At 42.9% G+C, this 144,179-nt stretch overlaps 2 protein-coding genes across 19 annotated transcripts in view; both read left to right on the plus strand.

Annotated features, from left to right (window-relative positions):
* The window catches only part of ZBTB7C (zinc finger and BTB domain containing 7C), a 265,388-nt gene extending 224,825 nt beyond the window's left edge, over positions 1-40,563 (plus strand). For all 4 annotated transcript variants that reach the window (XM_072992953.2, XM_072992954.2, XM_072992955.2 and 1 more), the window contains 3 exons: positions 21,894-23,075; positions 36,284-36,939; positions 38,937-40,563. In XM_072992953.2, coding sequence (XP_072849054.2) covers positions 21,910-23,075; positions 36,284-36,911 — 1,794 coding nt within the window. In that variant the 5' untranslated portion in view covers positions 21,894-21,909 and the 3' untranslated portion in view covers positions 36,912-36,939; positions 38,937-40,563. The remainder of the gene's footprint in view (positions 1-21,893; positions 23,076-36,283; positions 36,940-38,936) is intronic.
* Positions 40,564-66,348: 25,785 nt separating this feature from the next.
* Positions 66,349-121,043, plus strand: SMAD2 (SMAD family member 2). 15 transcript variants are annotated; one of them, XM_020804867.3, is made up of 11 exons: positions 66,350-66,473; positions 84,591-84,870; positions 104,657-104,746; positions 105,705-105,898; positions 107,221-107,355; positions 108,860-108,934; positions 113,286-113,339; positions 115,306-115,518; positions 116,038-116,175; positions 116,352-116,496; positions 118,061-121,043. In XM_020804867.3, exons 2-11 carry the CDS (start codon positions 84,635-84,637, stop codon positions 118,182-118,184), a joined length of 1,404 nt encoding a protein of 467 aa, XP_020660526.1. In that variant the 5' UTR covers positions 66,350-66,473; positions 84,591-84,634; the 3' UTR covers positions 118,185-121,043. The 15 variants fall into 15 exon arrangements, with proteins under 15 accessions (XP_078240273.1, XP_020660526.1, XP_078240272.1 ...); XM_072992956.2 differs by lacking the exon at positions 66,350-66,473 and adding an exon at positions 66,481-66,541; XM_072992958.2 differs by lacking the exon at positions 66,350-66,473 and adding an exon at positions 66,593-66,633.
* Positions 121,044-144,179: the final 23,136 nt, after the last annotated feature.

A 144,179-nucleotide genomic window follows, 5' to 3' on the forward strand; every position in this document is an offset into this window, starting at 1 on the left:
GTATGTATTATATTTAAATCTCAGTCCATTCATTTTAAATAATTGTTGATTGTTGATTTTTTATATGCTACCTTAAATCTCTGCTAGGGAAGAAAGGCAGGATAAAAATAAAATCAGATCAAATCAATCAATATATATGACCAAAAAAAGAGGTGATTTTTAGAATCACTGAAAATGTAGATCAGAATCAGTGAGTTCTTTTCCTTCCTTCCTTCCTTCCTTCCTTCCTTCCTTCCTTCCTTCCTTCCTTCCTTCCTTCCTTCCTTTTTTTAAGTCAGTGCCAGAGCTTGGAAACATTACTTTTTAAAACTACATCTCCCAGAATCCCCCCAGCCAGCCGGGTTTCCAAGATCTAGTTAACACATAGCTTTTTTTTTTTTTTTTTTGCACCATGCAAGCCAGAGTTTATGAATAACCCTGAAAACTGCAAAAACACAATTTTTGAAGTGCCGGCAACCAGCAGCATTCAGGAGAAGATTGCTGTTCCGTTGCGCTTCTGCTAGAGGAGCGTCTCCTCCTCTCAGAGGATACGTGTCTCAATTCATTGCAGGATGGCTCTCTTTCAACCGCATCCATGGGGTTTTTTCCCAAATAGCTTTTCCTATTGCTGACACAGCATTTCTAATCGCAGCTGCTGGCCGCCCCTAAGTGGTTTGTGGCGAGGGGGAATGACTCAGCGTGGAGAAGACACAGGATGCATTGTCCACACAGGAGGTGGCTTTTCCTTCAGTCCTTTGAATGAGAGAGGCAGAGGCAGGGAACCTAATAGTCCATAAATGACAAAAATGGTGGCTTTGGTAAGTGGTGATGGCCAGAGACAATTACAGATTCCACCAGCCTGGAAAAGACCAGAACCTGCTTCCCTCTCCTACATTAACAATTTTTAAAATTGTCCCTTTAACTAGGTTTTATGTATAATGAATTGGTTCATTTTTGTTCCCGCCCCCCCAAACCAGACAGCTGGTAATTCTAGGAACTGGATGTTTAATTGTAGGTCTTTGGATCTCCATGAGTTCAGTCATGAAAGTATTTCATCCTGTGTGTGTCCATTGCCATTTGCTGGGTCAGTGATGGCGAACCCATGGCCACATGTGGCACGCGAAGCCCTTTCTTCTGGCACACGAGTGAGCGGCCCACCCACCCACCTTTGTGGAAACAAACCTTTTGAAGTGGCTGCAGCTAGGATTCCCCTTTTCTCTTCCTGTTCTGGGACCTTTAACTTCCTGTCTGTCCCCATGATTTCCCCTTTAACTTCCTGTCAGTCCCCATGATTCCCCCGTTAACTTCCTGTCTGTCCCCATGATTCCCCCTTTAACTTCCTGTCCGTCCTCATGATTCCCCCTGAAACTGCCACTTCTTGTTTCCGGTTCTGGTCTTCTGGGCGGCACGGCAGCCACTGGTTTCTTCCCCACCCCCTCATTTTGGGCACTCGAGCCGAAAAAGATTTGCCTCCACTGTGCTAGGTCATCATGGACCATTAAAACTGTGCATGCTAGCCGACTGGCTTTTTCTTCACCCGTCCCCTTATTTCATGTTGGTGGAATACAGGCTTTTTATGTACACGTGTACATAGCTAGACCCTCGAACTGGGAGCTGTAGAGAGGAATCTTCTTTTTAGAAAGGTAATTAGAGCTATAATTCCGAGCGCCCCCTCCCCACAAGTAATTAATTGAGATTGCTGGGTCAGCAACTGGGGAATCAGTTGTTTCTCCAGCCTTTGTTGTGAACACAGAAGCAACGCAGAAGGTATTTCGTTAATGCCACTGCTGCAGAGAATGGCAGAACCACCAGCTCTGCGGTATTGCTGACTTTTTAAAGGTTCACCTAGCATTCTCTGTTTGCTGGAGTGTAGAAGATTTGATTAATCACCACCACCATGACCATCATCATTATTAAGAGAAATTTCCCATCATTATAACAGCAGTCTCTGTGCAGGTGTATGCGTCCGCGCACGCGCATGTGTACTGATAGATTAACGCCAGATTTATTTACTCAGAATTAGCAGTGTTGGGTTAGTGCTTGGGGGAGCTAGATTCAAATCCCAAATGTGTTCCGTTTACTAACACAGCTTGTCCCCTACCTTGCAGGGCTGTTGTGAGGGCAAAAGAGGAGGAGTTGGGATAAAAATCTCAAATTGCATGTGAGATACTTAACATGTACATTTTCAGAAAGCAAATCCTCCACTGTGCATTCATAGAAGTACTTGCCCATGTCATACCTGCACTTGATATTCTGGTGAGATTTTCTTTCTTTCTTTCTTTCTTTCTTTCTTTCTTTCTTTCTTTCTTTCTTTCTTTCTTTCTTTCTTTCTTTCTTTCTTTCTTTCTTTCTTTCTTTCTTTCTTTCTTTCTTTCTTTCTTTCTTTCATCATCAGCAAAAGTGGCTGCACTTTTGAGGACAGTTTTTGCAGAAATTCCGCATTTGCCCAGTTGTGCAAAATTGTGATATCTGCTGCCTAGTTGCATGGACTTGAGATGATGGATGGAATGGATTGTATCTTTCTGATCAAGCAGTGAGTTCTTTTGTGCTTGCTCGCCTATGTGCCCTGGTTCACGAATGGAAAAGACACAGGTTTTGTGCAAATACACCTTACACAGTTTGTTGATACTTCCAGCAAGGGGGAAAAAAACCCAACTTGTCTTTTTCTTGCAGTGGAGATGAAAAATCACAGGCGGGTTGCTCTTTCATCACAGGTTGTCCGGTCAAGGGTGAATAATTGTGCATGAATTCTTAACATCCTTAAGTCATGCACTCACAACAGACACACCCCGAGAGACACACGTAAATTAGTTACACTGACTAAATGTAGAAACCGAGGACTCTGAGAGACAGGGGATTGCTTTGGATGATAGGGATCCTGCCAGATATTTCGAACAGGATGTTGGTAATGTGGAGAGAACATACTTGCATTATGTTCTTAGTGCATCAGAATCATTTGACAGGAATTGATTTGGGTCTACCTGCCTAGGATTTTATGCATGCATGTCCTAATTTACGTGCGGAGAGTAAATGGTAGGCACATTTTTGCATCCTGCTGCCAGATAGCCACATTGGTACCACCTGAATCCAGGAAAACATGGTGTCTTCATATAAATCACTGTGCCGGAGTAAGTCCAAAATTTAGTGTGGCGGTGTGTTTAGGGAGAGGGATTTCTTGGAGGGCAGGTTCCTCATAATCTAAAAAAATATTTTTAGTCTTAGCATGAAGTGTGCCACAATAAGCCTTTGTACATGTATTCATTTGAACTCATGTAGGGAAAAGCCGTGTTTCTGAATGTCCCCATGCAGGCAGCAGTATTAGGGACCTTTATGTCTTAAGCCAGAAAAGGATTTTATAAATGAATTTCAGGCAAATCATGGAGATCTTTCTGTAGAAGCACTTGGCATCATATACTCATGGTATCCTCTTTGGACTTTTATGCTCAATGCACAAAGACCTGGTTGACTTATGGGTGGCAGACATGCTTGTAGGCTAGGCTTATGGGTATGCCTCCATTTCTAACTTAAATATAGCTCTGTGCATTGACAGGAACACGCCTGCATTTGCTTTTGCCTCTTCTAAACCCTGTGGGGAATGTGCAATAAGGTTTGGTAGATGCGATAAGGTAAAGGTAAAAGTTCCCTTTCACATTTAGTCCAGTCGTGTCCGACTCTAGGGCATGATGCTCATCCCCATTTCCAGGTGATAGAACCAGCATTTGTCCATAGACAGTTTCGGTGGTCACGTGGCCAGCGCAACTAGACATGGAATGCTGCGACCTTCCCACCGTGATGATACCTATTTATCAACTGGCATTTTTTACATGCTTTCGAACGACTAGATTGGCAGGAGCTGGGACAAGCGACGGGGGCTCACTCCATCGTGTGGATTCGATCTTACGACTGGTCTTCTGACCTTGCAGCACAGAGGCTTCTGTGGTTTAACCCGCAGTGCCACCACATCCCTGGGAGATGTGATCGGGAGATTGTAAAAGACAAGAGTACATCAATTGACTGATCGCATTGCCTTGGTGTCGCAGCTTGTATAGAGTTAATGTTAATATGTTACTGTTAATTTAAAAAGGGAAATTAATTCATTAATATTAATTGTTTGGGGGACAAGTAGTCTTAAAGTGTAATATTAATCATTAGTAATGTGTTGGTTTTAAATTATAAAAACAATTAAAATGACTAAAAAAATGGCAGTGATCGCAAAAACGTCTAAATTACTGTGTGAAGAATAGCAAAGTCGTATGAAACGTCGTCATTTCATCCCGTTCGTGTCATTGTCATTTTAATGACTTTTTAAAAAAAATCATTGTTTAAGGAAGAAAAGAAATTTCAGGGAGCAAATTCATTTGCAACAAATCCCTTCTAGCAGCACAAAATGTTTTCTGCCACCGTGGGTCTCTCCTGGAGCAGTCCCAGTTGGATGATGTAGAGGTCTGTTTTTGCGGGGAGGGGGCCGAAGGAACACGTTGGAGGAATCATCTCCACCGCTTTATAAGGAAGGCTCTTAGAACGGAACAGCTGTCAGCACCCACCCAACCGGAGAGTTAAAATTATAGGCAGAGAGGGAGGCCAGGATGTATAAATATGGAAAAGGGACGACTTGGACAGAAATTTGAGCAAATAGAACCTGCTTGTTATGATCATGGTATTACATGGAAGTGTGCAATTAAGTCTGAAAATTGTATGTTTCTGCTGGAGGGTCAGGCGGTTACCCTTCTACTCATTTCCTGCATAAAGGGATAAAATGGAAAGCACCACATGGCTGCCTGTAAAAAGGAAGAGTGGGGAGGAATACCCCTGACCTTCCCATCCGTTATGGACTCCTCTGTAAGGTCAGTGGAGGGTCTGTGATCAAGGACAGAGAAATCCCAGATTCAAAGCGGACTCCGAGAAATATGGTGTTCATCTCTTTTAAAAAGTAAACTTCTTCTTCTTGTTGTTGTTTAACTAGCTGTGCTTATTGCGGCTTGATGGCTCAGAGACCTCCTGTGACCCCCCTAGTTGCTAAGTCTTCTTTAGATATTGGCCAATACCCAAATGACAGTGCTTTGGTGGCACCTATGGACAAATGTTTAAGCTGAATAGCAGGGAGGGGGACAGGCAGGAAATCCTACCTGTAACCACTTTTCCCTGCAGCTGCCCCTGCCACCCCAGCGTCATCACACTCTAGCAGCTTCTCAGAACTGCTTCCTGCTAGTCATCTGCAAAAAAAAGTGGGGGGCTCCTTTCACTTGCATTAGTTAACTGTCACTTGCCTGGATATTTACTCTTTTTTAACTGCATTTCCTATGGGATATTTTCTGACTCTATGAGAATGTCTGCATGTTGAGGATTAGTAACATGGTTAGCATTGGGGGTAGGAGAAGAGTACAGTGCCTTTTTATTTACTTGTTTGTTATTGTCCCAAAATGCGACATTGACTAGGATGAAAAGGTACCCGTGTTGCAAAATGCAGTGGATCAGTTGGAGAAGTATTTGCTCCAGCCATTTGTGGTCCGTTAAAAACAAAAGCAACATATCCATATCCAGTGGCTTAAACTGAAGGGCCCTGTGGCTCTCTATGTGACTGTCGTGTAGAATGCTTCAGCTCTTTGTGGATTTTGACTGAAGGGGACTAGAAGGTCTCCTCCAGGTGCATAAGGCTTTGATTCAGAATGCAAAACCGTTTCATTCAGTTCTGCCCAGATGATGTTCAGGATGAAGATCACTTACGAGTACCCACAGACCATCAAAGGCCATTGAACAAGTATTTATTGAGTGAGACAAGCACCCAACAAAGTAATTATTTCTTCACTTTTTTTTTTAAGACATAAGACATAAGAAATTTATTTGTCATTGCGCTCACAAGTGGGTGCAACGAAATGAGGTGCTCTTCCCCAAGGTAAAACTGGACAACACTACCAAAAAAAAGTTAAAATATACACAACTTTCACCATCCAAATATAGATACCCCGTTTTTTCTCAGCAATTAAAATCCACCAAAAACCTTGTCCAAACGGGGACATTTTAACACCTCTGCTCTAGAATCTAAATTATCATTCAGTTTCTAAATATAACTGCTAGATAGCTCAGTGGTTTAGACATCTGGTTACAAAGCCAGGGGTTGGGGGTTTGATTCCCCACTGTGCCTCCCTCACAGGAGCTGGACTCCATGATTCCTTGCAGTTCTAATGCATCTCATCTTCCTTCACTTTTGGCATGGCAGAAATTACGCTGCACAACAATATTATTTTTGTTTTTATGTGCTGTCACGTTGCCCCCCCCCACTTTTGATGACCCCCCCATCTCCAACCTCACAGGGATGTTGCAAGGACAAAGCTGGAAGAGAGTCACCAATGCCACCTTGAGATCATTGTAGAAAAGTTGGGTGCAAGTGGAACAAAATAAGTTTTTTAATGGGCACAGCCTCCTATTCCCCATCTATGGTATCCAAGCACTAGTGCATGCATCTGAAATAATGCACCTAAAAACATTCCTGTAGCTATCGCAAGCTTTCAGAATCATGTTGCATGTGAATAAGTGCCCCAGAATCCTCCAGCCAGCTTAACATTAGGCAAGCTTCTGGGGGATTCTGGGTGTTATAAAAAAATAAAAATAAAAAATAAATAAATAAATCAAAATCTGTCTAGCCCAATATTGTGGGCAGGCACATCGTTCTGAGAATGTGAATCTATGGACCTTGGCTCAGGACAAACTTCCCTCATGTTTGGACTATAACTCCCAGAATCCCACCATCACTGGGAATCTGGGAGCGGTAGTCCAAAAAACACACAAACATCTCCCATTTCTGAGATGGGAAAGGCCAGAGGACTCAGGATGAACAGTGGAATAACGGCAGCTGCTGATTCTACAGCACGTGGGTTGCTTCAGACTCGCTGGAGGTAAAGCCAGTCCTGACATGATCCTAGAGACGATGGTCAGAAGACTCTGGCTGGGTTATACTGTCCTGTTGTTTGAGTGTTCTCACCTTAGCCACCCAACCTCTAATCACATCCAGGTTATTATAGGCTCTCCCTGGGCTCTCCACCCAATTCGGGAAAATTTCTGAGTGGGGAGGGGGATAATAAAGAATGTTATTGGGGAAGGTGATGTGATGGAGATCTTAAAGTCTTAAAAAAGTGCATCAGAGTTTGAGAAAATTATTTATTGTTAGGTGCCCTCAAATTACCTTCAACTTATGGTGACCTTATGAACGAACAATCTCCAGAATGCCCTGCCTTCAACTGCTCTCTCTACTCCACGCTCATAAGCTCGAGCCTATGGTTTCTTTAGGGAGTTGATACATCAGTCCTCTTTGGTCTTCCTCTTAACCTGCTGCCTTCCACCTTTCTCAGCATTGTTGGTTCCCCCCCCCCCCAGAGAATCCTGCCTTCTTGTGATGTGCCCAAAGTAGGACAGACTCAGTTTAAACATGTTTTTTTTGCCTCCAGAAAGAGTTCAGGCTTCATTTGATCTTGGCTTCTTCATCTTTCTGGCAGTCCAGGGTTTCTGCAAAGCTCTCCTCCAGAACCGTATTTCTAATGAATCAGTATTTTTCCTATCAGCCTTTTTTATCTGGCCAGCTTACATACCCATTCTTGGTGATTGGAAAGACAAGAGTATGGATGATCTTGATCTCCAGTGACACATCCTTACACTTGATGATCTTTTCTAATTCTTTCATTGCTACCCTTCCAAGTCTAAGTCTTCTTTCAGACTGATGATTGAACCAAGATATCCAAAATATCTTAACTATTTCAGTTTCTTCATTGTCAGTGCCAAAGTTGTGTAGTTCTTCTATCATCATGACTTTCGTCTTCTTAATGTTCAACTGCAATCCTGCTTTGGCACTTTCTTCTTTCTCTTTCATTAAAAATTGTGCCAAGTCATTGCTGCTTTCCATCCATCCATAAGATACAGAAGCTGAAGCATAACAAGAGGACCATCACTCTGATGGTGAAGAGTATAGAAACACAACCCTATAGGGGATGACTGAAGTGACATTTAACCTGGAGAAGAGAAGACTAAGAGGTGTTTATACCACCTTCAAATATATGAAGGACCATCTTGTGGGAAATGGAGTGTTCTTGTTCACTGTAGCTCCAGAAGGCAGAATTTCAACTTGTAGATTCAAAGGAGATTTTGGCTAAACCTTGGTGGGAAATCATCTTAACTCCTGACAGTATGAACTGTTTGATAGTAAAACAGACTGTCTTGGAGAATGGTGGACTTTGATTGTTGTTGTTTAGTCGTTAAGTCATGTCCGACTCTTCATGACCACATGGACCAAAGCATGCCAAGCCCTCCTGTCTTCCACTGCCTCCCGGAGTTGGGTCAAATTAATGTTGGTCACCTGGATGACACTGTCCATCTTGTCCTCTGTCGTCCCCTTCTCCTCTCACCCTCACACTTTCCCAACATCAGGGGCTTTTCCTGGGAGTCTTCTCTTCTCCTGAGATGGTCAAAGTATTGGAGGGTCAGCTTCAGGATCTGTCCTTCCAGTGAGCGCTCAGGGTTGATTTCCTTCAGAATGGAAAGGTTGGTTCTCTTTGCAGTCCAGGGGACTCTCAAGAGTCTCCTCCAGCACCACAATTCAAAAGCATCCATTCTTCGGTGGTCAACCTTCTTTCTGGTCCAGGACTTTGATTATAGATGGCTTTAAACAAAGATCAAACAACCATAATCTGGGTGTGTTGTAGTGCAGGGTATCCTGCATGGTCATGGGGCTGGATTATCTTTGAGGACCTACCAATAATTCCACAATTACATGATTGAAACTCTTGAGTGCCAGATCCTATTTGTTTTTGGTTTGGATTTATTTTCCCCCCTCTTCTCTCTTTCCATGGATCTCTTCTATTCCCCCTTTTTTAAAAAAATCACTGGCTGCACTATTGTTTCTCTGTGGTATATAATTTTTCACAGTGGAGAGGGAAGCCAAAGTTGAAAGGAGGAGTGGGTGGGAACAAAATGTACCCCGAGATAAATCTGGAAAAACTGTAGCTTGCAAAGCCAAGCGGCTGCGGAGGTCAGGGTGGGTTTGGCTGCGGTTTCACAAATATAGTCCCCCGGGGTGTGTCCAGGGGGAGGGTTGCAATAATAAAATTGGCCCCGAATGCTGCATGCCGAAAGAAGAAACAATGGCAGGTTTCTCCCTCCAACTCTGATCTTGTGGTGCAGTTGGGTGTGTTGAGTTTTGTGGTGAGGTGGGGGGAAGAAAGCAGGGTGGAATTAAAAGGGAAAGCCAAAGGAAAGGCTGTTGATTGCTAGTGCTCAGGAGGCAGCCCGGGAGATTTACGAGCCAGAGCCCGCCTTGCTTGGTATGCTTTGTGACTCGGGGGAGTGGGTGTCTCGGTGGATTAATGGCTTCAGGATTTTTCGTTCTCTCTCTCTCTCTCTCTCTCTCTCTCTCTCTCTCTTTTACCTTATTGCAAGCTTGAATTTCAAACCCGAACCCTTGTACAGACTGGTTGGAAGTTTATTTTCAGCAAGTGACGGCTACAGTTTTGTAAGGACATTCAAGAGGTGCTCTCCCACCCAGAGCTTTTTAAGATACACACACACACCCCCAATATTCATACACAACCTGTTTTTTCTATGGAAAGAGACCTGTAACAATGCCACGCTTCTCCTCCTGTCCTCTTGGATGCTATGTTTCAGACAGACGGTAGCTCTTCCAGCTGGTAGAGGGTGCAGTCTTTTAGTGAACTTGGTCAAGTGGCAGGAAAATAAATGAGTGGTTTACTTAGGGTTTCTTTAAAGTTTCTGGCTAATGTGGCTAGTGTGGTTCGTGTGTTGGGCTAGGATTGAGGAGACCTGAGTTCCAGTCCCAGCTCAATCACGAAATTCACTGGATGACCTTAAACCAGTCATACTACTTAAGCCTGGCCTCCAAGAGCTCTGTATTATTATTATTATTATTATTATTTATTTAATTTATATGCCGCCCACACTACCCAAAGGTCTCTGGGCGGCTTACAGCATTTAAAATACAATAAAGATATGTACAATTAAAATACAATTAAAATATATATAAAATTGCCATCAGACCCACAGTTAATATTATTTCAGTTAAAAGCCTTCTGGAACAGGAAGGTTTTGACCTGGCGCCGAAATGTCATCAGTGTCGGCCAGGCGAATCTCAGTCGGGAGGGCATTCCATAGTCTGGGGGCAGCTGCCGAAAAGGCCCTGTGTCTGCAAGCCATCCCTCTTACCTCCTTGAGGGATGGCTCTTTCAAAAGGGCCCCCTGGCTAGATCTTAACTGCCGGGTAGGTTCATATGGAAGGAGGCGGTCCTTCAGGTATCCAGGGCCCAAGCCGTTTAGGGCTTTATATGTCAAAACAAGCACTTTGAATTGGGCCCGGGCAGCAACTGGTAGCCAATGTAACTTGTACAGAATGGGCTTGATATGTTCCCTGGCGGCCACACCACTCACCAGCCGCGCCGCTCGATTCTGAACCAGTTGCAGTCGCCGGACCGTCTTCAAAGGCAGCCCTACGTAAAGCGCATTGCAGTAATCTATACGGGATGTTACCAGTGCATGTGTAACTGTCATGAGACTCCGCTCGTCCAGGTAGGGCCGTAGCTGGTATAGTTTCCGCAGCTGGAGGAAGGCGCCCCTGGCCACCGAGTCTACCTGGGCTTCCAGTGTTAGACTGGGGTCCAGGAGCACCCCCAAGCTGCGGACCCTGTCCCTTAGGGGGAGTGTAACCCCATTCAGGGCAGGGAGATGGCCCTCCAGCCTGTCCGGCGAAGCACCCACTAACAGCACTTCCGTCTTGTCTGGATTGAGTTTCAATTTATTGACCCTCATCCAGTCCGTTATCAGGTCCAGACACGAGTTCAGGACAGAAACCGCCTCACCTGGATTGGTGGAAAACGAGAGGTAGAGCTGAGTGTCGTCAGCATATTGCTGACTCCTCAGCCCAAACCTCCTGATGACCTCTCCCAGTGGTTTCATGTAGATGTTAAACAGCATGGGGGACAGTATCGAGCCCTGAGGAACCCCATGACATGAATGCCATGGGGCAGAGCAACTGTCCCCCAGCACCACCCTCTGGACACGGTCAGCCAGGAAGGAGTGGAACCACCGTAAAACAGTGCCCCCAACTCCCAACCCAGCCAGCCTATCCAGAAGGACACCATGGTCGATGGTGTCGAAAGCCGCTGAGAGGTCCAGGAGTATCAACAGGGTCACACTCCCCCTGTCTCTCTCCCGGCAAAGGTCATCATACAGGGCGACCAAGGCAGTCTCTGTACCTGGCCTGAAACCTGATTGAAATGGATCCAGAAAATCCGTTTCATCCAGCAGCGCCTGGAGTTGCCCAGCCACAACCCGTTCCAACACTTTGCCCAAATAAGGGAGGTTCGCTACTGTTCGATAGTTAGCCACCAGCCTTGGGTCCAGGTTTGGCTTTTTAAGGAGTGGTCGAATGTATGTTGCTTTGAGTTCATTGGAGAGAGAATGATCTACCGTATTTTCCATGTATAAGACACCCCCCACTTTTCTAACCCAAAATTAAGAAATCTAAGTGGGGCTTAGCAAGTGTAGGGGGAAAGGGATCAAAGTGCTGCAGGATCACTTTGATCCCTGCTTTCTCCCTTCGTGCTCAGCCCCACAGGGCTTAACAAAAGGAGGGGGAAATGGATCAAAGCAATCCTGCAACTGCATGATCATTTTGATCCCTTTTCCCCTTATACAGCCACGGGATTGCTTTGATTCTTCCCCCCCTCCTTTTGTTAAGCCCCATGGGACTTAGTAAGCAGAGGGGAAAGCAGGGATCAAAGCGATCCTGCAGCACTTTGATCCCTGCTTTCCTTTTGCTAAGGATTAGCAAGTGGAGGGGAAAGCAGGGATCAAAGCCCTGCAGGAGCACTTGTTTTTGTACTCTCCTCAGCTTACTTCCATGTATAAGACGACCCTCAAGTTTTAGTCTAAAAACTTTAGACAAAAGTATAATCTTATACACGGAAAAATACGGTAACCAGTAATATCTCTCCCTTGCAAATTTGGACATATAGCTTCATATCTTTCTGCACTAAGTAACCCCCAGCACCGGAGGGCGTTCTCATTGGCCCGGTTTAATGTGATGCCATCTGCAGTCCTGACGGGCAGATTTTTAAGGACCCCCCACGCAGATAGGCTTTGTTCATGCAAACAAAATTGTATCGATTCAATTTCCCATATCCTATTAGGGTGTCCCAAGTATACTGCCCCTCGTATCCAACTTTTAGAACCAATTTTAAAAAACAAATCAGGCCTCTCCGAAGCTGATAAAGTTTATTTTATGTTGAGTGACTCTTTACAGGATGTATCTGCGAGCGTAGCATCCTTTCTACACTATGTTACAATCCTGTGCAACAAAGACCAGCAAACTGCACTCCTCTTTTAATTTTCCTTTTATACGTTGTCTTGTCTATGCCAATAAAGGTCTAAATATATATATATATATATATATATATAGGTATTATTATAAAAACAGCACTGTCCCTGTATGGGACAAGAGAGAGCCAGTTTACTCTGCAAGAGGGAGCCTGCAGTCTCTGAATCAACTCAGGCTGTCTGTGGGTCCCTTCCAGGCTGTTTCTGTGGCCCTTGTCCCATCAGACTCCTCTGCTCGGTGCTTAAAAAAAGCCTCCAAGAGTCATGTTTTTAAGTAGGTGGCCAGGAACACCCTCCATTGTTTTAATATCCTGTCTCCCTACTCTCAACTCTTAATTTTTCAAAATTAGAACTGGACTTCCAGCCATTTCCAGTTTCAATTCTTTTTTCTTTCTTTTTCTTTTTTCTTTTTTTTCCCTATTGAGGATTCAGGGAAGAGAAAATTCAGCTCTGGAGATGTCCAAGTTGCTCACTCTTGTAGTAGAGAAACAGGGTGGAAATAAAGGATTTGGGTGGGGGGGAAGAGGGCTGCATAGTGGTATGCTACCATAAGTTGGGGGCATAGTACATGTCACTTCAACACAGTGTTTTTGTCAGTTTACATACCATATTTTTCCATGCATAAAATGACACTTTTTACTTAAATATTTAGACAAAAAATTGAGGGTCGTTTTAGAAGGCAGCCACTTTTCCCTGCCTTGCGGGGCTTAGGAAGTGGATAACGCAGCCGCGAAAGGCCACCAGGATCAAAGGGGTGCAATCGTGCAAATTTTCTAATTTGGGGGTTAGAAAAGGGGGAGTTGTCTTATACATTGGGTCGTCTTATAAACAGGAAAATGCGGTAAATGAAATAAGCAAAATTGCAGTTCTGATCAGGGCAAAGATCCATTCTTTGCCTTTCCCCAGGGACACCCACATGGGTATGAGAGAGAGAGAGAAGTTGAAAAACAGCAAGAGAGGAAGAGTATGGATTAATTCTGGGCCCACCCAAAGCCAGTTGCCACTTGTAATGCTCACAATCCTGTTACTGATGTACAGTTGCACATGGGAAATTGCACACATCTTGGCAATAAAATGCCACTTATTAACAAGGTGCCAGTTGCATTCCTGTTTGTGTACCTGTTTGGGCAAACATCCAGGAACGCAACCAGCACTTTGTTCATAACTAGCAATTTATTGTTAAGACTTTCCCTTATGCAAGCATCAATCAGCAACAGGATTCTGGCCAGCCTACTTTCAAAAATCAGATAAAAGAAGAGTGTGGCAAGTTACGCCTCTCCTTGTGGACCACAACATTGTAATTCTGGCCCAAGGGTCAGTGGTAAGGTCTGTTGGTCACTAGTTCCATCACTTGCTGCTTAACCTCAGTTTTAGCACTTTTGATGCTCTCTTGTGCAGAGATGGTGTCCTTTGGGCTACAAAAGGACTCAGAGATAGTGGCCTGAATCTAGTTGGTATTTCCATCTTGAAAAGGCTCATTGAATCAGTGGTTTTTATGAAAGTGTAAATGCACCATTCAACAGTCGGCGGACTGCATCTGTTCTAGTCGGGGTGATCAATAGAATTTCAACCTGACTTTGCTGTTATGTATACTGCTGCTGTTATTACTAATGCTATACTATTTTGTATTGCTAAACATAGTGAAACATTTGGAAAAGCTTTTATTCAGATTGTGTATATTTGGAATGGAATACCTGCACTTTCCAACCAGCCTTATTGATTTGCACAGAGCAGCCTTAAATATGGCAAGTCTCCCACCAATTAATCAAAATGCTACTTTTTCTAACCCTTCTGTATGCTTAATCCAAACGCGGAGGCGGGGGCGTTGATACCTCTATTAGACCACTAGAAAATCACTTTAATAATGCCAAAATTGTAATTACAATCATACTACGATGCACATCAGGATATGCGCAAGAGCGCAGCTGCATCTTTGTAAACTGGAAGAACATTCCAGCTGCAGCCCTCATCACTGGCTGTTCCCAACCTAGATGTGATGGACTACACCTCCCAGTATCTCCAGCTGAAGCTGGATTTGACTGGAGTCCTAGTCCAGTATGTGTCTGGTGTGTGCCAGATTGAAGCTTAAGGCCCAGCTGAACACGAGGGAAATTTATCCTGAGCCACAGCACATAGGATCACATTCTCAGAGCGGTGTGTCTGCCCATGGCTGGAAACACAATACTGGGCTAGATAGGTTTTGATTTTCTGCATTATGCTCCCCCGACAAGCTTGCCTACGGTTGAGATGGCTGGAAGATTCCGGGACACTTATGCACCATGATTCTGAATGTCTGTGATGGCTACAGGAATGTTTTGTTTTGTTTTGTTTTTAACCCCTGCAGAGGGAGGGGGCAGTCAGAGGTTTTTGGGATGGGGGTGGATTTTCTCCTGTGTGCTGCTTCCCTCCCACCCATTGGAGATCAATAAGCAATTGAGACCTTGAGGTTATCTCTCTCCTCCATGCCTGTCCATCCTTTCCACCAGCCTCCGCTTGGAGGAGTGGGAGGCTGTTGTGGGAGTCAGATGGCCTTGGGAAAGAGGACAAGAACTACACTGAGAACAGCTGCGTTTGCAGACCCACCTTGTTGATTCTCACGGAGTTATTTTAGGAATACGTGGGCTCCCACCCGTCTCAACTCATGGGTAACCATGCGTCCCTGGGCTGTGCCATTTCCAAGAGTGGAACGCCAGAAGGGCATCCGGCTGGATGCTTTGCCTCCATACAGCCTAGCACTACGTGATGTCCCCTTTCCTTTATGTAGAGCACTTTCCAGTGGGACGAGTAAACAACCAGTAATGTCAGTCCCTGCCTACGGTTGGAAATGTTACAGCCCCTGGCGGTAGGGTGGCCGCTGCTCCATCACCAAAAAAGGGAGTTGTGCTATGAAGGACAAGAAAAACAAAAAGGATGACATTCTTCACACACACAAAAGAACATATTTGTGTAAAATTTTTATATGCTAATTTATACCAATACGTATATGCAAAATGATCACAGTCCTTTTCACTAGAATGTAGGTGGAAATGCACTAGGTAAAGGTAAAGGTACCCCTTGACAATTTTTGTCCAGTCGTGTTCGACTCTAGGGGCCGGTGCTCATCCCCGTTTCCAAGCCATAGAGCCAGCGTTTTTGTCCGAAGACAATCTTCCGTGGTCACATGGCCAGTGCAACTTAGACACGGAACGCTGTTACCTTCCCATTGAGGTGGTTCGTATTTATTGACTCGCATTTACATGCTTTCGAACCGCTAGGTTGGCGGGAGCTGGGACAAGCGATGGGGGCTCAGTCCGTCGCATGGATTCGATCTTAAAGCTGAAGATCTACAGACCTTACAGCACACAGAGTTCTGCGGTTTAACCCGCAGCACCACCACGTCCCTCTACGGTGCACTACTGCTCACCATATTACACAAGATTTCAACTAGGTGACCAGCTTGAATCACAGCACTGATAACTCTTGGAAATGCCTTAGCCCCTGGTTTTCTATAAAGTGAATACTATAGAAAGAAAATAAACAGAGGTCACTGTAGTTTTCTTGTCTAGCTAGGCAACAACTAGTTGTTGTTGTTGTTTAGTCATTCAGTTGTGTCCGACTCTTCATGACCCCAAGGACCAGAGCATGCCAGGCCCTCCTGTCTTCCACGGCCTCCCGGAGTTGGGTCAAATTCAGGTTGGTCACTTCAATGATACTGTCCAACCATCTCGTCCTCTGTCGTCCCCTTCTCCTCTTGCCTTCACACTTTCCCAACATCAGGGTCTTTTCCAGGGAGTCTTCTCTTCTCATGAGATGGCCAAAGTATTGGAGCCTCAGCTTCAGGATCTGTCCTTCCAGTGAGCACTCAGGGTTGATTTCTTTCAGAATGGATAGGTTTGATCTCTTTGCAGTGCAGGGGACTCTCAAGACTCTCCTCCAACACCACAGTTCAAAAGCATCAATTTTTCAGTAGTTAGCCTTCTTTGGCAAGGACCTTTGTTGGCAAGGTGATGTCTCTGCTTTTTACGATGCTGTCTAGGTTTGTCATCGTTTTTCCTCCCAAGAAGCAGTTACTTCAGAGCAAAGGTTTGGCTTTCAGAATCTCCACTCCTGGGACTGACCTTGCATTTTGAGATGGGCACAAACTGCCGTTTTGGTGGCTCAGCCAGTTCGTATGACAGCCAAACAGGTGTTCCGTGGTTCAACAAACCACTTCATCCGTTGGGTGCCCACTGAGAGGCAGTGGTCCGGCTTCCCTGCTATGCCTTCTCCGTGTGCTGCCTCTGAAGGGGCAGGGTGCTGAACTGCAGAATACCTCTTCAGTTGTTGTGCAAACTGGCACAATCCACCAAACCGGTGGTCCGTGCCCATCTCAACTCACATCTGTTGTTCACCCAGAATTGACACACCTTGCCATGCCGTTCCTGACATTCATCAGCAGTTCTATCGGTATGTGTGGCTTATTTCTTTTCTTACAAATGAACCACCACCACCACCACTGAACCATTTTATTTAAAAACAAGAGAGGGCTGATCAGAGATACCTTTACCAATCACAGCCTCTAATTTCCCTGCTCAGCTAGGGAAATTCACCCTGGAGTGGTGGTCGTGGGGTCACTTAAATGTCACCTGCTGGGTAGGGTGGCCACATGTCCTCCTTTAAGGAAGAAAGTTCTCCTTGGAAGAACAGCGATACCTTAGGAAGGGGCAAATGGTTTTATGTGCCAAGGGAGAAGATGTTCACAGTGGGGAAAGTTGGAGAGGATGAAATATGGGACGCTTTTAAGAAGCAGATGTATGGGTCTCTGTGTGCTACTGTACGTGGACGATGAATTTATGATTCATGTTCAGTAGTCAGATTATTCCAAGAGTGTTTTAGATTAATATGTGGGAAGTGTTGGAGGGGGAAACATTCCCAAAAGAAGTTTTTGAGTCTTTTGGGGTGTGGAAATGTCTCAGTAATTGTAGAGATCGAGAGAGTGGGCTTTTCTGAAAGAAAGAGGATGCATGCAGTGAATTTCAATGGCACACTTTAATTGAACTTTGAGAACGATTCGGGCACTTTCCATTTCTATGCAAACTGATATGAAGATCCTTCTGGATGGAAAGGCAGTGTGAGGAATTAAAACAAGTAAAACAAGACTCTTCCCCTAAATTGTCAGGCGGCAGAGGTGAATCCCTTGATATAATTTGGATTTCTAATGATAGTGGCATGAATTGACTTAGGTTCCCATGAGAAAGGGAAAGAAAAAAAAAACCTCCACAGCCAGGAATGGACATCAAAGGATCAAAGAAATCCCAGACTTGCTGCCCTAATAGATCAATTTTTGTGATATGTTAATGTTTAGCTGGAATCAGAGGGCTTATTCATGCAAACATATTTCTCACTGAGTGCAGCCTCTGGGGATAATATGTGTGTGGCACCACAGAGCGATTGCTGCTGTCAGAACTCTAGCTTCATCTCGAGGGTAAAGACTTTGTAAAGGAGCAAGTTCTCACACATTCCGCTGAAAGTTAACTAAACACTGAGAAATCAGCTGAGGGGGAGAATATATGGCAAAAACGTGCATTTGTGTATTTAGTGCTTTTTAAAAAGATATTAGTTTTCAGGTCCCTCAGCATGATGATGCTGAATTGCACAATTATGCCAGTGTACGGATGTGGAAGCAGGGCACAGTTGCATGATTGTGCAGTGGTGCCATTGCAACAGTCCTGTCCTGTTGTAGTGCAAGGGAGCGATTGCACCTTTCTGCCATGCAAAATGGAAAAGCTGGTTTCACAAGAAGGTATTGGATGCCTCCTTGTGATCATAGTCAAAAAGTGCAAGCGCTTGCAACACAAGGCTGCTGCAGGAGCCTTACTGCCAGGACTGAACGCAGGCTTAACAACTTTGCTTCGCAGTGTAACTGTGACAATCTTTGGGTTGCGGTGTTGCAGCCAGACTTCAAATGCATACTGTGAAATGATGGCAACATTAAAAAAAACCAAGCATTCCTGCAGCCGAAATACGGCACTGTTTCCTAGCCTTCAGGAGGAAATGTCTTTCTCTGGACTGGCTCAAGTTAAGAGATTCTGTCGGGAGCCCTTTGAAAAAATGAAACTGCTCGGAGATAAACCTCACGGAATCCTCCCCATATCAGACATTCCTTTTGGGTGGAGGCTGGTTTTTCAGGCGTGCTTTCCATTCTTACCAGAGTTCCCAGGAGGTGAGGCAGCACCGGTGTTTGTTTGACGATCCTTCCAAGAAAGGCAGACCGTTGTGCCAGAGACATTGATTCCCTTGGTTTTTTTGTTGTTGTTTTGCTGATGAGAAAAGTTTCATAGCCACATGCAATGTGCTTTTATGTTTTATGGCTAATTGTGGGAGCATGCAGAGGTGCTTCCTCATCTGGTGATCTCAAAACGGGTGCTGCGGTCATCTGCCACTTAAGATTGGAAGAACTGCTTTACTGGATGAGGCCAGAGATGGCTCGGTAGTTTCTGTCATGGCCAGACTGAGATCTGACTTTCTCAGCTTATTTTGTTTTTCCCCAAAACTGCATGCCACATTTTAACCAAAATATATACAGTTTCACTTACAAGAGAAAGGAATTATCAGGACACACTTCTCAACTGCTAGAGCAGTACAACAGTGGAATCGGTTACATCGGCAAGTGGGAAGTGCTCCAACGCTGGAGGCATTTTAAACAAAACGGGACCACCTTCTGTCAGATCTGCTTCGATTTGGATTCCTGCCTTGAGCAGGGAGGGTTGGACTCAATGGCCTCAGAGGCCCCTTCCAACTCCATTATTCTAGGATTCTAAGAAAGAAAAATATACTGAACATGCAAGATGCGTATTCCATAATGTCATTTTATGTTTCTCTTCACCCATTTGAAGGTGGTGCAGAGGTGGAAGGGCTGTGTTATTTTGGCTGCCATGGGTGTCACTCCGTGTGTGTTCACGGCGTGCGCGAGATCTAAAGTCCACGTCTCTGCCGTCACCAGGCAGATGATTCCAGGAATCTCAGGAGAGCGCTGGCCTGAGACCTCAGAGAGCTGCTGGGTCATGGGGCCATGAAATTCTGGGGGCTATGCTCCAAAACAGAAACTTTCCCACGCTCTGTTGTCTGGAACGCTCAGTGTCATGTGGTGTAGCCGTTCGGGTGCTGGCCCAGGACTTGGGGATCCCAGATTCAAATCACCATCCAGCCCTGAAACTTGGGGGCCAGTGATGCTCCCTCAGCCTGACCTACCTCACAGGAGGATGCTTGGGTATTGACGTGCCGTTGCAGTGCTATGCTGGAGGCAGGACCTGTAGGTTCAAAGCATGGAGACGTTATCATGAGTGAGGAAGCATCATTTCCCTTAAGGCTCCTCTGTTGCATCTAGTCTTTGCTGTCATCCTCACAGTAGCTTGGCCATTTCTTTAGCAATGATATCTATTGTTTCCAGTTGTCCTTATTACTCTACAAAGTATTGTGTATTATTGCTTGGGCTTAACTGAGCAATTGAGGTCCATTCACTTTGCAAATGACCTGCTCCCGGTAGAGAGGGAAACGGTTGGAATTGATTCATGAATGTGGACCAACTGTCTGAGTTCATTAAATCTAACTGCCTGCATTTTTAAAAAAAATTTCTTGGAGGTCTGGCTAAGGGAAGTCCACTGGCAATACAAGCGTCTTAATTCCCTAATTTGTAGCCTTGGGTTGCCATGCCAGAAGTTATACCCCCCAGCTCTGAAAGAAGAGCTGTTTGAGTGTCCTCTCCACCCACGCTAAGGAAGCCACCATCCCTGGGCAGGTTGACCCCGGATTCATCTTACAGAGGACATCAAATGGAAAGATGTGGGAGAGACACCCTAAGGTGGCCTCCAGCCAGAGGGATAATTACGTGAAGGTGGGGGAGCAAAGGGTGGGAGCAAAACCAGAGGCAGCTCCCTTCATTGGGAAGAGTCTTAACAGTCTAAATAAAGACAAAAAGCAGACGTGGTGGAAGTGGGAGGAGGCTGAGAGAGAGAGAGAGAGAGAGAGAGAGAGAAGACCGAGCCAGGCAAAAGCAGGGGAGGGTGTGGAATGAGATCACAGACAGAAAGAAGGCTTTCAAGGACAGAACGAGGAGTTTAAGGTCTGGCGGGGTGGCAGCTACTGCCGAGACGTGATCTGTCTCGGACGAAGGGAAAGAGCCAAGGATGTTAATCAGTTGCGATTTTCTTAATATGCTTTCAGGGGGAGTAAAGATATCGTGGTGTGACAAGGAACTACACGAGCGCTGTTGATAGAACAGGGTTGTGGCATTTGAGGAGACACAGAACAGGAAAAGGAAAAGGAGGCATGGAAATTTTTCTGCTGGGAAAGAACATGGCTGGGGCGGGGGGCATAAGGTGGGTGGATGGGGTAAAAATTCTGCATCAAGAAGACATAAATTCTGTGTCTGGCGTGGTCTGGGTTAGGTTCAGCTATATTGGCTTGGTTATGATTAGGGTATGGGAAGTGACAAGGAGGAACACATGGGGCATCGGAGTCCTGCCTCTTAATCACTGAGGAATCACCTCAAATCCAAGTGTTCCTGACATTGTTTCAATACATGAGGGCTAGTAACTTGAGTGAAAAAGAAAAGACTATTTTCTCTTCAACCCAGTCAGTGGCCGAAAGGCTATTGCTGCCAGTAGAAAAGGACAACAGAGTGGGGGAGAGGAGCAAACTAATTTCCTTGGCTCATACATACTGCTAGTTGCTTCTGGGTCAAACTAGAGATTAACTGGAATATGTATTCCACTGATTCATCAATATCTTTTCCAAAATGGGATTTCCTTCAAGGGATGTAACTCAGGCCTGCACATGATACCTGTGTTGGTTTTCCAGCCACAAAATCAGGCACGCTAAGTGCAAAGTATATAGGTGAGGAAAAGCCTGTGCTGTGAAAAACATGCCCTTCCTGTTTCAGAATCTAAGAAATATGCTATTTAGCATCAAATTTAGCCAAATTAACACGGCATTATATGTTTCTATTGTGTGAAGGACTGTCGTTCCTCATAGGAGCCTTCAGATTTTAAGGTCTCCCAAGGAGTGCCTTCTCTAATAAAGGCACATCCATTGAGGACCTGACAGACGGGATTTTCAGTGGATGTTCTCAGTCTGTGGAATTCCCTTCCACAAGGAATTAGGTGAGCACCGTCTCTGTCCTCTTTCCGCTGGCAGGCAAAGATCTTTTGATCACCAACTGAAATGCAGAGAAAAGAGTTTCCGAGAGTTTTTTCCCCGCCTTCAAATGTGTGTGTGTGTTCTTTGAATATTTTGTGTTTAAATTATTTAAGTTTAATGATCTTTTAATAGTATTATATACTTTCTTTTATTTTCAGTGTTTTAATTTTTGCCTTTGGCTCCTCTCTCCACCATTTTGTATCTATATCCCGCAGAAAGACAGGATATAAAGGAAACTAATCCATCAATAAACATAATGTCTAATTTGACCCACACTCTGTATTTGTACTATAGCCCATTTTTGAAGAAGTATCTCCATTCTGTGTCTCGAAGCTATAGCTGCTGGGTAAATGCGAACATTCTAACGCGTGTGTGTTTCATCCTAGGGCTCTAAATGAGAATATGGCCAATGGCATTGAAGATCTTATTGGGATTCCATTCCCAAACCACAGCAGCGAAGTCCTTTGTGGCTTGAACGAACAACGGCACAACGGCCTCCTCTGTGACGTCATTCTCATTGTCCAGGACCAAGAATACAGGACGCACAAGTCTGTCTTGGCAGCTTGCAGCCAATACTTTAAGAAACTCTTCACTGCCAGCACTTTAGCAGACCAGCCCTATGTTTACGAGATAGACTTTGTCAAGCCTGAAGCACTTTCGGCCATCCTGGAGTTTGCCTATACCTCAACCCTCACCATCACCACCTCCAACGTCAAGCACATCCTCAACGCAGCCAAGATGCTGGAGATCCCATGCGTTATCAACGTTTGCCTTGAAATCATGGAGCCCGGAGAGGAGGAGGAGGAGGAGAAGGAGATGGAGGAGGAAGAGGAAGAAGAGGAAGAGGAGGAGGAGGATGAAGACGAAGGGGAAGAGGAAAACGAAGGCTTTGCAAGCCAGAACCTGCCAGATGTCCAAGATGTCAGCTGTCACCAAAGTCCTTCAAAATCTGATCTTGCTGAAGAAACGTACTCGGAAATGCCAACTGGTTTTTCCAACCACTTTCCGGGAAATAGCTCGAATGGGTCTCTGGGGGTGATCAGGGACTTCTCCATTGAGTCGCTCCTAAGGGAGAACTTGTACCCTAAAGCCAGCCTTCCAGAACGGAGACCGACACTGTCCCCATTTATGCCCGACCTCTTACCCCATCTGTGGAGTGGCGATTTCGGTGCTTTCCCCCCAATGGAGGAGCAGGCGGTGGACAACGGGCCCTTGGACCTGGTGATCCGAAAGCGGAAGATCAAAGAGGAGGAGAAAGAGGAACCCCCGCCCGCCCCCTTCCCAGACAACCTCTTCAAGGACCTCTTTGCCAACAACCCAGCCCCCCATTTGGGCCACGTCAAAGCCGAAAACGATTATAGCGCTTATCTGAACTTCCTCAGTGCAGCCCATTTTGGAGGGGTTTTTCCTCGGTGGCCGGAGGAGAGGAAGATCAAGCCCAAAGCTTCGCAGCAGTGTCCCATCTGCAACAAGATAATAATGGGGGCTGGGAAGCTGCCGCGACATATGAGGACCCACACGGGAGAGAAGCCATATATGTGCAGTATTTGTGAAGTTCGGTTTACCAGGTCTGCATATATGTTTTTTTTAAGTATAAGACGTCCTTCCCCCAGCAGGGTTTGATAGATGATAACTGTGTGATATTTCTGCACTGTATGACATTGCGTCATTATCCTTCAGAGGAAATGGGGGCGATATATGTGTCACCCATCCATACTTTATGGGCACAGCCGTCCTTTGAGGTCTGATGGAACGAGACAGATTGAGTCTCCAGGATTTTGATGTGATCTGGCTTGTCCAAGGCCAGTGCTTCTATCCTAGCCAACCTCGACAAGGCACCCTTCAAATGTATGGCATTACAATTCCCATAATCCCCAGTCAACATGGGTTAGACTCCCCCTCCCTCTTTGTCTAGTACTTGCTTGCTTTATTTGTTTTTTATATTTTTAATCCCACCTTTCTCCTTCAAAAGGACCCAAGGCGGCTTACATCATTAAAAGACAATATTTAAAAGCTAAAACAACTATACAAATATTTTAAAAGAAGTAAACGATATTATATTGAAAACAGTAACTATGATCAATACTAAAAACACATTTAAAAGCAGGAAGACACTGTCAAAAACCCCACTCAGGCAACCAGTCATTAAGGGAAGGCTTGGCTAAAGAGAAAGGTCTTTGCCTGCTTGCCGAAGGACAACAAATCCAGAGCCGGCCTAGCCTAGCCTCCTGTGGGAGGGAGTTCCAAAGTCTGGGAGCAGCCACAGAGAAGGCCCTCTCCAAATGCACCTGTGAAGGTGGCGAGACTCAGAGAAAGGCCTCTCCTGATGATCTTAACACTCAAGCAGCCTCATAAAGGGGGACATGATCCTTGAGACAGCTTGGGCCCAAGCCGTTTAATTTCCCACCACCTATTCCCCCCATTATTAGATAACAATGGGGAGGGGAAGTAAAAAAAACTAGGACTTTTGTTAGCAGATTTATCAAGGATGTTAAAGAGGAAGAGGGCAAACACCTTTATTAAAAATCAGTCTCTTTTTAAAATATTTATTTATTTATTTAGCTTTGGCAGAAGGTCAAGTGAGTTTCAGGAAGGGGCAGATCAAAACGTCCCATGCTGGAGGGCTGCCTGCCAGAGTTAACCATACTGGGCCAAATGGATCAACAGGCTGAATCAGGATAAGGCACCTTTCTGCATTTCTTAATGCCCGCCATATGCCATTAACACCACCATCCTAAAATTCTGATTAGAGATAGGATTATTTGTATTCGAATATCCCCACGCAGCTAGAGTTAACGAGGGTCTGCCAACTGGGACCAGACCGTCCACTCATCGTCCGGCGGCGGTGCCGGCAGCCACTGCCTTGCTCATCCCCCGGGGTCCTGCTCTCTTCCTGCTTGGTTGCTGAGTGGCTAGCCAAGGAGGAAGAGATCAGAGCTCCAGGAGCGATCGGAAGGATGAGCAAGGCCGTTGCCAGATGCGGATGATGGGAGCTGTTATTCCAAGGTCTGGAAGCCACCAGTTTGGGGAAGGCTTCTTTTAAGGACTGAATCAAATGGAGGGGGGTTATTTCGTCTACAAATACGAATACCCCCATCTCTAATTCTGATAGATCAACAGCCAACATAGGACCAGTGTGTCTACTTCAGAGTCTTTGTGAATTTCTTTGTTAAGACTATCTCTTTCTGAATATCTCAGCCCACATGACCAGGAGCTGTGGTGGGGATAACTCACATAAAGGACATGTGAGTACCTTGGAGAGAATCCTTTCTCTGGTTTAGCTATGGTGCAGTCCAGTGGGGAATTCTCGACCCCAAGCCCCTTTGAATGGCAAGGGTCATGAGGCCATGTCTTCTGCAGAGATGGGAAACACTGCATTTTTGAGACTATGGGTGCGCTCGGACCACACAGTTACAGCTGTCTGATTCCACTTGGATGGCCCAGACTATGTCCTGTGGAATGCTGGGAACTGCATTTCAGTGAGAGACTTAGCATTCTTTGCCAGAGAGCACCAGTTCTGCTCCTGAGAACTACAGCGGAGAATTCTAAGCCCTTCATCAAATGACGAAGCAACTGCTCAGTGGTCGAGGCACCTAGCTGCAGATCCCGAGGTTGGGAGTTTGATTCTCCAGGATGCCTCCTTGACAGGGGCTGGACTGGATGACCCACAGGGTCCCTTCCAGCTCTGCAGTTCTAAGATAAGATGGAATCAGCTTTCTGGAACTATTTTTCACATTAGTTGAAGATTGCTTGCCTTCGCGAACTTAGAAAGTAGGCTGAGTTAGAAGCCTGATCCGCTCAGGATTGTCAACTCGGATTGGTGGCACCTCCCCCACCATATGTGGCAGGCGTCTTCCTAGGCTTTCCTGAGATGCCCTGTTATTCCCTGGTGGTCTTCCATCGAAGTGCTGATGAGTAGGTACAAACCGGACTAGCTTGCAAAACCAGGAGCCTTCAGGATGACAGGGCTTCCGGTCTGGCGCAACTCTTTTTCAGACCGAAGGCAAGCAATGAGGATGCAGGGTTATCTTTCCCTCCACCCTCCTACGTCAGCTCAGCTTTGGCAGACTTTGCTGGTTATTCCTGCTGTTCCCAGTCATCTTTTGGGCATCTTTTGGGCATTAGCAGCTTCTGCCCCCTCCCCTCTCTTGGCTATAATCTCCCATTGTCATGTTATGTTCGGAGATTATTATTATTGTTATGCGAGAGGACCCAGGTCTTTAGTTGTGAATTATTCTCTTCCAGGACAGACCTGGGAATTTATTTGAATTTTTAACTCACTGGACTTTTTGAACGATTTTTGTAAAAAGCTCCGCAGGGAAACGTATAGGCGTGGAAGAGACATAGAGACCCTGAAGAGGGAGAATCTCAGTATTTTTCTCCTTCGCCTGTCCCCCCCCCCCGGGTGGGAAAGGGATCCACTGAGTAAGGGAAGGGAGTTTATTCATCCATAGAGAAGGTTCCCCAATCTAGTGTCAAAGAGAAGAGGAGCGTCATTTTATTCTTAAAATGCCTTATCACCGCCTTCCTGTACCTGGCAGCTTCGAGTGATGGTGGACTGCAATCCTCATATTCTCCAGTTAGCATGACTGGTTTTATTCAGTGTGGATGATGGGAGCTGTTATTCCACTGGTCTGGAAGGCTTCTTTTAAGGACCGAATCAAAAGGGCATATACTAGCAAAATTCCCATGTTTGTGACTGGCAAAAGCGGGCAATGGGAAGGGTGTGTTTCCTGATTAGTGCCTTCCTCATGAGGTCCCACCCATGGTCCACAGGCTGACCTAGAGACCTGGGATAGATTCTGCTCCATGGTACGATACTGTTGTTTTTCCTCATAGGAATCAATGGTCTCTAATTGGTAATATTAAAAGAAGGAGGGCCTAGTTTGCTAGTCAACCCAAGGCCAAAAACAAAAACCCATTCAGTTGAAAAAGACAGAACAAAACAACCCTTAGGGTTCCTTTTGCTAATGAGAGATATGGGGTGTTGCTTTGCCTGGGCCAGATCAAGACATGCCAGGGTTCGAGGGTGAGATCCGTACCCACTGAAATTAAAAGCTGGTCGAAAAAGGGTCCATCCTCTTTAGCCAACATGGCTCATGGAGTTGTAGTCTGGCAAATCTAGATGATGTTCAGTTGGGGGATGGCTGCTCTGCCAGCTAAGTAGACGTATGGCCTTGCCTTGTAGTGAAAGTAAGTAAAAGAAGGGATCAATACCTCGTGTCTGATTTGATTGCATCTTCCAGTTGGTCAGCAAGGGTTTCCTGGTTCGCTTGGAATTAACAATAGCAAATCAGTGGTCAGGAGTTTGTTTAACTTCCAGGGCTCCTGATCATCGCTTTTGATTTTGCAGCCTTTCTGTGGCTCGCTTAGAACACAAGGAGGTGTAGTCTCACTGCCCATTAGGTTGTATAGAGAACGAGTTCCAGGGACTGCACCTCCCAAAGAGACCTAGGCCTCCCAGGAACGATAATTGCCGTTTGCTTTTTTTTTTTGGTACATTAACAAAAGTAAACACAGGCCTCAGAGGTTTCCAAGAGAAACCCTCTTTCAGGTGAGTGAAATGTAGGTGTTTTTTAAGTATCCGTCTGTGGCCTAGAACTCCCAGAATTCTGTCTAGGGAATTCTTGAAGAATTCTGGGAGTTGAAGTCCAAAAAAACAGCTGGATAGTGCAGTGGTTTAGGCCTCTGTCTGTAGAGCCCAGGTTTGAGAGTTCGATTCCGCAGTGGGCCGCTGGACTTGATGATCCGTCGGGTCCCTTCCAATTCTTCAGTTCTAAGATTAAGATTAACCTGAATGGCCATCCCTGTTCACCAGTTGGTTGTTTCCTCCAACATAGCTTTATGAATGTTCACAATGACCAGACAGTATATGGAGCTAGACTTGAAGCTATTTAATGGTGATGTCGTGAGAATGGCTGATGGTCAGATTCCAAAATACCTCCTGTATGGAAGAATTAGTGCAGGGAAATTGCCCCAGAGGGAGACCACAGCTGCAATACAAGGATATCTGCAAGCGGGATATGAAGGGCTTAGGAATGGACCTCAACAGATGGGAAACCCTGACATCTGACAATTCAGGTGTTGCATCACGGCCTCTCCCAATTTGAAGAGACCCTTGTCCAGCAGGCCGAGGCAAAGAGGAAACCACAAAAGCAGCAAAACCAGGGAGCTGGACAGGGAACAGATTGGACTTGTCTTCAGTGTGGAAGGGATGGTCACTCTCGAATTGGCCTTTTCAGCCACACTAGACGCTGTTCTAAGTCCTCCATACAGAGCATGTTACCATAGTCTTTCAAGACTGAAGGATGCCTACATTCATTCACTGGCTGTTCACATGGGCACCTTAGAAGGCCAAAGCGTGGCACGTGGCATTGTAGAAAATTATAGAAAAAAGCGGTGGCAGAAGGAGAGAGGAAAGGTGTAGCAAAAAAAATGCACCTGTATCTTTGGGTCTGAAAAAACAAGAGAGAAAAGGGCATGAAAACGAGGAGGAGACTGTGATGAAGAAAGAGGGGAAAGGTGGTGGCAGAAAACAGTGAAAGAGAGAGGGAGGGAGAGAGAACTGACAGAGAGAAAGAGGGCAAAGTGGGTGGCAAAAACTAAGAAAGAGGGAAGGGTTGGCCCAGTCTATTTGGGCTCTGCCCTCTCTCCACTACCGTGCTAACTGATTGCTCCACCTCTGAGAGGAGAAGAAGGTATGTCCCGCCCACCTTAGAAGGATAAGGTGGTTCCCAGAGTGAGCCCTGCCGTTCCAAAGCAAATATGTTAGTGAGGCAACAGTCGTCGGAGTGTTTTTACAGTTCTTGTTTGGATAAAAAGGGCCGAGCGGCGCCAAGCGCTGATTCATACACCCCTGGACTGGTATCATCACGTCCATCAACCGTGGGGCCATTCGAACCGGTCCATTCTGCCCAGAGGCAGAGAGACCTGCTCTTGGCTTACCTGCCTCAACCCTGCAGGTAAGCGATGCGCAGGCAGTCTCTACGGGGCCGTTTCCTGAAAACCCAGGCTGTGAACTTGCGTGCCAGTGCAAACCCTTGCAGAATGAGTGGGATTTAGCAGAGGGAAGGTAACATCATGGTAGTAACTGGAATAAGTAGGTTTCATCAGTGGAGGCCGGGCTTTTAATAATGTAAATGGAAAGAGGCCGAGTCCCTGATTGAAAGGAAGATCTGAGTTTTGAGAACATCTTTTATGGACAACATTCCCGTATGCTGGGTGGGAGATTCAGGGAATGTTCATGTTCACATTAAATTCCCTCCATTTCTTAAGCTCTGAAAAAGCTTGCATTCTAAATTGCCCCAAAACAGTAAAGGATTTAAGAAAATGAAACAAAACAAAAATACCAGGTGAGGTTACAAGGATGCATGCACTGATCGTGCCCTTCCACACTTAAGTGTCTTGACTGGGAAGGTCTGGGGGGGGGGTGGAACTGCAACCCCATTTAGTGGAACATAGGGAGCCCTGGTTGAATTTTTGAGGGCTCCTGATTATGCAAAGAACTGTAAGCCCATTCATCCGGATGCAGGGGTGGTCTCTCTTGAAACCTTCCCAGTAAGTGCAGAGAGATTGTGCCGGGAGGGCCAGCCCTGCATGTGAATCCTGCGGTCCTCTGCACTTCCAGTTTTGTAGCCCCTGCGTGGGAGTTATCGTAGAACGTTTGTGCAAACAGCACAAAAAGGGCTCCTGTAAATGAAGATGGGCCTTGCACACCTGTAGGGACCATGATTTCATCACAACAAGCTGTCCCTCTGTCCATACAAATCAAAACTCTTCTGTGCACAGTTGCTTGTGCCTCAAGTCAGTTGCTTATGTGGGCGAGGAGCCTCTCCTTAGCTATTTGTTTGTTTGTTTAGTTGTTAAGTCGTGTCCGATTCTTTGTGACCTCATGGACCAGAGCACACCAGGCCCTCCTGTCTTCCACTGCCTCCCTTCTTAGCTAGGCTGGTCCATAAAAGGCAGATAACACTGGTCACCACCTGCTCTGGGATCCTGCGTGAAGTCTTAACAAGCCTGGTTGAAAACAGAGCTTGTAAATGTTCCTTTTTAGAAGGAAGGAAGGAAGGCTGATGAAGGAAGGAAGGAAGGAAGGAAGGAAGGGAGGGAGGGAGGAAAGAAGGAAGGCAGGAAGGCTGATAATGGATAGAAGGAAGGCTGATAATGGATAGAAGGAAGGAAGGCTGATGATGAATAGAAGGAAGGAAGGAAGGAAGGAAGGAAGGAAGGAAGGAAGGAAGGAGGGCGGGGGTGGCCCAAAGATACATAGGAAGGAACTTGCTGGAGGCAGAAGGCTCTTTGGTTGAGTTCAGCCAGGTTCTTACAGGTGAATGGGAACAAATGTTTTCACTTGACTTTTTGTCAGTTGAGAGTGGGTGGGGTGTCCCAGGCTATGCTCAAGGTAAACAGCAGTCCCGGGCCACACCTGTATGCAATCTGTGCCAGAACAGAAAGAAAGAAAAAGCACCCACCCACTCTTCACAGAATCCTTGGCCTTCTGGCTGGGCATCAGCGTGCAGTCTGCATAGAGAATGTTCCTTTGTTGTGTTCTAGTGGCCCTCCCCCCTCCCAGTAATGGCAAAGATTGATTGCATTGTGTGGCAGTGAAAGCCTTCATTGGCAAAGTGAGAGTGCTTTGCAACCCAGGTGCAGAGGAAGAGAGAGGTGTTCTAAACAAGCAAGCGCATGGCAGCTGCCCTCTGTGCCCAATAACATCCTGGATAGCCTGAACTCAGAGCTTGGAAATGTTACTTTTTAAAACAACCAAACCCGTAATAGCCTAGCCAGCTTCTCCAATCTCTGCATCAACCACATGTTGACAGCTGCTGTTGCTAGCTCAGCATCGCGATTTCCTTTTTAGAATCAGACGGCCAAGATCTTCAATTCACAGGATTGGTTTTAGGCTTGATAACTGTAATGTATACTCATTATGACTGCTCTTGCCTAACATGTTTTTTAAGGGTGTCTCCTGCTTTCAGAAAGTTTCTGCTTTGTCCCATCGTATTAGTACTCTGCAACTCCCAGAACCATTTCCACTAGACCACTGCCTAGGGGATTCTGGGAGATGCAGTCAAGGGTATGTTGGAAGGAACCAGGTAGGTGGGGGAAAACTGGCTACGACACAATGTTTTTGTGTTTGCATGGAGATGATCCCAAAGTTAATCATTAGCATCACCATCCTCCCGGATGGCAGGACAGGGACTCTAAGTAGGGCCCCCTTATCTGCAGGATCAGGATCAACTGATTCATTTATCTGCAGTCTGAAAATATTAAAAATTCTAAAAGAAAAAAAAAACAGAAAAAAACTATTTTCACATGTTTTACCAGAATCAGCCACTAGAGGGAGACCGATATTCCTGTGCTATGAATACATAGCATGGTTTTTGGTGTCCTTTAGTGGCCAGTCCTGGTAATGCATGTGAAAATATTTTTTCCCTTTTACCATTCTGTGGATATAGTGTTTGCTATTATCCACAGTTTTCAGTATCCATGAGGGACTTGGAACCAATACCCAGCAGATATGGGTGTTCTACTGCAGTGGTTCTTAACCTTGGGTTACTCAGGTGTTTTTGGACTACAACTCCCAGAAGCCTTCACTACCGGCTGTGCTGGCTGGGGTTTCTGGGAGTTGCAGTTCAAAAACACCTGACTAACCCAAGGTTAAGAACCACTGTTCTACTGTACCTGAAAGTATGGATAGCTGCCACCAGCTAGAATAAACTGTGTTTTGGCTAGAAAGTCTGGTCACCTGGCTTGACATAGGCTCCTCCCCTGACTATTTCCAGCGAAGTAGTAACTGGAAGTGCCTGCAAGGGGTTCAGTGTTAAATAAGTACAAAGCTTTGCACCCAGCCTTCCCATTCACAAAACAGCCAACAAGTGATGGCGTCAGGGAGGGAGAAGAGGAAGATTTATTATAATTTAATCCCACCTTCAGTAAGATCAGGGCAGTATCCATTGCAATTTCCTCGCTCACCTCAAAAGAACAACCTTATCATGGAGGTGAAGCTAGAAAAACATCCCTGAGTCAAGATCACCCAGTGAGCTTCATGGCCAAGTGGGGGGATTTGAACCCAGCTCTTCCATTTCCAGATGTTACACTCACTTCACTTAAGCGTTCTCACACATGGAAACCCTAATCATGCAGTTTTCCTGGATGATATGAACCCCCCCCCCTTTTGGGGGGGGAGTGTCAGCATGGAAACAAACCATCCCCATCTGACATGTGAACCACCCAGCCCATGTGCCTACATTTGTGCAAAATATTTTTTAAAAAATGAAGACCCCGTTCATTCATGAGATGCATCTGGCTTATGTTTAATTCCTGCTTGATAAAACTTGTTAGCAGTCCTAAGGGAGATCACCAGCTCCCCTCCCGCACCCGGCTGTGAGCTTTGGGAATAACTCGTGGTGTGTCTTCCTGGCTACTGGTATCATGGAAGAGGCAATCTCTAAGCTTGCCCAGGTAGTGTTGGGATGTATGTGTATGCTGCCATCTAGTGCCTGTAGACACCCGTCGCTTATTTGCTACTTTCTCAGGAGAAGAGAAGACTCCCTGGAAAAGACCTTGATGTTGGGAAAGTGTGAAGGCAAGAGGAGAAGGGGAGGACAGAGGATGAGATAGTTGGACAGGGTCACCGAAGCTACCAACATGAATCTGACTAAACTCCAGGATGCAGTGGAAGACAGGAGGGCCTGGCATGCTCTGGTCCATGGGGTCACGAAGAGTCGGACACGACTTAACAACAACAACAATAGTAATATTTGGTTTGATGGATTAAAGGGACAGACTAGGATTTAGGAGCCCTGGGTTTGAATCCACCTCTCTCCCATGGAAACTCACTGGGAGTGTGGAATTCGCAAAACCACTCCTTAAATATCTCACTGACCTTTAAAGAATTGTTAATGTTGTTGCAAGTTGGTTTCCAACTTGACGGCACATAACAGTCATATTTACGCGTAGAGAGTCAGCTGCAGAAACGGCAGCTAGAAGAGAGAAACTGTGATCTTTAGGATGTTTTTGAATTCCAGAACCTGTCGCTATCCGACATGGCTCGTCCTCGTAGCCCAACATCTGAAAGGTCAGATTTCCCAGCTGTGAGCTACTGAATTTTAGATGGTTTCTGCACATCATTATTAAGTGTGTGTGTAGCTAAATCATTATTAAACATTTGTGCATCGCTATGAGAAATGAGATGAGCCACGTCTCACTTTTACCCGCTGGGTTCACTATATCCCCTTCTTAGTTGCCATTCCATTGTTGAAGGTATGTTTCTTTTTTCCAGCTATTGTCTGCACAGATCTGGCCGTCTTGAAGAGCATAAAATGTGGCCGCCTGGCTCACATTTTATGCTGAGCGCAATAAAAATGTCTCTGAATAAATTAACAAAATTAAGTAAGAAGAAGTAAGCGTTGCTCCTTAGAGAATTAAGCTAGCCAGTGCTGTGGCTGCCAAGGGGGGGAGGTAAGCCAGTTGACTGTTAAAACAAAGGCTGGGCAGTTAACTTTCAGAATGGTTTAAGGCATGTAAATGTAAACTGATATAATAATATAGTGGCTGCCTTGGGACTGTGTTGAAAATTTCTGGAACTGCCAGTGGGGCAGAAATCATGGCGACTGTCATGAATATCTGTGGAGGGGGGGCCACGAGACCACTCCTCCTGCAAGACCTGAATATATTTATTTACATTAATATACATAGATGGACAGGCACATGTCCAGCTAAGTCTGGATATCTCTGAAAGAAGCAGGTTTCTAGATATACAAAACAGGCAGTCAACAGAATCAAAAATGGCACACCTCGCAATTCAAGGACGCAAATTTTGTTTTGCTGGCAGATGTAAATTGTTGTTGTTGTTGTTGTTGTTGTTGTTGTTGTTGTTGTTGTTGTTGTTGTTGTTGTTGTTGTTGTTGTTGTTTGATTGTTTGTTTGTTTGTTTGTTTGTTTGTTTAATTAATTAATTAATTAATTAATTAATTAATTAATTAATTAATATCCCGCCTATCTAGTCAATTAAGACCATTCTAGGCGGTATTCTATAAGTGTATATATCTGCATTATGATTACAAACTATTCTGCTGCTTCTCCTTCTATTTCATAACAGACACCCTTGGTGACTGACCGTTGTACCCCCTTGGGTGGCCTCTGATTGCTTCGTACAGTAATTTTGCGCAAGCGTGGATTTCCTGCAACCCCGTTTGCTTTCTTGTGCATCTTGGCTATTGTGCTGTATGAGCTGGCTTTATAAAATGCACTCACTTGGTACCCGTCTCTTGAAGGCAGAACAAAGATCTCTATCGCATCTCGATGAATTGTCTGCAAAAGATTGCATGCCCCAGTCCTGTGCCAGAAAGAAAGATCTGGGCCAGCTCTTAAAAGGGGAAGGATGGGCCATTTTAATTAGAAGGACAAACGGATGAGGTCTTTTTTTTCCCCATGCCAAACAGTGCCATCAGGGAACCATATACCGTAACTATATGCCAGTGTGGACAGAATCTAACCTTATTTTGCCATAGCGTTCTGGGAGCCAGAGCCTACGTGCATCTCAGTGGAGAGATCCTAGCCCATGAAGGCATTAGTCATAATGGAGAAATTTGTTACATGTTAAGGTGCCACGAGACCTGGGGTATAAAGAGTATGTTTGCTTTATGGTCATTTGCAAGGTTCCTCATCTCTGGGCAAGAACAACACAAGGGACATGATACTTTCTAGGCTGCTATAATGTGAACAAATATTTCAGAGGGAAAGCCCACAAAATGGGACTAATACAGGGTGGCTGCCTGATTGTTTCAGAAAGAGATACAAACACCCCATCCACTGCTTCTGATTCTTACAAAACTGGGTTAACAGAGCAGCAGCTACAGTGGTCTTGCACAGTTTTGGGTGTCTCTGTGTGCGCATACACATTGTTTGCATATGTTTACTTCATTTACACAAAAACAAACCAACCAAAAACCCATTCCTGGATAGCTGAGTGGTTTAGGCATCTAGCTGTGGAGCCAGTGGTGGGGAGTTCGATTCCCCCACCGGGCCTCCTTGACAGGAGCTGGACTTGGTGATCCACAGGGTCCCTTCCAACTCTGGAGTTCTGAAATATTCTTGTTGGGTTCTCTTGTTGAGAGAGTGCCACAACCTTTCTCATCGGTCTGCAGCACAAGGGGAAGTATTTTTGTGGTGGCGTGAGGAGCAAGGATTTAACTCCCTGAGCTGAAAGAGACTGTCCTTCCGGGAACGACAGAGTCTTTTGACTGAATTTTGAGCATGTGCAGAATCACTCAGTACTTATTACTGTTATGGTGATCTGAATTTATACCTTTAAATGTGCGTGTTAGATATGAATTGCCCTGTTATAGCTTGGGAATGGGACTAGGTAGGGTGGAAAACTTTTGGGTGGCCAGATATTTTGCACTACAACTCCCATTATCCCTGTCGGAATGTCTCCTTCAAAAAACAGCCACCTGGTTCAGTCCTTCCTCCCAGGCCTTGCTACTGAGGGTGGCCACACCAAGAGAGGTGAGAAAAGTCTCAACCAGATATTGGGCCTTCTCTGTGGTGGCCCCATCCTGGTAGAATAAACTTCCATTAGAAGTGTGCCAGGCCCCCTCCCTCCAAGTGATTAGAAAACTAGCAAAGGCAAAACTTTTTAAAATTGCCTTCTTCCATAGACAGGAATTTAGTACCTGTAACATTCGGCCTTTCTTTTCTTTTCTGTCTGTCTGTTAGTTACTATCTGGGTATTTAAAACATTCTCCCCACACACATACACACCTTTGTCCTTAAAATGTCCCAAGTTGGCTTACATCATTAAAAGATCATATACAGTATAAGCTAGCAACAGTGAGTGTACAAATACTGAAAGGATGAAACAAATATCATACCAAAACAAAACAAAAAACAAAAAACAGAAGTAACACCAAAACACATTCAAAACAATAAGGCACAACCATCTGTTTAAAATAACCCACTCAGGCAGCCAGTCGTTACGGGAGTAGCTTGCCTGGAGAGAAAGGTCTTTGCCTGCTTGCAGAAGGACAGCAAAAATGGGACTTGCTTGGCCTCCCGTGGGAGGGAGTTCCAGAGTCTAAAGGAGCAGCCACAGAGAAGGCCCTCTCCTGTGTCCCCACCAAACGCACCTGATGATCTTAAGACTCCAGCAGGTTCATGAAGGGAGATATGGTCCTTGAGAGAGCTTGAACTCATTGTTACACCCCAGGTGGTAAGGTAAAGGTTCCCCTTGACAATTTGTCCAGTTGTGTCCGATTCTAGGGTGTGGTGCTCATTTCTGTTTCCAACCCATAGAGCTAGCATTTTTGTCCAAAGGCAATCTTCCGTGGTCACGTGACCAGCATGACTTAGACACGGGACACTGTTACCTTCCCACCATGGTGGTACCTATTTATCTACTTGCATTTTGCATGCTTTCGAACCACTAGGTTGGCGGGAGCTGGGACAAGCGATGGGGGTTCACTCCATCGCTTGAATTCGATCTTACGATTGCAGGTCTTCTGACTTTGCAGCACAGAGGCGTCTGCGGTTTAACCCGCAGCGCCACCATGTCCCGGGGCGGTATAGAAAGCCATAAACAAATATACATTGACCCCTGTGGCTTGTGGACCTCTGGGACTTAAAAGTCCAACAAGGTCCAGAGGGCCAAAGTGGCCCCCAACGCTCCTAAAATAGATGCTGCCTTCAAAGCGCCTTCTTACTCTATGATTCTGTAAACGAGTCCTGAGCTGATAACGACAAGAGTCTCCTCTTCTCCTCCTCGCTTTTGCAGGCAAGACAAGCTGAAGATCCACATGCGGAAGCACACCGGGGAAAGGCCGTACCTCTGCATCCACTGCAATGCCAAATTCGTCCACAACTACGACCTAAAGAACCACATGCGCATCCACACGGGCATCCGCCCGTACCAGTGCAAGTTCTGCTACAAGAGCTTCACGCGCTCCGACCATCTGCACCGCCACATCAAGCGCCAGAGCTGCCGGATCTCCCGGCCCCGGAGGGGCCGCAAGCCGGCCCCTTGGAGAGCAGCCAGCTTGCTCTTTGCACAGAACAGCCAGCCGGACGACAAGAGCTTCCTGGTGCCTCCAGCTCTGGAAGAGATGAGCGGCCATCATCTGGGCAGTGCGGCTGCCATGTGCCTTCCGGGCCCCAGCCCTAAGCATTTCATGGAAGGGGCCAAGAACGCTCTTAATTTGCAAGAGCTGGAGAGCCAGTTGGAGGAAACCCAAATGAAGCTCTTTGGAAGGACGCGCCTGGACATGGAGCAGAGCAGCAGCCTCTTCGCCTTCGCCCTGGGCCACAACGAGAGCCTCTCGGCACGGCCGCTGTTCTCTCTGCCGGACCCTTGGGGTGCAGGGTTCAGCGGACTGGCCGCCCTCAACCACCTCGCCCCCATCTAAGCCACCTTCTGTCCAATGGATGGTTTCGGTAAGTTCGATGCTGTGACTTGCCAGGACTGGTCCTCCTACAAGACTGGGAGAGCAGTTGACTGGTTTGAGTTGCCAAAAACAGGCAGGCCATCCGAGGAGGCTGGAAAAGTTACTTTTTTGGGATTGCAAGTCCCAATATTTCCCAGCCAGTACGGCCATGATCATTGGATTTACATCCCCTAGGGAAAAGTATCCTTTCCAAAACCTGTTAATAAGCTTAAGAAGCTTTGAACTGCTGAGCTGGATGGGACCCTATGGATCGAGTCCAGCCTTTGTCAAAGAGACCCAGTGGGGGGGACTCAAACTCCCAACCTCTGGCTCCACAACCGGAGACCTCAACCCATGAATGCTCCAGCAGTTCTTTGGCCAGTTGCGATCAAACAATTGGCAGACAATTTCATCTCTTCCATCCGAGGCGTTCCTTTCCCCATCTTTAAAGACGGTTATGCGAGGAATCACAATTAAAACCACTGTTGAATTTGCACAATTCCGTGATGAAATTACACTTGGAATACTATATACGTTTTGTTTCTTTGTCTCTGTGCCTAGAAAACAACCTTTGTGGCCCTGGAGAAGGGGCACAAAAGGAGAGGAAGCCCACATTTCGATGGGGCTGGAGCTGCTCCCCTATGAGGAAACATTACACAGTTTGAGGGCCTTCAGCTTAGAAGGAAGGCCAACAGGGCAGGCCCAACTAACCTATTTACAATTATGTGTGGTGTGGAGAAAGGGGTTGGGAAGAATATCGCATAACTTGGAAGTAATGTAGTAAAAAAATAACATTTGTTACTGGGAGAGCAGTTATGAAGGACAAGCAAAGGTTAGGAGTTCTTTCGTATAACGAGTTAACATCTACTCCCTGTTGTAAAAATATTGCTGCAATAATGGAGGAGGGGCATTTCTGGAGGAGGGGCATTTCTGGCCATTCTAGCAGAGATGTTTGACAAATAAATTGTTGATGGATAATGCGCTAATAACATGTTTTGGTATGTCAGAATTAAGAACTGACAAGTGACATGTTGGGTTTTAACAGGACGATGCCAAGCTCTGGAGAAGACTATAATGGGAATTTATCAAATGAGTCTGACGGGTGGAAACAATTCTTTACTGTATATGTATAGCTATATACCAGTGATGGCGAACCTTTTTGAGCCTGAGTGCCCAAACTGAAAAGGAAACAAAAACAAAAACAAACCAGCAACAGCGAGTGGTGACGGAAGGGGGAATCCTGGACATCGAGCTGCCTCGAGATCCAGCTCCAGATCCGCTGCCGGCGCCAGGTGCTCCGGATCCTGACCCACCACCTATCGAAACGCCAGCACTGCAGCTGCAGCCGCCTTCTTAGGTTTGGCTGCGGGGGTGGATGGCGAGTAGCGATCCGGCAACTTTTGGCTCGTGTGCCCGCAGAGAGGGCTCTGCGTGCCAGCCTGTGGCATGCGTGCCATAGGTTCGCCATCTCTGCTATATAAATATCAGTGTGCTGCTGCAAGTTGGCTGACAATTCAGGCAGCTTTGAAAGAGGAATGGACAGATTCATGAAACACAAGGCTATCCATCATGGTGGCTAGATAGCTCCACCGACATTGGAAACATTGCACTCCTTAATGTCACGGAAGATCATCAGCAGGGTGGTGGTTGGTTGTTTCTGCTTCACCTGTGCTTGGCTTGTGGGGTTCCCCCTTGGGCATCATTTTGGCCATGGTGGAAAGGAATTGGTCAGTGCTTCTCCACCAGATGTTCCTGGACTGCAGCTCCTACTGTAGATATCATGGCCAGCCCTGCTCGTGGGGAAGGCTTCTGGAAGTCTTGAGCCCAGGAACATCTGGAAACGCAAGGTTGGAAACCGTAGGCACTCGAGAGATGTTTTCATCTGATCCAATGGGATTCTTCTCATGTTCGTAGGTCCTCTTTGCTCTATCAAACTTTTGTCTGTTGAAAGTGACACTTTTCCTCCGAATCGGCCTGATGGTTCTTTTTCCTTCTTCCAATCCACAGGCGTTCTTCAGCACTGCTGTGGTTCTCTCTTGCAAAGGGACATGTCAAGATTAAGGGACCGTTTTCCCCCCCTTGTTGAAAGACTGAATCAGAGACTCAATTACTCCCCATGAACCGCCCAGACTGGTTTCCAGTCCACCCAAAGACAGCTTTCCTGTATGCCCAACTGACTTGGGGAAGACAAGCAGCAGTTTCCAAGCAGAACATCTGGATATTTTTTTTCTTTAATGTACAGACATCTTTCTGAGCTATTGTTTTGCAGATGATGGTTTTCTTTAGACTTGGTCATTTGTTTGGGATTGGGTTGGGGTTTCTATTTGTTTGTTTGTGGGGTTTATTTTTTGTCTAACATCGGAGCCCTTGTAAAATATCCAAAGATTCTGAGTACTGTAGAAGAACTTGAAACAGAAGGGACCATTTTTGGGGGTTCCAGGGAGGGGGGAAGAGGGAGGGATGTTATTTCTTATAATTCCTGATTGTTGGGATGGGATATGACAGGGAGGGAGGGAAATCCTTTGGAATTTTTCTATTTATAACTATTTTTATGTGATTGCTTTATGTAAAGAAAAGAAAGAGAGAGAGAGAAAAATGTTGTGAAACAGATTTGCCTTAGATAATCAAGGGACAATCATCCTTAACTTTTATTGAAGTTCTAGATTTTTATGTTTTAAAGATGAGAAAATAGGCTTTTATGTATTTATTAAGCAGTATTAATTGATTTTATTAAATTATTGGCAACATACAAGATTTTTTTTTTAAAAAATGCACATTAGTAAAGACATCGAGAGAGTAAAGGCTGTTTCACACTCCGTGGGGAAGTTTGACTTTCTGTTGAGTGTAGCTGTTTGATGCAGGAGTTTGTAAACATGCATTGTGTTCTTAGGTGTGTATGTAAAAAAAAACACAGGTGCACACCTAGGAAGCAAAAAAGTGTGAAGACAAGATTCCAAAATTTCTTGACAGTGTAAACTAGGAGTGAGCCAGCTACAGTAGTCTGACGAACAGTTTCCAGTCTGCATTATCTGCCAAGAGCCATACCAGTCCCTTAGAACAAAACTGGAGGTGCCCGGATGTCCACCCCTGATTCTACAAAAACTTCCCTCTATTTGGGTAATGGACAGGAGGTAATACAAAAATAAGTATTTTTGGAGGTGTGGGAATGGAAGTAGGTAATTTCCTCCCGCCCATTAAAACTCTTTTTGGCCGTTGAGCATAAGAAAAGTCCTGGGGAGAGACCCATATATGGTCTGTTGGTCTTACTTTGCTCACCACTGATTTAAACCCGCAAATGTTAGGGTCGGGCAAAATGCAAAGAATTTTGCCCGGTAGGCTTGCACAGACTAACACTGGCTACCTCTTCCAAAACTACAACATGTGTCAGGTTGTTACCCTTCTGTTGGATGGAGGAAGCCACAAACCAGCTGCTTTCAAAGGCCTTCAAAATGTGACTTTGCACCTTATTAGACATTTGATTGTTAAAAGGGAACAGTGCGTTCTGATTGTGTTGCTGCCGTGAACAAGTTAAGGTTGATTGCCCCTAGATGATCTGCTTTGGGTTATATGTTAACTGGCTTATGCCTCGGTTCATTTTCATGGTGGAAGGAACAATACAGACTTTTAAACTCTGGCAGTTGCTTGATATTTCTCTATAATGTGGCAATGTCCAACAGTGATATTGTACAATTACAACAGCTTGTTGCAAAAGAAAGATATGTTCTACAGATGGTTGCCTTCTGTAGTCAAGAACTGGTGAAACGTCTCATGGTATCTGGTTTCTAGATTCCTACAAAGTTTTGCCTTCCTTCCTTTTATTTAGGTTTGCTTTTACAGGTGCAATTCTGGACCCTACTATTACGGGGAGACATTTGAAAACGCAACCCTGGCATGCACTCACTTTACTACGCTGAGTTCTGGTAAAGAGTCTTGTGATTCACAAGGAGAGTCGTTCCCCCCCCCCCAAAATCTGTAAGAGTTTCTCCAGTGACTTCAGTGAGGGTGATAGGATGACCCCAATCCCAAGGGGATTGTCCTGTAAACTTCTTCTCCCACTGAAGTGCAAAGGGAATCTTTTTTGGGCAGAAACTAATTTTGATAATCATGGATGAGGGTCTGAAACAGGCAGGTGCATTTTCTGCCTAGATGTACAGTATAGAAATATTTTTATGCTTTGGTTTTAGATTAGGCATCCTTCAGTCTCGAGAGACTATGGTATCGTGCTCTGCATGGAGGACTTGGAACAGTGTCTAGTGTGGCTGAGAAGGCCAATTAGAGAGTGACCATCCCTTCCACACTGAAGACAAATACAATTTGTCCCCTGTCCAGCTCCCTGATTTGGCTGCTTTCGGGACTGCCTCTTGGCCTCAGCCTACTGGACAAGGCTCTCTTCAAATTGGGAGAGGCTGTGATGCACCGCCTGCCTCCAGGCTGAATGCTCAGATGTCAGGGTTTCCTATGTGTTGAGGTCCATTCCTAAGGCCTTCAGATCCCGCTTGCAGATCTCCTTGTATCGCAGCTGTGGTCTCCCTCTGGGGCGATTTCCCTGCACTAATTCTCCATACAGGAGATCTGCATCTGTTACATATCTGACCATCATGAAACACCCATACTTCTTGCATTGGGCTCCCCAAGCATCTGCTTTGCAGGTGGAAACAATCGTGATGCTGATGTGTTTTCTTAGTTTTTACTCTCACTTTGGGTCAAAGCAATGGCTGCCAAGTGGTACATGGGGAACTGCCATCCTTTGCATCTTTCAGAGATTTTTTTCAGTCATACATCACCTTGAGAGCTTTATTTAGATGGGTGAGTGACCTGCAAATGTATACAGGAATGGCGATGCAAACTACGGTTCATAGAGGCAACATGGCAGCTTAGATTTGCCTGGCAAATCTAAGCCCAGTGGGGAGGAGAAGTAGTTGAAGTCGAAATCCTTCAATTATTCAGGCAAAACAAAGATACTGTACTCCCAAACATCTTTCCCCCAATCTGGTGCTCCTTCACCTTCAGGCTACATGCCCTAATAATAATAATAATAATAATAATAATAATAATAATAATAATAATAATAATAATAATAATAATAATAATAATAATAATAATAATAATAATAATAATAATAATAATAATAATAATAATAATAAGAGTTCAACCCCCTGCTCAATGCTGTTTTCTATGTAGTTTGCCTGGGAAAGGGTTCTGGAAACATTCAGTTCTGTGAATGGTTCTTCCCTGGCTGCTGTGCACCGAAGGGGGGACCCAGTAATCCGCTTGACCAAGAGAAAAACCTTGTTTAAAGCAACAAGGCGGTCTCCAGCCTGTATAAAGGGAAGCTGGAGTTCAGCAGAGCCCAGAGCACTCTGCCCACAGGGCTGTTAAGATCCATGGAAAGAAGCAAGATTCTAGTCCAAGTCCTTGGAGGTGGTTGACCAGTCTATTATTCTGGGGGGGGGGCACTCTGGGACTGTGTCGCTTGGCCCAGTGGCCACACAGAAAACAGATCACATCACACATGCTCTAGATAATGTTAGCTGGCCCCTTCCTCAGGCAGGGGTTCTAATCCACTGACCCTTTACTTAAGAGGCTCAGAAATCTGTGTGTCTATTTTTTTTTCTTTCATCTGGTAGAAACAATGAGGAAATCAGAAGAAAACTGAGACTGGGAAGGACATAAACGAAGGAATTTGCAAGGATGATCAAGTGATGGATGTGTCACTAGAGACCAAGATCATCCGTGTTCTTGTGTTTCTATTCCCATGTAGGGGTGAAAAAGCTGGGCAGTAAAGAAAACTAATGGGAAACGAATTGATTTGTTTGAAATGTGGCATTGTAGGTGAGCTTTTTCTAGAACCAATCAAGCTTGAACTATCTCCAGAGGCAACAAGGTAAAAACTGAGGTTGGCCTATTTTGGGCAGACCGTGAGAAGGCAGGATTCACTGGGAAATGGATGGCAGCAGGAAAAGAGGAGATGAACTGACTCCCTAAAGCAGTGGATCCCAACTTTGAGTCCCCAGATCTTCTTGGACGAAAATTCCCAGAAGCTTTCATCGCGAGCTGTGCTGGCCACAATTTCTGGGGAATTGTAGTCCAGGAACATCTAGGGACTCAAGGTTGGAGACCCCTTCCCATAAAGGAACCCACAGGCTTGAGTTTGCAAGAGCTGAGCAGGACTGTTGAGGATGATGGGACATTCTGGAGATTGGGTCATTCTTAGGGTCACCATGAGTGTTAGAGACAACATGATGGCACATAACAACAGCAACGGAACACAGCTTTTTTTAAAAAAAAGTGCTGTGTTTATTCATAGGAATATACGAAGCTGCCTTCTTCCCTAAGGCCATTGACTTATCTAGCTGGAGGCTGTTAAAGTTACTTTTTGGGTTGTTCCTCCTGGAATACCTTAGGTAAAGGTAAAGGTAAAGGTTCCCCTTGACAATTTTTGTCCAGTCGTGTCCGACTCTAGGGGGCGGTGCTCATCCCGCTCTTCAAGCCATAGAGCCAGCGTTTTGTCCGAAGACAATCTTTCCGTGGTCACATGGCCAGTGTGATTTAGACACGGAACGCTGTTTACCTTCCCACCGAGATGGTACCTATTTATCTACTCGCATTTGCATGCTTTCGAACCGCTAGATTGGCGGGAGCTGGGACAAGCGACGGGTGCTGATTCCGTTGCGTGGATTCGATCTTATGACTGCTTGGTCTTCTGACCCTGCAGCACAGGCTTCTGCGGTTTAGCCCACAGCGCCACCACGTCCCTTGGAATACCTTAGGCAGCATAAATTATTGCATTTATGCAACTGCTTCAGTAGTGTTAGAGAGCTGTCTTCTGCAGCTGAATCAAAGAGTGTGTGTTTTCTTTGTCTGGAGACATCCTCAATTCAATTCCCTCCATGTTAAGATATTCAGAAGCAGAGCGTGGGGAGCATCCTGCTTTCAAGACACCGGGAGCACGCAGGCTTCAGGAAATGTGTTTGGCACCCTGTAAAGGCACTTAATTTAGAGCCCAAAGCTCCTAAACAGTAAGGCTGGACACAATAGAGCAATTTGAGGGTATTTTGACTGATTGATGATCTGACATATTTATAAATTACCCTTAACCCTTAACGATTTTTTAAAAATCAAGTAAAAACGGAAGTAAAGCTGGCATAACCATAACAGTCAAAGGAGAGATGATTCCAGCGTATTCGTCAACAGAAAATCAAGAAAGGACATTAAACCCGCTAAAATCACGACAAAACTGCACAGTCCTCACTACTTATCTAAAGTGTTAATAAAAAGAGATGACCTGAAGGTGGGGTGCTGTTTCAGAAAAGGCCCTGCACAAGAGCTGGTGAACCTAACCTCTGACAAGGATCACAAATTACAGGCAGGTTCATATGGGAGAAGGTGGCAGTTGAGGTCCACCTTTCATACAGCAGGGTCAATGGGAGAAGGATTGTGTGAGTTACTGTCAAAATATCTGTTTGCACAAAGGTGCATCCAGTTGAACGGTGGACTTGCTGTGCAAGTCGTTGTGTTTTGTTTACATAAGCTTTTGCCTCCTAAGCAAAACTTGCAAAAACCCAGATCTGGATATGCATTTGCTGTAATTATGCTGTGCACAGCGCCAATTGGCTTGTGCCCATGTTGTCATAAACTTATCCCAACTATGTCTTCAGAATAGGGGGAAAAGTGTGAAGGAATTATAATGCTTTTAAAAAGAGTTTAACATGTTAACAAATCAATGCACATTTAGCTGTACTATAACATACAAGCAACAGTTGCAAGAACTGCTTTCAAAAGTTGCATAGCAGAGCACATGGCTTGTCTATACTGAAGGCCCCAGTTTCAGGCCCCAAATTTACTGCTGAGTTTCCTTAACCCAAGAATTGCTGCTCCCGTAGAGATTCTAATTTTGAATGTACAGTACTTTTATAAGCTTGCGGAATATATGGAAGTTTCCAGTAGAGGGGAGCAGAGAGCCAGAACTGAATTTAAAGGCCAGAATAGAATAGAGGTCTGGCTTCTAGTCCAGACAGATCAACAAAGAGATGGTGACAAAAACAGCTTGTGGGAGACAGGTTCAAAAGAGGACAGACCTCCTGCGCCCTTAGCAGTTACACAGAAGAAGGAATTTTAGCAGGTTTAGCTTTTCCTGCAAGCTGCTCTACTGAAAGGCTGTTTTTCCTGCAACTGTTCAAGGTGCTTGAGTGACATCTGTTCTCCTTCACAGCCTCTATTGAAGGGGTCTTTCTGCCAAGAATTGATTTTGAGATAAAGAACTGCAAGGAGGGGGATCAGTGACCCAGATGTTGCCCATCCATAGTTAGTACCAGAATTGCAGAATTCAGCAGGAACACAGGAGACTGTCCTCTCCAACCAGGGGAAGTGCACTGTTGTTGTTGTTTAGTCGTTAAGTCATGTCTGACTCTTCGTGACTCCATGGACCAGAGCACGCCAGGCCCTCCTGGCTTCCACTGCCTCCCTGGGTCAAATTCATGTTGGTTGCTTTGGTGACCCTGTCCAACCATCTCGTCCTCTGTTGTCCCCTTCTCCTCTTGCCTTCACACTTTCCCAATATCAGGGTCTTTTTCAGGGAGTCTTCTCTTCTCATGAGATGGCCAAAGTATGGGAGCCTCAGCCTCAGGATCTGTCCTTCCAGTGAGCGAACACTCAGGGTTAATTTCCTTCAGAATAGATAGGTTTGTTCTCCTTGCAGTCCAGGGGACTCTCAAAAGCCTCTTCCAGCACCACAATTCAAAAGCATCAATTCTTCAGCGGTCAGCCTTCTTTATGGTCCAGCTCTCACTTCCATACATCGCTACTGGAAAAACCATAGCTTTGACTATGCGGACCTTTGTCGGCAAGCTGAGGTCTCTACTTTTTAAAATGCTGTCTAGGTTTGTCATCGCTTTCCTCCCCAGAAGCAGGCATCTTTTAATTTTGTGGCTGCTATCACCATCTACAGTGATCATGGAGCCCAAGAAAGTAAAATCTGTCACTGCCTCCATTTCTTCCCCTTCTACAGTGCACTGTAATTCTATTTATTTTTTAAATGTATTCTGATTTTGTATCTTGTAGCCAGAAACCAGCAATTTTATGCCCAATGCTCTCCTATTTTTGCCCACCCACACCTGTCTTTTTTGGTCATGCATGCTTCCCCCACTTTTGTGTATAAATGGCCACTCTACCCAAGACCCGCCCCCTTTTTTAAAAACATTCACCTACTTTTGCTGGAAGATGTGGTTACAGCACAAATGAATCTGAGGTCGCTCTCCAATTGTGCAGCATAAAATGCTCTTGAAATTTGTCAGTACCGCTGTTCTCTGTATTCCTAAAATCAAAGAAACTTTGGAGGCTACAGCCAAACATGTAAAGTGAGCTGTCAGCTGAGGGTTAAACTCAACGACTTTCTCTTCCTCTCGGATTGTAAAGCAGAAAGATTTAAGCTAAAATATTTCCATCAATTTGCTTTGAAACGAATCTGTAAGTTTTTCGAGGACTACGATATTTTTTTATTTTTATTTTTTTGCCTGGGTGGTGGTGGTAAGTACATGCCAAAACAAACTACATATTTGGGTACATCTTTGAAATCTGTTGAGGGCTGGGAAAAATTAGAGACAACAGGAAAAGAGGAACACTGAAGATGAGATGGATTGACCCAATAAAGGAAACCGCAGGTTTGTATTTGCAAGACCTGAGCATGGCTATTAATAACAGGACCTTTGGGGACTCAGTGATTCATACAGCCACCACAAGTCAGAAGTGACCCGGCAGCACATTGGCAACAGCTTTGTTAGGCTGCTGTAGCAAAACCGGTATAGAACCTTGTGGCGGCTATCAAATTTATTATGGCGTAAACACAATTTTTTACGCCTTGCATCTTCCTTTGTTAGCTCCTTTGAACTTTTCTCCTGTAACCGAAGTAAACCTGGCTGTTGGAAAGGGTAGGGCTTTGTGAGCTCAGAGGAGACCGAAACACAGAGAGGACAGCAATAATTGTTTTATAACAATGGGCATTTACACCACAGCTGATGAGTGATAAGGCAGGCATCCATGCCCTGATGAGCTGATGAAGACGTCATATGCGTAACCTGCTAAGGACACAGCAAACCAGCTGTGGCTAGTGTGAATGTAACAACAGACTGCCTGATTCAGAGGGATTCCTGGCACCTTTAAACAGCCCTCTTATCATCCTCTGATAGGTAGTGATAAGCAGGCTTGCTCAGATGTAACACCCACTTACCTCTAAGGGATAATGGGAAGGACTTATTAGCTGTGCTTAGTCTTTAGTGGAGCAAGATTGCAAAAGCAAGCAAGCAAGCACTGAGGTGGATTGGATTTTTCTGACCCCCAGTGAGAATTCCAAAGTATTGAAGGGTCACGGTAAGGTTAGCATTGTAATTATGCTTGTGGGATGATTACATTTAGGGGGACAAGGTTGCATTTACCTAAGTCCCTTTTTTTTAAAAGTAAAGATGTTGAAATACTGGATTCTCCCATCTGGTTCCCAACTAGACCCACTGAATCATGAGATACTCTGTTATGTCAATAGTGAGATAAACTCCATGAAGTCAACCGGCCAGTGGTTCTCAACCTTGGGTAACCCAACTGGGAGACGCGAGGCGAGAGGGTAGAAGCCCTCGCCAGAGTGTCGTCGTCAGGAAAGAACAGGAGGCGCAAACAGACCCACTTACACCACCCACTGCAATGATGCAACGGGGAGTGGATACCCGTGAGCTAGAACGGGGACTGTTTAAAGCAGGGGTGGGCAATTAATTTCTATAGGGGGGGACACATAAAAAAAATCTGAACTGTGTTTGGGGGCCAAACCAACTTTACTTACAAATAAAGTGAAACAGTGATGTTATGATTGTTTTTATTTTAAACTTGTTAATCTTCACAAATACTAAAGAGGTTTTTTTGTGGTATGTTAAAGATAAGCAACTTTAGAGAAAAAGCTATAAATGGTTTTGATGTTCAAAACTGTCCGCGGGCCGGACAGGAGCGGCCCACGGGCCGTATGTGGCCCGCGGGCCGCACTTTGCCCAGGTCTGGTCTAAAGTGACAGTAGCCACGCAGACAGAGAGAGAAATGGCGGGAAGGGAGGAAAGGGGAAGGACCATCATGCAGGCGGGAATAGGGGAAATAAAAGGAGGGGTAGACATGATATTGGGGGTGGGTGGGAGATGATTTGGTTTGAGGACCCCTGGACCAGGAGATGGGAAAAGGCCCGGGTCCCCAGAGAAGAGGCTGATTATCGGAGAGGAAAGGGGCTTCCCCATCGACCTTCATACTGGGGAGAGTCAGAGGCACAGGAGTGGCGTTGGAAACTCCGGGAAGAGAAAGAGGCAGTCTAGAGAGAGAGGAGAGAGAGAAAGACGGTTATGGCGTCTGGAGGAAGCCCAGAGGAGAGGGTTCCTGATGGACCGTGGGTCCCTCTTCAAGGAGAAGAAGACCCCTATGATCCAGAGGGGAGAGATGAGGAGACAATCCCGTTACTAGAACCGGAGAGGGAAACCTTTGATTTAGATGGCCGTAACCCCTTTACCAAAGGACCTTGGAATGACTTTGATTACCACCCGTTTAATAAGGACGTTTGGATGCCCTTGTAGGACCCATTGGTCACGAGAGTTAAAGTTGGAGTTGAGTTAAAATCCAATGATTGAATGTTTCATGTTCCAATAAAGCCTAGTTTTGATTGTGCACAACAAGAACTTCCAGTGTCTCTGTCAAAACCAAGTGAGGCCACTTTTGTACCCTTACACCAACGTGTTCTTGGACTGCAGCTCCCAGAAATCCCAACCAGTACAGCTGGTGGTGAAGACTTCTGGGAGTTGCAGTCCAAGAACATCTTGGGGTACCCAGGGTTGGGAATCAGTGCAATAGGGCAAAGTCCAGCAGTGGATTTAGGAGTTTGAATTTTTCTGACCTGAATGACATTCTCAATGTCACCTTTATGGGGGCCAGTTACTCACAGGCAGAGTCCAACATGATTTGCCCAGAATGGCATCTGATTTTTTTATTTCACCCACCCCACCCCCCAAAAAAGCATCGTGGTGGACATATGTCACCAGATCTGATGATGAGATCTTCTGAAACCCAACAACATGGGTAAGGGATTGCTGGAGCGAGCAGATCCTTGCCCTTCTGAGATCCAGGAGGCCCAGTCCTCAGATGGTAGGAGATCCTGGCATTGGAGGAGGCATGAGGGGTGGCCAGTCTCAAGTGGTTGGACACCCTCCCAACCCACATAAGGGCTTCCGGTTAAAAACAAGAGCCTGGAAAGCAACTGCAACAAGCAGCGTGCTCAGCTGTAGGGAAAGTCTCCTTGGGAGAAGGGGCCTCCTCAAAAGTAGGGGAATTCCTTGAAGGAAAGCTCTTCCTCCTGGGGAGACCCGCAGGCCAACCCTACCCATTGGCTGAATGCCAGCAGCTGAACGCAGGAGAGGGCTCAGGCCGTCCAGATGGCCCAAGGGACAGATCTGCGCGTCCTTAGGATGCCATGTCTCTTCTGCTTCCTGATCCTCCTGGCTTTGCTCCGACCTTGCTGCTCGACTGTACTCTGGATCTCTTGCCCTGTGATTATCTGGTGTCTCTGTTTGCTGGCCCTGGAACTAAACCCAGTCCCCAGGAAAAGGACGGCAAGCAGCTGAAACTCAAGGCCTATTGTTTACAAACGTGCAGACGACAATGCCTACAGCATGCCTACAGTACAGGTTTCATTCTGTGGAGGGGATTAAAATGCCCCATTCCAGGGCACCAGGGTTTAAAATACATGTCAAATCTTGGCAAGGTCACGCACTGCTTATCTCACAAACTCAATACTCCCGATCAATGGTGTGGATATTAGAGCCCGGTGAATTCAGTGCTGGTGAATCCCCTTCCAGGCTTGAGTCTGGGCTTTAAAAGACTAGTCTGAAGTGCTGAACCTGTTGAGTGGAAAAGGCACAGAGCCTTGGATAGCTTTTTTTAAAGTTCAGACTACAACCCGTTGTGAGTCTGGCTCTACAACAAAAAAAATGAAATGACATGCAGGGGTCTCAAGCAATAACAGTGTTTATTGTACTTAGGGAGTTCATGTGTTCAGGCAGAACTTGCATACAAACCCCGAACACACAACACACCGTAAAGGTCACATTCTGAACACAAATTATTTCTGTATGTGAATTAAATTCTGGGCTAACCATCTTTCACATAGATGACCTCCAAGGATCAGACAGAATTGCCTATTGGGCCAGATTGGCTCATGCTTGACCAGGTGGCTGACCACGATGTGGATTACAATTACATAGGAGCCCATGCCTTACACTGACTCAGCCGCAGGTCCATCGAGCTCAGGATTGGGAGCCGGGACCGGCAGCCACTCTCCAGGGTTTCAAGGCTGAGTTCCTCCCATGATTCAATTTGGAGATCCCCGAAGCTCTCCTATAATCTTCCATCCAATGGCTAACCAGGCCCAATTTTGCTTAGCATCCAAAACTGGAAAAGATCATTGTATTCAGTTGAGATCCTATTTGGTCCCATTAAATCCTTTATTTTGGTGACCTGGTCTTTGCAACGGGGTTAGCGGTTCTTATCATTGTATCACAAACTTCACTGTGTCAGTGGGAAGAACTTGGAAAAGGTTTCCCTTCCAAAAAAATAATCACCACAATTATGTGCCATCAAGTCAGTTCTGACTTCTGGCAACTTTTTAACAGGGTTTTCTAGGTATAGAGTACTAGACGTGGTCTCTGACTTCTGGGAAAACTCTGGGAATATGCTGCTTTCCCAGGGCTACACAGGCTGGTTCCTCCTTTAAAATCCAGTTTCCAAAATCCCCCCAAAAGGTATTTTTCCAAGCTAAATGATAACCCAGTCTTCTGGGCTATCCTGTGTTTTGTGCACTCAGTCTTCGGCAAAGAGGGATCATCTTTTTGACTTTGCCTGATCAACAGGCCACTACCACTTATCACTTGCTCTAGTTCAGCCCTGCCAATAACTAACTTTGCATCTCCTGGAATTGCCCAAATCAGGTTTAGAAAAGCTTCCTGTAGCCTGAACAACAGGAAAGCAGCTGCTTGAAACCTGCATTTGTCTCTGTTTTTTTGTTTTTTAAAAAATTCCAATGAGACCAGCAGGCTCCAAGTGGAAATCAGGACCTGTAAACTTCAGAGGAAGCTGAGATGAAAGGATTGTGTTGTTGAAAAACATTATTGGGGTGATGTTTTAAATTAGCTGCAAAGGTAAAACAGCTGGGTTGGTGGAAAGGGAGAAAAAAATGAGTATTCTTAGTCATTGTTTTCTATAGGACAACAAGGAAATTGCTCCCATGTCTATCAGTAAATGGCTAGAAGAGAGGACCAAATTTTGCAAAAAGATATTAACAGAAGGAGGTATATAGCTAGATATACATGTTGAGAAATAAGCAACCAAAGAAGAAAGTGCATTTAACAAAACACACACACAAAACAATAAGTTAAAAACAGACCCACAAAACACCCCCTGTTAATGATTGTCCCCATTACAGGCAGGTTTTGTTTTCTGAGCAGATTCAATTTTAGTACCCAATCAAACATTTGTAGCACCTTTACACACTCAAAAGGCATGAGGGAGGTTCCATCATACATGAGGAGCTCAGTTGACACTGGAAACAGGAAGGGGTACAATCAACAGAGGAATTAATTTCCTCTGGAAGGATACCACCTTTCTCCTTGCTGGGCTTATGGGTTGGGGTGATGCCTGCTTTTTTTCTGCTTGGCCTTTGGTCTGTCTCCTCTTTATTTTTGCTGGTGTTCCTCTTCCGCAAGATCATCATCATCATCATCATCTTGGAACGGCAGAGCTGGAAAGGACCCTTTGGATGATGGAGTCCAGCCCCAGTCAACGAGGCCCAGTGGGGGAATCGATGAACTGCTGTGGATAGCTCAGTAGTTTAGTGAGACACTAAACTACTGAGCTATCCACAGCAGTTCATGGCTGGCCCTTTCAACTCTACAGCGCAAAAGGCAAATGAAATGGATTTAAATGAGAATTATATACATTCATGATAACAAAACCATGAACAGCTACTAGTCAAAACTGGCTATGTATCCCTTCATTGGGCAGCGTTTGAGACTCAGATTAACTGCCTGAGCACACTTCCCGCTTTGTAAAAGGAATCACGTCCACACTTCTTGAGTTGAGTCTGAGTTATTAGGGGAAAAACGCCCCGAAACAAATCAAGCTGGCAGTGCAACTTAAATCTGACTCAACAGTGACTCAAGTCTCCATCCTTGGTTATACACATGAATTCTTGCTTGCCCACCTGTCTGATTGTGAGTGAATTTGATTTAGATTCCTGCCTTGAGCAACGGGTTGTTCTCGGTGGCCTTACAGAGCCTTTCCATTCTATGATTCTATTTGCCCTTGGTTTGATCTGTCACCCCAGGTCCATCCACCATTGACATCTCTGCCTGTTGTTCCAGAAACTATAAGAGATACCAGCCACCACTGTCCAAAGAGCTGAAGGCCCCCTCTCTTGTTCACACAGATACCAAAGGAATAGCCACATTGCCTTTTGGCTGATTTTCATTCTTGCCGCTTGACCAGCTTATCTCCAATTGCAGCTGTGCAGAACAGCTGATGCCTTTTGTGTCACTTCTTGTGTGGAGAAGTATGTAGGGTATTTCTCTAGCACATATAATGTACACTGTATAATGTATATTTGTCTTATGTTACTGTTTTATTTGTAACACATATACACTGGTTACGTGTACACCAAAGATTACATGTACAAATATATTAATATATATTTTGATCCCGTCCCTCCTCTTCATCTGCTCCCACTGTGACACAGATGGTGTAGGAAATTGGGGTAAATCTCATTTAGACTCTAATCAGCACAAACATATGCTTAATTAGCCTAGTCCATTTTACACAGTATAAATCGGAAGCAGATTGTATTGCAATAACCGACTGATCGCAAGGTAAATTGGTTTATTCTTATCTTCTTTACGAGGGGGTCCTACTATTGCTTTATCATTCAGATGTGGTGATGAGCATTAAATCCATCTTGTTGAAGAGATAAATGCAAAAATAATAACGGTGATATTAGGATTAATCATTCTAAGCCCTTCTTCTGCTCAAGATTACTGCATGTGCTTAATTTGGATCACATGACGTCCAAAGAACCTTAGCTTTTCTATTTCCCACTCACACCCTTTGCTTTAATAGTAAGGCTTATTTTGTTCAGGAGGGCACAAACATGTGAAACGTGGACATATGCCAGATGATGGCTTATGTTGCAGGGTCAGAATAGGGTTCAGCATTGTTGGTCATCTACGGAAGCTTGTCCTGCAACCATCAGGCAAACTACCTGGATGAAAACAGATAAGCAAAATATACTTTGAATTCTTGGAGGATCTGCGATATTATTGATGTAGGACTTCCTTCTAGGGATGCAGACTGCATTGCCGCATCCAGAGTTGATGCAAGTCCAAAAGTTGTCCAAACTCATCTGCCTCCTGTAGCTGGAAGGATGTGCGGCCCTTATCATCTTTTTCGCCTCCGAGACCACCACTCCCACTAAAAGTCTTGGTTCTGAGGGCACCCCTTTCATCACCTGCAACGCTGGCATTCAAGAAGTGTTGTGGGGAACTAGACACGTCTGCTCGTTTTGCCTAATCTAACTCGGAAGCAGAACGTATGCTCCCATGTAGGAAGTTCCAGCTTGAGCCTCGGGGTCTCCTCTTCAAAGGGTTTTGGATCGCTTCCTGGAAAATAAGGAGATGGACTTCCAGAGAAGGTGACACTGGGTTAGCATGGTCTGGCAGAAGGTCCCCTCTTTGGATCAGGATCTACAGGTGTAAATATGATACATATTCGGACGTCATCCACTTGGACTACAGTGCTTTGAATATGATACATGTTCAACATGCACACCTGCATGTGAGCCCTTCTACCATTCTTCTCCTAGTGGAAATAGCCATACCTAAAGGACATTGTTATGAAGGTGCAGCCTTGGATTGCAGCACTGGAGTACATGGTCTTTAACCTAGATATGAAGTGCCTTATTGCTCGCTGCTCAGACTCCGCATTGTTAAAAATGGATGGCATAGGCAGAGTCCACACTTGTGTAGGCCATGCTGGATTGAGGGATTCTGGGAGTTGTGTTTCAAATAAGTTACTTTTCCAAGTTCTGTCAGGACTCTTTTAACACCTTCAGCTGAACATGTGGAGGTTCTCCAACTCATCTTCTATGTAGTGAGTGATAGTTTAAGCTTCAGAGTTTGGTATTTCTAGTAAAATTCCCTTTTTGCCACACAGTAGAAGTACAGAGATTCACAAAGGATAATAGCTACACATTTCCCAGTGTCTACCCCTTCTTATTAACTGCCATTCAAAGTTTCATTAACTCACTGAGACATGTGTAGGAGAAAGAATAAAAATGTTTCATTACTTAGATTGCTTGGAATTACATACTTGAGTATGCTGCTTTCTTTACTGCACACATATAGCAACCAACCAAACAGATCAACAGCAGCAAACAACCATCACCAACTGAGACTTCTATAATTTCCCCGACTGCTCCCCCTTCCCCTTTCCCCGCCATTTATGCCCCCCTTCCCCCTTTCAAGAACTGCACCTCGTGCTCCAACAAAGTCCTCCTTTCAGACGGCCACAATATCTGCCTTTTCTGTCTGGGAGAATCTCACCAACTTTCCACTTGTCAGTTTTGCAAGAACTTTACCAAGCAAGCCCTTAAATTAAGGCAACAGTGTCTTCTATCGTTTCTTTGGGAACGTTCCCTACAACCTATTCAGACTATGGAGTCATCTCAAACACCCCAGCCCCCGAGACAATTTCCGGTTCCACCTACCGCTTCTCCAACAGCCAAATCGATACCTAAAACTTCACAAAAATTGAAAAAAACCTCCCAGTTCGACCAAGTACACCTGTGGTACAGAAGTCTCCTTCGGTATCAGAACATTCTAAATCAAAGAAACAAAAGAAGTCTACCACCGACTCATCCCCCTAGACGCAGACCAATACCAGACCTAGCACCATTACAAGATCAATCTACTATCTGCGTTGATTCATCGGAGGACACCCTTCTCCCTCCTTCTGGTCAACCTCCATCTCCGCTACTGGCACACTCTCCATTTCCCCTGCTTGATCCCGCCAAGGTCACCATCCTGTCTACATCAGCACACTCGAGTCCCGTATCCATGGTTCGCTCCATCTCAATTGGTGATTTTGAGTTGGCGTATCAGGCACCCAATGTGCCATTTTGGTGCCGATCCCATACAACCCATGACTCCAACTGGGTCTTTGGCATCTCGAGAGCCTTTTAATAGATACGACACTCCAAATGGGTCACGCTTTATGAGCCTCCACAATACTACGACCCTACACTCAAATGCTCTCGGCATCAAGCATATCAGTATTACCAACCCGAACCCGACTTCTATTCTGACCCGACACCCTCGATGTTGATATTATTATGAATCAGACTTCTCGGATTCTTCTCACTCTCCTCGATATCAATCACGGTACCATGGTTTCTACCGTTCTTCATCAGACGATGATTTGATACCGCCCGTCCCAGTACCGAAACACCACAAATCTCGCAAGAGACAAGATCCCGAGCCTCTTCAAGATCAACCTACAGTACCAAAATGATCTTGGGCCTCCGTTCCGACAGTGTCACATGTAAGCCGCCCCAAGTAGTAGAGGGGCGGGGTATAAATAAATAAATAAATAAATAAATAAATAAATAAATAAATAAATAAATAAATAAATAAATAAATAAATAAAATCCCTCAACCATCAGTACAGGCAACCACCACTTACGCTGGTCCTCAGCCTCAAACCCCCACTACCAAACATTCTCATAAGAAGCACTCTAAACTTCAATCTACCTCTGTACCATTCCAACAGGTTCCATCAAGTTCTCACTCTGATCCTCCAGAACCTATTACCACTACCCCACGTTACTGCCCTACTTCTCCAACTTCATCTTCTCAATCCTACTCTTCAGAATCTTCCAACTCTATACCAGATCAAGAATCCCCTCCTAATCTGCCTACACCAGGCTCGAATGTTATTCAAATCAATCCTCCATCACCATCTGATGACTTTTCCTCCTATTCTCAGCTGGTCCTTCAAATCACCAAAGCTATGGAACTCGATGTGCAACAACCTACTCAACTCCAAGCCGACAAAGTATTTGAGGACATTAATGAACAACAAACTCTACCTTTAAGTATGAGTTTTATCCCCTCATTATTAGAGCTCACTACGCAAACTTGGTCCAAACCATCCTCCGTTCCACAGATGTCTCGCAAGGTTGAACATCTCTACAACAGTGGTCCCCAACCTTTTAAACCCCGCAGACCAGGGTTTCTGAAGAACCAGCATTATGGGTAAGTAAGCTCTCTTTTTCTGTACTTAGCAGGATGGTGATGATCTGGGTGTGGAGGAACCCCCTAGTAGTTCTGCTGTCATGGATAGATCACTACCAGGTAGAGCTTAGGCTTATTAGAACTCTGAGCTGCTTCAATTAAGGGGACAATTAAAATGGTCCACCGGAGAAGAGTGATGCATCTAAATGATTTCCTGACATCTTGGGGAGTTTCTGGATGTCTTGGTAGGCAATCCTGTCCAGGCTTAGACAGACCTCTGGGATGTGGAGGTGACCAGGGCTATTCATGCAACTGTTCCTAAGCATCCCCGCCCAAAGACTGCAGTCAAACCAGCTCCCTGGTTTACTATGGAGCTGGGGCTGATGAAATGAATGGGAGGCAGACTACAGAGACAATGACGCAAAAGCTGGAGGGAATCCAATCAAATACGGGCTAGAGTTCATTGAGAAAGCCTACTCTGTGGCAGTGGTGGGAGGTTTAGAATTCAATTCCTGTTAGCATTGTACGTTGCAAGTAGAATAGGCCTATTTGAACCAATGGAACTTATGGAGGAGTTGACTCACCAAATCTCAATTGATTCAATGGGCATTAATTACGACATTAATCAACAGGATTTTGGCCAATGTATAAAGCATGGTGTGATGTATCATCATCATCACATGCTATCAAGTCAATTCAGACTTAAGGTGACTAGAGTTTTCCCAGGCAGAGAATAATCAGGAGTGGCTTTCCATGCCCATCTTCTGGGGCCAAGCTCTGGGGCAGTGCAGCTTGCCCAAGGCCAAGACAGGCTGACTCTACTTGCAGGAGGCAGAGTGGAAAATCAAACTCCCCCCCTATGGCTCTGCAGCCAGGTATCTAAACCACTGAGCTATCATACCACTCTATAAATACCATTCGCCGCTCTTCTGTAACGTATCTAAAGGGATTTAGAATAGAATTGTAAATTTAGCCAGTATACATGGGGGAAAAAACAACAACCCATGCCATCAAATCAAAACCTTTTTAAATAGAGTAAAAATCATATCAGCAGTCTAAAACATAAGACCACCAATTTAAATCCATACAAGTTCCAATATTAATTAATTATTTACTTTTAATAGCCATCCAGTCTTCCAATAGTACTTATCAAACAGTCTACCCTGTTTCCTCCAAAATAAGACAGGGTCTTATATTAATTTTTGCTCCAAAAATGCATTAGGGCTTATTTTCAGGGGATGTGTACAACAATCTACGTTTATTCAAATACAGTCCTGTCATCTTCTGGTTGCTGCACAAGGGTGGAGGGCAGGTTTTCACTTAACTGGGGCTTATTTTCGGGGTAGGGCTTATATGACGAGCATCCTGAAAAATCATATTAGGGCTTATGTTCAGATTAGGTCTTATTTTCAGGGAAACGGGGTCCAATAATTAAAATATGGTTGTTGTGGGTTTTTCGGGCTTCTTGGCCGTGTTCTGAAGGTGGTTCTTCCTAACGTTTCGCCAGTCTCTGTGGCCGGCATCTTCAGAGGACAGCAAACTGTTTGCTGTCCTCTGAAGATGCCGGCCACAGAGACTGACGAAACGTTAGGAAGAACCACCTTCAGAACACAGTCAAGAAGCCCGAAAAACCCACAACAACCATTAGATCCCGGCCGTGAAAGCCTTCGCGAATAAATTAAAATATGTTAACTTGCTGACAAAAGGGTCCCAAAAGTACAGGAGAGACTAGTGAAAGACTCATTGATCTTGAATGTGGGAATTCCATCAACAAACGGTCACAGTCCAAGATATCACAGGCAGCCTCTCACCATGGGCAAAGGAACCAGGACCATATCCACCATGTAGGGTATTGAGTCTAAAACACTCATTGCACAGTTGGTCATGACCAAGCGGAGGTGGGAGCACCAGGCTAGGAGCCAGGTCACTGGACTGGGAGCATGGAGCTGGAACAAGGCACCGAGATGCAGGATACTGGAAGGACCAGACAGGAACACTGGAGAGTACAGACACAGAGACACCAGAGGCAACTTCTGGGAGGGAGAGTAAGGTAAAGGTTCCCCTTAACAATTTGTCCAGTTGTGTCCAATTCTAGGGGGCGGTGCTCATCTCTGTTTCCAACCCATAGAGCTAGCGTTTGTCTGAAGACAATCTTCTGTGGTCATGTGGCCAACGCAACTAGACACAGAACGCTGTTACTGTCCCACCATGGTGGTACCTATTTATCTACTCGCATTTTTGCATTTTGCATGCTTTCGAACCGCTAGGTTGGTAGGAGCTGAGAGAAGCGATGGGGGGGGCTACTCCGTCCTGTGGATTCAATCTTACGACTGCAGGTCTTCTGACCTTGCAGCACAGAGGCTTCTGCAGTTTAACCTGCAGCAGCACCACGTCCCTCCTAGGAGGGAGAACCACTCCTTAAATAGGCCTTCCTTCCAGGTTTCCAGGTGAGTCTCATAAGTGGTCCAGCAGCTGTTACACGGGGGGGGGGGCTGAGCCTGCAAACACCAGGCCATTCCTCTTGGGTCAGGCTGGCCCTGATGCTCCAGCTGCCAGGGCAGTACAGGCCAGATCCTGACATCAATAGGAAGGCAACGGATGTACAGTATACTTCATTGAGCACACTGGAAGGAAAGGTAGAGTTGTAAATGTAGCAAATACATAAAAGAAAACAAATGTTATTAAGCATAAGGGGATGGCTGGGACTGTAATCAGAGGCAAAAGGAGAAATGCTGAAAATTACAGTAGGGCCCCCATATCTGCTACAGAAAAGCAGCAAATGCAGATTGGTTCCAAACGAGAGGGAGAAAATCAGCATTTATGTCCATTGGGGCCCCAGACGAAGGGCATTCTACAGCTCCATCACCAGCCGTGGGGGGCTGAGGTTGCCAAGGTTGAAGCCCCAGGACTGTCTGAGTAACAGATATTGTGAGTCTTCCCTGTTGCCTTTGAACTTAGCTGCAATCCTCAGAGAAACGGGCAGTGAAATAGGTTTTCTCACGAACAGTAGGTTACCCCTGTGTAATGCAAGCTGGTTGGTTATATTTACAGACTTGAATGGACTGCTAACTTTATACAAGACCTGCTCTTCCTCTGTTGATATGGATCAATCTAGCTGTCTGAATTTTTTGGACTCTCCTGATATGTAAGGAACAGTATTGTATGGAGAATGTCAAGATGAGCACCGATACTTCCACATAAATGACCATGAACTTACTTTTTGCATAAACCCTAGCACAAAGCCTGAGGTGGGGGTGGGGTGGGGAGAATGCCACCTTCCCCAATATTGCTTCCATGATATAATGATTTGATCCTGATCTCAAGTTTTGGCTCTGAAATCTCAGGAAATGAGATGTTGCTGATTAGGTTTCCCTATTTTAGAACCGCTCAGTCACTGAGTTGTCTTGATAGAAAGCTAAGCGGGGAGCAGGGCACTAATGCGCTGAACAGGGAGATCCTTTTGGATTTATACATATAATTTATACATTTATTTTTATTTTGAAAAAAACATTCCCCCCTGTCACTACTTGAGCTTTACTTTTCTATTTTAATTTTCTGCCTTTAATTTTCCATTTTGACTCTTTTTCCATCTTGAGCTACATTATTATTATGTTTAAATTGTGGTGTAAAGTGTGTGTGGATTGTTTTTATGCTACTTTGTTGTAAGCCACCCAGAGTAGACACTGTCTAGATGGGCAGGATATAAATTTAATAAAAAAATTAAAACATATTTTTTATTTATTTTCCAACTTTTACCCCGCCCATCTAGATTCAATGGATCTACTCTGGGCAGCTTACAAACAAAATTTAAAACAAACAATATATTGTTTATGCATTCATATTTAAGCAAATTCCTTAATACTGGGGAGTCAGTATTATTGTGCTGGATTGGGTTTGAATCCACAATTTGAGGAGAAAGAGATCCATGTATGTTACCTTGAGCTTATAGGAAGCAAGACAGGATAAAGACAATAAGTGACTGACCAACCAAACAACACAGAGCAGTCATATTTGAAATTTACAAAGCAAATAATTGCACCAAGAAGATTCTACTGTTACTCTTTAAATAACAATGATGGCATTACTGGTGGTCACTCCAGAAAGAATGCACTCTGTTAGGGTGCCTAGAACTTAAAACTTCCTTCCCATGCTTAAGCACAAAGTTATGATTTAATTCATAAATTATGTCACATTTTCACTGCATACTCTTCCTTCTTCCCCAGGTCAACACACATTATTTTTCATTTACTGGTTAAGACAATTCCTAAAGCCCTTTACAGGTCTTCATCATCTCTTTCTCTCCCTCTTAAATTTCAGTGTGTAAATATATGCAGATTTTAAAGCAACCTTTTGTTTATCCATGAGCGGAATAGGGGAAATGAGAAGAATCTAAAAGCTTTTTCACAGAAATGTCACCATTCTTTTGGATTTTTGGGGACATTTAGCACTACTGTGTGAATCTATATATAACTGCCAGCTGCAGATAGCTACACCATAACGGACATCTAACTGCTACATTGTCAAAACATTATTTGTTGTTTTATAGCAAAAGTTCATTTGTTAAGATATAACCACTCATTTCAGACCAACTATATCACAGTTTAATTTCAGATGGGGATTTTATATTAGTCATACACAGAACAATTCATCTGGAGAATCTGCCAGATCTTGTCACCTCTTCAACAGGACCGCTCCTAACTGGCTGTAGTGAGGAGTTTTGGACTCCCTATGGCTACTAAAATCGAAAAGTTGGCTTCCAGATTTCCTGTTAAAAGCAGACGTAAGTATACACTGCAGAACTGTAAGGAAACAGGAAGAGTGTGAAGCTGCAATACTTTTAATGTACTGTATACTTTTCTATAACACATTTCATTAGAACAGCAACCCCCAAAGTAGTTTATAATTTTTCCTAAAGCAGTTTACAATATTCTGATACGATTATAAATCTGAGCAGCAGTCATGGGCCATGAAGAAAGATGCAGCCAAGGTAACATATGCCATATGGTGTGTCTAATAGGGGCTTGATTTGCAAGTTTTTCACACCAGAGGTTGAAAATATTATCACTTGCTAATTGTTGCAGGTTGTGTTGCTACTAAAAGATTCAGCCACTTTAATCCTTGCCACCCTTCAGGGCATGTGGAGTAAAACACCCAGGATATTTAATTAGCCTTTTAAACAGTTGTTATCAGCTGAGGCGCCTGAATTCATATTTTAGTGCCTTATGGCCTCGCTCTGCTTCTTTCTCCTTCCTCTTCCTCCTTGAAAACCTTTTTCTAACAAGGACTCAAACGTCTTACAAGCAAAAAGGCCCTTTATAAAAAGGATGACACTGATTACTTTTGGATTAATTTTTAGATCCTCAAGCCCAATGCCTCTGCCCGTATGCAGAATGCGTTCTCTGTCATGGGTGTATTTTATTGCTGATTTTAAAAACATGTGTTGTAGAAAGTAGCAGAATAATAAGAAAAAGACACCCATCGGCACTAATTCTAAACTCCCATCTTCTGGCAGCTGGGCAGGTCCATTGCTCCTCAGGCCAGCTGGCAACTGTACATGGGAAACCCTGTCACTAGTAAGTTATCCTATAGTCTTTCATTAGTAATTCCATAACAGAGTACAGTCCAAGTGTTACCAATGACTGTCTCACTGAGGAGTTAAAAAACACACCTCCCATCAAATCAATAGAGGCTAGAATTCCTTTCATCTGACTGGATTCTGCATCCTAAATCTGATCAATGGACTGCTATGTTTCTTTATGTGTGTGAGTGTGTGAGTACATGCATTTGAGAAGTGACCATTTAAAGGAGCCTAGGAGATTGGCATGCCAGTTGGAAAACTTTGCCCAACATATCAAACCATACAGTCCATTCATTTCTTCTTCTTCATGGTGAAAAAGACTGCCAAATTAAGAAAACTGCAGGCATTAGGCCGGCCCTGTGTTAATTTGTTCCATAATCTAGCCGTTATCAAAATACATTTGTTTTCCATCATCAGGAACAAATGTTTAAAGAAAGATACATTTTTAATAAGGATGCCAGGTCTTGGGGGCACTTAATGCAGTTTGGGGGAATTGCTAAGCTTCCCTGAGCCTCACATGGGGGGCTGAATCTCAGGATGGGCAGGACTGAAGGGAAAAGTTTGATTTTTGTATATGAAGATGGGTCTAAAAGTTGAGGGATCCATTTTAGCTATTCCCAGCTGTACTGGAGTTCACCGCCCCAACTCCAACATGTTTTTTATATGTGTTGTGTTTCCACAGTGTTGTCATACTCAAAACCCTAGAGCAATGGAAAGCAAGTTCGGACACAGCCACTATGTATATATTCTTTGGCCCATCATGCCACTTGGAGCAAGACAGGGAGGGAAGTGCCAGTATTGTGACTCACAAGCCTTTGTGTTACAGAATTTGCTGTGGGCTTGCAATGAGCCTTGTTCAAGTCCCAGTAGTCAAGTAGGGCTTGGCAAAACTCCTTGTGCATCATGTGTGTTGTAGGCAAAGCTCTGTGGGTTGCACACCCTAGCAGGCAGCAAATACTGCAGCAACTGGATATAGTTTGTTACTTGTACAGCTGCCAAAAAAGGAGGGTGGGTGGGAATTTTTGCCCCCAGCTCAAAGTTGCAATGCTATCTGGTTAATCCAGTTTTATCTGAATTTTGGTTCATTTATCTGGATTCTCTTTGTGTCCAATTCCCCAATTAGCTGACCCAGAAGAATCCCAACAACCTATTCCCAATGTTGTTCTGCCTCAGTTCTGTGACTCCTTGATTTTAAATTTTGGCCCTAAATCTCAGAGAATGGGATGCAGTGTGGCCAACCTGGAACTGCAATTCTTGACTGTGTAGACTGCCTTAAGCTAGCCAACAGTGTTTGGGCCACTTTGGCTCAGGAAAGATACAAGTAAAGTGGGGATGTAACAGTAAGATGGTACTCAGTGAGTTAAGTACCTGGCTGTGGAGCTGGAGGTTAGGAGTTTGATTCCTCACTATGCCTCCCATGAAAACAGCTAATGTGTGGCCTTGAGCAAGGTGAACAGTCCCAGGGCACCCCCCAGAAGGAGGGAATGGTGCACCATGTCTGTGTATTCCCTACTTAGAAAAGCCTGAAAAAGTTTACTGAAAAATCAGAATTTATTTGACAGCACATAACTTATTAAACTGACTGGATATTTCAGTGGTTTAGATATTTGTCTGTGGAGCCAGAGGTTGGGAGTTCAATTCCCCACTGTGCCTCTTAAGAGAAGACTTAGAATGTATGGCCTTGAGCAAGCTGCACAGTCGCAGGGTGGCCCCAGAAGAAGGGAATAATGCACAGTTTCTGAGTACATTCTCTACTTGGAATACCCTGAAAAGGGTTGCCATAATTCAGAATGGACTTGATGGCACAAAGTAGTGGCATTTAGAATTATATTTGATAAGGAAAAGGGTAGGAGGGAGACATTTCTCCCTAGAATCTGAGGCCATGCAATGAAGCTAAACAATAGGAGACCCAGGAAAGCCGCAAGGACAGTAATGAACAATTTTGAGAACCTTTGGGTTTCATTTTGAGATGCATAGTTTTTTGGAAATGTTCTCCTCACATCTCCACTTGGCTATACTGGCCAAAGGATTTCTGAGATGTGTTGCCCCCCCCCCCAAATGAAAATTTCCCAGCTCTAGCCATGAGAATCTCAAGGAAGTTTCCTACAAGTGTGTAAGCATCCTTTAGTCTCAGGAGACTATCATAATGTGCTCTGAATAAGGGTCTTGGAAAAGCATCTAGTGTGGCTGAGAAGGCCAATTTAAGAGTGACAATCCCTTCTACACTGAAGACAAATATAATCTGTCCCCTGTCCAACTCCCTGATTTGGCTGGTTTCAGGACTGCCTGTTTGCCTCAGCCTGCTGAACAAGCATCTCTTCAAATTGTGAGAGGCCGTGCTGTACTGCATGCCTCCAGGCTGAATGCTCAGATGTCAAGTTTGAGGTCCATTCCTAAGATCTATAGAGTCTATGTCCTGAGTACACACTGTACTGCAGTGTGTCCTGGACTCTTTGTGCAGGGCAGGAGAGGACCATCTCTTGAGGTCCATTCCTAAGGCTTTCAGATCCTGCTTGCAGATCTCCTTGTATCACAGCTGTGGTCTCCTTCTGGGGTGCTTTCCCTGCACTAATTCTCCATATAGGAGATCTTTCGGAATCCAACTGTCAGCCATTCTCACAACATGCCAACGTAGACTGTTGCAGTAATGTATAGATGCTAACAATTCCAGCTTGTTCCAGGACTCCACTATTTGGAACTTTGTCCTGCCAGGCGATACCAAAAATGTGTCGGAGATAATGTATACAGAATGTGTTCAGCTTCCTCTCCTGCTGTGCACAAAGGGTCCAGGACTCACTGCAGTACAGGAGTGTGCTCAGGACACAGGCTCTATAGACCTGGATCTTGGTGTATGCTGTCAACCTCTTATTAAGCCATACTCTCTTTGTGAGTCTAGAGAACATGGTAGCTGCTTTGCCAGTGCGTTTATCCAGCTCGACATCTAGGGAGAGAGTGTCAGAGATTGTTGAGCCGAGGTACACGAAACTGTGAAGAACCTCCAGTTCTTGTGTAGAGATGGTAATAGAAGGAGGTGAGTCCATGCCCTGGCCCATGACTTGTGTTTTCTTCAGGTTGATTTATTTATTTATTTATTTATTTTATATCCCGCCTATCTAGCCAACTCAGGACCACTCTAGGCGGCTAACAATCATCAAATAATAAAAATATACATATATAAGATAGCATACATAATTGTAAATCTGAAATCTTGGCAGGCCTTGCTAAAACGATTCATGAGTTGTTGGAGCTCTTCAGCAGAGTGGGCAGCAATGGATGCATCATTAGCAAAGAGGAAGTCCCATATGCATTTCAGTTGGACTTTGGTCTTCGCTCTCAATCTAGAGAGATTAAAGAGCTTTCCATCTGATCTAGTCCAGAGACAGACACCTTCTGTTGCAGTTCTAAAAGTGTGTTTCATCATGACAGCAAAAAAAGATCCCAAACAGAGTCCTTGCGAGGTTTCACTCCACTTCAGATGTCAAAGGGATCTGATGTTGAGCCATCAAAAACTACAGTGCCCTTCATTTCCTTATGAAAGGACCTGACGATGTTAAGGAGTCCTACAAGCAAGCCTTAGAGAACTGCTGGAGCTAGTGTTTGGGAGTTCGATTCCCCGCTGTGCCTCCTTGATAGGAGGTGGACCCTAAGGTCCTTTTCAGCTCTGCAGTTCTAAGATGATGATTGACAGCACCCAGCAGGACACATTTCAAGTCTTTTCCCTCGTTGGTGGGGACATTGCTCCCCTCATACAGTACTTCATACAGCTCCAGAGTGCTTTATTGATTAATCACCACGTTAATATTGTGACCGTTTCCCTCAGCAATGTGCATTTTCAAGCATTCTCCTCAGTTATACCGTTTAAAAGCCAAACGTCCCTTCCATCATCTCGTTCTTGGTAGGTCACACCTGGGCGTAACAAAGTTTTTTTAGTTTTGTGACAGGGAGTGGGTCTTTTTTTTTTTAATTTTGAGATAAAGGTAAGACGTTTATTTATTATTTTCCTTATTTGGTGAGAAGCCCAGGCGGGGCTTCGAACTATTTCCTCTCTGCTAACAAGCACAATTGCTCTGCGGAAGGTTACTCGAGCATCTCTGAGAGAGCGGAACAATCTAAACGGGCTTCCTCTGATTTTACTGCTCTACGGTTCAACGCAATGTTTTCCTGCCCGGTCTCATCACGACCCCCTCCCGTTGCCCTGGCTCAACCAACCCCAATAAACGAAAATGCGGGGGACAGGATTGGTTCAGCCAGCGGGCCTAATTGACGCAACGACCAATCTCATTCCCCTGAAGGCCAATCCGGCAAAATGTTCACACCCTCCTTTCCTTCCTCCTGCCCCCGTCGACGCGAGGCCCCTTGCCTCCCGCTGATTGGCCTTCCCGGCCGCCACCAATCGCTGCGAGCTGAAGGAGCAAACGAGAAGAGGAAGGAGGAGCGAAAGGGGAGGGGAAGGCCCAAGCATCCTAACCCCCGCCCCCTTTCTCCCGTCCGATCCACTCCATGCGTCGCTTTCCTCGTGACGGACCTGAGGAGTGGCCAATGCGCTTGCCCGCCGAGGCGCGGAGCGGAGGAAGGGCGGGGCGAGTCCGCCGCTCGGCAGCCAATGGCGGGCGTGGAGCGGTGAGTGGGGGGGCAGCCAGCGAGCGAACGAGCGAGGGTGGTAGAGGCGCAGCTCGGGGGGCGAGGAGGTTGGTTCCTGAGGTGGATGGCGGTTGGAGGGGTGGGGTGGGTGGGTGAGGGGGTCGACAGAGAGAGGAAGAAAGGTCCGGCCTGGTTGGGGGTGAGGAAAGGGACTCCGGGTGGGCTCCGGGAGGAGGGCACGCGGTCTAGGCCCCAGGCCTGCGCTGCGCGAGGGGGGTGGCTCCCTCGCTTTGTTGTGGTGGGAGGAGGAGGCGGTGCTGAGGCGGTGGGGGTGGGAGGCCTCCTCCGCGTGAGGAGGAGGAGGGGGGGAAGGGCGGCGGCGGTGGTTGTGATGTTGGAGGAGGGGAGGGGATCCGACCTCCTTACCTTCGGGGGTGTGGGGTTCTGAGGTAAAAGAGGGCTGATGAGAAGAGGAGAAGGAGGGGGCGGCGGCTGAGGGAAGGTCTTTGCTCACAATCCCCCCACCCCCTTTTTTGCTCTCGTCCAGGCTTGTTCCTGCATCTCTAAACAAGCCCCCCTCACCCTTCCCCTCACTTGGTTTTTTCTCTCTCAAGGAAGCGCGACGCTCCCCAGGTGTAAAACGCGCGTGGGATCGCCGCCTTCTCGCCTTTAAGCCCTCTCCGCGGGGGCTTCCCTCCCCCCCCCCCGAGGGGACGGGACTGAGTTGGGCTCGCGTGGGAAGGAAGGAAGGAAGGGGAAGAAAGCTCTGGAGCAACACAACAGCGGCGACATCTGCCAGCAGAGTAATCCTTGCAGAACGGGTCTAGGGGGGGTCGTGCATCGTGCAGTCTCGATCCCGAGGGACCTTTGCTTGGGAAGCAAGGCCCGGGGGAGTTGAAGTTTGGCGTTTGCTCCCGAGGAAGGGCGCCTGAGGGTTGCGGTGTTAAGGAGTGGGGTCCCATTGAGCAAGGTGTGATTTACTTCGGAGGAAGCTGGGCTGGGAGAGTAAGGTTGGTCGGTCTGTCTCCCCTCAAGTTAAGTGACAACCCTGTTGTGTGTTCCTGCCTATGGAATACTAATGTTGGGTATATCCCTGCATCTCTCCCTTGGTCTCAGTCAAGGGGAACTTTTTCCTGGGACTGTATGAGTGGTCCTCACCCGACCAGATAGGCGGGATATAAATCAAATAAATAAATAAAAATAACAGAGAGGGTGAGTGTTTTTAAGCCTGCAATCTGGGTATGCTTACCATACAGAGTGGAATTCTTTTGCAGTAAGCGTGCTTTGTATTGTAGTGTATATTTGCATTGTGTATTTGTTTCTCTTTTGCTAGAATCTGTGGAGAGAGAGAGAGGGAGGCATCACTGTCATTTCTGAAAATGGACCAAGGAGACAAACAGCCAGTGCCACCTACTTTTAAATAATAATGAGGCAAAAGGTGGCAAGACTACTAACTTTTGCTAAAAATGTAGTTGCCTGTGCATTTGTTAGTCAGATGTTGCCTTAAAAAAATTAGGAGGCAGATGGCCAAAACAAAGTGTTTGGGGTCAGTCTTTCCTCGTTTCTGTTGTCGTCTCCTACCCCCTAACAAAGTAGTGGTAGGTTGCAAGTTGATTTCTTTCTTTTTTTAAAAAAAAATGTATGGGTTAGTGGTGGTAATGACATGTTACATGTTGACTCTTGGATTCCCTTCAAAAGCTGCATCAACAGGTTTTCAGTGAATATTTTTATTGTCCCTGTCCCAGAAAGTTTTGGCATAGTCTGCAGCCACTGAACCAGTGGTTCTAGGGATGTTCGCAGTTAAATACCAAGGAAATTATTTGCACTAACTCCTAGTTCTTTTGCATTTTTTCAGTTCATTTTACAGTCCTCAGAACATAGTTTTTGTAAAAAAAAAATAGGTGGGGAAATCCTGTATTGTCTCTCAGAAAGGCATGTGCCTTTGATAAAGGGCATGTCGTTTTGTTTTGAGAAGCAGGATTCTTGAATTTGTTTTCACTGAATAAAGAGTAAAGCCTTTGAAAATACATTGCTCCAGTTGTCCTTACATCAGCATTCAGTACTTGGACACAGATGATTTGTACTGATCAACAGTTCTCAAATGGATTGCTGAAATTTTCTGCTAAGATGATGAAAAGTAAGCTGTCTTGTCTTGTTCACAGTTGTGCACATAGGATACCCAGTGAACACATGTGGGAGGTTGCAGGTATTATCTAGACTGCTGGTTCATGCACAAGAGTGTTTCTTAAGGCCAGATTAATGCTGAGTAGAGTAGATTGGTTCTGGTAATATAGGAAAAGCTGATTTTGTTTATAAAATGATAAACATTTCTGTAGAGTTAGGTTCTACTGTATGGCTTTAGGATGACTGAGTTGTGTACTTCAACCAGCAATACTTCCAGTTGCCATACTTGAGATTAAAAAACAGGCTTAGGGGCACCTGTTGTGATCAGGGATATGAACACGTTATTTGCTCAGGGCAAGTATCTGTTTGAAAGAATTGAAAAGATATATGGGGCAAGGAGTGCCATGATAAAAAAAGTGTGATTCACAGTAGTTGAGTGATGGGATAGAAATGATCTATAGTATTGAAATTTTAGTTTTCTATAGAAGTATTTTTAGGGTGTCTCAGGGTATAGTTCGCACAAGACAGCTTATGTAGGCAGTTATAAAGTGTAAAATATATTAAATATCAGTCTAGAACTAGTATGAAACAAAAGCTTGGAAAGCAAACATTCAACATCTAAAACTGTAAGTGGTTATTTGCTATGTTGTCAGTGGATACCAAGCATTTCTTCAGATTGGCTAAGCGTGGAAGTTCTGCAATAGGATCTATAGGCATCTACTTGTAGGTAGAAAACAACTATAAAATGGAGAAAAATATTCTTCTTTAGACAGGACATTGTAATGGTTGCTTTAATTTTGGAAATATCAGCTTCAAAGATGTTGAGCTGCATTCAAGCCCCAGGTTCTTCTGGCAATAGGTTTTCTCCTTCAGTGTCTTTCCCATTTATTTTTAGGTATTACAGCCCAAACTGTACATTTTTTGTTGTGTAAATGAAATATTTTAGCTTTTTAACGTTTTATGTGTGATATGATTTCTTGCTTTAGTACTTCTTCAGTGGTCATGCTTTTAATCGGTTTTTAGTGTCTTGTGGTCAGAATTGATGGCACACAAGTATCACCACCATCATCATCCCCTCACTCCTGGAATCAAATTTGAAGATACTTAATATTTGCCAATATGTTTCACACTTTCATTTTAGATCTCTACCTACATTTTCAGGGCTGTTTTCTTTTTACTAATTACCATAAACTTGGTTTGTCTCACATTCTTTACTTCCTTCATTGACTTTATTGTGTAAATTTGCAGACCAATTAAATTACCCCCTAATAGTGCTGTTTCATCTTCCTATTGTATACTTTTTAGAACCTCTCCATTGATATATTGTCATTTGAATCAAAAGTGCTTTTCTAATGCTGTTCATATAGTACACATTAAAAAGCACTGGCTAGAGTATGCATCCTTATCATATTTCCCAGTGTTGGTTTGTTGTATATGCAGAAGCCAAACAGCACAACATTCAGTCGCTTCTAGCTGGGTTAACATGTTTATACTAGAATTCTTGGATTCTAGTGCCTAGTGGCTTGGTGTGTGCAGGTGAATATCAGTGGGGATTCATTAATAACCAGCAAGAAGCTACTGAATGTCACCTCATTTGCCTTCTACAGGTGTAACAAAGCAACAGAATTTCAGCCAATGTGTCTTTAGAACTGTGCCATCTAATCTTAAGTTTTTGCTTCAACTTTCTGTTGACAGTCATATGAATATCTTTTGAATTTATTTATCAACAACTCCACCTGCTTAGTGAGTTAGACTTTGACATGCTTTCTCATAGTAAGGCAAACATTCGCGTCTACTACACTTTGTATCACAGCATCTCTTCCTAAAAATGCTGCTTCTCCATCCAAATTGTGTGTCTTCTGTTCTTCCTTCTCTGCACTTCTTTTAAATTTTGTCATGTATTATTTTAAAGAAAACCCTAGGATAAGTTATTAAACTTATTGTTCTACAAGAGTTGGTATTTTTTTAGGTTAATGTAATAAAGGTCCATCTCAACCAGATTTCAAGAATGATTCCTCTCTGTAGATTTGATTGAAAAAAATCCCTAGAACTTCTCAGCCATCACCATCATTGGTTAGCTCTTATACTTTTCCAAATATATGGCCCATTTCATGAACATGGCATTATTTTTTGTTAAGCAGTATTGCATTTTAGATCTCTGTATGTGTGATCTGGTGTTGAGTCCTGGTACACTAGATACTATTTTAATGGCAGACCTGTTCAATGTTTTTGCAGTTCTTAATTCAATAAAAATACGTAAGTATAGGCAGTGCAATACAACTGTACTGACACCTTGTCACAAATAACTACTCAAGTGAATACTCTGATTGCACAAACAGTGTGAAAGCTGGGTTTTCTTCTGAAGCTGTTGTACTTCATAGATTACTTACAAGAATTTAATTCATCCAGTAGAATCAGAATGGATTATCAGCACAATATTTGACAAGGTGGTGTTCGTTTGGAACATAATAGTGTATTTTAAACGGTGTTTTAATAAGATGAAGCTATTGGACTGTGATGTCTGTGTCCCCTCTAGAAAATATAAAGCTATCATGGTGTGCTAGATGTTCTAGGTATTTCAGATTTATAGTGGTCTTCCTAGAGAGGCTGCTGCTAGATTTTTGATGTAAACAGTTTATGGTGTTGTAAGTCTGTGGGTATTATAGATAAATAACTAGGAGAGAAATGAAAGATTTATTGTGAAATGAGTTGTCCCTAGTAAGAGTATAACTTGTTCTGTAAGTATTGCCATTCTCTTTAAAAGGTTTAATTACAATTTTATGCTTCTAGAGGTGTTGTTACTGCTGTGGTGCTTCTAGCCATAATGCAGAACAGTTTGTTCTGGATATTTGGATATTTGTCATCTGTTCAGTTTATATTACCAGCCATCTTAATGTTTTGGAGAAGAATAGAGCTGATGTTCATTTGTAACATACTGGTGTTTTTGCTAATGCATTCTCTTCCCACTGACCAGATGTTAGAGATGACAAACAAAAGGTAGTGGTGGGTTCTCATTCTACCTATGCTTTCTGTGAGTGTGTACAATTTTGAGTGAATTGGGAATAGCAGTTGACCTGCTACTTTGTGGAACTTGCTGCCATAATGCATCACCGGCAAATAAATATGATTATGAAAATTAGTTTTAATGGGCCAAGTTTCCAATAGCTAATTTTTCCCCCCAGAAAAGCTCTTTGATGGCTGGGGAGAATCTGAAACCCCCTGGCTCAGTGCATATTGGTCATGGTGCAGAAACCTCTGGGGCAGTCTGGGTACAGTGGACCCTCTATTTACAGAATTAATCTGTATTGGAATGGTGGTTGCAGGTTGAAAAGTCTGTAGGTCGAATATCCATTGACCTACAATGCATTGAAAACTGATTAATCCGTAACTGGCCGTTTTTAAAGCAATAAGCCTGAAAGGATAAATGCAGTAACTGGCCGTTTTTGTCCTGTTTTTGTTCCATTTTGGTTTTTTCCTGGTCTGTAGGTCGATTCTCCGGCTGCAAGCCAAACCTAAATTTTGCAGCCAGAGAAGTCTGTAACTCAAAGTCTGTAAGTCGAGGGTCCACTGTATTTCTGAAAAGCATGGAATGGGGAAGTGGAACAATTTTTTTCATACCTGTTTTGGCTTAGGCTACTCTTCTCTTTCTGACTATGTCAAAAACAGTGTGGAAATCATGCCTTCAGACATGAAACACATTATTTAAAGCAAAGAAAGAGGGTCCTTTTTTCATTTCCTGCTTGATGGGGCAGCAGTCGGATTGTAAGTCAGATCTTACAAGTCAAAAACAACATGAAGCTCTGTGTTTTTGAGCTTTAATATAACAAATAGTAATATATGGATAAAGTTGGAAATCTTTTGACATGTCCCTATATGATTTTGTAATTGATCACAGTAGTACAGATTGGAAGAAAAGAAATATCTTGGTGTTCTTATGTTTGCTAAGAATATGTTCATGTCAATGGAAAGGAATGGAAGCTAAGGCTGTTTGTGTTTCTTATTTGCTGAGTAGATTATTTCATAAAGAAAGGCAGCACTATTGCAAGATCACACTGAGAAACTTCCTATTTAAGCAAGTGGGCCTCTTGAGGGAAATATTTTGCTCTCTGTTTGAAGGCAGTACAGAAGCTAAAAGCAGGAATGATAGTCTTTGTCATGAAGGGAAAGGAAGCCTATTTTTGTGTACTGTATTTTGGGTCATGTAGAGATGATGCCACAGAACAAGAGGTAAAACAACTCTGAGCAACTAGATAATAAGAGTGCTTGATCACTTGTTTTGTGTGGTTTGTGTAGTTACCGTGCTGTCCATTTTTAAGTATCATGTTTCTGCCTGTAGAGCTTAGTGTTATACAACTGAATAACTGGTGGTTATATTACATCTGAGTGAGTAGAGGGAATGTTCTCTCATATACAGTACAATGTTATATTGGAAGTTGCCATTCAATGAGCTTGGCATTAGGTGTAGAATAAGACTACTCTATAGGACACATAACTGACTTGTGGAGATCTCTACAGCAGAATGTGAGGGTTACTAGTTTAAATGGCTTTTGATAGATTCAAGACTCTTGAACGGTGAAAGCTGAACTGTATTTATGTGTCCCTAACTTGTTTGTGAACTTCCAGAAGCCTATGTCAGGCTTTGAGTAGACAAGAGTGGCAGACCTTTGTTTTGTTTTGTGATTCAGTTCTTAAACTTGTGTTTGTAGTATCTGTGGGGTTTTAAATGTAGTCACCTCCGTGTGTCTGTGGAGGGAAACAAGATTTAAAAGCAAAGATAGAATTGACTGTATGTGTGGCTACCCCAGTGTGTCCACTGAAATTGTGACGAAAAATACCGCTGCTGTTTGCTTGAAACTGATGCTGTAGTGTCTGTCTGAGGTGCTGTGTGATCATGTAAGTACTGTGAGCTAACCAGCCAGGATACCAAACTATTGTTTGCTCTTTCTTTCAGTAGCTGGGAAGAGCCATAGTACCTGAACTGGAATGAAGCAGGAAACAGTAGTTTGGTCATATGTGAAGGTAGAAGCCTTTACTGTCCGCTCAGATAAGAGAGGAGGAGGATAACTCCCTGAGCCCAAGGCTTGTCACAACCCATTCATGATGGGTTTGGTTATACTTTCTGGTTTGTTCATCTGAATCAGGCTATTGTGTAAATATCTGTGATTTTAAAAATGCAGTTGGAGACTGCCGTTCTAATCAGTAAGATGGTTCCTGGTGGAAAGCGTGCATCAGGTAATTTGAATTAAATACTCACACTTCTAATAATATATATTTTCAGACAAAATGGCTGTATGCACTATGAGCTTTATCCATTTTCCAGCATTATTTGCCTATTCTGTAGTTTGGCAGTGTGTTGATTTATGTCTTCAGCAGTTATTCAGATGTTAGGAAGTCATTGGAGGGCTTGCGGAGCTGCATTTATCCTTTCAGGCTTATTGCTTTAAAGCTATTAATGTGTACTGAATTATGATGTAAAAATTAACCTTGTTTGTATATGGCAGTGTATTCTGAAGCCTAGACTTAAAAATACTTGTAAGGGAAGACATGATAGGCAAATAGTACGAAAAGGCAATAGACACAGCAGTGTTTATGAATGTCATTTATGTCATGGGTGGGGAAGAGGGATGGGAGCTCTTTTGTGAATTACAGGAGCAAAGCTTCCCTAAAAACAAACAAACAGACACACACACACACACACACACACACGGCTTCAGGGTTGTAGTAACCTGGTTTACTGAAGAAACAGATAAGATAAGCTGTAGTTATATCTACATATTTAGCCTGAAATAACTGTGATATAGTTTCTATATCATCGGTTTGGAATCTGGAGCATTAGCTGGTAGATGGCCCTTATTTGCAGTCAGGTTTCTAGTTTTAGTCTGCACCTTATTTTTTCCCCTTTGCTATTGAAGTCCATCATTGAATATATGAACTGTAACTCACCTGCTGTTTTTTCATTCTTTGAGCAGTAACCCCACTACTCTTCTAGTCTTCTTTGCTTTTCTCTCTTAAGAGGTAATGAGTTAATGATCATCCTGTAATTCTTAGATTAGTGGAACTAAGGAATATTTAAAAAGTCATAAAGCAGTTTTGTTATCCAGGAGAGATTGTAAAATGTCTTTTAGTATGGACGAGATAAGGCAGAAGCTGTTGGACATACTATTGTCAGTTAAATTGTAACCTAGACGTGAATTATTACTTTGTCCTTTTTGCAATGTTGTGGATATGCTCTTTAAAACGTATGGCAGAATTCTGCAGTGCCAGTTTAGTCAATTTTCAAAATATAAATCTTTTTTTGGGCTTCCTCTTCCACTTTTGGAAAAATGGTGTCTTGGTCATGTATTCATGTTTGTTCTTTGAATATCACATAAACACAGAATGCCACTAAATTAAGAAAATTTGACTTTTTTGGATGTTTGGGTATTGTATAAACAATGGTTTTCAGATGCACACTACACTGTTTTAGTGAATTATACATGTACATTTTATAATTGGAAAATTACTTTGATTTCCTAAGTATTTAGTATCTTGATTTGCTGAGTGAGCTGTAAATGTTGCTTTTCAAATTGTATTTAATTATTTCTACTGAAGGCACCAAACAATATCTACGCTTACTCTGTTAGAGTATTTGTACTTGTTGATTTGTTAAATTGAATTGTTGCCGGTCATGAGATAGGATTAGTTGTACTGTGGAGCAGAAAGTAGTTTTGGTATTTGTGATCTCTGATATGCAACAAGAAACTGAGGTGCCTCAACATTCAAATGTACACTTTAACATTGTGTTTTGAAGCAAATTGTTAACTCTCATTCTTGATTCATGGATATATGATCAGAATTGTGATGGTTCACAAAAGATGAGGAGGTTAAAGTGGTCAGCTAGGGTTTTTTAAGGGCAGATGGATGATGGTACTAAAGACAGCTTGAACAACTTTAAAATGGCTAATAAAACTCTCACTGTCACGCTATTTTCTATTTATGCCATTCTGTTTTCATTTTGTGGGCAGGTTCTAGCTGTGGTCTGAACAGCTAGATGGTGGTTTAAGGCCAGTATTGAAGGGATCTGTTTACTTTATTTTCGAGGCCATCCTTTTTCCAAGGGATTGCAGTGGGTAATGAATTCCACAGAATAAAGGGCTTTTTTTTGGCTCAAAGGCTTAGAGTGTAAAGATAGAAGAAAGGAAGGAGAAGAAACAAAGGATAAAGATAAATATGAACCTAGCTCATGTACTTCCCAAAGAAATTAATTAAACAAACTAATCCCACCGTCTCCAGCATACATAATCTGATTCAAATCTAAAAAAAACTGTGCGCTGTTTGCAGTAAGTTCTGTTGAACTTCATAAGAGTGATTGCCTTTGTCCATTGGCCGTATTGCTGAGACGGGGGAAAGTTAAAAGTCCAACATGTAGTTATCCAGGATGATCTAGAGCAGGGGTCTCCAAACTCCATCCACCCTTGCATGTGCATGCACACAGGCTGAAGGGAACATGCTGGATAAAACAGCACGGTGGGCCGTAGTTTGGAGACCCCTGATCTAGAGATTGCTCTGGTAAATGTAAAGATATGGCAAAAGGATTCCTATCTTTACTCCATCCCAGTCTTCTGTCATATATGACTCCAGCGTGCCTTGTCTGTGAACTCTTTGGAAGCTTCTAAGGTGCAAGAGGTCTCTTCCCAGAGTTTTAAATTTTTTTTCTTAGAAATCTGTTTCTAATATTTGATAAAATCTGATATCCTGTTCACAGAATGCCAGACGGCTGTGGCAGGCTGGGGAGGTGATCAAAGCAACTTCTGTAAGTGGAGTTCTGTGGTCATAAGTATTGACCGGGATACTAAGCCAGAATTTCTGGGTAGAATAATACATTTATTGGACCAGGCAAAAAGATGTAAATCTTGGGTTTAATAAAGATAATACAAAACATGGGCCAAATGCAGTGCTCATTGTTTCTGGAACCGAACCGATGGCTAAGCAAGATGGAATTTGGCAATTCTATATGAGACAGAAGAGATGATCATAGCAGTTACACTGTAGTTTCTTCTCTCTCTTTTCTCAAAAGCTTGTATCTGTCCCCTGTAAATCTGTCAGCTGCCATGGGTGAGGCACACAAACCTGTTTGTAGGCTTCAAGCAGTCTTTACCTCAGCAAAATAGGAGATCACATGTTGGCATTGTGCGATGTAACAAATAACAAAAACAGTTTCAATCTAATTGATAGTTATAACTAGTAGTTTGATAAGAAAGAATCTTCACTCACAAAAATATACTGTATACGTACTGTATATACTATCCCAAGAATGCCATACCATTAGAAAGTGGGCACATTTCTATAGTTCCCCACCTGGACAAGTTCAGTACACAAAGGATTTTTGTGATTTTAAAAAAGGAAAAAAAAATGAAAGAGGCTAGTTTCTTTGTTTTCATGTTGTTTACCAAAGAAAGCCTCTGAAAAATGAATAATTTGAAATAACAAAAAGATAATTATTTGAAAGTTTTATATTTCCCTCTTTTATTTAATGATTCTTTCACCCCTGTCAAATTACCGAAGAAATTTTCATCCAGTAGTACAGTATAATGAAGGAGGCTGCCAGCAGCTAATCAGAACATCCAGGAGGGGTGTAGAAGAAAGTTGGAATCTGTAGAAAGGGCTGATTTGGTGGAAACCCAGTGAAGCGTGATCTTTCATTGTGTCAGTTGTTCCTTGCGGATGTCTGAACTCTTGGCACCCTCTGTATTTGATTGTGCTGCCTGGCTGTTTGGTCTCCATCTTGGATCCTTTTCTCTTGTGCTTTTTCTTCCTTGGATGTTTTTAGGGTGGATCTGATTGAAATCAAATTGATTTAAATCATAATTTAAATGTTGAAAAATCAGATTTTTGACAATTCAAATTAGCAAATCATTTTTTAAAATTTAAAATATGATTTAAATCAATTTTTTTAAATATTGATTTTAATCTGCCATGCTAATTTTTTAGATCCCTTCCCCCAATTTCTCTAGGGATTTCTCCCCTCTTTTGACTTTTCCTTTCTTTGATTATTTTTGGTCCTTGCCTTCAGTTCCCTACTGGAAAAGAGAAGAAAATACATAAAGTAGTGAGAGACAAAGACATTTTCTGCTGTTCTAGTACTTCTGATTTGAGGCTTTGATTGTATTTTTGCCTTTGCTTGCTTGCTTTTTTTGGGGGGGGGCGGGACTGTATGGTTTAAAAATTTTGCAATTCCCCCCCCCTTGCTCTCTCTCTCTCTCTGTGTGTGCACGCGTGTGCACTTTCCCTGTTTGATTGGATTTTTAAAAACATTCTTAATTGGTTAATTTACAGTGTTTTTATTAATTTAAAGGTGCATATTTTGCTGGTTCTGGGTAGTGGTGATTGTTAGTTATACTGTTGGTTTGCTTTTAGAGTAGATTGATTCTCTGTTGTCTTTCCTTGCTTTTTTGAGTAGTTTGTGAGTTTTTGTGCCATAAAACGCGAATGAAGAAAAATGAAATGTGACTATGAACATGACAGTGAAAGAGGAATTCCTGAAAACTCCTGAAACAAAAATAAAACATTCTCTGGGCACATCTTTATTCACCATACTGGGAAGGGAATGGCAAGCTCTGTTTCTTTTACATATGGACAATGACTGTTTTGCAGAAGAGATGTTGCCAGTCACGTACAGGTTCTGATATGAGCAGAAATCTCAATTTGCATGGGATTTTTTTACCCCCTTGTATAGAATGGAAGGTAATAACACAACTATAGATCAGAGATCATATCCTACATGTAGCTGTACAGAATCCTCAGGTTTAAGTAATATAGTCTTACCTGGTTTAAAGAGACAGGAGGTACATGCTGTGACCAGTCCCAGTAGTTGAGGTTCCCCTAAACCTTAGATTTTGGGGTTTGCTTTTATAATTCAGTGGTTAGATATCTGGCTGCAGAGCCAGAGGTTGGGAGTTTTGACTCCCCATTGAGCCAGCCTGTGTGGCCTTGGTCAAGTGTACAGGATGACCTCAGAGGAAGGGAATGATAAACTACTTCTGAGTATTCTCTATCAGGAAGGAGGAGAAAAAAAATTAAAATTAACAGCATCTGGGAGAATCAGTTGTTGAAGGCAGGTTCAAATTATTCTTTTTTCGCCAGTTTCCTGAACATAAGGAGGGAAGGAGCCTGGCACATCTCAGCCATTCAGTTATCCTGGAGACTAGAGGCCACCATCAATAAGGCTTGATACTTTGTTACGTTTTTGGCTTCCCTTGGTGTGGTTGCTTTTAGCACAGACTAACGACTGATTTCTGTTCTGACAAGTATTTTGCTCCTAAACTGTTAAGGGCTTTATAAATCATAATCAATGTCCCCTCCAATTTTCTAGAGTGCTGTGAGGGATTTCCTCCTCTTGTAAGAAGGCTCTACCGGGAAACAAATGAATGGCAACACTCAGCTGCGCCCACCCGCTTACCCACACAGCTTAGAGAGAACATTGGTCATAGCCAGGGCTTGAAAATTTTTAGAATGTCTCACCAGTCAGTCAAAAATTCCACCAGTAAGCATGACCAGACTATAGCCTTGCAGTTTATCTTAACAAATTTAAACTAGCCACTTGTTCACTTTTATTTCTTCCTAACAATGCGTACAAACCCAAAAATAAATTGTATTATGTACACGGTATTTGCCTGTGTCTTCTGTGTGGAAGAAAGGAGGTGTATAAATATTTTAAATTAAACAATAAATAAATTAATAAGTAGATTTCAGTGCAGTTCACCAGCGGTGGAAACGTAGGGAGCTGGCTTCGTCACTCGTATGCCTTTAAAATCTTTTTTTCCTATTGTTCTTTGTCTTTTCCTTTGCCTTATGCTTTTCAGTTTGCTTGGTTGAGGGTGAGGGAATTTGAATTTCCCACTGTTTCCTGCCTTGGACTGCAGTTCCCAGAAGCCTTCACCGCCAACTGTGCTGATTCCCAATCTAGGCTCCCCACAGGTGTTTTTAGACTGCAATTTCTAGAAGCTTTCACCATCAGCTGTGCTGATTCCCAATCTAGGGTCCCCCAGGTGTTCTACTGCGATTCCCAGAAGTCTTCGTCAGCTGTCGGCCAATACAAGAACCAGTCCAGGGACACCTGGGTTACCCAAGATTGGGAATCACTGATTTATACCCTCAGAGTTGGGTTGCTTTATTACCTGCGTGCTTTGGGGTCATGCAGCTTGTATTTTGAATGCCTTTCTTTTTTTATATATAATTTTATTTTATTTTTTACATAAAGGGTGACATAGGAACATGGGGGTTAGGGTTTGTGAGGGAAGGGGATTTGTGAGGGAGAGGGGAAATCATAGCATACTAATATCCAATCTATACCTATTGCCATATCAAATCCAAAATCATTCTATTTACTCTTTTCTGCCTTATGTATAAGGTTCTCATTTCACTATATATATTCAGCTACTACCTGTTAATTCAGTCCATTTATAAAATAAGTCCCATCTTTCTGTTGCCCTTTGCAAGGATTGGTCCTTCATAACTTCCGATAAGATGTCTATTTCGGCTATTTCCCGTATCTTTTCCATCAGATCTTCTTGTTCCGGCACCGTCGTACTTTTCCAATTTCAATGCCTTTCTTTTGAATGTCTCCAGCCCCCCCCCCCCCAAAAAAAAAAACCCTGAAAGCAAAAGCGCCCGGCCTCCTAAGGAGCCATGGTTTGTTTGTTTGTTTGTTTGTTTGTTTATTTATTTATTTATTTATTTATTGCATTTATATGCCGCCCATCTAGACATTGTCTCCCACCTCAGAATGTGTCCTCGTTCGGTTGAAATTGGGAGCAGGGACTCTCCATATTCTCCAGCATGGGACTACTCTACATTCTCCTGCAGCGCTATATCTATCTCAGTCCAGTCCATTATTAACACTAAGCAGGGCTCAAGGAGCTATATAGAGTCACCTGCAGATGAAGTAAAGGAGAGATAGAGCTGCATGTCTCTTAGCATACTGGTGACAATAAGCCTCAAATATCTGTATGACTTCTCCCTGTGCCTTCATGTAGATGTTAAATAGCATTAGGGAGATGGTCAATGGCTGTGAGAACTTGTAACAGAAGTCCCAAGGGGTGGAGATGGCATCTTTAAACTGTACCATAAGAACGTAAGAGGAGCCCTGCTGGATCAGGCCAAAGGCCCATCTAGTCCAGCTTTCTGTATCTCATAGTGGCCCCACCAGATGCCTCTGGGAGCCCACCAGACCTCTACCTGTCTCCTGATCTATCCCCCCTGCATCTGGCATTTTGAGGTACCTTCCTTCTAAGCCTGAAGATGATACATTCCTACCATGGCTTGTAACCTGCGATGGGCTTTTCCTCCAGAAATCTGTCCAGTACCCTTTTAAAGGCATCTAGGCAAGGTGCCATCACCACATCCTGTAGCAAGGAGTTCCGCAGACTAACAACACTCTGAGTAAAGAAATACTTTCTTTTGTCTGTTCTCACTCTTCCAGCATTCAATGTGAGTGGATGTCCCCTGGTTCTAGTATTGCGTGAGAGGGAAAAGAGCTTCCCTCTATCCACTTTATCCATCCTCTGCATAATTTTATATGTTTCAGTCAGGTCCCCCCTCAAGCACCTTTTCTCTAGACTCCAGAGCCCCAAATGCTGTAGCTTTCCCTCATAAGGGAGGTGCCCCAGCCCAGTCATCATTTTAGTCACTCTCTTCTGCACCTTTTCCAGTTCCACTATGTCTTTTTTGAGGTGCAGTGACCAGAACTCTATGCAGTACCATCTGGGATCAGCCCTTAAGAAAGAATGGGAAGCAGTGGAGAACAGAGCTCCTGACCCCTAAACTCAGTAATCTTCCCAGAAGGATACCATGATGGATGGCATCTAGGGCCACAGAAAGATCCAAGAGGACCAACAGGACAACACTCTCCCTGTCTTCATCCCTTAGGAGATTGTCTTGCAGAGTGATTAATGCTGGCCTAAGCCCTGATTGTAATGAATCCAGATTATCAGTTTCTTCAAAGAATGCCTGCAAGTGGTCAGCTACTATCCTCTCAATTAAATTTCCCAAAAATGAAATATTTGAGACTTGCCAGTAGTTGTTTAAATATAGTTTCTTTTACCCAGAAAGGCACATGGTCTTGAAGCATTGATGACTTGGGTGGCCCATTTTACTGTCCTTGGCAGATTTTAATAGCAAAGTTAAGCAAGAGTCTAAAAAAGAGGTAGTAGCTTTATAGCATGCAAGTGCCTTACCAACTGTAATCAATCCAATAAAACCTAACTAGATGATGTGGTGGACATCTCAGTCTGATCTGCTGGGCTAAATAAGGAATCAGGGTCCTGACAGATGCATTCAATCTTAGATCTGAGTTAGTTTGCCAGTTGGTTGCAGTTCTTTGTACTTGGTTGCAGTATTCATATTTGTAAGTTGAAAAAGTTCAAAAAAGTTCCAGTTGTTGATTGGAGTCTGTGTTAATCAATTTGGTGTTGTAGCCTCTTTTTGCTGCTTAAGTACATTACAATATTTGCCAAACATATCTCTGCCTGCATTCAGGGAGATGCATTCCGAGGGAGGATTCCTCCATCTGGTCTCTAGCCATCTTCTTAATTACTTCATTGTCCTCAACTCTTCTGTAAACCATGGTGAGGGGCGGGATCTGCAATGAAGAGGGTATATAGGTCTACTGTCCTGGTCATCTCTATCTACCAGTGAATGACCTGGCCTTCAGCAAAAGTGCCAGTGAGGTCAGCTGGAATACCCCAAAGACATTCTGGAAACCAGTTAAATCCATCAGTCTTCAGAGATGGACCATCCTAATAGGTCCATTTAACCCACAGAGGAGCACCATTGTACAAAGTCTAAATCTCAGCAGCTGATAATCTGACCATGACAGGGTGGAAGATCATCTTTTTGCTCACACCAGGAACAAGGTGTGCCCTGCCACATGTATAAGACCCGTGACATGTTGGGATAGTCCCAGGTGTCTGTGAATTCCAAAGTTCCAGCAACATATATTTCCACATGAATGTTAAAAGTCCCCAGAAAAAAAGTATGAGGGACCTCAACGGTGCACCTGAGATGAGTTCCGTCAGCCTTGGCAGGGAAGGTTGGGTCACAGGAGGCATGGTACAACAGTGGGATTTCCACTGGTCTAACATCAAATAAAGGCACTCCTGAGCCTCTATGGGTAGAGATCATGTTGCCTTTAATAGATTTCCTATGAACTGTGGCAACTCACCCTCCCTGCCCCTCTGATCTGTCATGGTGCCAGATGGAATGTCCTAGGGGGCATATCTTGGGAAAGGTGACCCCATCTTCCACTCTCATTCAGGTTTTGGTTATACAAATCAGGTCCATCTTTTCATTTACTATAAGATCACAAGTTAAGATTTATTTTGGACCAGCCTGGCATTTTGCAGCAGTAGGAGCAGGTCAGCTGGTAAGGTTACCTGCTGAGAGGGGGATCAAAGCATGGGGCAGATATTAAGCATCTGGGACACATTGTCCTCTAATGGCCTGTCCTCCTTCCAGCATCATAACTCCCATTATCCATTATCACTGATGCATCCCTATTCCTGATAACTTCATCCATGATTAGCTAACAGCTGGCACTTCCCCCTCCCTCCATCCCTCAGTGGCAAAGTTTATCAATCGTAAGTCCCCTACACATTCAAAAGTACAAAAATAAAGCAACAAACATGTAACTATATATCTTAGTTAGACATGTCAGATTGACTCTAGTTCAGTTGTAGTCATTAAAACTAAATTAATTGAAAAAATTTATAATGAAATAAATTGAAGAATTAACCTAATTAATAACTGTCGCTTCTCCCTGCTAAACTAAACTAGTCCACTCCAATCAGAAAATATTATACCTCATTTAGAGAGTAGTGTCATCTAGTGATCCTCCTTTTCCATATCTAGTAGCTAACTGTAACTGATTGAGTAATACTCTAATTATGAATATATATTCTTTTGTACCAGTTAGAGAGTGCCTTTTTCTGAGAGAACTCAAGAGTGAATCTCAGTAATTACTAGAAGTTATTGTCTCCTTGAATATTTTTTATGTGGTGGGCTATGGTAGACAAAAATATTTATCAAAACTAATTCTAATGCTTTTTAGGATGATCATGAGCACCACGTTTTCTAAAATTTGGAAGTGTTTTATTGTATATTACCATAATTAAGGTAAATAATTAAAAACTTACTCTGCAGCTTTTAATGTAGTATATTGTCTCTTGCTGAGTTCTGTCAGATATATATTTGCACTTATAACAAGTGAGTAATAATGTATTTGGGAAGTAAATAAGCAGTTGGGAACTTTGATTTAAATAGCAATGTACTGTACACTTATTTCTTAGTAATGTACATTTCCTTAGTTACTTAAATCATAGCTATTCTGTTACAATTGGTAAATGAAACTCCAAGATCGTACTGCAAAGTATACTTCTGATAGTTTTTCTCATTATTATAATATAATAATAGATTTCTAGTGGATGTTTGATATGGATTGTTTTACAAAGGTTGCAAAGTTTTAGCAAATTGTCCTATCAAAATCACATGGAATCACTTTAAAATGCATGGAATTGAGCTTCATGTCCTTCTGGCATCAGTTGAAGCACCTTGAGCAGGTAGATGTGAGATTGAATTGGTGGAAACTAATGTAAATGCTCACTCTTCAGATATGTGGATACCAGTTTTTAAGGGAGAGAAATAGGGAGTTAATGTGTGACATAACATTTTACAGACTACAGTATATTGCATCATTTTGATGATACCAAAGTGAATATTGGACATAAAAATATATTCACTATAGTATAGCTTGAATCTAGTAATAGTCCCCATAGATATAGACTATTAATAATTGTTGTAAAATTAACGGAAAAATAGGATATTTGTTACAATGGGGGCAAAACTGGATCATATATGTCTAAAATTGTTACCTGCAACCATCTGTGCAGCCATTACTGTTTGAAGGTTTCTTTGATGTCAAGCTTATGAGACACCTTAATATAGAGTAAAATATTATGTTTTTCCTTAACCTTTCTAATGGATTTTCTTTTTCCATAGGTTGTAAAAATAAATTATTGTATAAATTGTATTACACCTGGGCCATGTCATCTATATTGCCATTTACCCCACCTGTGGTGAAGAGACTGTTAGGGTGGAAGAAGTCTGCCAGTGGCTCAGGAGGTGCAGGTGGAGGCGAACAAAATGGTCAAGAAGAAAAGTGGTGTGAGAAAGCAGTGAAGAGTTTGGTCAAGAAGCTCAAGAAGACAGGACAACTGGATGAGCTGGAGAAAGCAATCACAACTCAGAACTGCAATACAAAATGTGTTACGATACCAAGGTAAGAACTCGCTAAAGCAGAAACTGAATTTGAATTCATGTTGAATCTACTAAATGTATATATTGTAAAAAAACTTCAGTGATGCTCGTAAAGGTCCTGAATACTATATTAGATAGGTTTACCTTTGTTATTGAAACACCTGCTTCATTTTAATTCATTTGACAAAGTTTGCTGATGCTGCACAGTGAGATCTTTACAGCACAATGGTTGACTAGATTTTTCTGTATTTCAAAGTATCTGTAACAGCTAGACTGTAATAGTGCATTACAGAATAATTGCTGTTACAGCCTGTGGTACTTAAGCCTATCATCTGCCACTTTCTGTTCCTAGAAAGGTATACTGAACTTTTTTTTTCCTGGTCATTGCTTTAGTTTGCTAATTGTACAAAAAATGTTGCCCTACATTTCTGAGCATTGGCATTACATTAGTTATATAAGCCCTATGTTTACTGTTAGAACCAGTCATAACTTACCAACTTCAGTTGCAGAACTTCTTATCCTGTGCTTTGGATTTCAGGAAAATATAGCTTGTTTCTTTTAATTCTCTCAACAATGACCAGAGAGCGAGGCTGTGTATGTGGTGAATGGGGCAGTGTTCCTATGCTAGAATGGGGGCTGTCTTCTTGAAACATAAGCTTTTCTTACAGAACAGTGCTCCTTCAGGCAAATTGGCCTTGAAAAAAAAAGACAAGTCATGTATGCAGTGACTGAAGAAGGTAACATAACTAAGAAGATGATCCAGTAACAGTCAAGAAGGTTATAAAAGACAAAAGATGGTTTACAAGTTATCAGTCGTGATAAATAAAGAACTGAAAACAAGGAAATGTACATATAAACCTACACAAAAGCAAAGAGATGAAGTTAGGAGAAGCTACAAAAGAAAATACTGTACATTTTAAAAAAAAAAGCATTGGAAGTAGGGAACCAGTGAGCTTTCAGGATGATGAAAGCAATAAAGGACCATTCATGGGGCATTTTTATTGATTTATGACCTTTGCATTCTTCCTGGAACAAACTGTGTGGCCTACAAAAGGCAATATAAAAATGGTCAATAAAGGGATAGTTCAGAGACAGGTCGATATCCTGTTCCGTATAGGCAGACGGATAATTCTCCTACTGCGGACCTACCATGATCTGGGGCTTGGCCATTGCCCCTGTTCAGTGGTGGCTTCATGTCTCCTGCTGGAGAGAGGCATGCTGCCTTACTGCTCTGTCTGTGCTTTTAGTTAGTGCCATTTCATGGGCCCCATAGACACTGCCTCTTTGCTGGCTTTGTTCTCCCATTTTTAGGTAAAACCTATTTAATAGAGAAGGAAGAGGGGGAGGGCGGTGATGAAGGCAAAGCAGAAAAAGAGAAAAGGAAGTAGTCCTGCTGCTGCCTGAGCAGAGAAAGGGAGCTGGAGGCAGTCATGTTGCAAAGGCTTGTGGACGCTGTGCTTCATGCAAGGGGTACATAATGCCTCCTTTACCAAGTCCAGGAGAAAACCAGCAGCAGGGATAACTAATAGTGGTCTGTGTGGACTGGGCTAAGACAAGCCGTATGATAAATCAGAATTCTGTTTTACCTGGAATGAGCAAGCTTGCTAGTCACACTGTCTCATTTTATCTGATTTCCCCACCAATGGAAGACGCTATATAAAGTAAGGCTTGTCTGTGATTTGTTCAGCATTATAACTAAATCAAGATGGTTGGCTTATTGTTCTGACAAGCAAAATGATAAACCGCCTGAGATTCTGATGCAGATTTAGTGCTAAACAAGCTGGATTGTACTTTCCTGTTTTATTTTAAGTTTTTTTTCTGGCGTGGTTACTTTTTCTGATTTAACAATATATCTGAACTGACCCTGCATTAAAGTTGTACTAAAGCAGTTTGTAGATGGTGGCATAACCTAGTATGAGATACATGACCTAAGAATTTCAGGAGGCTGGCAGGTGATCCATGTCACAGTATTGTGGTTGCATACTCAGAAAAAGGAAGCTTGTGGATATCATAGAAAGACTAAGCTTGCAGTATAGATTAACTGTGGCCTAAATGAAAGCTGGAAAGTTGCAGTAGTTATTTCAACAGGAGCTCAAGTGCTGTTTGGGTAGATAAGACAGCAGGTGTTAAAGTGCAGTGCTGTAGTTTGGTTAGTATGCTTAGGCTGCTTCCTTTCTAGATCACAAATAATATACAAAAGGATTCAGAACAAAGCTTACCCATGCAAGTACGTTTTTTATAATTGTTTGAAATGAATGTGGCCCAGAGTGTATCACTACTGTACAAGAGAGAAGCATTAGTAGATTTACCCTGAAGGGATATGAAAAATCCTAAGGTAGACCCTTCACCCCCGGTACTATAGAGTTTGTTAATCTGAGAGAAAGCTCAAAATTGAGTTGGGGTGGGAAGATAATATAATGTAGTTCAGACACAAAAAGAAGAGGGAAATAGGTATATAGAAATGAAACGTTTATTTGTCCAGGTAAGTCTTTTTCTGATTAACACAGATAAGCTATTTTAAACCACAGCAGACGTGAAAATTTACCAGAGATATTATAGGATAAAAAAATTGAAATCCAGGATTTTAATGTGATGGAATTTGTGTTCACCTCATTCTCAGGACAAGATTAGCCAAGTGGAAATTGAAAATCTACTGAAGTAGTAAATGTATACAGAAATACTTCATACTGCAAAATTTTGTTGTTACTTGTGCCTTCTAATATGGAGTTTGGTTGTTGCACAGTTGTACTGTTGAAATATTGTGCAGGAGGGAGCTTTTGGCAGATTTGGGGTAGTTCTTTGGCTTGAAGAAGCTCAGCAATACTACCTCCTCCTCCCCTCCCATATAAGTGAGGGTTGAGTAAGAAAATTGACATTTGAGTGAGAGGGGAAAATAGAACACTGTGGCTAAGAAGGAAAGAGAGAGGGATATATATACAAAGAGATAGAAAGTAGTGGACTATATTGGATGGTCACTTACTGATTCATATAGACAGAGCAATTATTTTCACTCCTGGTAGAATTTAGAAAGCGCTACCCATAGACATTAGTGGAGAAAACAAGACTGTAAGATACTTGAAATATGTGTTTCACCACCACTCTGTCTCGCTCCATCCCATTTAGAAGTTAAGTATCTTTAAAACAAATAGAATTTAAGAGTCAACTCCTGTCCTCTGAAAATGCCAGCCACAGAGACTGGTGAAGTGTTAGGAGGAAAAACCTTTGGAACACGGCCGAACAGCCTGAAAAACCTACAACAACCATCGGATCCCAGATGTGAAAGCCTTTGAAGAATACATTGAAGTATTTTCTCCTTGAAATTAAGAATTCTTAATGGGTGTCAAAAACATTTAGGCAGCAGCAGTTATGTAGCTGTGCTGTCTGTTTGAGAAGCACCTTAGTCCTTCAGGAAATGTTTGTGTGATTTCTGGAATGCAGGGATGAACTGAATGTAGCTCTAATTATTTTTGGAGTGCAACTTCTATGGCTCCTCATTGTTGGCCATACTGGCTGTGGCTATTCAACAATGTTTGGACAATCATTACAGTTCCCACTTCTGCTGTGGAAAGTTGGAAAAAAATAGACCTTTCTTATGGTAGGAAATGTGTGGTTACCTGCAATTTGCACTGTAGTACTGGATTTTAACTTGTAAATAACATGAACTAGCTACTAGGATAGCTAGTCAACAACATTGCAAGCAATGTTCTATATAAATCGACAATAGATGTGCATCCAGATGGGTAATCTGGTTTTGGTGACTACATGGAAATTTAAAACAAAGTATAGGAACAAATGCCCATATAAGGAGACTTTACCATGTAAGAAGAATATTTTACTCTGGATCATGTCTTGATATATTGCATCTGTTTCTAAAATTCCTGCCCTTCTGCTTGTCCTAGAACATGGTATATACTATGTAAGACTCTATTGGTGGTTGCAATTGCCCCACTACATGAAGTATGTAAGGAAAGTTGTCAAAAAATGTAAATTGCAGGGGAGGTGTAGAAGTCTTTGTTTTGGTTTCTTAGCAATTGAAATGTGAAAACCAAAAGATGAGGTGAATAATACAGGAGCTTGGTAAAACCATAGATAGTAAAGGAAAGAGTATATCTTAGTGCTAGAACACACATGTTAAGTGCAGATGCCTGGTTCAGTTGATGGTATCATCAGATGATGTAGGGAGACAATACTGCTTGAAAAAAGAGCCAGTGTGGGTCACTTTTAGGCTAGATGTGCTAACATTCTGATTCTGTATAAGACCTCTTTCTATTTTGCTAGGAGATGTGAACTATGCCAGATATCTTAATTTATGGCATTTCGTGCCAGGAGTGTTTGTTAATCCTGCCTTACATTGTTTTTCAGAAGTTAGGTATCCAGGAAAAACAAGAGCCAGAAGCAGGGCTGCTGTAGAAGTCAGTATTACTTCTTAATTATTTTTTTAAGGAGGTTGTGGTAATTTAGGTCAGTTAAATAGTGAACCAAACTATTTTTAGGAAGAAATATGATCCAGTTGGGGTGACATGTTCTTGTAGCTTTAATTTTGATGCAGTTTAAGACTCTATAATTTAACATATGTAAGTAATCTATCTTATTTAGAAAGAGTTGGCAAAATCTACTAAGGCCATGCTGCATAGCAAATTGGATACAGCCTTTGGACCATATGTTTGACATCTACATGCTTGAGATCTTAATTCCTTTGCAAGCATGCAGTTCAAACATAAAGTCAGTGATAAACATGCAGGCCACTATGTACATGTAAATGCATCACCTTCTTCCCTGCTTAGTTCTCCTCTTGAAACATGTGGACCATATTGTGACCAAGAATGGGACCTTTTTAAAATGTCATCCATTTCTAGCCTAAAATGCCCATCAGCTAAGTGTAGTAAGAGACAGGAAGCAGTTAAATGATTCAGGTTAAACCATCACCACTTTAACAAAATAAAGAGCTTCAGACTTGGATTATAGTAGCATTTGTTCCTCAAAGAGGTTGGAGTTTTGTATTTATCTTCTCAGGGAGATGAATACGAATCTTGCCACCACAGTTGGCCAGTCTGATTGGACCCTGCCCCTAAAGTAGGTGTCCACTTACTGTTTGTGGTGTGGCACACAGAGCCATCATTTTTTGTACTGCGCCAGTTGCGGAAGTTGCCTGGCTGGGGCATCCTCGCCTTTCTGCGAACAGCTGAACAAGGAGGCTTGTCATCCTGCCCCCTCACTGGATTGGTCGGCAGTGGAGGGAGGCAGGGACACCCCAGATGGGCTACTTCCGCAATCGTTGCAGCATGAGAGATAACAGCCCTGCGTGCTGCGCCACAAGTGGTTAGTGGACGCCGGATTTGGGGTAGGTGGGTGGGTCCAATCAGGCTGACCTCCTGTGGTGGTGAGCGTCATATTTGTCTTCCCCTGAAGATGAATACAAAGCTCCCATCTCTACATACTATATGCACCAGACACTTTTGAATATTTGATGAGAAATTAGGCCTTATTTCAGAGTTTCTGCACAATGTTGTTTCTTTTTAAAAACATGTTTTGGTAGAAAGCCCATCCCATAGATCCATGCAGTGATGTGGGGTTTTCTGGGAAAAGTAGAAATAGATAATGTTAGCTGATTTAGCATATTTGGTTTCAATTTTATGTTCATACACATTTAAATCAAATAAAATGTGTTGGAATATTTCCAGTAATGTAAAGAGAATACCCTATTTTTCCCTTACATTTGATCCTCACCTCAAAAGATGACTCCTGAAAGAACACTACTTTTTTTAGGACACATATCCGAAGAAAGCTGTACCTCATACAGAAGAGTTTGGCTTTCTTTTGCTGAAGCTAATAGCTTCAGCTTCACTCACCCTGCACTACACTTCTGATGCATTTCAAGTGGAGGAAAATCTTAATCAGTATAACTACAGTAGTTCAACAATTCTGTTTCACTAGAGCAGTGTTCCCCAACCTTGGGCCTCCAGATGTTCTTGGACTACAACTCCCAGAAGCCTTCACCACCACCTCTGTTGGCTAGGATTTCTGGGAGTTGAAGTCCAAGAACATCTGGAGGCCCAAGGTTGAGGACCACTGCACTAGAGGATAGATGTGAGTCTGTGGGCACAGGCAACTTATCACATTATGTCGTTGAGAAGTAAGAAATGTAGTGAAATAAAAACAAGAACCGTGCTTTCATTTGTTAGTCTGTGGAGGGCAAATATACTGTGCATAGGCCTGATTTAGACCCAGTCAGAAACCCCACTGCATTGTACACAGGAAGATGTTTTTTGTACATTAGGTTTTGTTCCCCCCATGGGCAGTTAGGATTTCTCAATGCTTGTCTTCTGGGAAGAATAATTTATAGAAGTTTATATCCTATATTTATCCCATCTAACATGATTGACTGCCCAGACAACTGTGGATGAATATAGATATATATAGTTTATATTTTCCTCAGAAAAATACGTTGTTATGTGCTGTCAAGTCAGAACTGACTTATAGCAACCCTAGTAGGGCTTTCAAGGAGTGATTTTACCAGTTTTGCTCTCCCAGTGAGTTTCCATGGTTGAGTGGGAATTTGAACTCTGGATTCCAGAGCCTTAGTCTGTCACTGTATCCACTACTCCAGTGGTCCCCACCCTTGGGCCTCCAGATGTTCTTGGACTACAACTCCCAGAAGCCTTCACCACCACCTCTGCTGGCCAGGATTTCTGGGAGTTGAAGTCCAAGAATATCTGGAGGCTAAAGGTTGGGGACCACTGCACTACACCACACTTTCGTATAACATATAGCTTTGGAAAATTTTCCATTTATAACAAAACATACATTATTCTTCAGGTTATGAAATTAGCTGTTTGTTTTTTCCTCCCTTGACCACATCTAAGGAATAAAATTGTGTTTTTTGGGGTCCTTGGTCTTTTAATACTTGGAATTATTGTATCTTAATCTTTTTCTCAAAAAGTTTAGAAAAATGGATTTATTCTGTGCTCTCAGCTTTGTTCAGCTAATTGTGAATGTTGCATATTTGGTAGAAAGGATTTTATCCAGAAAATCCATTTGTATTTTAAAGTTTCAGAAACTGCTGAGAGTATCTGTAGATAAATGGAAGAGTTGGTTTTATACTAGACCCTAATTCATTCAGTCAGTTTTCTTCAGGTGTAAGTACTCCTGCAGGGAAGGAGAAAAATAGGATGTCTTTCTGATCTTTGTTCTCACTGAGTGGAATATGCAAAAAAGAACATTTCCCTCATTATAAGCCAAGGCTAAAAGAGTCATCAGCCTTATGCCCTGTGCTTCCTAAGAAGAACAGGCTCTTACATGTTTTTCTGCCTTTGCTTGGGAGTGTAAAGTGCTTATAGAAATGGTCATCTTTTAAATATTTTTATTCTCTACTTACCTCCTAATAAGGATGTAAGTTAGGACAGGGACTTTTCATTATCTTTCTCAGTGCTGTGTTTGCATCCCAGAAGAGTTTTGACTGTAGGACGAGAGTTAGATGCATGGCTCAGCATGTCCCTTTCTCCTAGCCCAGGTAAAAAAGGGGAGCTTGGTGTGACTCAGCAACCAGCTTTCCTAAGGGCCTTCATTGTTGTGGTCAAGCAGGGCAGCTGCCTGCTGACTATTGCCATTTAATGAGGAAAGACTTCTTTTCCTGGACCTCTTCAAGAAAAGCAGAGAAGAGACTGTTATAGAAGCAGGGGAGAAGTGGGAGCCCCACCCTTACAGGTTGTGGTCTCAGACCTGATTCTGTTTTCTGTACTAACCTGCTCACCCCTTCCTGTAGGTGCTGCAGAAATGAGGAGAGCCCTCATGAGCACCTTGAGCAGGATAGTGACCAAGTTCGCAGTCTCCTCTGAAAAAACAGAGGGCTTACAAACCCAGAAGGAGGAGGGAAAGGGCCTCCTTAGAATCCGTCAACAATCCCTCATCTTCAGTCTTCCTTCCTGTGTTCTCCTACTCTTTTCTCCATTCATCAGATGGTGTGGCAGAAAGCATAGGAAAGGGAGAATTACCATCCATGAACTACTTTTGAGTGCCAGATCTGGAAGATAAGATGGAATGTGAATCGTTGTCTTCATTTGTTTCAGAAGCCACACTTTGGTGCTTCTGGAATGGAACCATCAGCCATTAGGGTGCCATTGTTGTCCAGGAGACACCTGAATAGTCCTCACACTGTTGAATCATGAAGGGGACTCTTAAGGCCATTGAGTCCAACCCCCTGCTCAGTGCAAGAATACAAATCAAATTATTTCTGTCAGGTGGCTGTCCAGATTTCTCTTGAATGCCTCCAGTGTTGGTGCACTTACCAACTCTCAAGGCAATTGCTTCCATTGCTGTACTGCTCTAACAGTTATGAGATTTTTCCTGAGATTTTCCAACTGAAATATGGCTTCTTGTAACTTGAGCCCATTGTTGCATATTCTGCACTCTGGTATGATTGAGAACAGATCCTGCCCCTCCTCTGTAGGACAGCCTTTCAAGTATTTGAACAGCGCTGTCAGATCTCCCCTCAGTCTTCTTTTCTCAAGGCTAAACATGCCGAGTTCTTTCAGTCTTTCTTCTCAGGCTTGGTTTCCAGTCCCCTGATCATCCCTGTTGCCCTCCTCTGAACTCATTCCAACTTGTCAGCATCCTTCTTGAAGTGTGGTGTTCATAGCTGGACATAGTACTCAAGATGAGGCCTAACCAGTGCTGAATAGAGGGGAACTAGTACATCACAAGATTTGGAGACACTACTCCTGTTAAATGCAGCCTAAAGTAGCATCTGCCTTCTTTGTAGCCACATCACATTGTTGGCTCATGTGATTTACAACTCCAAGATCCTTCTCACTCAATGTACTGCTGAGCCAGGTATCTCCCATCTTGTAACCGTGTGTTTGGTTTTCTTTTCCTCGGTGCACTTATCCCCGTTGAATGTTGTTCTGTTGTTTTCAGCCCAGTGCTCCAGCCTATCTAGATTATTTTGATTTTTTTCCCTGTCTTCCACAGTTGTCATGTTCCCTGTCAGTTCCACAGAATGCAGACTAGAAAGCTATTGTCGAGTTTCCAAACCTTTGCTCTACAAACATATTGCCTGCATTGTTTCCCTTTTGAAATTTTAAAAAAGGGGGCGCGGGTGCTTTAAGTTAGCAAACATTGTCACTGGAAATCAAGGTCAGAATCATCCATACTGTGTAAAAAACAAACAATGAAGGACTGGGATGGGGTGGGGGAAATCAAATCACTTGAAATGTGGAGTTGATGGAGACCCTTACAAATACAGTGGTGCCGTGAGTTATGAACTTAATCCGTTCCAGAAGATGATCATAACTCAGATTGGTTGTAACTCAAAGCACCATTTCCCATAGGAATACATTGGAATGCGATTAATCTATTCCGGCCGGAACCCCCCCCCCCCCAAAAAAAACACACACATTAAAAACACAACACAAGAGCAATCAAAGCACGGAAACATAACCCCCTCAGAATCAAACAAACCCATTCCAGCAGGGACTAAAAACACACTGTAAGAGCCATCAGAAATGTGATTAATCCGTTCTAGCTAAACCTTATCCTCTAAAAGCACACTAAAAACACACTACAAGGCCCATCACAGCATAGATAGAAACATAACCCCACCACCCAGGCCAAACCCATGCTGCAAAACCTACCTAGAACAGGCAGTTTTTAAAAAGCAGTACTTTACCAGGCAGTCCGAAGCTTCCTTCGAACGCACACTCTCTAACCCAGTGATGGTGAACCTTTTTTGAGCCCGAGTGCCCAAACTGCAACACCAAAACATCTTAATTATTTCAAAGTGCTCAGGTGCTGAAAACAAACAGCTGTGAATTTCTTGAGTCAGTTCATCTCATGTTAGACCTTCGAATCTGTTCCAGCATTTCAAAAGGGGGAAAGGGCTGGAAATTCAAATTTCCCACCCTTTCTCCCTGCCTTTTTGCCTTTGGAGCTCTCAAAGGGCTTTCTGCCCGACATCAGAGGAAGCCCTTTGAGAGCTCCGAAGGCGCCCATTGCGGGGGCAGGGACCTCCAGGGAGGTCTCCCATGGTGGTGGGCTAGCCCTGGGATACCTCCCTGGGGGTTCCTGCCGCCACGGTCGGCACCTTTGGAGGTCTCAATTTGAATTTCCCGCCCTTTCTCCCTGCCTTTTTGCCTTTGGAGGTCTTAAATGGCTTCCTCCAATGTCAGGGAAAAGCCCTTTGAGACCTCCAAAGGCGCCGATTGTTCCGTTGGCAAAAAATGGTATTGACTTGCGAATGGAGCCTCGACCTATGAATGAGGTCGAGGCTCCATTTGCATGTCGATGCCAGTTTTTGCCAGCGGAGCCATTCGTAAATCGAAAAAAATTGTATGTAGGGACGTTCGTAAATCGAGGGTTGACTGTACTTAAGGTACATTATTTAATTTTGAAAGTGGTGTTATTGTTTAAAATCTCCTGATTTTTTTAAAATTAAGGCATCACTTTTTAGTGTATCAAAAAAATCCCGAATCAATTAATGTAACCTCTTGACTGATTAAATATAGCAGGTCATATAGTAAGTGTAATTATAAATATTAAACTCTGACTGCTGTAATCCATTTGAACTGGTCAGATCCAAATAAGGTTCCTGATATTTGAGTGTATGGTGTTACAATGAAGTTGTCTTAGAAGAATATGAGTTTCATTAACTAAATACCAAAGCAAACATTTGTTGTATATCCAAATGGTGTAACATATTTAAGGAAAGTATGTATGTTGTCATTAATGTCTCCACGGGATGGCACTTTCAGATGTTGGAGGAAACAAAGGCTGATGACTAGGTCAGCAAAGGGGAACAGAGGCTATGTCCAGAGCTGCTTGTGATTTATCCAGTGATTTGCAGTAGATTTTTAAAATAGTTACAAGATAGGTGGTTGTCCCTGTAATTTCTTTGTTTTTATGTTTCCTTTAGTAGTAGTTCTGTTTGCTTGCAAGTAGACATCTAATGAAAACATAATGCAGTAAGGGACTACATAATACAGGTATAGTTAATGGAGCTTTTGAAGTTGTGGTTTCTTCTGCCGTTCTATTTTTTCATGAAGGTAATTGAGCAAGCCCTGCTTTTTTGAAATGTGCAAACAGCTAGCTATTTCAGATCTTTATGCTTTTGTGAAACTTCACCTTGCAGTCTTAATTATGGTAGTTGTGAATTAATTGAAAATTAGAATTACATAGGATTAAGTCAATTCCTGTGGGAGTGGAGTATTCTCTTAAACCCTTGGACCTCTGGGATCTCTTCCAGAAATTGATGTTACATATCTGGCAGAGGTGGTCAGTTCTTTTTGAGAGGCTCGGCTTCTTACTATCTCTGTATTTATTCAAAATATTTTTACCCTGCCTTTCTCCTTAAAAGGATTCAAGGTGTCTTATATCATTGAAAGACAATATTTAAAGCTAAGAACAATGTGCATAAGAAGGCGACTTACATCATTAAAATACAGTATTAAAGCTGAAATAATAAGTATCCAAATATTAAAAAGGAACAGACAGGTGCCACTCTGAGAAATGGTAAACACAAGCAGTACAGTGTGCCCTCGACTTACGAATTTAATCCATTCTGGAAGGATGCTCGAACCTCGGAAATTTCATAAGTCGAAGTACCATTTCCCATTGAAATGCATGGGAATGGAATTAATCCATTCCAGCATTTAAAAAAATAATAATAATACAAAAATAAAAATAAAAAGAGCAAGTCCCACGTTGGGACTGCAAAACACACATGCACACAAACCACAGAAACATAACCCCCCCAGTCCAAACCCACCCTCCAAAACCCACACAGAAAAGTTATTTTAAAAAAGGACTTACCAGTCCGAAGCCTGCCGGTGCTCGGCTGCCTCTGCGCAGCCGGAGGTGAGCGGCCAGGCGCCTGGCCAGCTCTAGCCTCCTGGCGCTCTGCTGCCTCCACGTGTCCGGGGGCGAGTGGCCAGCTCTAGCCTCCTGGCGCTCTGCTGCCTCCGCCGTGGCTGGGGGCAAGCTGGGAGAAAGGGTGGGAAATTCGAATTTCCTGCCCTTCCTCCCTTCTTCCCTGCCTTTGGAGCTTTCAAAGGGCTTCCTCCAATATCAGGGAAAGCCCTTTGAAACCTCTGAAGGCACCGATCGTGGTGGCGAGGACCCCCAGGGAGGTCTCCCATGGTGGCATGCAAGCCCTGGGAGACCTCCTTGGGGGTCCCTGCCACCGCAATGGGCGGCTTCGGAGGTCTCAATTTGAATTTCCCGCCCTTTCTCCCTGCCTTTTTTCCTTCTGAAACCTCTGAAGACAAAAAGGCAGGGAGAAAGCGCAGGAAGTTCCAACTTCCTGCGCTTTCTCCCTGCCTTTTTGGCTACGGGAGCAAGCCGGGCTGCCGGGGAGAAATCAGCTCCCTCCTTTCACCCGATGCTGAGTCCCCTTTGCACCGGCTGAACTTCCCGCCCTTTCTCCCTGCCTTTTTGGCTTCAGAGGTTTCAGAAGGCTTCCTCCGATGTCGTAGGAAGCCTTTTGAAAGCTCCAAAGGCAGGGAGGAAGGTCAGGAAATTCGAATTTTCCGCCCTTTCTCCCTGCCTTTTGGGTTCGTAACATGATCCGCGTTCGCAAGTAGGGTGTACTACTTGCGATGAGAACGGGTTCATAACCCGAAATGTTCGTAACTAGGGCCGTTCGTAAGTCGAGGGCCCACTGTACTAAAAACTCAGTCAAAGAAGTAATGCATAATGATCCATCTAAAAACTACTCAGTCAGCCACTCAGTAGAGCAAGGTTTGGAATTTTTACACCCTGGCTCTTGAGTCCAAAAGGCTGCAAATTACTCTGTAAACGCCTCCCCCCCTCCGCAACTGTGTTTTAAATTTGCACAGCAGACCACACAAGGCTGAAATATCTCAAAGTACTCTTTGAGACTAAGTCCATGAGGGTCTTTTCATTCCTTTCTTTGCTTTAGATCTAAAGTTAGCTTTCAATGAGAACCTTGCAAGCAGGAAACCTTGCCTGTTAGTACATTAGTATACAGCATGGGTTGCTGAATCTCCCCCCTCCTCGAAGTGGAACAACTGCTTTGTACTAAGCTGCATATCTGCTCCATCAAATGGAAAAAAAGCATGTGTGCAAAAGAAGATCATCATTGGAAAGCGGATGGGGTGAAGGGTTCAGTGCACATCCTGCTTGATGCTTCTATGCTGCAAATAGCTTTGGAGTTTCATGCCTGTCTTGTGAAATTGTGTGCTAACTGATAATTGATACAAAAATGCTCTTCATAGATTGTAACCCGTGACTAGTTCAGATGAATGAGTCATAACTTGACATGAACAACTATGCATGAACTCCTCCTGAGTGGTAGGAGCTGGATGTGGGAAAAGTTATACTCTAGAAGGCAACACCAAAATGTTAGTGTTGACACTTCCAAATCAGACTGGGGGTCTCTCCCATGTGGACTGTAAATAAAATAATTGTCACAGCCTCTCATTTTTGATGTGGAAGTTGATTTGTATTGTATCAATAAGAGTGCAATTAGTGTTTTCATGCTTAGATAGCTAGATTACTTATTGGAAAGCTTCAAACAGAATGAAAAATGGTAGCACCTGTCTCTGTGTCTGAGAGAGGAGGGGGCAATGAATATAAATAAAGTAATTGTGTAGGGGCTGTTCCTTACTCCACCCTTGTAGAAAAAGCCAGTAGTTGTAGCCAGAGAGTAGCAACTACCCTTTGGTCTAGATAAGTGGGCTATAAATCTAGTAAAAGAAATAAATACCCAAACCCTTTATTTGCAATAACAAATGGTGTCTGTGACTGTTTAAGATCCGCAGATCTGAAAGAAGGTGAGTGGGAGAATTGATGCTGATTTTCGCTGATCATTAAGTTCTGCTTCCCAGCATCTCTCTTCTGCACAGATTTTCATAGCCATGCAGACATATCACCCCTTTAAACTTCTGAAGCAACTGCTGCTGAGGGATTTGCTTGCGAACCTGACAACGGCTGTCTCAACCCTTGAAGAGCTCTGCATTTTGAAAATAGTCTCCATTTGCTGCAAGCTCTTGAACAACTGCTCCTTATAATTAGCTTTGTTATATTTTGGTTCATGCACTTCAGAGTAAGTGGGAAACTGTAAACACCCTTATATTTGAAAGAGCATGCTCTCTCAAATTCTCTCTTACCCATACAATGTTTACATTGATGTCTTTCTAGAAATGTACTTTCTTGGCCTTTCTTCTCAAATACAGTATACACTTTAGATCCCTGAGCTTTGGCTTCGAGCACTGACTAGAACTTGGATACTTTTTAAGATGTTTTACTTTGAGTTGTTTTGAACTCTACTTCCTACCCAGCATGAAAACCAAAATCACTATAGCTTTTCTTGCACAGTAAGCATAATTCAGCTATTCTGGGTCCAGATTTCTTTTCTTCAAGGATGTCTCAAGCCTCATAACTGAAAATGTAACTTTTTAAAAATATGTATCAATCTGATCCTTTACTGAGAGATTTACTCCACTGCCAAACTAGGCTTTTTGGTTGCCCAATAATGAGTAAACTCCCTGTTGCCTGATGGTATTTTGGCTGTACCTTCATATAAGTAACTGACGTACCCGTGGCTGTGTCATCTGGCCAAGATGATTTTAGAACTTTTCTGCTGCCCCTCTGCAAAGTTTAGCAATGCCTACCCATAGCTCTGAAGGAATGAACATCTTTTCTTTTTTTGGTGGTCCAGTAAAGTTATTGTTACCTTTTTGGTTTTCTTGATGGACCACGTGGTTATGTTTTTCCCTGTGTTCTAGTTTGGCCCCTTTGGGTACCATGGAATGTACTGCCATTTTCTCCACTCAATAGAGTTTGCATCTGTTGATTTATGAGCATAAATAAATTTGATTTAAATCAAATCCACCCTGCTTAGATCTTTAAACATTAAACTGAATGTTCTGGAAAACGTTTGAAGCAGAGAAGAGCTGAAGACAACTTTGTTCTGTCAAAGGCTTCCTCGCAAGAATACACACACCTATTGACAGCTCACATTACATATTTGGGTCTGCCTTCACAGAATGTACAAACAGACAAGCTTCTCAAAATTCAGTGTCCTGTTGCAGAAGATCTCTTTACTTTAGTGAATCATTATGTCTGACTCAGAGTGATGGCATAAATAGCTTTACGAGAGACTCTTGGTGAATATTTGAAAACCAGGAACATTTGGGCAAAATTGTGGTTTTGGCAGTGAACTTGTATTACTTGAATTTTAAATTTCACAATTAATAGTTTCTCATCAGACTAGCAAAAACAAGTGGAGAATTCTGGCATTTGGCACCTCTGACTATTCTTTTTAGTGTGCTTGGGGAAATGGATGGCCTTTTGCAAGTTGTTTACTGGCTTAATAGGAACTGTTGGTCAACCTTAACAGGTACTAATTTTCAAACCTTTTCCTCTCTGGAGCCTGAAGTGGCTGCCAAACACAAAGCAATGCTTTAAGTATGCAAGCTTCTTCCAAAAGAGGGGAAATGGTTTTTCAGGCTTGAGCTACTCAAGAGACTGTTTTCAAAAGTGTCCTTGTGGTCTGAGTACATGAGATTTCCCAGAAAGTAAACATAATGAAATGCAGGATATTAATGTAATGCAGAAATGAAATGGAGGAGCTTTGTTGAAGTACGATCTTGGTGGCCATGATGCTGTAAGAGTTTAATATCAGAGTGTAAGCAATGAGCTATGATTTGTCATTCTCAAAGGTGCTGTTTTGCAGGGTCTTTTAGAATCTAGTGCATTTTCAGTTTCTGAAAAGTTTTCACCTAGAAGGGTCAGAAACAAAGTAATTGAGCAGTTAGTTTGTCAAAAGTACCAGCCTGGCTTAACTGTTCTCTATAGCAGTGGTCCCCAACCTTGGACCTCCAAATGTTCTTGGACTATAAATCCCAGAAGCCTTCACCACCACCTCTGCTGGCCAAGATTTCTGGGAGTTGAAGTCCAAGAACATTTGGAGGCCCAACGTTGAGGACCACTGCTCTATAGAATGTTAGGGTATATTTGTAGAACACACACTTGAATATAAACTTTGCTCGAATCAAGCCTGTACTATCTCTGGAGGCAAAAATGTTGAAGCTGAGGCGGGTCCTACTTTGGGTTACATGATGAGGAAGCAGGATTCTTTGGAAATGACAGTAATGCTGGGGGAGGGGGAAGGCAGGAAGAAAAGAGGAAGTATGAGATGGACTGACTCCCTAAAGTAGTGGTGTCGAACTGTGGCCCTCCAGATGTTCTTGGACTTCAACTCCCAGAAGCCTTCACCACCACCTCTGCTGGCCAGGATTTCTGGGAGTTGAAGGCCAAGAACATCTGGAGGGCCACAGTTCGACACCACTGCCCTAAAGGAAGGCACAAGCTTGAATTACAAGAGCTGAGTAGGGCTGTTGAAGACGGGACGTTTTGGAGATTGCTCATTCATAGGATTGTTATAAGTCAGAGGCAACTTGAGGGCACATAACAACATGAAGTATAATCATCCTCACAAAAAGGCGTGAATAGGAGTTGGTGAGACGGTGGTTTCCTGTTGACAGATCTTTCCTTCAGGTCCTTGAATTTTGCATTGTATGGCATGTGAGGGTCACCAGAAGAAAAATGTGCAGCCAGTGGAAGAATTTTTAAAACAATGTACCCAATGTCCAACGTTCTGACATACTGTACTGTGATACAAATTCAAAAGCATTCAGTGTTTTCAGAATGTGCTACATTTCTTATTTTGAGGAAAACAGCCGTTTCTTGACCATTCAAGGAGGGTAAGAAACTTATCTCAGTGGTGAAAAAGGAGGGTAGCTTCATGGAAGTTCTCTTTTTCTGTGGTTTAGACTACAGAAGATGGACATGCTGAAGTATTCATTCATTTATTTACTTACCAGTTTTCTCCTTGCATAAGGAACTTGAGATTGTTTACAGCATTTCAAACAGGTGTATATACAGTAACATAATAAATGAATAAAAACAATTAAACAAACTAGGAATTAAAGCATTATAACATGCATACATGTTAAAATACTATATCTACTACCTGCTGTTCCATAAAATATCCTAGTTGAGATATCAAATACTTGGTTCAGAAATACTTCTGGTGAAAGGATAGCAAGGAGCCTCCTGAAGAAGGACATTCCATAATCTGGCAGCAAACACTGAGAAAAGCCTCTTTTCACATCCTTACCAGATGAACATTTGAAGACGGGCCTTTGCTGATAATCCTGACACTCATGGGGAAGCGTGTAGTCTTTCTGATGAGCCTGGATCAAAGCTGCATCAGGCTTTCAAATGTCAGAACCCGCACTTTGAATTGCGTCTGGATATGACTTGGAAATCAATTCAGTTGTAATAATCGTGGTTAATATTTTGGAACCATCATCAAATGTAGCCCCATATAGAGTTTGTTACAGTAATACATAACTAAGGATTGTGTTCTTGCATCATCAGGAGTGGGTGTGACTGGCACACAAGCTTTAACTGTGCAAACATACTCAACTAGCCCATTATTGATGCTAGATACTTGCTTAGGATCAAAACAGCTTCCTTAGATTCAGGGAAAGAAGAAATAGATGGCACCGAATCCCAAACTCTAAACTGTCTTCCCCAGTCAGTGACAAAGTAGTTGAACAGGAGCCCTCCAACACTACCTTCTGAGTCTGTCTGAAGCCAGACTGCAATGGATCTAGATAATCAACTTCATTCAGAAACTCTGTTGTTATGAGCCAAAAAAGAGATCCTTTTTAGATGTGGTTGCACTAATCCCTCCACAGATCCTACATCCTCAGGCTGCAGCAACTGAAATGAATTAACATAGAACAACTAAAGTTATGCCTTCAGGACCTGTATGTACTGTAATACAAAAGCCGAATCAGAAGGGATCCAAGTGATTTCATTAACAGAGTGCACATCATAATTTTTCATCCTGGGCTGTTGAGTGGTCCTTATTTTATTTTGTTATGGGCTGCTCAAAAGAACAGGTATAAGCTGATGGGCTAGTAGAATGTTATCAATGAATAACATTCATAATGATAACTCTTTTTATCTCTTTATGTGCAGCTGCCGATCACTCTCAAGGGGGTCTCAAACCTCTGCCTTGCCGTTTGCTTTAGTGGTGCTGTGATTGGATAGGGGCACAAGGTGTGTTTATGTGAGCCATTAAGAATTCAGTCTCAATCCCCAAGTCCTGCCTGCTACAGATTGTCTTTGACCTTTTTTCTTGCCTCTTAAATAAATACTAGGAGCTATTGTTTCTCTTGCCTCCTGATTCCCTTGACCATCAACTTAAATTATAAAAATAATTACCAAATGTGCCTTTAAATGTGTAAGTTTCCACAGTGGTAATTGGTTATTGGTTTGGTCACAGGGCTTAAGTTTGGGCCTTAAGTTCCTTGACAGACTAACTGATGGGAAGTAATGTACGAACCAGTTGAGAATCACTGATTTAGGCTATTGGAGATGGCCTTAGGGGTAAGGAGACATATTTCCTGTTACAGTATTTGTAATACGACTGTGGGGTGAGTGGTAGAGGAGAATGGGGAAGGCCCTGAAGCAGCCATGGTGGTAGTCCTTGGAGCCAAAGCAGTATCTTCTTGAAGACTAGCACAGATCATGTTACATTATGTTATATAAACACATGCTTTTGGTGTAGTAGCTCCCCCAGCTGTATTTGCAGAATTGCTTTGAGAGATCTTGGCAAAAGAATCTGTTGCCCTGTTACTGACTGACAACTGCTGCACTGGGATGAACAGCCTTTACTTTATGTAAGATAACTGGCTGTACTGGCCTAATGTTTCTAACATGCCGATAATATTAATCCAGAAATGTGGGAAAAGGGTGTTATTACTAGATGAGGCAAAAAAAAGGTTGATGCAAATATGGTTTTCATCAGATAAAGTATTGGTAAGTATTGGTAGGCTTGCGTTCTCAAAGAATGATTTAGGAAGAAATTGCAAATGCCTGTTGATCTCAGGATGTTCTACAGATCCAACTGTTGTTGAGTTGTCCAAACGTGACTTTTCCTGATAACGGCAATGTGACTCTGAAAAGTCAAAGCTCAGCAGCCAGATGCTGCAACAGATGTAAATGATAGATGATACCGGCTGTGAATGTTGTAATACAGATTTTCAGCTATTGGTGTGAATTAGATTTGTTGTGAAACTGGTACTAAATTGATTGCATTGGGTGCTGGTTCCCGTGAAATTACCACCATCTTTGGTTGGCAGCTTAATGGAAAGTAAGTAATATATGACATTTCTTGTAACATACGGAGTTACTTGATGTCAGGTGGATTTCCACCTGTATTTGTATACAGCGAGCATGAGATGTATTCTTTGTCTCATATAGCACTAAAGATAATCACAGTCACAAAAGGGACCTCCTAGTATAAAGAAAACAAAGCCTGCATACACAATCTGTGTATGCAGATTGCTCGGGTGCTTACTGAATGCTGTTCTAACAACTTGTTGAAATCTAATGTATTGATTTGGCTTTAATATGTGACTTTCCATATGCTTGCGTAGAATGCTTTAAAGCTAGATACTATTGTGTTCTGCCAGCTTGAGGAGGTTTTGCCTGTTTTAAGGTATATTACAAATATACTGATTGCTTAAATCCACCAAATGTGTTCACCTTTTGGAAAACATCATTTTACCTTGAATCATATGTTCCATTTTATTAGCCTCCTTCATATAGAAAATATGGCATTTGATACTTTTGTTTTTTTAAAGAAGCAATATCTTCTATGTGAAAGGAAGTTTTCTGTACATTTTCCCCATGTCTTTACATCATGGTAGTTTGAATAACCATGCTTCCATATTCACATCAACTTTTTTTGTTTTTGTTTTTCAATTTATACACAGCACTTGCTCTGAAATTTGGGGACTGAGTACACCAAATACGATAGATCAGTGGGATACAACAGGCCTATACAGCTTCTCTGAACAAACCAGGTGAATATTCTGCCCTGTGTCTCATTGTAGAGAACTTGTGGGAGGGTTTGGCTTTCAAGGGTCTGTCTAGTGGAAATGCTTCCTAGGTAACAAAGCATTTTAAAAATGATTTTGCCTGAGGTATTTTCAGCTGATGTTTTAACCAAAGAAATTCCGATTTTGAAGGAGAAATCCATCTCTCCGTGTTAGTGTTGTCTGAAAAGGGGAGAACCTGGGCAATGGTCTGGGTAGGGGAGTGCAGTCACGTGGTTTAGTGTTTCTTTAACAAGGCTGGAGCAGTTTACACACTGGTTTTTAATTAGCTGATCAGGTATGTGCATTCAAATATTTAGGGAGAGGAAACACAACTTATATAGGCTTTTGGTGTGTTTTTTTCCCCATGTCACCCTTTACTTGCATTGTGTACTGAGGCTCTGTCTTTCCCATCCCATGAGTCATGAATCCATCTGCATTTGTTTAGGCCTAGGCAGTCTATCTTAAAACCAGCAAAACATTTCAACTGGTAGCAGGGAGAGTGTGAACTGATAATGCTATAACAAGCAAGCACGATATGTGTCTGATGCAAGCTTCATGTTCCTAGCTGATGTGAACTGCTTGGTTATTTGACTGCAGTAAACTTAAGTGCAGTCTTGTATGGCAGAGGTACTTAAAGCAATAACTATTTGTCTTGGTCTAGTATTAGTTATTAATGGTGAGCAGGCTTAAGTGTGATGTAATGAAATATTCTGTGGTTTTTAACGCACCAAGTCACATTGATTCACATGTCAGTAACAGTAGTGTATGTTTTAACTTCAGCACTACCCAGTGTATTTGAGAAGAATACAAATGTCTGTTTTAGTTTCTGCATTTTGTATTTGGGGTGGGGTTAAAACTGTAAACTCAGTGGTTCTTATGAACTCATCTTATCTGTGATATTTTTAAATCGCTGAATATTTTGGATTGTTTTTCCTTCCCTTAGGTCTCTTGATGGCCGCCTGCAAGTATCCCACCGTAAAGGATTACCACATGTTATTTACTGCCGTTTGTGGCGCTGGCCTGATCTTCATAGTCATCATGAACTTAAGGCAATTGAAAACTGTGAATATGCATTTAATCTTAAAAAAGACGAAGTATGCGTAAATCCGTACCATTACCAGAGAGTGGAGACTCCAGGTAGGAAAGATGTCAAGCTGCTGTTGGCATAATGGCATGTCTATGCAAGATGATTTTACTAAACGCTTTACTAATACTTAGTGTGTGCAGAGTTGAAGTAAATGAAGTCCATATTACGCTTTTGGATACCCAAGAGCTTGAATGGGAATTTAATCCAAATTTTAATTTTAATAACAGTGTGTAAATGTTGAAATGTATTGTTTGTTTTATTAAACGCATGTGTTTGGAACATCTCAGTGTAATTTTGAATTACAGCATTTGCAAATGCAAGTATTACTTACAGCTGAAGCAGCATAGTTTGTTTCTGTGTCAGTTGTTTGCTCCATTGTGGAGACTTGGGACAAGTCACAGTAATATTTTAATGTAAATTAAAGAAATAATTAATCTGATACATGATATGCATACCTGAAGCTCCTCTTCTCCTTTAGGTTTATCCCTAAGTTAGCCCACATGCTCAGCCTTTGTTGGTGATTCTGGAGAGAGAATTCCAGAGATTGGACAGATGCTATAGTGTAGAGTACAAACGTACGTGCCCTAAATCCAGGTGTCATGGTGGATGTCCAAAATGTTTTATGGATTTTTTAATAACTTTTGTTTTGCCATTGGTACAAATAGCTCAAAGTCATTTGCATGCCCCTTCCTCATTCTGTACTCATAACCAGGCTATAATCTTAGAACTGCAGAGCTGGAAGGGAGTTTAGGACCTCCCCGTATTCTAAAGTATGAACCTGCAGAGGCCTTGAGATCATCAGGAGAAGGGCGTCTTTTTGCCCTGCCTCTCTCAAAGGCACCATTGTGAAGAAATGAGAGAGAGCCTTAATGGAGAATGTTTGTATGTGTTAAGTACTCTGAATTTGGAAGAGGGGTGCAGAGCAAATGTAATAGCCTTTAAGCTTCTTCTCTAAGACAGTGCTGAAGAAAATGAAAGCCAGAGCACTAAGACCAAGAATGATACCTTATCCACTTGATAAGTCTTGCTTGATTTTAAAGAAGGATTTCACTCAGGTAGCCTGTTGACTACTTCAGACACATTCTGGATTCTTTGGCTTTGACTGTCTCCCACATTCATCTTCTCAAAGCGGACATTTTTCAGCAGTTACAGCTAATGGATCTCAGTATTGCCATATATTGAGCCTGTATCCCTCTGCATGATTACCTAGAAATACGCCCTGTTAATCAGAGTGGGATTTCATTCTGAGAAGATATACACAGGATTGAATTTAATACTACAGATAGAAGGGTCGCTATTGGAAAACAGAGTCATTGTTGTTCTTAAATTTATGTTAGAGGGTCTATAACATCTTGGGATGTTTTCCTCTCAGTTCTTCCACCTGTCCTGGTGCCGCGGCATACTGAAATTTTGACTGAACTTCCACCACTTGATGACTATACTCATTCCATTCCCGAAAATACTAACTTTCCAGCAGGAATTGAACCACAGAGCAATTACATACCAGGTATTAAATATAAAAGCAAATTATATTGTTAATGGCTTTTGGATTTTGAAGGTTTGAGGTTCATCGTTTATAAGATGTCAAAGAAAAACAATGTGAGTACAAAACAGTCATGGCACCTGAGGCCATGGCTATTTGTAAAGCACTTTTGGGTGAAAGAAGTGAGTGTTCAACTCTCAGTAGGATCTTTGTTGGTATTGATGTCTGAGTCTGCTCAATTGAAATTAACGGGACATTGGAAATAGACAGTTCTTACTCTTTGATGCTCTTTGATATTTTGAATATGGGACAGCAGGGTGTCATCTATAGTAGACAGACAACAAAATAGTACTAAACTCTTAGAGATTTTATTTTGTGAAATCAGGGTCCAGCATAACTTGAAGAGTCATTGTTATTTGCAAGAAGCCTTTTGTCCTTCCAATATGTGAAAAATAGGCTCTTCTTGGATTTTCTTAGGTTGGAGGTATGAGAATCTAAATCCTCAGCAACCTAGCTGGTGGCACCAGCTTGATGGAATTGCCTGCCTACAGTCACCCATCTCAACAATTTTCTTAAAAGACAGATAAAACAAAGACAATTGTATTTTATTTTCCCCCAGACTTTTAACCTATATGTATCTCTTGTCCTCTTTAACTGCAGCTAGTTCTGGTACCCTTCAGAACTGTGATTTGGTTTTACAATATTTGGTTTTATGGTTCGTAGTTGTTGCTTGTTTGCTTGTATTTTACACAGGGCATCTAGAATGTTTTCTCAGATAGATAAGATTAAAAAAAAAGTAGGGAGATAAATCCAGACACTCTAAATATGGTTGGGAATTTAGGTTTTAGAAAACCTTCATAGAGTTTTTTTAAAGGTTAAAATGCATTTAGTGTCTTTCAAAACAGCTTTTTATCTGTATATGCAGCTAAATGTAGAGTTGACAGAATATTTTACTATGAGCTCCTTAGTCTAAGATGGCCCTACTGATTGTGGTTTGGCTTGCTTTTAGAGAGGGGTACAAGCAGCAATGTAGACGGCAGCTTTTTGATGTCTGTTTTTCATTTGTCTGGTACCTTGTTAGCCAGACAATACGCTGTCTGCCGTAAATCCATATATTCATAATGTAGAACAGACATGGACGCCTTGTGTTCCTCCACACATTGTTAAACTAGAGCTCCCACTCGCTGTGTTGCCTGGGGATGATGGGTGCTGAGACCCAACATATGAAGTGCCAGAGGGTGCTTACCCCACATGTGAATGAATTGTAATGTATCTGTAGACTCAGGTGAGTGGCAAGGAGGGGGAAAGGAAATTGAGATGGCTAGCTAATATTTTCCTTCTTCCATTTTGTAAGTTCCAAAAGAACAGTGGCATACTGAAATGAATTGGATCTATTAAGATAGTCACAAGTGCTCTTTCCTCTGTAAGCATATCTAAAAGTTAAAACCTGTAGTATGTTTACATTGCAAATGAAACTGAGAGGATCCCTCATTTTGATAACTCACTGATAATGCTTCATTCTTGCTAGAAACACCTCCACCTGGTTATATCAGTGAAGATGGAGAAACAAGTGACCAGCAGTTGAACCAAAGTATGGATACAGGTAAGATTGATTGATTGATTGATTGATTGATTGATTGATTGATTGATTGATTGTATTTATACCCCGCCTATCTAGTCATTTCGACCACTAGGCAGCTGAATAGTCTGAATCTTTACTATATGCTCAAATGCAGGAGTTTGGTGACTGTGATTGTGATTCAGTGAGTCTCTCTATGTACTGTCACAGATGTATTGTATTTACTTTGTTCCATCTTTCTACATTTTAAAGCACCTCACAACAAATCCAAAAAGTACATAACATTTATCTAATTTCATATTACAAATCAATTCCCATTAGAAAACCACAACCTGGCAAACAGAAGGCAAAATGGTCTAGAGTATGACTCCTGGAATGGCCAGGAGTATACTGTATTTGTTATTTCATCTCAGGATGGAGATGAAGAGACCAGGTATAGCAAGGAAAGGTTGAAGCTGTTGAGCAGACAGAGAATTGAGTATATCTGATCTGGGGGAAACAGCTAACAAGTGATATAATGTTAAGATATGATCTTCAAATATTTGAAGACTGGCAGTGTAGGTGGAGCAAATCCGTATTCTTTTACTTTAGAGGGTAGGACGTAAACCAATAAGTTCAAATTACAAGGACAGGAATTTTGACTACACACCAGACAGTTCAAGGAGTGTGACAATGGAACAGACTGTCTCAGAAAGCAGTAGACTCTTCATTAATGATGGGTGAGAATTTCTTTTGGTTACTTTTTAAAAAATTCTAAAGTTACAAGAGAAAAGAACTTCATATTAAAAAAACACATTTGGGAGAAAGTGAAACAGACAGATCTGTTAATCCATACTCTGATTTAAAGATCTTGAGGCACATTCTGGCTGATCACGTCTTAAGGAGAGGGAGCAGCAGATTTCCTACATCAGCAGGAACTGGAGTAGAGGGCCGCTGAGAGCCTTATGAACATCTGCTCTTGATCTTCTCTGGGAGTGTGTGCCAGATTCTGGGGGGAATGGCAGCAAAGTCTCTGCCATGGATATTACTTACATTAACAGAAGCACTTGTATCGGCCTGTCTACCTAAATGGACAGCTATTTGTAGAGGCCAGTCTTGAGTACTGTGTGTCCAGGCTTTAAAGGTAAACAAAAACTACTTTTTTAAAAAAAAAAATATTTTTATTTTTAACAAGGGGATGACAAAAAGGAAAAGGGGAATTGAGGTTAATAGGGAAGAGGAGAAACAATAACATACTAACATCCATTCTATACCTATTGCCATATCAAAATTCCAAATTATTCTTTTTACTATTTTCTGCCTTCCAGGTTTAAGTTCTCGTTTCAGTATATGCTCTTCATACGCTGCCTGTTGATTCAGTCCATTTGTAGAATAAATTCCATCTTTCTGTTGCCTTTTGTAAAGGACAGTCCTTCATAACTTCTGATAAAATGTCCATTTCTGCTGTTTCCCGTATCTTTATAAGATCTTGTTTCGGTACCGTCGGACTTTTCCAATTTTTGGCATAGAGAATTCTGGCTGCAGTAACTGTGTATATGACTATATATTCCTTTGTCTTATCTATATTATCAGGTATCATACTCAATAAAAACAGTTCTGGAGTTAATGGCACCTTACAAAGCAATATTTGTTGCAACACAGCATGTACTCTTTTCCAATACTGTTTCGCTACTCTACATGATAATAGCTTCCCACTTGTGCTTCACATTTCCAACACACATTTGATACATCTGTATACATCTTCGACAGTTTTTCTGGAGTCATATGCCCCCTATAAAACATCTTGTATATATTCTCCTTAAAAGTAACCGATCTTGTCAGCTTTATATTATTTTGCCATATTTTCAACCATTGATCAATATCAGTATTATGCCCTATGTTTTGTGCCCACTTAATCATACAGTCTTTAACCATTTCATCTTGCATTTTAATTTCTAACAGATAGTTATGCAGTTTTTAAACAATTTTATCTTTTGAACCTAATAAAAGCTTACCAAACATTGTCTGAGTAGAAACATTCTATTTTGTCTTTTGTGTATCTACTGTAGATTCCAGCTGTACTCTGGACCACCAGTCTATATAGATATTCTGTGTCTCTAGCTCTTCTTTAGACCTTAGTTCACCATCCTTTTTAAATAAATCTTGGTATCTTAAAAGTTGTGCTTTTGTCATGAGATTAGGTTGTGTAAAGGTCTCTATAGGTGAAACCCATACAGGTGTTTTGTGATAAATTTGTTGTATAATCTTTCTCCACATTCCCAATAAAGCTCTTCTTATCATATGAAAATTAAAATGCTTTTGCTCTTTATCCTTTTTATACCATAGATAAGTGTGCCAGCCTAATTGTAAATCGTATCCCTCCAAGTTAAGTAATCTATCATTTTCCAAAGTTATCCATTCTTTTATCCAATCTAAAATACAGGGTCTATAATACAGAACCCAATCTGGAAGACCAAAGCCAGCCCTTTGTTTAGTATCTTGGATTGCCTTAATTTTAATTCTTGGTTTTTTACCTTGCCGTACAAATCTCATAATTATCTTACTAAGTTCTTGGAAAAAGGACTGTTTTAATATGATAGGAATTGTCTGAAATAAGAATAGGATTTTTGGCAAAAGGTAAACAACAACTTCTGGAGTTCAGCCTGAAAATAAAAAAACTATAGCCAGAGTAGTTCTTTGGAAATCACCCATTGACAGTGTCATCTGGAAGGTGAGCAGCAGCATTTGCCTTTACCTGCAGCTTTGGAGTTGTGTTCAAAAGTACTCCAACTCTGAAAGCATTAATTACCAAGAGTTAGTTACCAAGAGTCAGTATGCCAGTGTTTTTTAATCTAAAAAGGTTAACTAGCTAGTATTGCCAGCAGTTTGTCTGGAAGTGCTCACCTGGCTCAGCAACTACTCAAATGGGGGAAAACAGAAGAGGATTTTCTTCTCTCTCAGGTCCATTCACAGGCCAGAAGTAGGAAAGGATTCCCACAAGGCAGTCTTGTATAAGAGAAAAAGTACTAAGATTTTGTCTCCCTTTCAACTTTAGAGACAGTCGCACTTGAGGATGGGGAGTGAACTGCTTAACTCTGTGCTCACAGCAGGAAGGGGGTATCTTCTCAAGCCCAGTTAATGTGTAATTAAGAACCAGGTTTGATCTGTTTGGTTGTTAAGAGACTCTAGTTTAAACAAGTCCCATATGCCACCTTTGGATCCATCAACAAACTGCAGTCCATTCTAAACTAGGAACCAAACAGTAGTCTGTGCATTCTCAGGAATCATGCTCTGAGCTAACTGGGTTTTCCTTAACTGGAGAAAGGTGGCATAGAAATGGAAATAAATTAATACATTTTTAGTAAAGCAATAATTGGATTTTTGTTGTAGATGTTAGGGGTTGCCTTGTCTGTTGTGCTGACACTTGGAATTTGGGGCTCAGATTGTTATTTGGCTAATAAAACAGAAAAGCCAGAGGTCCACTTGAGCCCTGTAATAATCTGAACAAGTAACCACTACTTGTGCCTTGGTCACCGTATTGACCCCGATTCTCAATTAACGAAGAAAAAAGCAGTTCAATGAAGCATATTCATATTAGTCAGTGCAGCAATTTAAGTAGGGTTAAATCTTTGGATATCTGTGAGTTTTGCACCAAGAGTTAAATGGAAGTTTTATGATTGGTGAGTAGTACAAAAACTGTGCTGATGAGTGCTCATGAACAGGATTCCTGTGTCCAGTTCCTTGGAATGTGGTGCAAACAGATTGTGTTGTGTGCAGACCAAAGGGCATTGCTTTGTCAGAGGACAAACACATTGGTTTTTCTTCTTTGTGGGAAGCTTACATGACAGGATAGAGAAAAGTCCGTTTATCAGCTTTTTCAGCTGCCTTCCATGTACCCTATGCACTGATTTCATAACTTGTTTTTTGTTTTGCTTTTGCTGGTGGGATGGTCTAAATTGTAAGCCAAATCGATTTACCAGAGGAAACAGTGTGGTTCTCTTTCCACAGGCGATGACATCTCAGCATCTCCTTCCCTCCTTTTGCCCATAACGTATAAACCTGGAGTTTTCTCAGTCGTTAAGAGTACAGAACGTTAGCCTCTGCATTTGGCTCCTGCCAGTTAATAGAATTAATGACGTCTTAAGCAGTTCAAAAGCAAAGACGGGCTTATTTTCCAAAGAGTTGGATTGTAGTTGGATAGTAGCTGTCTTGGAATATCTTTGGGGTCAATGGCTAACACATGGTTGTGTTTGTAAAAATTGACCCAGAGATCTCCAAATGTCTGTTGCACAGTGTTGCAGTGTAATGCTAGCATGTGGAAGAACATGACCACCAGCACTGTCTGAATCACACAAGTGAGTGTGTTTTGAAATAACAGTCTTGATTAACTCCACAGGTTCTCCAGCAGAATTGTCTCCTAGCACACTCTCTCCTGTCAATCACAGCCTAGGTAAGCTTGTCTCACTTTACCCTCTGCTTCTTGTGCTGGAAACGATAAGGGGGCTCTATCCAGAAAGAGGCATCTGTTGCTAGAGATGAACAAAGGCAGCATTAAAATTTGTTTCAGGCAGCTAAGACCTCATGTTTCTTGAGTCTACCCATGCCCTGTGGGTAGGACTTGGTGGGCTATCAGTTATTGGGCTCCATATCACCTTGTCAGCATGATCATTGGCGCCTGATGGTGGGATTAGTAACTCAACATCATTGGAGGCTATGGTTTTATAATCTGTTTATTCTTTGATTGTCACTGTACAGACAGCCTCATTTCTACCACTCCACTATGTGGGGTCTGTGTTCTGGTGTCAGTTCCAAGCAGAGGATGAATTTTGAAGTAGGGAAAGCTGCGGGAAGAGCAACTTGTTTGTTCCATTATTTCTCTGGGCCTCTTTTTAAAAAAAAGGAACGGAGGGACGGTTCTGCACTGTCTGAGTATTAGTTGTTGGAGTAATACCACACAGATGCGGCCCTAGTAGTGTGGGTTTTGTAGAGTTAAAACAGGACAACAGAGGGGTTAATTGTCTGCACATGCGTGATAATGTAGATGGTGATAGACTGAAAGCCCCCAAAGTTAGGGCAGTAGAAAGTAGAGATGGGATTCAGTTTCAGAAAGTTGAGGCAGTTGTAAAACATGTCTGTTGTGTCGTAAGTTTATAGATTGACAATGGTAACATGTAACATTTATATAGTGCCTTCTGGATTCTGAAAAGGCGTTACATTCATTTGGAGCCATTCTTTGAACAGCCCAGTTAGGTTTGTACTGTAGAAAGAGAGCTGAAATGGAGAGACACCTGCGTGCTATAGGTTTATGACTGAGGCGAGACTCGAATCAAGTTCAGAGCACATTCACACAATGCCTCTGCTGTAATCACTGTTCCTAACAGGCCCTGTTTGCTGCATCTGTGGGTTGCTATAAAGACGTCATTCTGTTAATGTAGTCATGTGGTAGCAGTTGCTGAGTTGTGTACTAGTGACATTAGGAAGCTGTCGTATACTCAGTCAGAGTGCAGATCCATCTCGCCCAGTATTTCAGCTCTACCTAGCATCAGCTTTCCAGGGTTTGAGGTAGAATACTTTCTGGGAGCTACCTGGAGCTCTTTCTCTGATATTAACTGGTTTTGTCCCATGCAGGGTTTAGCTTCCAAAATCAAATGGAAATAGGTGTGTTTGAGGTGGTACTCAGCTACAGAAAACTGCCTGATTCCTGTTTTCGGACTAAGTGAATGGGACCAAAGAATAAAATCAAATTGATTGTCTTATTAACAGCATTCTATATACTAATCTTAGCCTTAGATGTCCAAAGAGTTCCCTGAAAGCTAAATGCCTGAACATGCTTCACTCTTCATCTTCTGTTCATGCCTTCTGCTTCCTGGTTCTCTTTTTAATAGTGTTTTTAGTTTAAATTATGACACTGTAGTGTGGAATCAATTTGCTGATAATGGGACATGTGATGTAGAGGCACCTGAAAGCATCATCAGAAGTGTCTGTCAGGTGTACAAGATGCACCATGCTGGACAAACAGCACAGACAAACCAAATGTTCCAGACAAAAAAAAAAGTTCTGTTCCTTTCTGCTAAAGTAGTTGCAGAGAAGTTAGAAGGCTCAGGAGATGGCAGTGAGCATTTTAAAATCAAGATGTTGGCCTGTTGACCTTTATAAGAGGAGATGAATCAGAAGAAATAGAACATAAAGATTTTGAAGAGAGTGTATTAAACACAATCTATTCAAACATCCTTCAGCTACATTTTGAAGTGAGAATAGAAAACTGAAGCAGTTATAATGTGTAGGCAGAACTCTTTTGGCATAGTATAAATGAAGGCAAGATAGTCTTCTTTATAGCCATGCATAGCAGTTTATTGTCAAAAGTTTTAGAAGTCTGGCACATACTAACAGAAGAATTACTTCTTTCTCCCCTCCAGACTTGCAGCCAGTTACCTATTCAGAACCTGCATTTTGGTGTTCAATAGCATATTATGAATTGAATCAGAGAGTGGGAGAAACCTTCCATGCATCGCAGCCTTCACTTACCGTAGATGGCTTTACGGATCCATCAAACTCTGAAAGATTCTGCCTAGGGTTGCTCTCCAATGTGAATAGAAATGCCACTGTGGAAATGACAAGACGGCACATAGGTATGACCACATGACCAGTTGTTTCTTTCTCAGATCTTCTTTACCTTGAATCTTGGCTCTGAAACAGGCCCATAGAGCTAGTTAAGTGAGCTAGTAAGCAGCAAAAATTTTTTGCAGTGGCCTATAAAGTGCTTGCTAGAAGAATACAATCATCCGTCTGGCAATGGGTTACAATAAATAAATAAATAATAAATAAATTATGAAGACATGCCTTAGCAAACATAAGAACATAAGAAGAGCCCTGCTTGGATCAGGCCAAGGGCCCATCTAATTCCTGTATCTCACAGTGGCCTCTCCAGATGTCTCTGGGATTACACGAGACAACTAGATACCTGTCTCCTGATCCCCCTCCCCTGCATCTGGCATTTGGAGATACCTTCCTTTTAAGTCTGGAGATTGTACATCCCCATCATAGCTTGTAACCTGCAATGGACAAGATCATTTTCAGTTTGGCTTGTGAGTTGGATCGTGTAAATTTTAAGCTGCATTTGTTTTCTCTCCCCTCCCTCCAACCTGCAGGAAGGGGAGTACGTCTGTATTATATTGGTGGGGAAGTTTTTGCTGAGTGCCTAAGTGATAGTGCAATCTTTGTTCAGAGCCCCAATTGTAATCAAAGATACGGATGGCATCCTGCAACTGTGTGCAAAATCCCACCAGGTAAGAGACATAAAGCAAACGGAAGAGTTCAGTCTGTTGAATTGTGTTTGCTTGGTTGTAACATCTTGAGAGACATTTCATTAAAAGGAGGTGGGATTAAATCATTTTAGCATGCTTGGTAAGAGATTCACTTGCCGTTTAATCACTAGGAGTCTTTGACCATTTTTCTGTTACAGGTTGCAACTTGAAGATCTTTAATAACCAGGAATTTGCTGCTCTTTTGGCTCAGTCTGTAAATCAGGGCTTTGAAGCAGTGTACCAGTTAACCCGAATGTGTACCATAAGAATGAGTTTTGTCAAAGGATGGGGAGCTGAATACAGGTACAGAGCGGCTTTTTCCTCCCCTTATTGGTAGACCTACCCTGTGATTGGACTGCATTCACAGGTTCATACATGGATGCAGTCAAAGCTGGAGCTCATGGGCATAACATAATCAAGTGTTTAGTTTCTTTTTTAAGAAAAGGAGACCAGCTAGTTGTAGGTTGTTTCATATTCTGCTCTAGGGAACCCAAACATACAGTGATTAGCAATGGCAGGGAAGCTTTTCAGCTACTGTGAGGACAGTTCTGTCTGGGTATTGGTTGTTGACGGTAATAAACCTTATCTATCTACTGGCTGTATTATTGGAGAGGGAACGACTGAGTTGATAAGAGGAAACATTCAGATCTTTCAGGCTTGAGCAGTGTTTTGCGTGAGTGAACAGTGGGTTGCGTTCTAAAACAAAGCATATTTTGTTACTCTCAAGGGTTCACTGCAGGCAAGTCTATGTAAAAATGGGTTCCTACAGATAGACAGTAGGGACGTGGTGGCGCTGTGGGCTAAACCGCAGAAGCCTGTGCTGCAGGGTCAGAAGACCAGCAGTCATAAGATCGAATCCATGCGACAGAATGAGCTCCCGTCGCTTTTCCCAGCTCCCGCCAACCTAGCGGTTCGAAAGCATGCAAATGCAAGTAGATAAATAGGGACCACTTCGGTGGGAAGGTCACGGCATTCCGTGTCAAAGTCGCACTGGCCATATGACCACGGAAGATTGTCTTCGGACAAAACGCTGGCTCTATGGCTTGGAAACGGGGATGAGCACCGCCCCCTAGAGTCGAACACGACTGGACAAAAATTGTCAAGGGGAACCTTTACCTTTATAGATAGACAGTATTAATATATTAACGCTCAGCCTGCTCTAAAACTAAAGATGAAATTGATGTCTCCCAACAGCACTGATGAGCCATGTTATGTCCTGTGGGTGCTCTGGATGGGGATTGTCAAATGTCTGTATGGGACTACATTGTGGAGGATTTATATTGCAGGAACGGGCAGTAAGAACATTGGGTTCTGCCTTTCTTTTAGTGTCTTGCATTAGATTTCCAAGTAGATTTAGCTCCTGGTACTTTTTAAAAAGGGAGTAAGACTGAATGTGTTGAAGAAATGTAGCTGAGCTTGGATTAATTGCTTCTGTCTCAACTTTCCTGGTCATTACCAGTAAATTGTGCCCCTACACAATGGTGTTAGCATACTCACTCTCATTTGGGTGTTCCAAAAGGAGGAAGATTCACACATTGTAGGAATCAAATAGATTATGCAAGCCAGGTCTTATATAATGCTGGTGGAGCAGATTGTTCTACCAGTGTACTTACATGGACACGCAGGATGAGAGCAATCTGAAGAGCCTTCATCAGCATCTGAACCACATTGGGTTCTTTCAGCACCAGGGCCAACTGTCAGCCTCCCGGTCACTCCTTCCCCAGCAACTAGTCAACTAGGCTCCCTCACTCATTGCCATTTCTTGTGGTCTTCTTGGGGTGTCCTGCAAGGCAACGGGTTGCAGAGCAGGGCTTCTATGAGGCTGGCTTCATTGTGCATTTTCTTCTATGCTTTTGCCCTTTTCCAGGCGGCAGACGGTAACAAGCACTCCTTGTTGGATTGAGCTTCACCTGAATGGACCTCTACAATGGCTGGATAAAGTATTGACTCAAATGGGCTCCCCATCAGTGCGCTGCTCCAGCATGTCGTAAAACTCCTTCTCATTACTGGTGGGCTTAAGATACAAAGTCCAGGCAACAGACTCAAGTCTAACAGCTCGTCTGTCATAGTAGCTCATGTGTGGTCTCCATGAACTGTTTTCCTATCCAAAAAGTTCTGTGAGATAATGTGTGTGTGTGTGTGTGTGTGTGTGTGTGTGTGAGTGAGAGAGAGAGAGAGAGAGAGAGAGAGAGAGAGAGAGAGTAAATGATAGAAAGGGAGAGAGAGAGAGAGAGAGAAAGCAAGCACTTGAGGGTCTTGTCAATTTTAAAGCACCTTGTGAATTTTGTTTCCTATACTCTGATGCTAGGTGAAATGTTAGTGTATAGAAACACCTTCTTCTGAAGGAGGGAGGGTCATTTAAAAAGACTTTAATGGTGTTTTTATTGGGTATATATAAATCGAGTGTCCTAAAGGTTTACCAATAACATGGACAGTTTGATTATTGTATTATTCCCTCCCCCCTCAATATGACACCATTCTGCTGTCCCAAGTTTTAATTTCCATTGGTAGACATGCAGACCTCTTTGATTTAGGCAGCCATGTTGTAAAAGCCCAAGTTCTTGCTTTTCCATATTTTTTATATTTTTATATATAAATATATATGCAGGCTTTTGCTGCCCGATAACAGACTTCTGTTCCAAAACAAACTCTCCTTGCCCCAGTGTGTACATAACCCCCGAGTGTGTGAGGTGCCTGCCACCTTTATAGGTGCTTTGCGTTCCATTGTTTGAAATCATGGGCGTCGAGCATACTTAAAAGGCCTCACATGTGAACTGTAAATGTGAGTTGATTTTTCTCTCTCCCACTTCCCTTTGGCCAAATCATGCTTAGAAGAGTTTTTTTCTCTCCTCTGCCCATCCAGGATGGTTTGTCTATTACTTTCAGTGGAAGCTGTGGCCCTACTGCTTCAAGGCTCCTTTTGTACCTCTGTGTTTAAAAACATGGGGTGAGGGAGGGGAGGCAGTCCTCAAAGAGGCACTGGTGGGCTTGTGCAGCTGTAACACTGCTTGTTTTGTAGCCACAGTTTAGAGATCAGGAACAGGCTTGATCAGCAATAGGGGGTGTTCTCCGCTTTCCTGGTGACACACACATCTCTCTTTACCATCGTATAGGCACAGTAAGTTTTACTGTGGTGCCTATGCCAACAGAGTGCCAATATTAAACAGGATTTTAAATCCCCACCGAAAAAAGACAGGATAGTGTTACCGTGGCTTAATAATGCTACCTTGATGAGGCTTTGCAAGGAAGGAGGAGCAGTATTAGGGTCCAGTTTGTGGTCCAAGCATAGTGGGCACATTACCCCTAAATTTTGGAGTGAACCCTTTCCCTCAGACCACGGACCATGTATTGGAAGGGTTTTTTCACCCAGGTGAAAGGAGCAAACACCCTTTCCTCATCTCCCTGATTTCTTGCAGCAGCCCATGGTCTGGAGCACCAGAAAATCGTGAATCTTCAGTGCATGTGTGTATCCATCAGAAAATAAAGTGTAGCTCCTGAATCTTATTTCGACACTCTCCCCCCCCCCCCCCAAAGAGGGACCTATCTGTTGCAGATCCCATGCTACCTTGTCTTAGGTAAATGAGGAGAACATTCATGCATTCTTCAAACTGAGAAGCAGCGATAAGATGTCAGTGATGCTTTTGTGTCATGATATCCTTTACAAGATGAATCTTCAGTTATCTATGTAACTGGGATGAATATATGGAATCTTGCAAGCTGAACTTGAGTTCCTTGTACTCAGATGCCTTTTTTAAAAGATGGTTGGGGGCAATCTGGAAAGAAGGTTGCCTCACCTTCAGATCGGCTGATGAGGTGGGAGGGCAAGCAAGCTCCAGCTTCTCTTCCCAGGTTCTTCCATCTCCCACTGCCCTAGTACAATGGGGCCACAGGTGTGCCCCATAGTAGATGAAATTGGACTAGACGCAACTTTGGAAGGACAGGGATGTCAGAAGATATGCTCTCTTTCTCTCCCATTTCACTGGTAGGCTTTTAAAGGGGAGATTTAGACGTCACAAGGTAAACTTTGGCAGCCCTAGAAGTGTACACCACCCTTACACACAGTCAAAATGTGACTTCCGCTATATTTGATCACAAAACCTGACATTTCATTGAAGTCTTACAGGGCTGGTCAGACCCACTTCACATGGTGTAGTCCTTGAGAATCCCTTATGGAAGGGAGGAACCTTTGCAGAATTAGTTGTTTCTGCAGACTCCCCAAGAAGGACTCTAGTACATGTTATTGTGAACCCTGGGACACTACATCTGGACTTTGCTTTAAAAAGTATTTTGAATTATATTCTACGGATAAGCCTGGGTGGGGTAACTGTAAGGGTTGGGAAACTGTATAGAAGGGTTTTTCTGACTTGAAAAATATACACCTTACTAACAATCTTGTGGTCTAGCTGTCTGTCATTCTCTTGATGTTGTGGCAGAAGCAGAGTTGCCTTTTGTCTCTTTTCTTTCCTTCTCCCCCCCAACCCCCCTCACCCCAGATTGTTCAGTTGCACTAGAACTGTACTTTGTAAGTACATTTATCGACAACTTCAGCTTTCAGAACAAATGTGGCCAGTGTTAAGCTTTGTGATCAGCTGACTGAACGGATAATAGTGATGGATATTTTTATGCCATAATAAATAGGGCATAGGAGCAATACCAAAAATAAAGCCTGGGGTGGGGGTGGGGAACCGAGTGAATCAGGCCATTTAAAAAAATTGGCACAGCGGTTACCAATTTGTGTAGTTTTACCAGTAGTCTAATGTATTGGTAGAACTTGTGAACCTAAGAGATAAGCTTTCATGCGTGTTGCATTTGCCTAATATGTGAATACACTAATAAAGTTTTAATTCTCACTGCTGTTTGTTTGAATGGTTCAGCAGCTCGGAAGGCTTGTGTCTATCTCAGCTGTGAATATAGCTGGGCTATATCAACAACATTGTGCTGCTAGCTTCGCAAACCCAAGGAAAAGTGAGTCCCTGGCCCTTGGCACTGCATGGCAAAGTTCTCATGAAACTGGAGACGATTTCAGAAGCTTTCTGCTTTGTGACATGGGGGTGGCCTTGTTACATACCATGCAAAAACAACAACAACAACTCACATGCACACACAAAAAAAACAAACGTTTCTATATGTAAAAAACAAACTGACACTCATTGTGTTGAGCTTTAGATTCTCACCTTGGAAACATGATTTCATTGACCGTCTTCATTTTGTCTTTGAGTAACATGACGCTTTCAGAGTTTAGCAACTGGGAAAACTCTGGCTGTGTGAAACATTGGAGTGATCCGGAAGATCTTGATGGATCATTGTAGCCACAGCTATTGGTGGTTTATAATTATAGTTCACTGCTTTTCTGTCCAGCCTAAAAGCAAACTAATCAAGCTTTTGGTAAATTTGGAAGACTCGGCGACTGCTCCTGGATGTGTCCTTGTCAGTTCACCTTTATACTGTTTGCAGACTGTTATTCTACCCTTGTTTCTTGCTTCCTCTTGCTATCACACTGTTCACTAGTAAAATTGACCAGTCCTACAAACAAGATAGTGCCACTTGATAAGGCTAGTGAATTTCATGCATGCTTGTTCACATTCATCTACTAAAGTTGGCAAATGTATTTTTTTCTTTTCCGTTCATGTTCATTTTCTAGAAGAAACCATACTGATAAGTTTTTGGCTAGCAGCTGTTTCCATTAAAAGCTTTTCAAATTTTTTAGGACGAGAATTTGTGTTCAGTGACAACTTCTATTTCCAGTCATATTAAGGAGAGTTTTGTAATCCTATTAAACTGTTGCAAGCAATTACATTTTTTGCATTTGTCAGATGACTATAGCCAGCATGTATCACATGATTTCACTGAAAAAAAATGTATGAGGTTAGTTCGGATGTATCTTGCTCATTTCTTCCAGTTTTATTTCACGATATGCTGTCCTCCTCTTTGAGGTTGCACCAGTTCATTGAAATATCATTGATATATGTGAAACTCTCACAAACTGAACAAAATTGTCCAAAGGATGATGGCTGAAATTGTGTAAATGCAAAACTGAAAAATACTTTGCTCTCATCTGTCCGCCCCCTGCCCTTTTGGGGGGGGGGGTTGCCTAGATTCAGGTGCTCTGACTGAAGTGTTGGTTCACACAAAACACTTTAAAATCATTAAAACCATTTAATCCCAAAAGCAAGAGAGGTTTCTAAACAAGGCTTCCACTATCCAAAGGCTGGCATTGTAAAGTTCTTTCTGTCAACTTTGGCTCAGCAGAGGGCAACATGGTATAATTCTCTCTGTGTACCTGTGCCTGTGTTTGCCTGACGAAATTGCTCTCACGCGTTTTCTGTGGTCCGGCGTCACAATTTCCATGCATAATAAATTGGGTCCCAGGAAGCAAGAAGAGGGGTTACAAAAGCCTATCGATTGTAAGTTGGGTCTGTGTTTAAATGCTCAGTGTTTTGGAGTGAAATGTGAGACTGTTTGAACACAGTCCCAATTTGCCAGAGAAAGACTAAAGCAGAGTGCCTTTTGCTTGTTTGTGGAAACCTATCTCAAATACTACAGCATCAGATAAGATGTACATGCTTATGGAGAGAAACAGGTGATGCTGAGCATCCCACACATTAACCTACCTGTGCTTCCAAGTGCCCCCCCATCTCAGCTACATTAGACAGCCCGTTCAGTACTAGTGCCCCACTACTGGAACATTCTCAGCAAATTAACTGCAAATTTTGCAATTTAAATTGGAGTGATAAGGGAGAAACTGCCTCTTATCTTCTGCTGGAAGCAGAGGAGAGAGGAGCCTAGTTAGTACTGGATGGAGGGTCTTGACAGGGCTTGGAATGGATTCTGTTTGGAAACTGGGAGAGAGTAGCTGAGAATCAGAATTGACAGTACTGCGCTAAAAGGAGATGGCCAGATAGCTCAGTGACTTAGGTATCTGGCTGCAGAACCAGAGGTTGGGTGTATGGACCAGTGGTCTGATTGGTGTAAGACTCTGTGGCCAACAGATGAATCTTCTTCAGCCCAAGTTATCATCTTCTCTTCCCTTCTTTTTTTCTGTTTCAGATTTTCTAAACAACCAGAAAAGCTGGTTGTCATAAAAGATGAAAACTGTACTGGGGAGGAAAAAAACACCAAGGTGTATATTTATTCAGGTTAAATCAGCATTTTCCTTCAGTTAGTACATGACTAATTCCCTCTTCAATATATGTATTTTTAGGATAGTATTGCTGAAAATAGGAATCTTCCACTCAACTCCTGAATGTTTTGAGTTTGTAATTAGTTCCAGTCTGTGGACTGTTTGTAATTTTTTGTTCGTTTTAAACGCTGGCTTTTAGGTTTTATTTTTAGCTGTTCTTACCCATTGCCAATTAGATTTGCAACAATATATATACAGTACTACGAACGCAAATTTTTCCAATTGTGATGGCTTTTCTCCTTTGCAAGGCCACAAACTCCATCGTGTGCTCCTTCTGTTGAAATGTTTTGAAGTCTTGTGGTTTCCCTGGATTTGTGAAAAGTTGGCATTGAAAGGACAATGACTGAGGAATCTTGAGAACAGATCATTTCAACCTTTGCTCAGAAGTTGTTATCATTCTTAGGTTGTAGGCTTCAGTTTGACCCCCGCTAGCATGATATATTCACTAAAGCATGTGCAAAGTGTGTTTTCCTCCAGAGTGAGTAACCAGCCATTCACTGGTTATAGAAACACAGAAGAAAGATCCTGTATCTGTTCCATATTAGTGCTGGTAAGTAGTTGCAGGAGAGCCCTGGTGATGGGTTTTTATGTTGCCTTGTTTAAAGATGGACAGGTTGGCTGCCTCTTCAACTTGATTAGTGATTTAACTGAATAGGTGATACGTGATGTTTGGAGATGGTTGAATTGGTTGGCACTCAAGAGAGGGACAGAGGGAAGAAGTAAAGAGGAAAGGACATCTTATAGAGAGATGATAGTCAGCCTCCCTGGAGCCGGACTGAGGAGATAACTGGATCTCAGTGGTATAGAAGGGCACATGCTCGGTATTCCCATGGCCCAAGGTTCATGACTTTGTGTACCTTGGCTCAACAGTCTCAGACACTCTCTCTCTAGATGTAGAACTGGATAAATGCTCTGTGTTTTGGCAAAGCAGCTACCATGTTCTCTAGGCTCATAGAGTATGGCTTAATAAGAAGCTGACGGCATAGACCAAGATCCAGGTCTATAGAGCCTGTGTCCTGAGTACACTCCTTTGTGCACGGCAGGAGAGGAAACTGAAGACATTCCATATGCATTGTCTCCAATGCATTTTTGGTATCACCTGGCAGGACAATGTTCCAAATAGAGTAGTCCTAGAATGAGCTGGAATTTTTAGCTTTTATACGTTACTGAAACAGCAACCGTCTACATTGGCTTGGGCATGTTGTGAGAATGACTGACAGTCTGATTCTAAAAGATCTCCTGTATGGAGAATTAGTGCAGGGAAATCGCCCCAGAGGGAGACCACAGCTGCGATACAAGGATATCTGCAAGCGGGATCTGAAGGCCTTAGGAATGGACTTCAACAGCTAGGAAACCTTGACCTCTGAGCGTTCAGCCTGGAGGCAGGCGATGCATCATGGCCTCTCCCAATTTGAAGAGATCCTTGACCAGCAGGCCGAGGCAAAGAGGCGGTCCCAAAAGCAGCAAAACCAGGGAGCTGGACGGGACAGCTTGCATTTGTCTTCAGTGTGGAAGGGATGTTCACTCTCGAATTGGCCTTCTCAGCCACACTAGATGCTGCTCCAAGTCCTCCATACAGAGCATGTTACCATAGTCTCTCGAGACTGAAGGATGCCTAATCTAAAAGTTCAACTCTTGGCATGGCCAGTTAAAGGGATCCAGTATTGGGCAATGGGAAAGTTTTCTCTTTCTGAGATCCTGGGGAGTGGCTGCTTGCTTATTTTTTGGAGTGTGTGTTTCACCTTGGCTTTCTCTCAGGAATAGACTCAAGGCATCTTACAGTGTTCACCAAAATAGAATTGAAATGCACTTAGATAAAAAAAACAATAGAATGTAATTTAAAACAATTAAAACCAGAATTTGAAGAGTTACTAGTGAGAGAAACAAAGTATCTGTAAATGGGAGTATTCCTTCAAAATTGGCTTTTAAAGAGATAGATAGCTTCGTTCTCAGAAGCTGGAAGCCTGCCCAGCCGCTGTTACTCATGAGAGACTGTTCTGGCTTAAATGAACAGAGGAGGCGTGGGTAGGTGTGTGCAGCAATCGTATACTCTACAGCAGAGATAAAGTTGACCAACTGGGGAAAAAAAGACAAAATATAATAACTGACAACCCTCTGGCAGGAAGAAGAACAGTATGGCTGGAATTGAGTACTTAGGAACATGTAAGTCTATAAAACACAGAAGAAACTGGGTGAAGTTCTGTTGCTTAGTATAGTAAATTGCAGCAGAGTAGGCCCAGTGAGGATTTGATGAGTCAGCTCAGTTTTTGGTCAGAAAAATAATGTCCGTTTTGTATGTGCAGTAAAACCAAGATGCGCCTTTTATTCTACTAAGTCCTGTTTGCAAAATAGATGCAAGGAAGAATGTACGCTCAGAAGACATACCAACAGGCTTCTTTCAATTATCAAAACCAGAACTTCTGTTTATTTCTGCTGTTAGCATAAACAATGGTTCCACTGAATGCGAAAGGAACTTGAGCAGGAAATTGCATGCCTTTATATTTTGAAGGTCCTTTGCTTTTCAAACTTTACTGCAGGCCACTGTGGCTTTTGGGACAGAATAGAAGGCTTCCATACATCAAAGGCCTCTCTTCCAATCATGAATTCTTAGTTTTTTATGCACTTGGAATCCCTTTCCCTTGCCATTTTTAAATTGGATTGCAGAAAATTAAAGCTACTGTAGCCCTTGGTCATGGAAATGTAGAACTGGGGTTTATTTTTAAAACACAAGCACATTATTGACCTAAAAAATGAAAGGGAAGAAGCAAATGAAATCCATATTGTATAAAAGATGTAAGATGAATATTTGGCAGGATGGTGTGCATAAGAGCAGCACAGCATATTTAGGCAGACTTCATCCTTAGTCAAACCATATGGCCTGCTGAATTTGGTTGTATGGGAGCAAATGCGTTACTTTTTCCTGCTTTAAGTCACTACCCTTCCACATATAACTAGCAGTTACAGTTGGGTTTACAAGTCCAGCTGTAACTTCCGGAGGTCCAGCATGGAGCAGCCAGATGGATAACTGGAGCTGCTCAAAGGGAGCACATCGTCCCCCTGTTACAGCAGTTCCACTGGCTGCCGATTCAGTTCCAGGCACACTTCAAAGTTCTGGTTCTAACGTATAAAAGCCCTAAACGGCTTGGGTTCAAGCTATCCCAAGGATCATGCCTCCCTTTCTGAGGCTGCTTGGATGTAAAGATAATTAGGAGAGGCCTTTCTCTTGGTTCTGCCAGCTTCACAGACGCATTAGGTAGGTACGTGGGAGAGCCTTCTCTGTCACTGCTCCCAGTCTCTGGAACTCACTCCCACAAGGAAGCTAGACTGGCCCCATCTTTGCTGTCCTTCCACAAGCAGGCAAAAAGTTTTCTCTTCAGGAAAGCTTTAGCTGAATGACTGGCTGCCTGCGTGGGGTTTTAAATGGATTGTTGTGCTTTACTTCTCTGAATGTGTTTTCGTGTTGTATATGGCATTCATTTGATCCTTTTTAGTAATTGCATACGTAACTGTTGTTAACTTTAAAATACTGTCTTTTAATGATGTAAACTGCCTTGGGTCCTTTTAAAGGAGAAAGGTGGGGTAAAAGGTATTTTAAATAAATAAAAATAAATAAATAGAATCATGAAGTGGGGAGGGGTCCTCTAAGGCCATCAAGTCTGACCCCCTGCTCAATGCAGGAATGCGAATCAAATTATTTCTGTCAGGTGGTTGTCCAAATTTCTGTTGAGTGCCTTCAGTGTTGGTGCACTCACCATCTCTCACGGCAATTGCTTCCATTGGTTAGGAATAATCTAACCTAATAGTTAGGACGTCTTTCCTGATATTCAACTGGCTTCTTGTAACTTGAGCCCATTGTTGCATGACCTGCACTCTGGGATGTTTGAGAACAGATCCTGCCCTTCCTCCAAAGGACAGCTTTTCAAGGATTTGAAAAGTACTATCCTAGCTCCCCTCAAGGGTAAACATGTCCTCTTCTTTCAGTCTTTCCTCATAGGGCTTGGTTTCCAGCTCCCTGATCATCCTTGCTACCCTCCACTGAACTTGTTCCAATTTGTCAGTATCCTTCTTGAAGTGCAGTGTCCAGAACTTGGCACAGGACTCAAGGTGAGGCCTAGGTAAAGGTAAAGGTAAAGATTCCCCTTGACATTTTTAGTCCAGTCGTGTCCGACTCTAGGGGGCGGTGCTCATCCCGCTTTTCAAGCCATAGAGCCAGCGCCTGTCCGAAGACAGTTTCCGTTGTCACATGGCCAGCGTGACTAGGGAACACTGTTTTACCTTTCCACCAAGATGGTGCCTATTTATCTGCTCGCATTTACATGCTTTCGAATGGCTAGGTTGGCGGGAGCTGGGACAAGCGATGGGAGCTCACTCCGTTGCGTGGATTCGATCTTATGACTGCTGGTCTTCTGACCCTGCAGCACACAGGATTCTGCGGTTTAGCCCACAGCACCGCCATGTGAGGCCTAACCAGTGCCAAATACAGGGGAACTAGTACTTTGTGGGATTTGGAAACTATACTCTTAATGCAGTCTAAAATAGCATTTGCCTTTTTTGTAGCCCCATCACGTTGTTAGCTCATATTCATTTTGTGGTCTATGACGATTCCAGTAAACTCCCAGCATTTTCTACCGTTAGCCACGCTGCCTGCAACCGATGGAATTTTCAATCCACTTGTTTTAGGATGAAAAATACATGGCCTTCCAAACTTAAAACCGGCTCGGTCTACATTTCTTCAGCCAGATACCTAAACCACTGAACTATCTTAAATTGTGAATTATTGGCATTGCCAAGGGGGTTGGAGTGAATGACCTTGGAGCTTCACAGTTCTATTATTCTAACCATAGTACAAATCTTGGCTGGTGCTAAGCATCATATCTGTGTCTGTCCGGGTGCAAACTGTGAATGGGAAAACACTCCTCTAAGTATTGGCGCTCCCTTTTCCCAAGATTTCTGTGAATTCTGTCTTTCCACGGGAAAAGAAGAATATTCCCAAGAACAATTGGAATGTTTACTATGCAGCAGAGCGATAAGACCGGTAATGAAGAAAAGAAAGAAAATAGAGATTATAGAGGACATCAAACATGGATTAAAAATCATCTCTGAGGAGTTGTTTTCAAAATGTCCTTGTCAGCAGAGGCAAAGTTATGTCTAGGCTTTTGATGGCCTTGATGCTAAACCACAGTTTTGAGTGCAACTTCACAGATGACGGAACATTTAGAAATAAATAAAAATAAAGCGAGGCAGTCTTTGGAGAAAATTTTTCAAAAGGCAGGTTTGATCATAAAACCGCTTGGAGCAAAGTGAGTGTGTGTAGGGAATTGCAGATAGTACTGAAATCGGCTGGATAATTAGCATGGTTGCATCATTGCCGATGCAAAAGAAATGGGATCTTAGATTATTATGGGTGCCATGGCTTGACTTTGGAGGATGGGTTGAGCAAAGCGCTAATGGAGCACCCCAGGCAAGGGTGCCGTAAAAATTCTCACTACAACTATGTTTGTCTAGAATGCAAAGATATTCCAAAGGCAATTAACAGGCAGAATTACTGCTTTTTCAATCTTTTTTCCTGCTGTCTTATCAGTATACTGGTAATGCTCTCTCTGTAAGGACATCACCCCTCTAATTTACATAATTTTTCTGGAAATACTTCACGACACTTCCTCTATTGTTATTCTGATCCACTCTGTGTGCTGTTCTCTCTCTCTCTCTCTCTCCCCCAGCTTTAACATTTAATTGAGGAGACCTTTTTTCTTGTTTATTTTGTTAGATCGGATTCCTCTGGCCATAACTGCCTTTCTTTCAAGCCTCCTAAAATATATGTAGACAGTAACTATGGATGCTTGAGCATTTAGGAATGTAGGAAGGGCTCTTGGTGCCGAAACAATAAATAACAGTTGTCCAAGCACCTTTTCTGGAAGGTCATCTCCCCCACTCCATCAATTCCTCCCAATCAGTGCTCCCTTGCGTGCCCATTCTTCAGGAGGCCAGGAAATCAACTAAGGAACCAGATCTACTTCGCTGTGGCACCAGCTCTCTGAAATCAGCTCTTGGTGGAACTTCGCTTGGGTCCCTTCCTTCTAACATCCAGAGGGCTTCTGAAGACATTGCCTGGCAGAGAGGCCTTCCAATACGACCCTGTCTGATTTTTATGCCTTGCGCAATGCCTTATATTCTGGAATCGCAGTTCTTGTACAGTGGGGTCTTGACTTAAGAACGGCTTGAGTTAAGAACATTTTGACTTAAGAACCACTCTCATAGGAAAATATTGACTTGACTTACATACTTAGATTTGAGTTAAGAACTGAAAAAAAACCACGTGGGAGGCAGGGAAAGTGCAAAATGTGAACTTTCAGTTAACTGTTGGCCAGTGAAAAGGGTGCCTGTCTGCTTCCTCACTCCTCCCAGCGTTTAGAGAGTGGATTGGGAGACAGTCTTCAGACTGCCTGGTACTGGACTGCCTGGACTGTATTTTCCCTGCCTTCCCTGAACCTTTCTTGACCTAAGAAAAAAAGAAACAAAATATCCCCCTCTAGTGGTCGAAGGCGGAATAGCAGCTTCCCATTAGTTTCTATGGACGGAAAAGAGCAGATACGGATCAAATGGTTTTCAATGCATTCCTATGGGAAATGCAGATTTGACCTGAGAACTTTTTGACTTGAGAACCGCCTTCCAATACGGATTAAGTTCTCAAGTCAAGACCCCACTGTATCTGATTTGATTATTTGATTGGTTTTACTGTAATTTTGTTATTGCTGTGTTTTATTATTTCGTAGTAAACTGCCTGGAATATTGCTTCACACGAATGGGGCAGTATACAAACCAACCAAACAAACAATCAATCAGTCAGATAAATATCATTCTCCTCATCATAATCCTTGTGCTTTTGATAAGTTTCCACAGATAAATAGTACAGACGTTAATGTATAAGCCAGAATATACATACACAAAGACAGGGGCTGTGTGCAGAAATGTTCAGAAATACACGGGGCCTCCTTCAGGAATGAGGAATTACTAGCATCAAAGGAAGGACTTAAGAAACAGAGCCAACTGGAATATAAAGCAAGTAGCAGATTTTTCTCAGGGAATCTGCTTTGAGGTCCGTGAAATTGAACTTAAAATAGAGTTTTATTCATAATATCCACATCTAATGCTGAGGTTCCCCTGCTGCCAAAAGCTTGTTATGTTGCTTAGCGTAATAAACTACACTCAAGTAGGAACATTGAAATAATGGAGATTTGCTGAGTCAACTCCTCTGTAAGTTTAATTAATTCAAATTGGCCTACTCTAATTGTGGCTTTATCATAAGTTGCAATTAGAGTAGGCCCATTTAATTTGGTGCTGGAGGAGACTCTTGAGAGTCCCCTGGACTGCAAAGAGAATAAACCTATCCATTCTGAAGGAAATCAACCCTGAGTGCTCACTGGAAGGACAGATCCTGAAGCTGAGGCTCCAATACTTTGGCCATCTCATGAGAAGAGAAGACTCCCTGGAAAAGACCCTGATGTTAGGAAGGTGTGAGGGCAAGAGGAGAAGGGGACGACAGAGGACGAGATGATTGGACAGGGTCATCGAAGCTACCAACTTTTATTTTATTTATTTTCCACTGAGTGTAATGAGCGTGGTCTGATGGTGACTGACCTTGTGTCAGTCCCCTTGTCATGGTCAGACCATTACCTAATAAAATGTAACCTCACAATGGCGCTCTCCCCTCGGAGGGAGCATGGATCTATTTTGATGGTCCGCCCTCGAAGGTTACTGGATCCAATTGGTTTTCAGGATACCATGAGAGGGATTCCAGCAGAACTGTCTGGCGCTCCTGTCGAAGCTCTGGTCGATGGTTGGTTCTCCACCGCTACTAGGGCTGTTGACACAATCGCACCCAAACGCCCTCTCAGGAGCAGAGCTCAGCCAGGACCCTGGTATAGTCAGGATCTACGAGCGATGAAGCGAATAAGGAGACGGCTAGAGTGCGCTTGGAGAAAGCAACCGACGGATTATAGTAAAATAGCTGTCAGGATCGCAACTAACCGTTACCTAGCCAAGGTAAAGGCTGCTAGAAGATCTTACCTCACTGACCGGATAAGCGAAGCTTCCAACCAGCAGGCGGAACTTTTCCGTATAGTTCGCGATCTATCCAGAATTGGTCAGGGTGAAGGGCCTCCCACTAGCATCTCACCTGACCAATTTGCAGCGCTTTTTAAATCCAAAGCGTAGGCCATCAGCCGTGACCTTTCTCCTTTTTTAAATACAATGGATCGAGCAGAGATGTCCAGCGCTCCATCCTGCCCGGTTATTCTCGACTCCTTTCAGCCTGTAACACCAGATTTGGTAGGCAAGGTGCTTGATCGCTGTCGGGCCACCACCTCTTCTCTCGTTCCTTGCCCGGCCTGGCTAATCAAAGCAGCCAGGCCGGTAACAACTGAATGGGCCACTGCAATAATTAGTGGGTCTCTCCAGGAGGGCAAGGTCCCCCTCGCCCTCAAGGAGACACTCATTAGGCCCATTAGGAAGAAACCAAATTTGGCGGCGGACGAAATTGGCAATTATAGGCCCGTCGCCAATGTTTCCTTCCTCAGCAAAGTGGTTGAGAGGGTGGTGGCAGATCAGCTTCAGGCGCTCTTGGATGAAACCAATGCTCTGGACCCATTTCAGTCAGGCTTCAGGCCGCGCTATGGTACAGGAAAGGTGACGCACAAAATCAGGATTGATTCAGTCAATCTGTTGTGATGTACTATGCTACACAATGGGATTTTGGCCAGTGATTCCTTCTATTTATTTATCTTTTAGCCTGGAAGGTAAAACTTGGAAAATTTCCTGAGAGGTTCATGGGATTGAATTGCGTCAAATGTTTTTTGTAGTGTTGCTTTTTAAAAAGGCTACCATTTGCAGTGTTGCTTTTTAAAAAGGCTACCATTTGGCTTTCAAATGCTGATGCTCTACAATTTTTAGCTGAATGTCTTCAAATGGCCACACGATGGTAGCAGAGAAGAAGGAATCGCTGCAGATCCGGGACTTGGTACCCTGCTTAAAAGTGAAAGCACAGCATGAAGCATAAAGGGCAAAAGCTGCATTTGATTTTCAGTGAAAGGAAATCATGGTTTTATTTTGAATTGCTTTTAAAAAAAGGAGTAGGAATATAATAGCAAACTTTCATAGATTAAACTTCCGTCAGATATAGAACCCAGGAAACCTGCTAGCACTTGTGAATCAAAGGTGGTAAGGGACATTACCTTACTATCGAAATACTCAAGCATACGTTTGAGTATTTTCACTATCACAAAAACATGCAGAAAAAAAAACAATTCAAGAGAAGATTGGCCAACCATCTGTCAGATCTACTTTGATTTGGATTCCTGCATTGAGCAGGGCATTGGACTTGATGGCCTTATAAGCCCCTTCCAACTCAATTATTCTATGATTCAATAAGGGTTTGCTTTTATGTTTATGTGTATGTGTCACAAAAGGGTCTTTTGTGACACATACACATACTGGATCTTTTGTATCCCAAGAAGAACAATATTAAACAGCAAAGGACCTCACAAGACACATTAATAAATGCAAAATGAATACACTTTAATACCTATTGATTGCAAATCTAAATAAAGGGGTTTCATGCATTCAGCACATTCACACCACATACATACTCATCAAAGAGAGAAGAATTCTTTATCTGCATTGTCTAAGTTCCAAAGAAAGTAGTTAGTTCCAAAAGCCTTTTGGTCTCAGCAGACAAATTATGACCCCTCTTTTTATATTCTTTTTAGGTAGGTTGCTAGCTGGGCATGCACATTAGATGTTTCTTGGTCTCCTCCTAGATATATGGTCCTTATCACTTATTATGAAGTATGGAATGTTTTATATGTCTTCCATCACTTAGTGCAGTGATCCTCAACCTTGGGCCTCCAGATATTATTGAACTACAACTCCCAGAAGCCTTTACCACCACTTCTACTGGCCAGGATTTCTGGGAATTGAAGTCCAAGAACATCTGGAGGCCCAAGGTTGGGAACCACTGACTTAGTGGACAGGTGTGGAATCTGCTTTGCTCAGGAGGATCCCCTTTGCTCCACTCCCTCAGCAGCAGATGTGTTCTGTCAACTTGGTTCAAAACGTTCACAGTTCAAAAGTTGAATTTCTCACAATGAGGGCTTCTAGCTAGAAATACAAAGTCCCATAGTTCCTCTGGTTCTGTTGGTCTCCATCTTTGTGTCCTAACTCTCTCTCTCTCTCTGGTTCTTCAGCTGATCCAGGCCAAACATGCACACACCTCACGTATGTCAGACTTGCAAGAGGTACAGACAAAAAAATGTTCCCAATGTCTGATGAACACATCCTTATAGGGACTGTGCTGGCAGTAGAAATCTGGGAAATGTAGTCTAAAAAAGCTAAATGTCTCCTATTTCTGGCTTTCCACTGAAAAGCAAGGAGCTCAGGGAGCTGTCATAAAACAATGCAGGAAAAGCTCTTTGCAAGTGTGACATGAGAATAAATAAAATACATTGGTGAAGTAGTCAGGCAATTTTTGATTCTGGACTTAGCATCTTATTTCATCTTCAGAATGTAGGCATCCAGCAATGATTCATTTGAAATGTGGTGTGGGAGGATAGCTTTGCAGATGTTCCCTGGACCGCCAGAAAGACAAACAAGTGGGGTCGTAGATCATATCAAGCATGAACTTACTCTGGAGGCAAAAAATGTTGAAACTGAGGCCGTCCTACTTTGGGCACTTCTTTTGAAGACAGGATTTTCTGGAAAAAAACAATAATGTTGGGAAAGGCCGAAGGCAGCAGGAATGGAGGAATTTACAGGCTTGAGCTGTTGAGAAGCAGACATGCTGGAGATCTCATTCATAGGCTGCCGTTGGTTGGAGGTGATTTGATGGCATGCAGTGGAAGACAGGAGGGCCTGGCGTGCTCTGGTCCGTGGGGTCATGAAGAGTCGTACACGACTAAATGACTAAACAACAACATGCCTCTGAGATCTATAGGTGACGGGACAAGTTAGAAATGCTGGAATTAAAAATGGTTATAACTATTTTCCATACTAAAAATTGTAATAGTGAAATTCTTTTTAGCCACACATGCACCCTGTAAAGTTTGATACACATCCATTTCCTGAGAATTGCTGTGTTAACCTCTTCCACTTGTTGTGTGCCAGGAAAATTTGAATTCTGCCACTAAGAACCTACTCCAGGGAGGTCCAGCCAATCTGACACTTTTTTCTGCATGACGTGTGCTGTACCCCATCCACGCTGCAGCTTAGTTGAACAATCTTAGGTGCATATAAACCCACCATGTTGTTGCTTGAAACTGAAACACTAGGTGGTGCTCGAATTCTTGGAAATACCTTTCACAAACATTCCCAGTTAGAAAGGCAGACCAGCTTTTTAAAATATGTAATTTGCAGTTGTTTCTTACTAATCAATAAATATAAACAACAGAATGGAAGAGAAACATGGGGGGAAATTTTATAGAAAGAATTAATAGCAGGATTCTGATTCTTATAGCATGTTCCATCTGATATCAATATACCACAGATTAGATTATCACACGGGGTCATATAGATATGGGAGTTGATAAAGAAAGATAAAAGAGGCAAGTCTCTGATTTAGGATTATTTAGTACAGAAATACAAAGTATTCCAGTACCTCGGTTTATGGGGAGGCTACAGAAGTGGCCCCATCTCTTGGCAGATTGCAGAGAAAAACACCAAGAGAAAAATGTTGAATTTGCTCCTTTCTGCTTGATCCGATAGCTGCCCCTCTCCCGGCAAAAACTTCCCTGATCCTAAGAAATCATTAAAATTAGATGGGAAGAGTTGTCTGCTTCTATAGTCTTGCTTTTTTCTACCTGAAAATAAAAATGAAAGATATTGTTCATGTATGCAGCTGCTTTTACACAACTAAAATAGAACAATTGAAAATCAATTTAATTTTTTTTTAAAAAATCTACCATCTTATAAACTGAAGCCTGTGGCTTCCTTTAGGGAATTCATCCACCCCCTCCCTTCTGTTGTCCTCTTTTCCTGCTTCTTTCCACCTTTCCCAGCGTCATTGTCTTCTCCAGAGAACCCTGACTTCTCATGATGTGCCCAAAGTAGGACAGCTTCAATTTCAACATTTTTGCCTTCGTTCAGGCTTGATTTGATCTAGGACCCACTTGTTTGTCTTTCTGGTGGTCCAGGATATCCACAAAGCTCTCCTCTAGCACCACATGTCAAACGAATCTCCCCCCCCCCCCATCCAGCTTTCACACTCCTACATGGTAGATCGGAAAATAGAAGCTTCATACTGCCTTGTTTTTCCTCTTGTTCTGAATATGCTGTAAAATACTTTTTGTTTTTGTTGTTATTTTTAACCTATTTTGCAAGGGTGAGTTCTTATGTTTTCCTGGCCTCTTCCTACACATATTGACTCCTGATTTGTATTTCTCCTTGAAAAGTTGCTCCTCCTTCGGTTTCACATACATGCCCTTTAAAATCTCAGCTCATTAGAAACTTCCTTAGGCAGCCACTCTGTTGTTTTTTTTTAATAACTTCCACTTTGCTTCCTGGCTGGAAGAGTTTACGACTGAACCTTCAGTATCTTACTCTTAAGTAACTCCCACCCATTAGAAACACCTTTCTTTTGGAACATTTCTCACCATGGGACCCCACCCAGTATTTTCTTGAGATTATTGGAATGCGGTTTCTTCAAGTTGATCTGTGGGAATCTTTGATCTGTGGGGATTTCAGTACCTGCTCAGTTTACAGAGTCTCCTGGGCCACCAGCCAACTGAAATGGCAGATATATCCCCATTTTTAACCTGATCACCTCCCCAACCTAAAATGCTGAGCTCTTGTCAGTTAGTAGTGGGAATGACATTATAGGTAGGGGCAGACTACCACGAACTAAAGACTTCCTTTTTCGATTTCAGGGTGTACATAACTTGCGTGCAATGAGGCAAGGTCTTGTGTACCCCAGAAGTGAAAAAGGAACTCTTTAATTAGTGGCACAGCTGGCAACATCACTCCTACAATACTGCCCATTGTGTTATGAATGAAGTCTATCAATAAGTGAACAATCCTTTACAACTGTGGCTCACAGTTTTTCATCTCTTATGTCTCACCACTCTCTCTATCAAAGAACCTGATTATACCAGGGTCAAAAGAGAAGGCTCACCCTTCCTGAGAAGAACAGGCATAGGGTCTACAGCCATTCTTTTATGATATTTATTACTTATGATAATATCTAAGGGCATTGAACGTTGCAATGGTAATGCTAAGAATAAACATAAATAGAGATGGGGGAAGAACTTTGGTCCGTAGGTTTGTGATGGTTTGTAAGTGTGGGACCAGAGGTCCTGCATGTTCTCTTCCCCCACTTCCTTGGCTGGAACCCCTCCCCCCCAATTCACCAGTCAGCACCTGTTCCTCTCCTTTGGTGGTTCAGTCAGTCCTTGGCAGGAGCGCAGGCTTCTTTGCCCTACCTCTTTGGCTGATCGCCCACTCGGAGAAGGAGGTGTGACAGACAAGTCCATGATCCTGCCAAGGACTGGCTGAACAGCCAGAGTGGAGGAGGAGGAGGAGAGGACTACACTCTGGTTGGTGAGGCGGGAGAAGGGAATGCACAGCCCCAAACTCCAAACTGAGGTTTGTGCCCATCTCTAAATATAAATGAGGGACGTGATGGTGCTGCAGGTTAAACCACAGAAGCCTCTCTGCTGCAAGGTCAGAAGACCAGCCATCGTAAGATCGAATCCATGCAATGGAGTGAGCTCCCGTCGTTTGTCCCAGCTCCTGCCAACCTAGCAGTTCCAAAGCATGCAAATGCAAGTACTGTAGATAAATAGGTACCACCTCGATGGGAAGGAAACAGCATTCCATGTCTAGTTGCGCTGGCCACGTGGCCACAGACTACGGACAAATGCTGGCTCTATGGCTTGGAGACGGGGATGAGCACCGCTCCCTAGAGTTGGACACAACTGGACTAAATGTCAAAGGGAACCTTTACCTTTACCTAAACATAAAAAAAGAATGTTAATTGAATTAGGAAAATGAAAAACAAGTCCCTTAGTTCAATTGTAGGAGGTTACATGGATTGGGTGGGATGGGGGAGGAAATTCTTACTCATTCCAGCTAGACCTCTGCATCCCACTGCATCTGGTTTAGGGGAGGTTCATACGGTTTGGGGTCTGAATGTAGTGCTCTAAGCAAGTGACCTATTTGTGCAGTCTCGGAATTTGCCCTTACTTTCTGAAGTGCTTTGGGTCTCTTTCGACCAGTGTACAAGGAATGATTCATTGTTGGTGCTACAGCCAAACGAGAGAGATTCAAGGCTCGTGCTCCGTTTCCATTGGAGGGATGACCTTTCTGTGACCGAAGGCCCTATTGAATCAGTCGGGAGTGATCAGGTTTCAGCTGAAACATTGTTGACACACAGAGAACCCATGTTCGGAGAAGTTCAAAAGTAAGGACCTCATAGGCCATGTTCTCTGAATGCAGAAGAAAAGGGAACAAGCTGCTGGAGCCGATAAAGATCTTTCGCATGCAAACCAAACCTTTAGCTAATAATACTAAATGCCGACAAAAGAGACCCTCCGGTCATTTATGGGTAATGAAGTATTAATTAGAGCTTTGTCATAAACTACCCATGACCTTTCAGCCAAGACAATAGCTATCCTGGCTCCTTTATCATCTCCCGCATGATTCTGGCATTGTCAAATGTTGGCTACAGGTGAACGGTGTTCTTCTTTCCCTTTGGGAAAGGTGAACCCCCGGTAACTTGAGGATGCTCACCAACTTCAACGCTAATTAGTTTCAAATTAAATTTTCCACTCTGCCAGACCAAGCACAATAAGAGCATTCTCAAGACACAAGAGGCTTTCAGCGAAAGGAAAAGGGCGGGTGGAAGGGAGTAGGTTGGGGGAGAGAGAGAAATAGGAAAGGCATAAAAGAAACAGCAGGCATTTAATATGCATCTACAAGGACTAATTGTGGAGGAGGAGGAGGAGGAGGAGGAGAAGAAAGCATCCGTTAGGTTCATGGAAGCTGTCATCTCGGTGGAGTGACGCCCCGTTTACATCACCCAGCCTCTCAAATTTTCCTCTTTATTGCTGGCAGTGAAGGAGTGACAAGGGAACAGCCTTGTTGATATGGTGAAAAGGGTAGGAACTGAAAATGCAAAAGTCTTTTGTAAACTGAAATGAAATGAAATAACCTTAAGCCCTTTTCAGACCCATGTGGTGCAATCTGAGGTGGGTGTGCTCAGAATTAAGTCCCACTGTGCCCGATGGGGCCTAGACCCTAAGAAGGTTAGCTATGATCACAGCTGTATCTCTCAATATCTCCTGGTTGAATGCCGAGACAATTCTACGTCCTTGTTCAGAGATTGGATGTAACTAATTATTGGACAAGCTTTTATTACTACTTAAATAGTCACTTTCCAAGCTCTGATTGCAATACTTTTCCAAGAACAGTTCTCTGTGCTATTCCCTTCCATTCTTGGGAAGGGTTCACTCTACTTCGTTAGCCGTTGTGTCTAATTTATCCTGCAGCCTCTTGAGTCTCCTTCTAAAGGGACGCGCGTCTGTCAGCTGGGCATGGACGTTCACTTGAAAAATAAGTCAAGTAACCAGTCAGCTTTAAAAAGCTTCATCACATAATTCGCATGGTTGCAATTTTTTAAAAGAATAATTGCAGTTCAGATTCATTCAGCAGTATTTAAATATTAGTGCGGTAGAGCTGAGATGTGCATTCTCCCAGGTCAAGAATTCAAAGGTAAGCTTACTCTCTTGACCTCTGTAAGATAAAGGTAAAGGTTCCCCATGACATTTAGTCCAGTCATGTCCAACTCTAGGGGGCGGTGCTCATCCCTGTTTCTAAGCCATAGAGCCAGTGTTTTGTCCGAAGACAGTTTCTGTGGTCACGTGGCCAGCGCGACTAGACACGGAACACCGCGACCTTCCCACAGAGGTGGTACCTATTTATCAACTCACATTTGCATGCTTTGGAACTGCTAGGTTGGCAGGAGCTGGGACAAGTGACCGGAACTTACTCCGTTGCATGGATTTGATCTTATGACTGCAGGTCTTCTGACCTTGCAGCACAGAGGCTTCTGCAGTTTAACCCGTCACTACATCCCTCTTGACCTCTGTACTCTACCTAAAAGATGTAGACCCAATTCTGGTTGGGTGCTTACATTGTAATTCTGTTTAGAATCACAATTTCTAATTTTGCAACTATACTGTGCATTACCATAGGCATTTTTACGCAAATTGTTTATGCCTATTTTGCTCCCTTTTGTACCTTGTTTTAAGGGTGCAATCCTCTCGTTTTTGGTGATGTGCTTGTGGACACCTTAGGGGGATCACAGATGATCCCCACGATCATCCTGCCCAGAATCCCTCGTTTTCTGGACTTTTCAGAGACGGGCATTGGCCCAGCAACCGATTCTGGTGAGCAGCCAGGACTGCACCTATCAGCTACACACCAGATGGAACTCATCATTACCTATCCAAACTCTACCTGCTCTAAGGAAGAAAAAATTGACACAGAAGGGATGAAGAACATGTGGGAGACATGGATGCTGGTGGGTTGCCGTGCCCATCAGCTATGGCTGGGATCAATGCTGGCAGGCCAGCAGTACCCCTTTAGGGCTAAAGGCTGCTCACCATGACTCCATAGGAGAAGGGAAATGAAGGATCTGATCACGGAGGGCAACAATGAAGTAAAGCAAGAGGTCCGCAAAGATGCTTTAAACAGGAGATACGGGCATTCAAACCCGAGGCTTTCAACATATGTAGAGCCTGGACTTTTTCACTGACTTGTGTCTGAAACCCAGAGAGGTGTTATTCCCAATTGGGAGGGGGAAATAGTGATTCAGGGGGTCAGTTGCAAAGACCAGCTGCTGCTTTTGTTCTGAGGTTTGCTCTGGCTTTCCACTAGCAATACTGTAATTGTTCACTATATTATTCAATCTTGGCAGTTTGTGAAGTACAGTAAAGTGCTGAATAGGTCGTTAAGCTAAGATAAATAACGATGCTGCCTAGATGGAAGCAGCAGAGATTTATAATTAGACAAAAATCTGTTATGTTTGGTTATTTTTGTTGTGGACCGAGTTAATGTGTAGACAGTAAGAATGTCTATGAAGTGAACTGAGATCCCACTGGATGTAATGATAATGCAGGAGAATGATTGGGATCAGCCCTTCAGAATATAGTAAATTTGGATCTGTTAACAGATGAACCTGCCAAATTGACAGATAAACCTGCTATTAACAAATAAATCTGTCAAATGTGAGGGGGTGACACAGGGCCTGTGGATCACATGGACAATCACCGGCAGTGTTTACACTCTATGGGTCTCAACCTCCAGCACTGTTACTGTTGCTGAATTTCTTCCTGCAATGCCAAAAGAACCTGCCATTTTCCTTTTCATTAAAGGAAGTCACTAAACCATGGCTTAGAGTGAAGCATGAATGTGATTCCTATCTGATTGCCCACCAGAGGATAATTTTTAGTTCCAATGTATTTGTTTGCTGCTTGTTCATTTATTATATTTATAGCCTGCTTTTTTCCTTCATGGACCTCAAGGTTGCCTACAAGTCTCTCCTCACACACAGTTTAGCCTCATAGCAGTCCTGTGAGGTAAAGTCAGGCTGAGACAGCATGACTGGCCCAAGGTTACTCAGCATGGCCGAGTGAGGATTTGAACCCCGGTCTCCCGAGTCCTGGTCCAACATCCTAATCTCTATTTGACACTGACTCTCTTAATATCTAGTCTTTGCCGGATTGTTTATGGACAACAATGGGACCATCCTATCTGCCTCCAGAGATGATTGGAATAATCAGAGCTTGGACGTACATTATTTATAACTGATAATAATAACTGTGTGCTATCAACTCAATTCTGCCTTATGGTGACTCTCTTCAGGATGTCCTGGGGCTATGCAGCTTATACAGGCTGCCCCATCTGGGATGCAAAGTGGGGAATTGAACTCCCAACCTCTGGCTCTATAGCCAGATACTTAAACCTTTGAATAGTTGCTTTTCTGAGTAACAAGAGTGAAATCCAGTTACCTTTCAGAAATAACCGTAGTGATGTTACCTTATAGGTGCAACAAGTAATATTTTCCAATTACTCTCAAAAGCTAATTTAAATGTGCCTTTTAAGAGACATTTTTGGCTGTTCCCCTCCTCGAGGGTTATACCTTTCTGTTATTAATCTCAGTTAAAAAGAAAAAAACCCCACACAAAACAATGAGCAGCTGGGCAACTAAGGCAATGAGTTAGTTTTTTGACCCAATAACAAAGAGAACAAATTTCTTTTCAAACACTGTACTGTAATTAATCATTTTAATGAATTATTTTCTGAAACTAACTTTTAAAGCTTTGGAAGTGAAGGGAATAAATTGGGTGAATAAAGTGACAACAGCTCTCCCTTAAAGGCTCGGGACTTTTATGTGGATAAGGAGAAATTAATCTCTCTCCGGCCCCCTTGTGAACATCCTTGCCCTCTAGCATAACACCAGTGGCTTTCCCTCTGAGAAAGCCTGATTCATCTCCCGGGGATGTTGTGGAAAAAGGTTAAGGAGAAAGAGAACCAGGTATGCTCCGTCATGCTCACTGCAAGAAAAGCAGGATATATACTAAAATAATACATACGTAGGCGGAAAGATAAAGTATGGCTTGAGTTCAGGCTATCTGAAGGATTGTATCTCCCCATATGAGCCTTCTTGGCTCTTAAGATCCTCAGATCCTCTTGGTTCCATTGTCATCACAGGTATACTTCATGGAGACACGAGACACAGCCTTCTCAGTGGTAGCTCCCAGACTGTCATGAGTGCAGCCGAAGATCCGGAACCTGAGGGGTTAACTGTAGCTGAGGAGAATGCTGAGCAATTAGAAACACAAACAGCTGAATTGCCTCCAGATTCTCCTCCCTCAGTAGACAGGCTGAGGGCCAGGCTGAGGGGAAGACTTATGACGAAAAGGTCAGAGGATCGCTTGAAGGCTGCCCGCAGAAACATCCGATCAACTAGCCCTGAGTTCTGACAGGATGAAAAGGCTTCCAGCAGTTCAAGGGCTGCTTTTACTATATAAGCAGCTCCCAGACGGCTAAAAGTCCGTGGAAGCAACAAGTCAAATCTCTGGCTTGCATCCACGCTCCTGACTACCTTGAACCTTGTTCTCTGGACCCTTGGCTTTGGACTCTGACCCTGGACTACGTTGTGCATTTTGGCTTTGGTATTTGGATATCAGCTCTGCATTCTCTGAATTTCTGACATAAGACTGGCTTATCGGACTCTGCTGTTGTAACCCCCGGGAACATGACACAGACTGTGGAATGCTCTCCCTTGGGAGATCAAGCCCCTTTATCCTTCTATCAAGAACTGAAGACCCACCTTTTCAGACAGGCTTTTAATAACTGAGTCCTGCATGCAGGGTTTTTTTTTTAAAAGCTCAGCTAGTTTGTTTTTAACGTTTTTAAGGTTTTAAATTATTTAATATATTTTTATTATGATTATTATAGTTTAATTAATTTTCTTTTTGTGTGTGCGCATCATTTATTGGGTTTTTCATCCCATTCGTTTTCGTGTTGTGTGAGCCGCTTCGAGTCCCCTCGCCGGGAGAGAGGCGGCCTGCAAATTTCACAAGATGAATAATAAAATAAATAAAGATGAACTGATTGATGAAGGGGGAAAGGCTGTCCTTTTAAAAAAAAAATGTTGTTTTTTTCCAACATTCATTTCTATCAGACTTCGAATTACTATGATTATCATGAAATGGCTTGTATTGTTGTGCTTCCTTAAACAATGTTTTAAAGGTGGCTTGTCCTGCCACCCTTGTCCACCTCAATCTCACACACACTCCGACAGCCTGCCAGTGTCCTGGAATTTTTTGGGTTCACCTTTTATGATTCCTGCGTCCCAGTTTTTTTATTTTGTTTTCCCCCCTCCTGTGTAGCTCTAGAGGGCAGTCATGAAAAGTAAAGCAAGCCTTGTTTCAGAGAGGAAGCTTTCTCCTTGCTGGAGCAGCTGCGTTTTAGTACCAAACACGCTTCTCTGTTTGGAGGGTAATTTAGAGCAATTACACCGATTATTATTGCTTTTCTAATTAGTGCTTTTCCTACAGAATTAGCTGAGTGTTTATTAGGAACCGCTTGTTGCCAATAGCTTAACTGCTTCACGGCTGGTTTTTATCAACGGTTAGAAGGATTTTTAAATACATGACAGGTTTGTGTCGTGAGCTGGAGTCCCTCTTTTCAGACGAAAGCAGCAATTACATATTAATTTTGCATTCTTACGTGTAGCTTAAACATAAGCTTATTTGTGAGGTGTTGAACCTTTTATGAAGTAAAGGTTTATCTTAGGGAGAGGAATGTGTGTGTGTGTGTATCAAGAATGACAGTGCTAGAATCTTGTAGATCTTAGCTTTCAGGGTATTTTTAACACTACAGATTTCTGTCCCTCATGATTAACTTATTTATGTACCAATTTTGTATGTCATTTTCCAGGAAGAGTTTTTGTAATTATAAAAAGCTGTGCACCAAACTTGTAATAACAGTGTGCAGAGAACAATATGCACCATCTCTATGTTTACAATCAAATAAACAAACAAACAGAAACATGCAGTTATGTTTGATAGTACCGCTTTGTGTTTGTATGTCTGTGTATGAGAGAAAAATTAAGCAATTGCATATAAGTCATCTTACTGGGATTGGCCCACAGTCCTAGAATGATAAATAAGAATTACTTGGACCGACAGCAAACCCCCCAAGAAAGGAGTTCACATGCTAGGTAAGGGTGGCTTCAAAACATGATCCCTGG

Source organism: Pogona vitticeps, chromosome 2, assembly GCF_051106095.1.
Source record: "Pogona vitticeps strain Pit_001003342236 chromosome 2, PviZW2.1, whole genome shotgun sequence".
NCBI classification, from domain to species: Eukaryota; Metazoa; Chordata; class Lepidosauria; order Squamata; family Agamidae; genus Pogona; species Pogona vitticeps.

Bases quoted from the DNA above. Each gene is read 5' to 3' on its own strand.
- SMAD2 (XM_078384141.1), top strand. From the start codon at position 68,508: ATGATTTGTACTGATCAACAGTTCTCAAATGGATTGCTGAAATTTTCT. The intron at 105,899-107,220 runs GTAGGAAAGATG...TTTTCCTCTCAG, and splicing joins CCAGAGAGTGGAGACTCCAG to TTCTTCCACCTGTCCTGGTG. The intron at 116,497-118,060 runs GTACAGAGCGGC...GCCCTTTTCCAG, and splicing joins GGATGGGGAGCTGAATACAG to GCGGCAGACGGTAACAAGCA.